Consider the following 125,544-nt stretch of genomic DNA (forward strand, 5'->3'; position numbering starts at 1 on the left):
CTTTGGCTCTAAGCTGGACAGGAACTCCTGGCTTAGGTCTGGAGCAGAGTCCACAAGGAGCAGATGACAGGCTTCGCCTCAAATTCGGGCATTTTGGATAGCAGTCTTTCCCCTTGCAATCTCGGTTAGGTGCCAAGATCAGGGGCTGGAGGTCTTGGCAATACTTACACAGAGCCCTCTCTCACAAATGCACGTATAGCCTCTGAGTTGTTTTGAAAATATGTCTGGCCTTCCTTGGTGACTACTTCAGATAACAGGGTATAGGGGCAGTTAGAAGTCAGAAGCATGGGGGAGGGCACAATGTGACACCCTCCTGCAGACCCTGGAGAACTTTGCCAGCAGCCCGGCCATCCCAAACCTGCGCCTCTGCTGCCCCCTAATGGCCACGTTGGGTGCAGTGGCCTTTGGTTCTGAGATGTAGCAGGCTCCAGGCTTCTCTGACAGAGTTGCTCTCCGATACAAGGAGCTGTGTTCAGTTCTTCCCTCAGACCTGTCTGGCTCCGAAGAGCTGAAGGCAGGACCAAGGCCAGCAGACAGAGGAGCGGGCCCCTCCTTCACAGGTCACCTACCCTGCCAGCTGACAACAGGGTTGAGCTACCTTGGCCCCAGCCTTTGCGGCGAGGAGGATGAATGGAGGAACCAGGAAAGGTGCCTAACCCAGTGTTTTACTCCACTGGGGCCCCAGGAAAGGCTGGCTTTCCGGCTCCCAGTTCCCACTTCCACCCCACCTTTGGTGAACTCCAGCCACATAACTAACTGTGCAGTGCAGCCAGAGTCAGCTTGTGGCTGGGAACAGGAAGAAGTCTTCCTGGCCGCTGTCAGCCAGAGGCCGCCAAGGCCGGCCTAGGAGGGCCTGGAGCAGCCTGAAGACACCACATTAATCTCCGGTGCAGTTGTCTGGCCTCGGGAGTGGGTAGTTCCAGTTCTGCTCACACAGGGTGCCTGTCACAGGCTCCGCCAGCCCGACTCTGTAGGGCTTCTCCTCCATGTGGCTGGTCTGCTCCAGAAGCCACTGCCGTTCTGCCTCACTCACTGCCAGTCTGAGTGTCACCTCCTGGAAGACGTTGCTCACAGCCACCTGTAGGAGCCAGGAGGGCAGGGCTACTCTTAGAGTGAGTTCTAACACCAGCTCTACTTCCCTAGGCCTCCCCACTGGATGCCCTTACCTGCTTAAAATGAAGTTTCTGGAACATCCGGATGCTTGGCTCATTTTCTTGGCCAATTTTGGCCTCAAACTTGGTCAGACCTAGCTTCGTCACTCCTCGAGTTATCCGGGAGGGGGGAAATAAATAGGATGGAAACCTCCACTCTTCTAGCCCTCCTGTCCCCGTCCACCATCTGCCTCCTCCCTCATGCCTGAAGAAGGCTCAGCTAAGGCCCGCCCACTTGTTGTCAACCCTGTCTTACCATAGGACATCATCAGAAGAGACGCCTCGGTGCCAAGGCCCTGGCCTCTGCAGCTGGGCTCTAGGACAAAGGACACAGCTGGTACCAGGGAACCAGGCTCCAGTATACCTGACAGGCACTGGGTCACTGGTCTGCCCACGGAGAGGAAAGGCACAGGCAGGGGAGAAGGCATGAGGTCCCAGCAGTCTGCAACCCCTGCTCCCTTCACCGGGGAGCTCTTGGGAGAAGTGAAGGACCAAAGCACAGCAGCTTCTAACCGCTTTTTAGAGGCCCCCCTCCAAGCTTGGAAGACTAGAAACTCAAGGGTTAAGGGATGGGAAGACCAGAGTTAATCCCCAGAACCCATGTAAAAGGGCCAGGTGTGCTGGCATGCATTTTGAAGCCCAGTACTGGGGAGGCACAGCCAGCCGGTCTAGCCTACTTGGCAAGCTCCGGGCTGATGAGAAACTTTGTCTCAAAAAGAAAACCTAAAAAGATGGCATGTGAGGAAGAAAAGCAAGCGTGTGTGCCCACACCCACACCCAGAGGTCACACCAAGGCATATGGAAGTTAGTATGAACCCGAGGGTTAATCGCTATACTGGGTATGAGATGAGAGAGGAAGCTGCCACAGTCAAGTGTTAGCTGCCCACGGCTGACTGAGCTACCCCTGGGAGCCTACTAAGCTCTGGGAAGTTCGGGCCGGGCCAGGTAGGACAAACCTGCAATCATGACCTCGATCTCCCCCAAGGTGGGGTCTTCCAGATCTGTGAGGAAGAGGTTCACATCCCCTACCATGCAGCTCTCTTCAGGGGGGCGAGGCTGGGCCTGCCACTTGGCTGCATCCAGCACAATGAAGGTGCACTCTGCGGGAGGGGGTAACAGTTAGAGCCTGCAGTCTTCAAAGGGAGGAGGTGGGCATGGTGTTCCCACCCAAGCCGGGGAACAGCAGGGGAACAGCCTGGTACAGAGTTCCAAGTCCACCCTTGAGCTGAAGCGGGAGACAGCCTTCTCCAAGGGGCGTCTGGACTCAAAGGGGCAAGGGATACAAAGGGTCGGGCTCGGTAAGGGACTCGGCTATGGCAAGGGACACGAGATCAGGGCCTAGATTAACAGCTGGAAATAAAACTGCTTTATTCTCTCTAAATCCCTCCAAGCCGGGTGTCCGCTCAGGAGACAGGACAGTGCGGTCAGCCACAGGGACCTGTGCTCAAGTACTTGTGCTCAAGTACAAGCAACCGCCAAAGTTTTCGCAGTGTAGAGACCCTGAGGGGGGCAGTATCGGGAGGCGAGAAAGGAAGGAGAGTGGCGGGGAGGGGGGGCTGGAAGGGGGTGGGGGCTGGAGGGGGGCCTGGAGGGGAGGGGCGGGGAGGGGGGCTGGAGGGGGGGCTGGAGGGGGGGCTGGAGGGGAGGGGGGGACTGGAGGGGGGGCTGGAGGGAGGGGCTGGAGGGGGGCTGGAGGGGAGGGGCGGCTGGAGGGGAGTGGGGGCTGGAGGGGAGTGGGGGCTGGAGGGAGGGGCTGGAGAGGGGGGCTGGAGGGGAGGGGCTGGAGAGGGGGGCTGGAGGGGAGGGGCTGGAGGGGGGGCTGGAGGGGGCTCCTCACTGTCTTCGTCTTCACACCAGCTACACTGCATCTCATACTCCTGCTCTAGGGTCAGCAGCTCTGAGGCTGTCAGGTGCCGAAGTTCCTCTGACATCATCCATTCGTGGTACCTGGCCGTAGGGGTGGGGGGGGGGTGCAACAAAGACTTGGTGTTAGATGAGTGGTAATGTTAGATGGGGGGTAAACCCATCCAACCCATCCAACAGGGTGGGTTTCACTGGGTGTGGAGGGACAGGGCTGGATGCCCAGCACCTGGGAGGAGGAGGCAGGAGGATCAGGAGTTGGAGGCCAGCCTGGACTACAGGAGACCCTCTCTGGAGAGGATGAGTGTGCGAGCTTCGCTAAAGAGAGAAACTCGCGTCAGTCTGTCAGCACCACACTTCCAAATAGCTATGGAGCGTAAAGTACAGACAGACAAAAAATACCAACACAAAGTATAGGCATGTAAGTCAGGGAATGTGGGCCCCATAGTACTGACAGAAGACTCACGCAGGAGGATGTGGTCGGCCAGAAGAGGCAGGGCCTTTCCCCAAGCAGCAGCAGGGAGGAGCAGCCCGATGTGCCCAGCTTCCCACCCAGCCAGTGCAAAGCCAAACATTCCTCCAATTCCTGAGGATAAGGATATGCCAAGCCAACCTCAGCAAAGAGGACTGGGCAGATACCCACAAGGCAGGGACCTCTCCGAATCAAAACTATTGGTAGAGGATACACCCCCCCACCCTCTATGAAGCCGGTTTCACGGTTTACTAATGAACCCCACAAAGAAGAGTGTCTGCGACTCACTTCTGGACTTTTAAACAGTAGGCGTCAAAATAACGTGACATTCAACATCTGAGACAGGCACACAATACCAGGGAATGCCATCAATAAGTAACTCAGAACGAGGGAAGGAGACCCCTCTTTATTCTTTGCTTCACACATCTAGATGATGTAATTCCTAACTGAAAAGCCAACAAGGAGGCTGAGAAGGGAAAGGAAAAAAATGGGAAATGAGTTCTCTACTTCAGCGTTCTTCTGTATGTAACTGTTTTCCCCTCGGAGACACCGACCATCTCACTATGAAATCCTAGCTGGCCTCAGTCTCTCGGATCCACCTGCCTCTGCCTCTTGGGTGTTGTGCTGGGATCAAAACCCCACAGTGCCGCACAATAAACAAACAAAACTGAGATTAGAAAAGAGAAAAAGGCCTTTTCACTGCGCCCATTTACACACACACACACACACACACACACACACACACACACACACACACGGCTACAACTGCTCCCAGCCAGGTGAACAGTTACCTAGGTACATGGTCGGAGGTGTAGGGTACCAGGGCCACCTTCTTGCCCAGCAGCACGGTGTTCTCATTCAGTCTCATTGCAGCTGCCTACAAGCGGGAGAGTTAAAGACTTCAGAGCCCCAAGTGTTTTACCACGTAGGGTGGGGCTATATTATCAAAGAACAAATTTTCTACAGAAAAAAAAAAAAGGGACCGAAATGGTCAACAATGCTCGATTATTCTATCTCAATATTAGCTGCGGTTTCAATTCCGGAAAACCCAGATCTATCAAACCCGAGAGCCCCATAACCAGGATTCATAGGCGACCCTAGAATGACTGGTTGACCCCTCTTTAAACCTGTTTCCAACCTTCCCTCCAGCGTCCACGCCACCCGGCTCTGGCCCGCTCCTTTTCTGGTCCCCAAGCCCCACTCGAAGTTCCCAGGCCTCCGCCCTTTGCGTGGCTCCACACTTGTTCCTCGACCCTCTACCGGCCTTAGTCTGCAAACTGCCAGGCTCACGCCCATCCCCCGCCGAGAAAGGCGTCCCCAACAACAGGCGTCAGCGCCTCTCCCCGGGAACCAGGCTTTCCGCATGCGCGTGGGCGCGCACCCTCCACTTCCGCCACGCAGACGGCAGCCGCCGGGCCCAATCCCGGCCACGCCCCCGGGAGGCGCCCAATCAGAACCCTGTGCCCCTCCAGACGCGCTCTCCTGGGAGGTGGGCTGGGAAGCTTGCGCATGCGCGCAGCGGGCCCTAGTGCGGGACAGCTGGCGCCGGGTGGCAGCAGCAGAACTGGAGGCGGTGGCCACCGGGGCCAGGAGCTAGCCGTGCTGCAGGTCTGGGACGGGCGGGAGGGAGCATACGGTGGAGATTGATGTGAAGTTTGGTGTCTCGCCAGGAGGGAGGAGAGGGTGAGGCTCAGAGCTGGGCTCTTAAGAAGGGAGTCTTAAGGGTGGGGAACCCTAAGGTAGGGCAGAAGTCAGGTGAGGGAGCGGGGACCCCCACTTAAAAGAAGCTTTCGGGCAAGGAGTTAGGATGGAGGGGCGACCCATGAAAATCTCTGCGGTGGGCGGAGGAAAACCCTGGCTCGCTCTCTGCTGTGGGCGGAGAGCAGACAGTTGTGCGAGCTGCCCTGTATGGTAGTGAGCTCACAGATACTGGAATGAAATTGACACGCGCACCTAAGGTTAGAGGGGGCTGTGATGGTGAGTGAGGCTTAGTGGCTTCGGAGGCCACTCAGTCACTTGGAGTGTGAGCAGCATCCAGGCCGAGGGAAGTGCCTTGCATAGCAAGAGTAAAGTTAGCTACATCCCACCCAGACTGTCTCATGACAGATACCGAGCCCAGGTGTCTGAGATAAAAGGGCTAGAGGTGAAAGAGGCAGACCGCAAGTCTCCCCATCCCCATCTCTGTCCATCAGAAAACTGAGCTCTACCCTTTCGTCTTAGGAGCCGCAGCACACACAGAAGCAGCCTCTGCGGCCAGCCCTTCTCAGTCTGCGGAGATGGCAGGTGAAATCACAGAAACCGGGGAGCTCTATTCTCCTTATGTGAGTTTCCCTCCGTGAACGCGCTCTGCTCACCGTCCTGCGCCTGGTGTCTAGAGCCCACTGTCATCGGTGGGCCATGCTAGTGACTGCCCTGGTTTAAGTAGACCCTCATGAAAGACGAGACAGAAACTTGCTAGGCTGAACTCAGGGTTCAGGCTCGGATTATCAATATCAGGCTCTCTGGGGTGTCGCATGCCTTTAATCCAGTACTTGGGAGGCAGAGGCAGGTGGAACTCTGAGTTCCAGCCTGGTCTACAGAGTGAGTACCAGGACAGGCTCCAAAGCTACAGGGAAACCCTGTCTCAAAAAACAAAACAAAAATTCAGGCTCTTTCCCCTTTTGTTTAGTTATTATTTTTAGAAGATTTTATTTTTAATGAGTCGTATGTGTGTGGATATATGCATGCCTGCCAAGTCCAGAAGGGGACACCAGATGTCCTGGAGCTGGAGGTACATACAGGTAGGTGGTTGTGCGCTGCCCAGTGTGGGTGCTGGGATTTGAACTCAAGTTCTTTGCAGGAGCAGCAGGTGTTCTTTTATTATTATTATTATTATTTTAATTTTAAGACAGTCTTTTCTCATTTTACATACCAATCTTAGTTCCCACTTCCTCCCCTTTTCCTGCTTCCCCCCACCTTCCCCTCAGCCCACCCCCCCCACTCACTCCCATGTGGGGTCAACGAAGTTGGGCACATCACTTTGAGGCAGGACCAAGCCCCCCCCCCCCACCCCCGCATGTCTAGGCTGAGCAAGGTGTCCCTTGAGAGAGAATGGGCTCCAAAACGCCAGCCAGTTCAGGCACTAGGGTAAGTCCTGCTCACACTGTAGCCGGTGTTCCAGTTCTCGCCCCCCTTTTAGATGCCGACCAGACAGTGTCAAGCCAAACATAACCAACTTGTTAATCTCCCGTAATATCTGTCTCAGGACTTGTACCGATTGTGCACAATCGTGCCATTCAGATGGGCAGTCAGGCACTGACAACTGTTGTCTTAGAGTTTTGCCCACCTCAGCAGTCTGCAACCTCTTTCGTCTTTAGCTGAATTTTACATTTCGCAACTTTTATGGTCTTGGATGTTGAAAGAGGCGGTGAACTGCAGAGACTCCCATTTGCAGTTTGGTAGAGGCTGCAATTATGACAATTAGAGCAATTGATCTCTCCCTGCCTTGAATCTGTGACCCCTCACTCCCCACACACTCAGCTTATCTTCTCTGTGTAATAGCCAGTTGTCTGTGGTTACTACAGCACGGGGCCTTAACGGGATATGTAACTGGAGACGATCGTGTGAATAACCAGGATTGACTCACACTGCTACCGGCTATCACAATGGAAAGTGGCTCTTCTCCACAGAGACTTCTTTTCTAGAATTTTCCCAGCTTCAACAGCTGCTCTGCGGTTCTCACACAAGCCCCCCCCCCCACCTCCGTAGCCCACCGGGGAAGGTCTCTCTCAAATGCTTGAATGGAAGGGACAGTGACCCTCCTGTTTGTACAGTCATGTGATTCTTGCTAGTCTCCTCTGTCAGCAGTAAGATGTCCACACTAACCCTAAGAGTTGACACGGTTCCTGCTTCTTCTTACAATAACTACAAACTGAGAGACAAGGAAATGAGTCACTGCTGCGACAGTTTTAGAAGGAGAGCAGTTTATGTCCCTATTTTTTGTGCTTCCACGACACGGGCCCCATGTGTCTGCGGGAACACGGGCAGCTGGGCCTGCGTGCCACGGGAGCACTGTCCCCCAGCTCCCTCTTCTCTCTTGCATTTTATATGTGCTTTATTCTGTCCGGGGCCATCGCAGTTGCCACAAACAAGTGCTGGGTTTGTTTGTTTGTTTTGGCTTTTTAAAATCTTAATAGTAAAGAGAGATTTGGGGGAAAGATGGGCAATGGCGGCGATGGATAGTGTTAACCAGGAGGTGGAGGTCATGTTTGTGAGAAAACCTTCTACCGATGGCTCTTCGTTTTTCTTTTAAAAATTGTTTTTTATGTGTATGAATATTTGGGCTGCATGTATAGATCGCATGTACGTAGTGCCCACAAAGTCCAGAAGAAGGCGCCAGACACTACCACGCCCATCCACAGGACTGGAACAATACCTGGTTTTAAGCCATTGTGTGAGTGCCATGAATTGAACTAGGGTCCTCCATGAGAGCAACAAGTGCTCTTTATCACCGAGCACCGAGCCATCTCTCCAGCTCCTACGAGTCTTTATTTTTTTAAAGATTTATTTATTTATTACAGTGCTGCATGTCTGCCTGCATGACAAAGAAGGCACCAGATCTCATTACAAACGGTTGTGAGCCACCATGTGGTTGCTGGGGATTAAACTCTGGACCTCTGGAAGACCAGCCAGTTTTCTTAACCTCTGAGCCATCTCTCCAGCCCTGTGTCTTTTTGATTGTTTGTTTTAGGTTTTTGTTTTTTTTTTTTTTTTAAGAATTTTGTACACTATGTTTTGAACATATTGACCTCCTCCTCCAGCTCCCCCAGATCCATCCCCCTTCCCTACCCACTCAACTTTGTGTCCTTTATATACATACGTATAAATTTTATTTAAATTAGAAACAATCTTTTATTACATATCAATCCCAGTTCCCTCTCCCTCCCATCCTCCTATGCCCCCCACCAATCCCTTATTCACTCCCCAGGGAGTGTGAGGCCTTCCATGAGGGATCATCAAAGTCTGTCAAGGCATTTGGGGCAGGGCCTAGGTTTCTAGGCTAGGAGAGTATCCCTCCATGGGGAGTGGGCTCCCAAAGTCCGTTCCTGCACTAGGGATAAAACAAAACAAAAATCCATCAAGTTCAGTTTGTGTTACCAATATATTCTGGGACATGTGGCCTCCTATTGGAGCGTGGGTTACTTACCAGGGGCTACTGATTATCTCAGCAGCTTTCAGTTGCCAATGGCTGCTTGACTTCACACCCTCCTTCCCTTGGAGCTGGGATTTCATCAAATTTGAGCTTTCACGGGTCCTGTGCAAGCTGTCTTGACCCCTGTGAATTCAGGGCTGTTTCCCTGTAATCGCTCACAGCCTCTGGTTCTTATGTCTTCATCCACCACCCTAGTATAAGGATGAGTCTGTGTGGTGTGTGTGTTGGTTAGTTGGCTTTTGTTTTTAAATTTTATGTTTTGGAGTATTTTGCCTGCACTGTGCCTGGTGCCCACAGAGGCCAGAAGAGGCCATGAGATCCCCTAGAACTAGACTCACAGATGGTTGTTAGCTGCCATGTGGGAGGTGGGACCTGAACCTGGATCCTCAGAAAGAGCAATCAGTGGTCTTACCCACTAAACCATGTCTCCAGTTGCACACCACCACCCCTGCTGCTGCCATCGCCCTCCCTCTCTCTCCCTTCCCACTCCCTTCTTCCCAGTCTCTTTGGACTTTCTCTCTCTCTCTTTCTTGTTTTTCAATACAGATTTTCTCTGTGTAACAGCCCTAGCTGTCCTACAGAACTCGCTCTGTAGACCAGGCTGGCCTCAAACTCACAAAGATCTGCCTGCCTCTCTGAGTGCTGGGATTAAAGGAGTGTGCCACCACAGCCTGGCAGAATTATTCTTAGTTTAAAACCCTGTTGTGTGTGTAGATGAGTGCAGGTACCCATGTCGGCAAGAAGTGAATTATAGATGCCTGTGAGCTGCCTGGCATGGGTGCGGAACGGAACTCTGGCTCTCTGCTGCAGGAGTAGGTGCTCTTAGGCTGCACTTCCCTAGTTCAGCTAGGCCTGCTGGACAGCAAGCTCCGAGGGTGCTCCTGTGTCCCTAGTGCTGGGATAACGAGTACATGTTCCCATTCCTAGGTTTCAGTGTTTGTTATTTTGAGACAGAGTCTAACTACGCAGTGGCTGTCCTGGAACTCACTATTTAGACCAGGCTGTCTCACACTCATAGGGATCTACTCGCCCCTTCTCTGGCCCGGCTGAATCCCAGGTTTTTATTTGCATACTCAGCATTAAACTCAAGACCCTGTGTTTGCCCGGCAAGCGCTTTACTGACTCAGCCATCTCCCCAGCCCTACAGGCTCACACCATGACTGCCTTCTGAGTCCTTTGACTGCCACCAGAGGGGCTCTTCGGGAGATGAGCTTGGCGTAGGTGTCTTCTGGGTGGAGGAGAGGCAGATTGAACTCTGCACTTGGGTATGGGGCTGCCTGTCAGAATTCAGCCACAGTGGAGTCGGGTGAGCCTGCCTTTGTAAGGTTCTCCAAAGAGAACACAGCAGGGTCTTACTCTCTGCCACCCCTCCAAGGTCCCCACCGTCATGTGACCTCTTTTTCCCTTAGCACAGCTCCTCTTGACCTGGCCTGTGGCTGAGTTGAGGACAGCTTCCTTTTGCCTGTTTCTCATGACTGGTGTTCATCGAAATCCTTCCTGAAAGTAAAGAGGATTTAATATGTTACCAGACTGCTGAAGCCCACAGAGGGCAAAGGAATCCTGCCCCCTGAGCTCCCAACGGACTCACAGTGTTTACTCTGGACCTAAAAATCCCTCCCGTACTAACAGGACAGCTTCTGTTTGTTTCCTAGTTTATTCTTTTAATTAAAAATATCATGTATTTTCCCTGAATGTATGTATATAAGTCTTTCATATGATGGTGGCTTTTACAGAAGCCAGAAAAGGGTACTATATCCCCCAGAACTGAATTTATAGGTGGTTGTGAGCCACCATGTGGTGCTGGGAATCGAACCCATGTCATCTGGAAGAGCAGCCTTTGCTGTTAACTACTGAGCCATGTCTCCTACCCTACAAATGCTTGCTTGTTTTTGTTTGTTTGTTTGTTTTTGTTTTTGTTTTGTCTTTCAAGACAGGGTATCTCTGTGTAGCCCTGGATATCCTGGAACTCGCTCTGGCCTCAAACACAGAGATCCACCTGCCTCTGTCTCTCAAGTGCTGGGATTAAAAGAGCCAAGCTTCTACAAATCAAATGCTTGTTAGACTGCTTAATTCTCCCATAAAGCTTTTGCCTAAGTACTGATGCTTTCTTAAAGCTCTTTGTCTTTTCCTTACTTCCACCACGAGAAACCCTCACTCAGACTGTTTCCATCAAGTTCTTACTCCTGCTTAGTGTTTCCTGTAGTGGTGGCATGTGCAGAGCAAAGCTGCAGGGAATCTAGAAGATGTTCGGGGCCAGCTGGGATCTACTGTTGGTGCCCTGTTACTGGAGCCCGCCAGAGGTGACCACTCAGACACAGTGTATGACCAACTGAAAATTTTTATTTCAGCCAACCAAGTGTTGGGGAAGACTTTAGGTGTGGCACATGTCCAGAACATGGGGCTTTTAAGAGCAGAGACCTCATCCAGACATCTCACTCGGCAGCTGCAGGGTGCGGGTGTTGCTGGGGGCTCTGTGGTGTAAGCAGTTTGAAGCAAGCATTTTTTTTTTTTTTTTTTTTTTGGTTTTTTTTTTTTTTAAAGACACAAAATAAGCGGTTATCTAGAGAAGGTTCCGCACAAACAAGCAGTTTTAACAAAGGCTAAGATAAGCTAGTTAGGACATCCTGACCTTTGGTTCCTAGAATAGAGTTGGGTGGTTTTCTATGAGATCCTCCATCAAGAAGATAAAATTCTATTTAAACCTGGAAACCACCTCAGCAAGAATACAAGATGGCGGAACCTCTGCTGCTTAAAACCCTCCAAACCATAGCACCTCCATGGCTTCCATGAGGAAGCACGTGTTCTGTGTCCTCCATGGCCTGGTTCACTTAACCTCAGCCACTTAAACAGACACCCATCAGAATGCAGTGTTAGATTCCACCGTCGCTCAGACCCAAGTCCCTGCAGTGACCTTCCCCTCGCACAGATCTGGACATTGTAAATCCCTAGCTAACAGACTTCTAAGTGCCAGGGTCCCACCTGAGGACATGAGTTACATCAGAAGTGGAAATATGGGTGGCCACACATTCCCCACCCCTTTTTCTGTCCCCAACATGGCAGTCAGAGAGCCTGGCTGCAGGCTACACTGGGGAACCATCCCCATCGTAAAAGCTGCCTGCCATGGGGACCCTGATTCTCCTCTTCAGAGCCATCACCATGCTGTCTGTCTGTCTGTCCATGCATTAACACTCAAAAGCCCTTGCCCCCCAACTATCTGTGTCAGTGTCCCCTCGGACCTCATATTTAAGGCCCCTCGACACCTCCTCCTCCCCCACTGTAGACTGTCTGGAGGTCCCTTCCCTTGACCTGTCCCTTTTGTACACTGTTTTATTTCCTTGCGAAGGAGGGAGGCACACAGAGCAGGGGTTGTGAACATGATACGGCCCCTGTGTGCAGGTCAGAAGACAACTCCGGGGAGTTGGTTCTCTCCACCATGTCACAGGTTCAAGGGATCAAACTGAGGCCGGCAGGCTCCTTCATGTGTGCTTGTACCTGCTGAGCCACCCCGTCAGCCCGTGGTTGTCTTTTTTCTTTTTTCTTTTTTTTATGCTGGCTCACTATGAATCCTAGGTTGGTCCGACCTGCATCCTCCTCCCTTACACTCCCAAATGCTGGGGTTACAAGAGTGGGCCACCCGAGTACCACTTATTGAAAGTACTTTACATCGTCTCTCATAACAAAGCCATGATTCCTCCCTCCATTCCTTTTCACTCACAGTGTAATCATGGTCACCATCCTCATTGTCTCTCTGTAGTCTATAGATAGCTTTATCTGTCTAGTGCCATTGAATCCCCATCTCACAGCACAGGACCAGAACCGCGGGAGGCTCAGTAATGGTTGAATGAAGGGCTGAGCAGAGCTGAGCTAGCTAATTTAATCTAGCCAGGCGTACACTGGCTTCAGAGTGCCAGAGACTGACCCCAGCCAAGGTAAAAATGTGTTTGCTATAGACATTCACAATCACTTGTAAAAAGTCTGACTTACAATTCAGAAGGTCACAGGTGCCCTGTCAGGCCAAAATAACCGGAGCAGGGTCTGGTGATGTCTTTTGAGTTAAGTTTTATAGCACATGAATTATGTGTCAGGATTTTCCTTTTTTGTTGTTGTTTTTGAGACAGGATGTCTCTGTATTGCTTTGGAGCCTGTCCTGGAACTAGCTCATGTGGACCAGGCTGGTTCCAAACTCACAGAGATCCACTCGCCTCTGCGCCCCCCCCCCCCCGAGTGCTGGGATTCAAGGCGTGTAACACCACCGCCCCACATAGGATTTTACATTTTTATTTGTTTATGTAGTATGTGTATGTGTGTGCACATGCATGCACTCACATGGGTGGTAGTTAGAGGACAACTTGTGGGAGTCAGTTCTCCCCTCCACTATGTGGGTCCTGTGGATTGAACTTGGGTTATGAGGCTTGGCAGCAAGCACCTTTACTCTCTTAGCCATCTCTGGCCCTATTCCTGGTGTTGTTATTGTTGTTTTAAATCCTGAACTTGGTAGTCAGCTGTGGTGATGCATGACTGTAATCCCAAGACTCGAGAAAGACTGAGTCAGAAGGAGTGCCATGAGTTTAAGTCCAGTCTGGGCTACACAGCAGTAGGCCAGACGGGACTGTATAATAAGGCTTTGTCTCAAACAAAACAGAACAAAACCACAATCCTGAGGAAGAAAGATGTGCTCCAGTGGCGTGTGGATGTCTCTGTCCAGGGGATGGGTGGCAAGGGTTGATGCAGAGGTTGAGGGATTCCAGGGATCAGCCGTTTCTGGGACGTTTTCTAGAGCTCAGTGGACCTGGCCAGCCTTGTGCCAGTGTCCTGCCTGTGGTACTCTGTGGTACTCTGTCTTCCGGAAGCCCCAGCCAGAGCACAGCTGGCCATACGTTGCTTTGGATAGTCAGAAACAGAGTCAAATAGACAGGAATGGAGGTCTCGGGGCTGTCATTCTCTGGGTGTCCTTGCCAATGCTTGGCTTCCCAACACCTGGCTACAGGGCCTGGCTCTTTAGGACCCAGGTGCCATCTCTCCCGTCTCCCTGGTGAAGATCTAGGAAGGCCTGCACAGTTGTGATGTTACCCAGAGCCGTCCTTAGGTTAATTACCCCCTGACTGAATGTTTCCCCTGTTGGTTCCAGGTCGGGCTGGTATACATGTTTAACCTCATTGTGGGCACGGGTGCGCTCACCATGCCCAAGGCCTTTGCCTCCGCCGGGTGGCTCGTCAGCCTCGTCCTGCTGGTATTCCTGGGCTTCATGAGGTAAGAGCTGTGGAGGACGGGACAAGGGTGGGCTGCCGCGTCCTTAGGCTGAGGACAGAACTGGAGGAGTACACCCAGGGAGCCTGAATGTCTCCTAAATAACCCAGAGCTCTTGAGATGCAGGACAATTGCTGTTTCCCACACACATAGGGAAGTGGATCCTAAGCTACCTGGCCCAGAGCAAGGAAAACGGATCCAAGGCCACCAGGGCCTCCTGCTAACTGAACACTCACTCAGCCCTGAGAGCTTGAGCCAAGACACCAGGAGGCCTTAGGCTATCCCACCTGGTTCTGGCCAGCTAGCCCAGGCAGGCTCAGCTTCCCTGTAGTCAATTTTATCTCTGTAACTGTCAGTCCTTGCTCTGAGAAAACAGCACCTAGCCACTCTAGCGGGACCTGAAGGCTGGCTGGGGAATCCGTGTGCTGTTTAGGATTTGCTTAAAATAATTCACCAAGTAAATGAAAAGCACCCAGGCACACACATATATACATGTACACACACACACACACACACACACACACACACACACACACACACACTGGGGCAGTCAGTTTTTTGGTTTTTTTTTTTTTTTCTTCTTATTTTACATATTGATCCTAGTTCATGGCAGTCAGTTTTTAAGGACCTGTCTTGTGTCCACCCCACCTGCCCAGGCCCCCAGGGACACTTGCTTTGTCAGCCAGATGTCAGCCCCAGAGCAGACAGAGCTGCCTCTCAGGAATCCCAGTATCACTCAGAAGTCCCATGAGAGTGGGGCTTCAGGGGCAAGTCTCCCCCTCCCCCCCAGGAATCCATGTTAGAGATCTGGGAGAGACACTGGCTCAGCCGTTCAGGGCACTTGTTGCTCTTGCTGAGGACCTGGGTTCGGTTCCCAGCACCTGCACAGTGGCTAACAACCTTCTGCAATTCCTGTTCAGAGGATCCGATGTTCTCACCTCCATGGGCAGTGCAGTTTTTATGGTGCACGTGCATACATGCTGGCAAAAAAAAAAAAAAAAAAAAAAAAAAAAGATAAATAAATAAAAATTTAAAAATATAAAAAAAAATAAATAAAAACCATAAAAAATAAAATAAATATTAAAAACAGAAGGAGCTTAGGTGTGGTGGTGCACACGTGTGATCCCAGCCCTGGGGTGTGGGGCAGCTGCAGGATGACCAGGGGTAGAAGGTCACCCTCAGCTACAGAGTAGATGCCCCCCAAAAAAAGCGGGAGGGAAACTTGGAGCCCTTGCACACTTGACCACATCATGGGCGGGGATGGCGTAGGGATGGCCACCCATAAGTTGTAGAGCAAGCTGCAAGTTGATAAGAGAAAAAGATAAAGCATGGCCCAAGAGGGGCTTGGGGGGGGAGACCGAGGGGGAGGGGTGTGAGGGCTGCAACATTAAAGATTTGACAGGAAGGATTATCCAGAAAGAATGAAACAAAGGTAAAAGCTGGGCTAAACAGACCCAGAAGAGGCTCATGGGAGGGGCTCACATCCACCAAGGTTTTGAGCTCCTCTGTGCACTTACTTTGGGGAACCTTGGGGTGAACCTCAGAGTACTGTTGGCTCATTATGTACTTCCTGCCCTGGTCTTCGTCCTTATGTCTCTGTGTCCCCTTTAATGGCCCTTCAGCACGGGCACCATCTGAATGGGAAGTGATAGCTGGAGGACCCCAGGTAGGAGCCGCCATGCCCCCCTGTCCGCTAAGCCCATTTATGTTTGAATGTGATCAATGAGATGGCTTTGTGCAACCATAAGAAGCGTTCTTATGTCTAATTGAGATTGATTTCAGTTTTGCTTCCAATAAGACATGGAAATGTGGAGTCCTTAGAAGATTCGGTTAGGCTAGACAATGAGAATCCTTTCTGGGGCTTCTTCAGGCTTGGCTGCCCCATCTTCCATCCCTTACCCTCTGTTGGAGGGATGCAGGCTTAACTCTGAGCAGCTCAGCAGATCCTTTCCCACCCGACACGCAGGGCTGAGCATTTACTGCTAGCTGATGTCAGTATCGGAGGGTATGGGGACACAGTTGTGCTGGCCTCAAAAACAGGGAAACGGATGTTGGCCCAAGTAGATCTATGTCCCAGGTTTCAGCAGCTGAAGGCATCACCCTGTATCTCCTGCAGATGGGAGCACAGTGCATTCCAGCTGCCCTGTAGGGTGGGCAAGTGTCTGGTACCGTTTCCCAGTCTCCCCTTAGAGAAACAGGAATACCGGCTTATTTAAAGATGAGCCATGTTATTTAGGCATCTCCAGTCATCCATCCCCCATGGCCCTCACATTAATGTGTGACAGAAAGTTGGCCACTGGTCTGTGTTCTCGAAAGAAATGAAAGTTGCCTGGCATCCTTCCAGAAGCTCTAAGAGGCCCCCTTGTGAGTCAGCCCGCCTCCTCGGAGCACCATTTAGCAGGCCCTTTCTGGATAACAGTGCAGCATCACCCACAACCCCAGCTTGGGGTTACTGTTGCTGCGATGAAACACTACGATCAAAGCAAGTTGAGGGGAAAGAGTTTACACTTCCACATCGCAGTTCATCACTGAAGGAAGTAAGGACAGCAACTAAGTAGGACAGGAACCCTAGGCAGGAGCTGGCGCAGAGGCCATGGAGGGTGCTGCTCACTGACTTGCTCAGCCTGCTCTCTTATGAAACCCAGGACCTGCTTTCTTATAGAACCAACCCAAGGATGGCATCACCCTCAATGGACTGGGTCCTCCCCTATCAATACTAATTTTAAAAAATGTCCTATGGGGACTGGAGAGATGGTTCAGAGGTTAAGAGCACTGGCTGCTCTTCCAGAGAATCAGGGATCATTTCCCAGCATGTACCCACATCGGCAGCTCACAGCTGTCTGTAACTCCAGTTCCAGGCCGTCTGACACCCTCACACAGACACACATGCAGGCAAAACACCAATGCACATGAAATAAAAGTAAGTAAATTATTTTGAAAAGGAACGTGCACTATGCCAGACCTTATGCAGGCATTTTCTCACTCGAGGCCCCCCTTTCAGTTAGCTCAGCTTGTGTCAAGGTGACATAAAACCATCCAGCACACCTGCCACCAGCTCCTTTCGTCCTCTCTCTCCTGTGCATTGGAGATAGGTTCTGGTGTGGGAGGCGACTTTAAGGAAAGCAAAGCATTTGCTGTGTGCAACAACACTTTAACCTCCTTTTACGTTTATTTCGTCTGTGTGTGAGCGCGCACGTCCCTGTAGGAATGGGTTTTCTCTTTCCATCGGGCGGGCCCCTGTGGTCAACCTAGATTGTCAAGCTTGGCAGCAAGCACCTGTGCCCAATGAGCCATCTTACTGGCCCAAAACCATGAGGTCTGACCAAGGAGTACCATTCCAGAATTTCTGTAGGGAACAGCTGTCAGAGGAGAGAATGCTGTGGGTTTGTTGCTTGGCTCAAATTGTACTTCCTGCAAGCTTTCCATGTCATTAACATGTGGCATCACCCTCAGCTTTGTGACAACCACCTTTGTGATGGAGGCCATGGCTGCAGCCAACGCCCAGCTCCGCTGGAAGAGAATGGAGACCCACAAGGTGTGTGCATTGCCCTCGTCCTCAGTGGCACATCTGTTGCGTACCCGAGGCAGTCAGTTGGTAGACTTCTCTCCAGCAGCCCTGCCCCAAGTTTCAGGACCACAGCTAAGTAGCCACATAAAAGCCCAAGGGACACACACAGTGGCTGCTGTATCAGCACTGTAACCCGGGTCCCCAACACAGCCGCCTGGAGTGACTCAGCCATTCTGAACCTTTGTCCCAGGAACTCTGCTGTCTCTGCCTTTTGGTGTGACAGGAGTCTCTCCATCCTGGAGAGAATGCGCTGGAAGGGCTACTGTTGACTGGTATTTCTAGCACTGTGCACTCATCTCTCTTCCTGTCTCTTCCTCCTCTCCATCCTACTGCCTCCCAGGAAGAGGAAGACGAAGACTCCTCCACAGCCTCAGACAGTGACATCCTCACCCAAGACAACTATGAGCGGGCAGAGAAGCGGCCCATCCTGTCTGTGCGTAAGTCCTGGGCTGCTGGGTAAACTGCACCCTTCTCCCTGGTCAGCAGGGCTCCCTGTGTCTGTAGAGAGGTCCCTGGGGAGTCTCCCTGCAGCCATCCTCTGGAGTGTCAGTTGAGAAGGCCCGCGGGGTACAGATGCTGAGCATAAGCCTGGCCTCCCCTGGCTCTGCCTTCCTTGCCTGTGTAACTTGGCAATTACCTGAGCTCTGTGTCTCAGTTTCCCGCCCTTCTCTTACTGAAACAGGCAGGGTCTGCCTGGGTCCGTGTGCTTCTCTGGCTTCATCCTCTCACACATACCCACTCCCGCCCAACACACATACCCTTACCTCCCTGCCTCAGCCCTGTGCTGCTCAGGGTGCGGGGCACCTGCTGTCCGTGCCCCCCCCCCCCCAGGAGCATACCTGACTCTTAGATTTGGTGCTGGGATGCAGCTTCTAACTGGCGTGCATGGGGACCCAGCAGTGAGGGCAGAAAAAGTTTCAAGAGTCGGAGAAGCTTGGAGGTTGACTTGTTCTAAAGAATTCCCAGGGCTCTAGCAGCCCCCGCCTGGGGCTCTTCCGGTGAACAACCAGGTCCCTCTCTGCTCTGACCCCACAGAGAGACGTTCCTCAGCCAACCTTTTTGAAATCACAGACCGGGTGGAAATGGGGCAGATGGCTTCCATGTTCTTCAATAAAGGTAACAGTCATTCTGGGGGTTTGTGTGCGGGACAGGGGCACATGTGACCTTGCCGAACTCCTGGCCTTTGTAGTGGGGATTCCGTGTTGAAGGCTAGGGCAGATGGGTGTGAGCTGAGCACCAGAGGAGCCGTCTTGCTGCAAGGCCTGACCTGCTCCCCATTATCTTCCTGGGGTTCCTCACTGTCCACTGACCTGAAGAATAAGGGTCATGCATCCAACTAGTACAGGTCCTAGGTCACTTTCCAGAGAAAGAAGCCAGTGGCACACAGCCCTAGTGTTTGCCACATACAGCTGCAGCCAGCAGAGGGCGCTAGGAGCCCACACCGGAATTGCCCAGTGATCCAGCACTGGCGAGCTGAGGCTCCATGACCCTGAGGGTCCCCTGCCTGTTCCTGGCTGGCATTTGCCACAACTGCAGGTGTCCACCTGACTCCAGTATCTGCCAGTGGGCCTTTTCTGTCTCTGTTGTAAATCCTATTTCTTCATTTTTACTTATTTATTTAGTTATGAAAATGGGCTGTTTTCAGAGTTTAATATTTAGTGCCCAAAACTATGCTGTGCCTACTTCCTTGGGCACCAAGCACAGCCTCTATGCTTAGATTTTTTTTTCCCTTTGCAAAGTCTCCCCATCTGCCCAGTGGAGTATCTCTGCCAGTTCTTTCTGGTCCTGAGCATGGCTGTGGAGAAAGGGAAGGATTGGAGAAATGGGGATCTCCTTGACTTGGGACTAACAGCAAGCACTGGGTTTGTCAGCAGAGGAGCAGACTGGTCACTGATCCCGGAAAGGTGATCATGGGCACAGGCTGGCTGAGGCCGGCTCCAGCGACCTTTGTGGGCCAGCCTGGCAGAGGGTTTCCACAATTCATCAGAGCCAGCTTGGCTGTGTTCAGGCCCACTCTTGGATCTTTCCTCTGCTCCGTTTCTGTCACCCACCATCCACTGAGGGACAGTGCACAAGCGTCCCCTCCTGGCAGCCACTCAGAGGCCTCCTCCAAATCCGGGCTTGAAAAACAGCTGCCTTGCTCATCAGTACGTTCTGTGCCGTGTGCACATGTCTGTCTGCGTTCGTGTGTATTGAGTGTGCATGCACATGTGTGCACAGCTGGAGAGGCCAGAAGCTGACATCAGGGTCTCCCTCCTTCCCTCTCTCCCCTCCTTGGATTTTAGACAGGGTCTCGCACTGACCCTGTGGACCCGGAACTTACCTGTTCATCTAGGCTGACAGGCAACCCTCCTGCCTCCGTGTCCCCAGCACTAGGGTTACAGGAGCTTGTCTGGCTTTTTTTTTTTTTTTTTTTTTTTTTTCCTCCCCTGGGATATTGGGGATCTGAACTCAGGTCCCCATGCCCCTGCCCTGATTTCTGTAAAATTCCTATGCACTTGTGGTTTGTTTTGTCTTGTTTGCCCAAGTCTCATATAAAGTAGCACATTTGTGTGGAAGCAGCCCCAGCTGTTGAAGAGCCTCTCCAGTCGCTCCTGCAGGACTTCTCAGGCCCAGCACTGGTGGTGGCATTGGGTGTCCTCTGTGAGAGGTGGGCTGCAGGCCCACCCCTGTTCGGTGACAGACCATCAGGTTGTTCTCGTCACCTTGGGCAGACAAAAGGCTTCCCAGAGTTCCATACTGGTTTCTTGTAATTAGCAATGTCTTGCCCAGACATTAGTGCCCTCTCAGGACGTTCACTGACCCCCGACTTTGTGTCTAGTAATGAAATTTTATTGATCATGGAGGGCTGATGGCAGTTCATAAACAACCAACGCTGTAGCAGTTGGCGGGTGGCGGTACGGGGTGGGGAGGAGGCGATGCCTTCTCACAGAGACTATAGGCATCAGAGAGGAAACACAGGCTGCTGTGGGTATACCTAGAGCCTGGGGTCATGGATAGCAGACAGCCCCCGGAGGCCTCAAGCCATATCAGGGTCAGGTGAGGGAGTGACACTTGTCCTCAGAGAAGCCAGGCGCCTAAGATTGGTGCCATGCAAGTTTGGAGCTGATTGTGTGGATCGTGACTCTTAGGTGTCAGCCCCAACAGTCAGTACCTAAGCTTCCCCAGTAGCCAGGGCCTATGCTTTCCCTGAAGCCAGGGCCTAAGAATCAGCCTGGATCTTTGAACCCAAACCCATTTCCTTTCTTATGTCTTTATGTGTTGATTTTGTTTGAGGGGGCATGTGTGGGGGACGTGGGACAACCTGCTGAGATTGGCCCTACCCTTCCACCATGTAGACTTCAGGGATCAAACTCAGCCCCTTGGGCATGGTGGCGGCAAGCAAAGTGCCCTTACCCGCCGAGCCATCTCTCTCGCCCTACCAGTGTGGATTTGATCCCTCTCTCTGATCTCCGGGCCTTGCTGAGCTCTCTCAGGCACCAGCCCCAAGCTGATGCATCTCCTGCCAGCTGCACAGCGCAGCCAGCTGGAACTGGAATAGGAAACAGGAGTTTGGGGTCACCCCCACCCCACACACACACCTTTTGTAGAAGGCAAATGGCCTAAAGATCCGAGAGCAGCGGAAGCGGCAAAGACTCAGCCATCAAAAAGGCGCGCAGCCGCGTCTGCCTCTGGCCCCCTGACCTGTGGCTCTGTTGCTTTCAGTGGGGGTCAACTTGTTCTATTTCTGCATCATCGTTTACCTGTACGGAGACCTCGCCATCTACGCCGCAGCTGTGCCCTTCTCCCTCATGCAGGTGACCTGGTGAGTAGCCCCTCATCATCCACACTGGTTGCGGACCCACCAGCCTCCTGCACTAGCAGGGCACAGGGTCTTCTGTGGAAGCACAGTCCTAAACCTCACAGCTACGGCACAGCACGCCTGAGGTCCTTCCTTCTCCACATGCAAGGGGCCAGCTGTACCCTCTGCCCCCACCAGGCACGTTCTGTGCCATGCTGTCCCCTTTCCTGTCCCTCCGAGCCATGGTGCTGCATGATGCATGAGCTGGTGCGGCCTGGCCTGGACACAGTTGACGGGGAATGGGAGTGTAGGCCCGTGGTCCCTCCTAGTGCTGAGCCAGGTTTGCCCATTGCTCTCTTCAGCAGTGTGTCTGGGAACGACTCCTGCGGTGTGGACACAGACGCCAAATACAACGACACTGACCCGTGCTGGGGGTCCCTGCGCCGGGTGGATGCCTACCGGATCTATCTGGTGAGTGTGCTTTCCTGACCTGGGGCACACCAGGCCAGCATGAGTGGCAGAAAGTGTTTGAACCACCTTCCTTGTCTGTGTCAGTCCTTTCTCCAGACAGGAGTGAGTCTTGCACACTGCCACGCTCTGGCCCGGAGTGAGGTCTTAGCCTCAGGGTCAAAGGTGGCTTGGAATGGTTCTCCGGGTCCAAGCCAACAGATAGCTGTGAGCTTGCGCCGCAGTTCGAGGGGTACCTGCAAAAGTCTTGCGTTCCAGAGACTTTCCGGATCCTGGCCTCACTCCAGGCCAGCTTGGGCAGGGGCACACAAGCAGGTCCTGGGTCTCGTGACCAGGATAGACAAGACTTGTTCATCATCTAGGTGACCCTGACCACAGACAGCCTCTCCAGATGGGTTGGGCTCAGCCCAGCCTTCTTTTTGTCTTCCCATGGGTGAGGGAAGAGGATGAATCGCCTGCCTCACTCTTGATTGCTTTGTGCTGGGGCATGGTGGGGGTGGGGCTGACTAATACTCCAGACAGGCCTCAGATAATAGGACGACAAGGCACCAGAGGCAATTTGTCTCTGCCTGCTTCAGAGGCGGGCTCGGGAGTGTTGCCCGCCAGCTTTTACAGCATCTCTTAGTCCTTTCTGCCTCCACTTGGTTCTTCTCAGCCTTGGGGCATGGTCAGGTATGCTGGATGCCACTCAGTCCTGACCCTAGCGGCTTTCCTGGATGTGAAGGCGTGAGAAGGCTCTCTGTCCGTAGCCTGTGCGCTTGGGTCAACCCTGTCCCAGCTCAGGGCTCCCTGGACCCTGTCAGCTGTGTTGCCGGGGTCTGGACTTAGTAATCCCAAGGGCTACTGAATGGGTTTCATGTTTCCAGCCTAGTAGGCTCCCGAAGGCGCCTGCAGGCTTGGGCTCAGGAGATGTGTCTCCTCTGTTTCTGTAGCTGCCGCGCCATGGTCTGTTTCTCTGGGGTATGCGGCCCTCAATAGGACTTTGTGCGGTGGTAGAATTTCATTCTTGATCCTCCTGTTGAAAGCCCGGCAGCTGTTTGATAGCAAGTTGAATCATCCGGTTCCCGGGTCCACCGTGGGAGTGGGCGCAGGAACCCGCCAGGCAGCCAGGCGCCAAAGCAGGTTCAGCTGAAGTTTCGTTAGCCTCTTAGCATCTCAATATGCCATGACTGAGGCCCCTCTGGATTGGCTCCTCTCCAGGTGTAGGGAGCAGGAGAATGAGGAAGGTGGCTGGGTGCTCCAGGGAGGAGTCACAGCAGCTGAGCTGTTCTGGTGGGTCCACATCCCTCCACCCTGAAGCACAGTGGCACTGAGCACGGGGGTATGGCTGCTGCCACTTGCTTGGTGAATTATTCAGAAGAATTGTTATTGCCGTGTTAATTTGTTCCTTCGGTCTTTTCTGGAAGCCTTCCACATGATAGAAGTCCCCTCCCTGAGTCTCAATAACTTCACTGACTGACAGAGCAGAAGGAACCCTCTGGAAAGCAGAGGGGCTGTGATTACTGCCTGCATCTCCCAGATAGTGCACTTATAACTCATGGAACTGGTTTTCTGGTGCCTGCAAGTGCTCCAGCCTGAGAGCAGGAAGGAGAAGACAGATGTCTGTCTGTCCCTCCCCCTTCCCCCCTATAATCCCCTCCCCCAAGGAGCTAGAAGAGACATAACAAAGATGCTGGCATCTTTCCTCGGGCCTGAGTCTCCTGGCAGACAATCAGAGCATCTTTCCCTCCCAACTGAGGAGAACTAGACCCTTGCAAGTAGCCTCTTTGGATCTCAGAAGTAGGGCAGACATCCTCTAACCTGGCCCCTCGTCACTTAAGGTCAGGTGGTCCATCCCTTCTCAAGGCTCCAGCATGCCTCTCAACCCAGCTGGTCTGATTTTGCGGCTCATTGGGGTCCACCCAAGTTGTTACCAGGGTAGCAAGCAGTGGGAGTAGACAGAAGCACCCTCCTACCCCACGCATAAGCCATCTCAGGATCTCAGGTAGATGCTGCCCTCCACGGCCTGCGTCTTTAAAAGGACTATGTAACAACTGTATCTTCATTGCTATTCTGGAACAGTACGTTCTGTGGGATAAAGAAACAGGCTTTTATATTGTGGCTTAATTTGCAGACAGTCCTGTGGAAAGCAGCTCAGGAAAGCCCCCGAGAGGCACACAGAGAGTGAGAATAGGTGGGAATATTAACTGCCTCCGAGACCGGCCCGTGGGTAGCATCTGATGACGCCAACCAGGGAGCTTTCTCCTTCAGCAGCTACCAGTTGCCTCCCAAAGCCCTTCCCTTAAGAGGTGGAACATTCCTCCTCCCTTCCCAGGGTCCATGGTGGCCCCCAGCCATTTCCCATGATTCCCAGTTTCTCCTTTTCACCCCTATGTTGTCCTTGGAGTGGGGTGCTGGGGGTCCCCTGTATCACCTGCTGCTTCAGGTGCACCCAGGAGTCTTGACCTGCCACCACAGCAGCAACCTGCTGCCTGGGTCCTCGGGCCCCCTTTCCCTGCTCCTCTGAAAGACCTTGCCCCTGCACGGGTGTCCTAGTGATGGCTCTGAGAGGGAGGGGCGAGAGCCATATGTGGCAGGGACTAGAAGGAATGAACGTCCAGCCAGGTTGAGAATACGGCTCAGTGGGTAGAGAGAGGACCGGAGTGAAGGCATCTAGTGCCAGTGTGAAAACCAGTGTCAGAGGCGAGCGCATCTACCCCCAGTGCCGGGCCAGGATCGCGCAGGCTGGGGAGCAGGAAGACCGCAGGGGCTCATGGCCAGCTGTCTAGCCAAAACAGTGAGCTCCAAATTGAGCAAGAAACCCTGCCTCAGAAAATAAGGTGGAGGTTGATGCCCGAGACATGTGACTGATACGGGAGCACGTCACTGGCTTTCGCATGCTCACATACAAGTGGGTACACCCTCACATGCATGCACTGTACACACCTAAGAAGAGAAGAACGTGCCACTCTGATTCTGTGCCACCGTGCCGGGCAGCCAGGGTCCCAGAGAAGCAATGGGATCACATGTGACCAAGTCCTGCCCCAGGGCCGCTCTACTCCGGTTCCTGCAGCACTTCCAGCCTGCCCCATGTCCTGGTTCTTCATCCGGCACCATCCCTCCTCCCACAGGCCATCACGGGTGGGGGGGGGAGGAGCCAAAACCTGGCAGCATCCACCACTTCAGGTGGGCAGATGCTGCAGGTCACAGGCATCAACAGGCACCGGCCCAACAGACTCAGGACGCAGATGGCAGAGTAGAGTTTAGCCTGCTGGGGACCCAGCCACAAACTGGCCATGTTGGGGAGGGAAGGAGGACTTGGGACAGGACAAGGTGACCCCAGTTCGCTCTCAGCAGAAGTTGTGAGATCCACCTCTGGTGCAGTTGACCGGGAGGAGAGATGTAGCCGATTCACAACTGGCAGGTCCCCTGCATCCTCCCTCCAGACACACCCCTGGAGAAGAGGCAGGAGCTCAGCTTCTTCCTAGAAGAGCAGGTCACCCTGCCAGGTTACATTAGGGGGTTCCTCCGAGCCTTTTCAAGAGCCCCGCCCACTCCTTCTGATTGCCCCATGCTGTAGCCCTTTGTCTGTCTGTGGCATTTAAAACAGCACCACTTAGTTCCTCTTTTCAACCCAAATGTTTCTTCCTAGAATGTTGAAGGCACACACAGGCAAGGACACTGTGTCCTCTTCACGAGTGTGCGAGACCCCCGCAGCCAGGTTCTGAGGGTTCTGTGTCTCAGCTCGCCTGCCTCGTCTGTGTGAGGCTGCTTTGTTGTTGGATCTCAGGGCACTGTTTTGTTTTGTCACTAGGGGCTCTAGTAGCCTCCGCTGTCTTTGAACTCACCACTTTACCAAACCTGGTCTTAACTCCTCCTGCCTCCTCCTCCCCAGTGCTGGGAGTGATCCACCACACCTGACTTAGGCATGCAGTGTTAGCAGTGGCTTCTGTGGGTCTGGCTTGGGCCTCCCAGTCACACCATCAAGTTCATGCTGTCATCCCAAAGAGTGGCTTCCTCAGGCTCCCCAGACATCCTGGCACAGCAGGCTATCCTCAGGTCCCTGGCTGTGCCGCACCCACGCACAGCTTGGGGAATACCAGCCTGCCAGCCCCACAACATGGCCTCTGCCGGGAGCTGGGCTGCACTGGTCTGGCCCTCCTGTTGATTTTGAGGTGTTCTCTCACATGCTGGCACTTGTTCCCAGGGAGCAAAGTGGACTTTTCCTAATACCTCAAGTAAGGTTGGAAGTGAGCCTCTTCCCAAGGACATTCCCTTCCGCTGCTTTGTACTTTCAACATCAGCCATTGTGCCCTGGGGCTGTCTAGCATCTGCTAATAAGTGGGTCACCGCTACCATCCCTTGAATATTCATCCTTACCCATTCTGGGGCAGGAGGTGGCCTAGAGGCCTCCAGGACCAGTGAGAAAGGGACATTAACAAGAAGCATAAGTCTTGGGAGCAGCAGCAGCAATGTCACAGGACCCGGCTGCTCTCCAGGTCACCAAGCTGAGCCTTCAGGCTGTCACATGCTCAGGCCGAGCAAAACTGCAGGAGATGGGTGGGTGCTACGTCCCCCTCCCCCCCCCATGCTGTGCAGACCCTGGATGGAAACATGGGAGACAGGAAAGGGAGAGTCCTCTCTTGGGATGACTGGGTAAGATCTCTGATGAGGCCATCTGTGAAAGATCCCAAAGGGTTAAAAACCGAATGGCCAGAAAATCTGGCAACCTGGTGAGGGGTGTCTCTGGGGAGCATCCTTCATCCCCTCACACCTTCACATCAAACTCCCACTGACCCAGCATCAAACCAGACCCAGTCGGGGCGATTCCTGGTGCCTGAGGTGGCAAGGGCAGGGCTTATAGGCTGAGGGACACCAGTCTCCTCTCCTCCCCCTCCCAGCATGCCTTTAGGCAGCACCATCGCCTTCAGTCCGTGCGCTACATACTTGGGTTTGTCACACCCAGGTGGCCTTGAAGGTTCCAGCAGAGCTGTCTTGACCAAACCCAGTCCTGTAACTCAGAGGGTGTGGCCCCCAGGCCCAGTTTGTCCCCACACAATGCCAAACCCTCTGCTTTCATCCTGGGAGTTAGGGGATGGGGAAGGGAGAATTTATTCCCTGCTCCCTGGAAATTCAGATGCTTGCTCTCCCAGCCTAACATGGAGTGAATCCCAGCATCTGGCGGTGACCACGCGCAGGTTGGAATGACAGCCGCGGAAGGATTAGCTTGTCTCTTTCCTTTACAAGGAAATCAATAACACAGGAACAGGCCTGTGGTTTTCTTTCCCAGAGAGCTATCTTTGTATCTCATACAGGAGTGCAGGAGTGGCTGTGTGTGTGTGTGCGTGTGTGTGTGTGTGTGTGTGTGAGAGAGAGAGAGAGAGAGAGCGAGAGAGACAGAGTGTGTGTGTGTGTGAGAGAGAGAGAGTGAGAGAGAGACAGAGTGTGTGTGTGTGTGTGAGAGTGTGTGTGTATGTGTGTGTGAGAGAGAAAAACTGTGTGTGTGAGAGAGAGTGTGTGTGTATGTGTGTGAGAGAGAGTGTGTGTGAGAGAGAGAGTGTGTGTATGTGAGAGAGAGGAAAACTGTGTGAGAGAGAAAGAGTGTGTGTGTGTGTGAGAGAGAGTGTGTGTGTATGTGTGTGTGTGTGAGTGTGAGAAAGAGAGAGAATGTATATGCTCTCTCTCCCCCACCCCCTCTCTAAGTGACATTCAGACTACCTGTCACTTGCTCCAGCTCTGGCTTGTTTTGTCAACCCCTGTTCATGGACCTCACCCTGACACTGTGACTCCGCTGTGGTCCCTCAGGCCTCCAGACCTTTCTGTTCCCGTTGCCACAGGCCCATCCTCTCCTTCCTGAGGACACCGGTGTCCCCTCTCCCCTCCCCCACTGGGCTCTCTGGGTGTTGGGCCTGAGCTCCCTCCTCTGCTCTCGGAGACGTGGGTTCCGTCAGCTGGCTTCAAGCCCACCATCCATCTTGCTACCACAGCCAGTACCTGATGCAGCAGCTTAGAGGACACTGTATGGTCCCCGCATCACCTCAGTGGAGAGCCCAGTGCCTCAGCTGCTCCCTCCCCCTGCCCCTCATGCGTGCTAGTCAGAGTAAAAGGACCACTCAGACCCCTGCTCATCCTGGTAAGTTAAGTGCTCTCCAGCCCTCCCAGGACATCTCTCATGCCCCAAATCTGGCTCCTTTGTCTAGAAACTAGTACAGCTTTGCAGACAGCATGTCCCCAAAGTGAGCCAGTTCGTTCTGGGGCACCTGGGGAGATAATGGCTGGACTTACCTAGCGGCTGGCCCTTTCTTCTCTCTATCCCCGAGTTCAGGAATGCTGGTGGAGGCAGGTGGACTGATATCTTGCCCCTGCAAACATATAAAACAAGCTGGGGTAACTTTGCAATTATTCCCACCACCACCACCACCACGGGAGGACATGTCACAGCCCCTGGGGTACTTACAATGTTGTCCTATGAAAACTGAGCTCTTGAACGTGGACCTTTAGGACCCGTCTCTTGTATACAGAAAGGCACTGGGTATTTGTGCACAAAGCCTGGCTCAGGTAGCTGGAGAAGCAGGCAGATGCCAGATTGGAGTGTCTCCATAAGCAGCCCACCAGGGACATCCCCACCCAGCCCCACGCATGGACCCTGAGCTAGAAGGGCGTCCCAGAGCCATGGCCCACACCCACACCCACACCATCGCCAGTTTGGTTGGGGAGCTTCCAAGCAGGTCTCCGTGGGGCAGGCTCATCCCTGCAGAGGACCTTCTGCCCCGTGCTTAATCAGGACTGTTTGTGTGCATACGGATCACAGGTACCCCAAGCTGTACACGTGAGCCCTCCCTGTTTGTGAGCAGCACAGTTGGGGGGAAGGGCATAAAAACTTCGTGTGTCACACTTCCCCAGCCACCAGGCTGATCCTCGCCTCTGTGTCTGCAATGCGTGATGTTTCCGGCCATACTATAGGAGCTGGGTCCTAGGCAAGCTCCCATGAGTCAGCAGTCCAGGCCACTCCCTGCTCAGGATGCCCTCTGCTTCCAGAACACCCATGGCTGGGCACAGAGCTAAAAATGACTTTGGTTGGTTGGCTTAGGCTTGGGGTGGTTTTTCTGATGTTGTTGTTTGAATTTATTTTAATTATGTGTATGTCTGGGGTGGGTACGTGCACGTGCGAGTGTGGACTCATTCCAGAAGGTGACACTGGACACCTGGGGCTGGAGTCACAGGCAGTTAGTTATAAGCCACCCAGTATGGGTCCCAGGGTCCCAACTCAGACCCTCTGCCAGAGCAAACACACTCAGCCACTGAGCCATGGCTCCAGCCTGGGTTAATTGTTTGAGAAGGTCTTGTTTTGTAGCCCAGGCTGGTTTTCAATTCACTGTGTAGCCCAGGTTAGCTTCGAACACATGATCTTCTTGCCTCCACCTCCCAAGTGTTGGTATAGCATGTGCCATGAAACCCATCTTACATTCTGTACGGAAATGTCCTGATTGTTGACTTCAGGTGGGTCCCTAACCCTTACCCCTCCCCACATCTTTATTTCATAGGGAGAAAAAAAAAAAAAAAAAAAAAAAAAAAAAAACAGCTCACAAATCCTACTAACCAGGATTAAGCAGTTAGTGAGCTGCTGACCTCCAGGTCCAGGCCATGACACTTGCTGACCCTTTTGGGTTTGGAGGGCCAGGGCTCTGTGCTGAGGATTGCTCACTCTCTGGTATGGGATGCATGTTGTAAGCAGAACCCTTCTAAGTATCGCTGTCTTGATGAGGGTCACTATGGCCGTGATGAAACACCAGAACCAAAAGCAGCTTGGAGAGGAAAGGATTGATTTGGCTTGCATATCCTGAATCATGCACTGGGGGAAGTCAAGGCAGGAACTTGAGCAGGGCATGAACCTGGAGGCAGGAGCTGATGCAGAGGCCACAAAGGGGTGCTGCTTCCTGGCTTGTTCCCTAAGGCTTGCTCGGGACCTGGGAACACCAGCCCAGGGATGGCACCATTCATAATGAGATGGATCATTCACTAATTAAGAAAATGCCCTACGGGCTTGCCTACAGCCCAATCTTATGGAAGCGTTTTTTTCTCAATTGAGGCTCCCTCCTCTCGATGACTCCAGTGTGCGTCACATTGACATAAAACCCTGCAGCACAGTGGCCGTGGGGCCAGCAGTGATTGTTTAACGAAATGAAGCATTCATTCTGTAAGCAAGTTCCATCACATAGCTGTGTCCCAGCAGTGGCCCTGCCCACTGGCAGCAAGAGCTGTGGGAGCATTCTCCAATGTACCCTGGCCCTGCAGAGGGGAGGGAGCCATAGAACCCCAGAGGGTTTACAGGCAGCCAGAAGCAGTGTGAAGGACTTGATGCAGAGCTAAACAATTAGGTGCATATTAACGATGCCGCATGATTAATGATCATGAGCTCAAGAAGTCTCGTGGATGAGCGGAGAAGGTGAGGGCACATCTTAATAAGCCTTCAAGCTCAGGGGAAGTGCTGCCTGGGGTGTTGCTAAGTGATACTGTGGGAGTGTGAATCCAGAAGGCAGGGTCACAAGCCATCCAGGGTGTTTCAGTCAGCCTGTGGCAATAGCTTTCAGCACAGTTCAGAAAAGTGGTTCCCAGAAGCCTTGATGGGACCAGTGACTGGGGCTCAGAGGTACAGACCCCGTGGGATAGCCAGGTAGCCCCCGCCCCCCCCAGTCCTGGAGAAGCTATATTCCCCCAACTCTGGCAGCTGGTGTACCCCCTAAGATACTTCCCCAGGCCCGGAAGGAGGACATCAGTGGTGCTTCTCAGAGTCTGGTTCCTGGACCACTGACCAAGATGCTCTTTGACAAAAATATGGGTGGGGGGATGGGATGCAAGCTGGCTCAGTCCACAAAGGTGTCTGCCGTGAAACCCTGGTGACCTGAGTTCAATTCACATCATGGTGGGAGGAGAGAACTGACTCCAGGGTTTTCCCCTGACCTCCACATGCGTGCTGTGGTGCTTGAGTGAGCGCATGCAAGCACACACACACACACACACACACACACACACACACACACACACGCATGCACACAAACACACACACACAATTTTTTTTTTTTACTAGTGTGGGCTGAGGACTCCAAGCTAGAAGCACAGCTCAGTAACAGAGCACTTGCCTAGCTTACAAAAGGCCCTAAACCTAGTTGCCAGACTGACCTAGCAGATGCCTGGGTCTCATGGGGAAGCGTAGGAATCTGTCTTTCACATTGGTAACCTTACCAGCACAAAGTTCCCCTTGTCCCAGGAGAGGTTGTTGTGGTCTTCATGGACCTACTTCCCAAGTACTGTCATGGAAATGGTGGGTGGTCAGGGTCTTCCAGAGAATGGAGGTTGGCCAGACCATCCACAGGTCCCCAGCCTGGGGTCACTAATGACACCCTGAAGCGTGGCTGTTGATGCTCCCATGCCCACAGAGAGTAGCATCTGCCTGCACAGGCTCTCGGCACCCTGGGGGAAAAGTCTGCGATTGATGCTTTGTTACCTGAGAGCAGCAGGTGTGAGCCACATCCCTACCAGATGGTCCCCTGAGCTTCTTTCAGACTCGCTGCTTGGGGGCTGCAGGTCCCACGGCTTTGTCAGCTCTGCGTGGAGGGCAGCTCCCACTGACCAGCAGCTGGGGAGGAAGTGTGGGGCTGCCAGCGTGATATCTCATACCAGTTCAGCAGCTGTTCAGCAGGCAGCTTGATGTGCTGTCTCCCTTCTTCCCCGCCTCCAAGGTTACTCAGTTCCCGTTCTGTTTTGAGGTCAGAGATCAGCAGGGAAAACAGGTGGGTCTAACTTGGTCTGTGTGTTCCTCTCTGCAGGGCTCATACTCTGAGTACCTGACTTGGAGCCTCCCCCCTCCCTCCCCATGCTTTTCCCCAGAAGAGAGCATAACTAGGGAGGGAAGGTGCTGAGAGCCTCTCAGGTGGTCACCTCTGTGGAGCCTACAGCCCCAGACAGCCACAGGTGGTATAGAACTGTCTCTTGTGGTTCCTGGCTCAGGACAGATGGCCAAGGCCAAACCCCGGGCCCAAGAGCGCTGGGATTCCAGCAGACCAGGGGGATTCAAGCAGCCATGTGCCTGCATTGCCCACCACCAGGTGTACCTCAGCAGGTTCACCCTAACAGAACCAGGTAGCTGGAGTGTAGTGTGTGGGCTTTTCCCCAAGGGAGCTAGGGACAGGGTCGCTGGCCCAGAAGGTCCCCATGCCCTCGTCACTCATGACACAGCCCGCCTTTCCTTTGGCGTCTTTGGTTCTTAGGACCTGTCAGGACCAAGGTGACCTTCAGCACAGCCCTCTGCTGGTTCCCCAGCCCGAAGCTTTCTCATGTGATAGCAATGTGGCAATCCTGTTTGCCTTTCCTTGACATCCAAGACAAACAAACCTGAGCTGGGGACTTAGCAGTCAAAGCTGGGGCCAGTAACCCGAGTCTGCTATGCTCAAGACATTCTGGGCTTTGTATCTGTCACCAAGGTCCCAGAGAGCCAGAGGGCAGGCACATTGCTCTCCTCCAGAGCTGCCAAATCCCTACCACCCTTCACCAAACCCATCTTCCTTAGTTTTAGTTCTGTTCCTGTAATTAAAAAAAAAAAAAAAAAAAAAAAAAAAAAACCACCTTGAATCCCAGCATCTGAGAGGCAGAGGCAGGAGGATCTCTGTGAAGCCAGCCTGGTCTACATAGTGAGTTCAGGACAGCCACAGCTATCTATGTATAGAGACCCCCGTCTCAGAAACCTTTAAAAAGCAACTCAGGGCAGAAAGGGTTTATTCAATTTACAATTCCAGAGTCAAGTCCATCACTGCAGGGAAGTCAAGGCAGGAGTTTGAAGTACCTGGTCACATCCACAGTCAAGAGCAGAGAGGGGATGAACGCATGCAAGCCTGTGGGTATTTGGCTTGCCTTCACTTACACACTCCAGGACCCCTGCCTAGGGCATGGGGCTGCCCACAGCAGGACAGGCCTTTCCACAGAGACATAATCAAGACAGCCCTTCACAGGCACACGCCCACAGGCCGAACCGGTCTAGCAGCCCCTCACTGAGTCTCTTCTGGGGTGGACTGTAAGTAAGGAGGAAGGTTTTTCCTCCCGCCACTGCCGGTCTTGTCCCGCCGCCGCACCAGCCCCAAATAATGCACAGAGACTTTGTTTCTGGTATTGTAAGACCCTCAGAATGAGGAGTCTCCCAATTTCAGTCGGTACCCCCAAGAACTCAATGTCCAGTCCAGTTGCTGCAACACGCAAGAGGCTTTAATGAACAGGAAACGTTTGCGCAAATGGGCTCCTCCAGCACGCAGGCTAGAGAGAAGCCCCCTCCCCCGGGCACGGGTGTTTTTAAAGGCAATCCCACAAGCTTAGGGAGGGGGTGGGACCCTCTGTCCATTGAGTACTGACCCTTTGAGGCCGGATGGTCTTGCTATTAGGATCAACAGACCTTAGGGCCTCAGGGTGTGCTAATTAATCTTGTCTGGGCAAACAGAAGTACAGTTGTCTGGGCAAACAGAAGTACAGTTATCTCTCTGTTTCCTAAGGACCCTATTCACCACCTGCTGACTCACAAGAAAGGAGGGGCAGTGTGAATTCTTGGTATCTTGTTATCTCAGGGTCTTGTGAGGGGAAGTTAGCAAATTCCAAGGAACAGATATTGGTTTCCAGGTTAGCCCTTCATTTCAAGTGGGGGGTTTCTTTAACTTTTTTGTCTTTCAATATAATGCTGTTGACCAGGTACTAGTTTCTTATCGGCTAGCTCTGTCTTAAGTATTAACCCATTTCTGTTGATCTATGTATTTTCATGTGGTCTCCTTACTGGGGAGTGAGGCAGGCGTCTGGTCTCCCCGGTCTCTCCATGCTGAGTCCTCCTTACTACTTCCTCTTCCCTCCTTGTCTCCTAGTCCCTCCTCTCTTACTTTCCTATTGGCCAACCGTGCTTTCTTCATTAACCAGTATGAGAAACATATATACAGAATGACATCTCCCATCAGTGGACTCTAGCTTGAGTGAAGGGGCTAGAGTCCCGTTGGGGGACTGAGTTGAAAGGGAGCAATGGAAAGCCATCGACATGTTTGGAAATTGCCGGCTCACGGCTCCTGCCCCCCCTCTTTGCAGCTGACCTGCCCACGGGGAATTACCAGAGCATGGCTGCCTCCAAAAGCAGCTCTGTGTCTCCTGGCATAGACAGCTCTTAGCTCCGCACTGCCACGGCCCATGCATGCCCGTTTGTATACATGCAGGCACGCACGCATATACACTACCCTCCGTCCCCTCCCCACGTGACCTCTCACCTGGGCCTGGTGTTGCCGGCACCCACCTCCCTCCATCTCACTTGTGAGGAGACAACCTTCCATTACAAACCTGGGTGGCTTATAGTCATTACTCGAATGACTGTGGGTTTTCCACAATATTTATCTTTTCCCCCAAACCACAAAGGTTGTAGCTCTGGCATCAGATCCCTGGAACTCTGCCCACCACCGGGTACCATCTGGCTTGTCAGCTGAGAAAGACCGCACAGGCATGCAGGCATGGGCCCAAATGACAGGGCCAGAGAAACAGTGTCTGCCAGGCCGAGGCCATCCCACCTGCCCAATCTCCTCCTTACCTAAGGGAGCCAGGTCTGAGGAGGGGATGGGGCGGCAGTGGAGGAAATGGCCCTCTGTCGAGGCACAGTCTTGGGCAGTTGAGGGCTCCAAGCAGGAAACAGACTTTGGGTACAGGTGACCCAGTACCTCTAATCCCAGCTGCAGCTAAGTAATTGAGATTTTGGACAAAGCTTTTAATCCTTTTTCTCAACACCTGTTTTCTGAAGTGGAAACAGTAGCCAGGATTAGAAAGCGGTCCTCCAGGGAGGCATTCCAGAGAGCTGGTTCACATGGGAGCTCTCAAAGCTCTCCCTCTCAAGGCCAAGCCTCTCTAGATGGAAGGCAGCGGCCCTGCGTCCAGTCTAGAAAGCCCAGACTCCAAGGAGGCTCTGGGCAGGGAGAGTTGGTTGTCAACAGCACCCCTTGGAATGCAGCCCCAGAACCTTCCTACTAGCCACTGGGAGGTTGACTAGACCAAGTGCTGGACCTTGTCCTGATTTCAAAGGCTGGGCCAGAGGGGACGATGGTGTGACAGTCAGCTGCCAGGGGCCATGGCTTGTGTTCTAGGCAGAGGTGGGCCCCTTTTGGCAGGAGGATGGCGTGTGGAATTTCCAGACCATCAGCTAGGCATTGCCAGCGCCCCCCCCCCAGTGCCCTCCCAGGTTGTTTAGGGTGATTTCTTCCTCTTTTCCACCCCCCCCTTCAAGGAGAGGGCAGAGGGAAAGGTGTTTTGTTTGTTTGTTTATAATTTGCATCCTGGGACAGCAATAGAGACCTGCCACAAATCAAAGGTCAGTCAGGAAGGTGACTCGCCTAAGTGGGGGCCAGGAAGTAGGCAGAAGATGACTCAGAAATAGGGGCCTCCTTCCGTTTATTTACAGTTGTCTTCCGAAAGGGAAACAGTGTGGGCTCAGCAGGCAGGGGCACCTGCTGCACACACCTGCAAGCTGCAACGGAGCTTAGTCCCCAGAACCCATGTAAAGGTAGAAGGGGGGAACCAATCCCATGGTTTTATCCTCTGGGATGGCACACATACCCCACCATAGAAAATACATAAATTTTGAATGGGAGGCAGAGGGCTGGAGAGATAAATTAGCAGTTAAGAGCCCATACCACAGCTGGGCGGTGGTGGCCCACGCCTCTGATCTCCGCCCAGGAGGCAGAGACAGGTGGATCTATGAGTTGAAGGCCAGCCTATTCTATAGAGTGGGTTCTAGGGTAGCCAGGGCTAGAAATAAATGCTATCAAAAAAAAAAAAAAAAAAAAAAAAAAAAAAAAGGGAAGGAAGGAAGGAAGGAAGGAAGGAAGGAAGGAAGGAAGGAAGGAAAAGAAAGAAAGCCACAGAAGGGGCCGTACAGCTCTTGGAGAGCCCAGCACTCCGATCAGGTGGCTCACAACCACCTTAACTCCAGCCCCGGGGGGGTCTGACACCCCAGGCCTCTGTGGGCGCTCATGCGTGTGTACATAACCACACACAATTAAATACAATAAAAGCAAAATGTAAAGGGGATCAGAAAGTTTGAGAAAGGGACCTGGTGATGCAACAGGCATCCAGAAGTGGCTTTGTAGTCTCTGTCTTCAGAAAGTAATAAGGGACCCCAAGGACAACTTTTCAGTTCCTTCTGGTAGTCTCCAAGGCAATGCTGTGTCCTAGGCTTTAAGGCAGCATTGCTCAATCTGAGGGTCACCCCCTCCCTTTCACAGGGTCACCTAAGACCACCAGAAAGCACAGATATTTACATTGTAATTTATAACAGTAGCAAAATTACAACTATGAAGAAGTAGCAACAAAAATAACCATATGTTTGGGATCACCACCACCGGAGGAGCTGTATTAAAGAGCTGTATTAAAGGGTCGCAGCACTGGGAAGACTGGAAACCACTGCTTTAAGGCGTCTCTAGGCCATGCCCTATTGCCTTGGGTTTCTATTAGTTCTTCCTTCCCTTCTCAGGTCTGAAAGAGCCCAGGAGACCCCGTCTCCTACAGCCCATGTTTCAGCTTCCCTGGATGCACTGACCCTCAGCTCCCAGCCACAGCCACTGGATTGGCCCCTTGGCTTGGGGGGGGGGGCGGCAGGCTCTGGGCTCCCAGGGGTCAGTGCTACTTATCAAGGTATCCATGGTCAACAGCTCCTAAGACAAAGCAGCCCCCCCCCCATCTACATTTCCTCTAGAATCACCCTCTCAGGCTCCCCCGGTTCAGAATAGAATGACATTTCCACCAGCATCATAGAGATCGTGCCAGCATCTGCATGGGGCCATGCTGTACCAAGGCACTTCAGGCAAGCCACCAGCATCCTTCTTGTTGTTGTTGTTGTTGTTTGAGACAGGGTTTCTCTGTATTGCTTTGGAGCCGGTCCTGGAACTCACAGAGATCCGCCTGCCTCTGCCTCCCCAGTGCTAGGATTAAAGGTCTGTGCCACCACCGCCCAGTTACCAGCATCCTTCTTTACTCTAGTTACACAGCTGAGGCCACACGACCCTCCTGACTAGCTCCTTGTTGTTAGATTACTGTTGGGTAGTTTTGTGTGCCCTCACATCCCCACCCCCACCCCCACCTCTGTTCTGCAGCTCAGTGGCTGCTTTTCCTCCTGGAAGTTTTACCGTTCAATCATGGCCTCTTGTTAGGCTTCAGCATCTTCCAGCAAACCACAGGCATTTTGCATCTCCCCTCTCCAACCCAGAGTGGGCTGAATAGTACATCAGCAGAGGAGGTTTGCTGCCAGAGGGTGTGGCAAGATAAAAACAAGATTTGTAGAGTCTACTTCTGTGGCTCACGAGGCTCATGCTTGTTGGCGATGGCCTGGGCATCAGCAGTCTCTTGTCATCTTCCATCGTTACCTGCATCTTTCAGTCCTCAGCAGAATGAATTCTGCATTCATCCTCCAGGTACCTTCTTGGCACTGGCTAGGAGAGGGCAGGCTAGAACGAGAGACACTGAGACATAACCACTATCAAGTGGTGTGTTCTGCCAGGTGTTAGACAGACACTAGTCACTGCATGGGAAGAGATGCCCCAACCTCCTCCGTCTGCCTTTACTCCCCTCTGTTCCATGGGAAGTGAAGGATCAGCGAGGAAGAACTCGGCAGCATCTCCACTGTGGTTGGGTTAGTGCCGAAGCCCAGCACAAATGGTCCCTTCTCCCATGTGGCTTCCCATTCTGTAGGTCAGCCCACCCCTGGGCTGGTAGTTATCAGGGCCACAGTTCATCATCTGTCCCAGGGTGAACCCTTATAGTTTGGTATGAAAAATCCCTCCTCTCCACGGCATAACAGCGCTCGTCCTAGAGTTTTGGCAAATGAGCCATGACAGCTGTTCCCTGGTCTTGGCTTGGCGCACATGTGTTGTTGACACGGTTTTCAGTGAAACATCTGTTCTTCCACTGGTCATCTTCAGCCTGGTAACTGGCCCTCTCCTGTATGGTCAGGAGTACTTGAACTCTGATGAGTATTTGGACCACTATCAAACTCATATGGGCAGTAAAAATAAAATAGCATGTGTTAAGGGTGGTGCATGCAGCTATAGTCCAAACTACTCAAGAGGCCAAAGCAAGATCATTTACACCCAGGAGGGACGGCAAGACCCCATCTCAAAGAAACAAGAATGGATAGCGTTGACAGACCCTTCTTTGCATGCAGGTCTTGCCAGCACCATAGTCCCGTACCTGGGATGTTTGGAGAGTGGAAGTACAGGGTTACTATTGCAGTGATGTAACACCATGACCAGGGCAGCCTGCTTTTCCTTTCTTTTTTGACTTTTGTGTGTTTGCTTGCTTGCTTGTTTGTTTTGAGACAATGTTTCTCTCTATAGCCCTGGCTGTCCTGAAGCTTACTCTGTAAACCAGGCTGGCCTCAAACTCAGAATCTGCCTGCCTCTGCCTCCCAAGTGCTAGGATTAAAGATATTTGCCACCGCTGCCCACCCTAGCAGTCTGCTTTCTTGTAGAATTCAGGACTACCCACCCAGGGGTAGCTGGGTCTTCCCCCATCAGTCACTAAGAAAATACCTTACAGACAGGTCTCATGGGGGCATTTTCTCAATTGAGGCTCCCACCTTTCTGATAACTCTATCTTGATATAACACCACTTGACAACTTGACATACAAACCCATCATTGTTAAGCCATGACCTTTCCTTTCTTATTTGTCCCCAAGATTAGTATCAACATTACAAACATTCCAAATTTTAAAAGTCCCCACAGTCTTTAAAAAGTCAAACACTTGGTGCTGGAGAGATGGCTCAGAGGTTAAGACACTGGCTGCTCTTCCAAAGGTCCTGGGTTCAGTTCCCAGCAACCACATGATGGCTCACAACCATCTATAGTGAGATCTGATGCCCTCTTCTGGCATAAAGGTGTACTCAGGCACATACACAGTAAGCCAATATATAAATAAATCTTTAAAAATTTAAACACCTTTAATCCCAGCACCTGGGAGGTAGAGGCAGGCAGATCTCTGTGAGTTCAAGGCCATTCTCATGTACAGATTGAGTTCTAGGACAGCCATTGCTACTCAGTGAAACCCTGTCTCAAAAAAAAAAAAAGCAAAGCAAAACAAAAAAAATCAAGCACTTAAAAATGTAGTGTTTAAAGCTAGGTGGTGGTGGCGCTTGCCTTTAATCCCGGAGGCAGGTGGATTTCTGTGAGTTCAAGGCCAGCCTGGTCTACAAAGCTACACAGAGAAGCCCTGTCTCGAAAAATAAATAAATAAATAAAAAATTTTAAATTTAGTGTTTAAAATCCAAAGTCTTTCAACTGTGAGCTTTTGTCAAATCAAAAATAAGTACGTTTCTACTTCAAAAGGAAGGACCAGGACACGCTCACAGTCTGGACCAAGCAAAACCGAACAGTATAAACAACCCAGCATCCAATTGTCTGGGACTCACTCCCCATCTTCTGGGCTCTTCCAAGGGGCTTGGGTCACCTCCCCAGCTCTGTCGCTGCCAGAGGCACACAGCTTGTCTTCCAGGCTCAGCTGGTTCCACTCCACTGCCGGTACTGTTCTTGGTGGTCATCCCGTGATACTGGTCTCTCCAAGCTGCTAGTGTCCCTTGCTGCAGCTGGGCTGCATTCTCGCCAATAAACTCTCCTGCACTCCTCAGAGACTCGGAGACCTTCATTCCTTCAAATCCAGCACCACCTGGTGACTCCTCCCTCCCACCCCTCCCTTCCTCTCCTCCCTCCTCTCTCCCACCCCTCCCTCCCTCTCCTCACTCCTCCCTCCCTCCTTCCTTCCTCCCTTCTCCCTCCCATCCCTCCCTCCTTCCTTCCTCCCTTCTCCCTCCCATCCCTCCCTCCCTCTCTCCCTTTCCTCCCTCCCTCCTTCCCTCTCTCTTCCTCCCTCTCTCCCTCCCACTCTCTCTTCCTCCCAGGCTGGCCCTGAACTCACAGAGATCCACCTGCCTCTGCCTCTGCCTCTGCCTCTGCCTCTGCCTCTGCCTCCTGAGTGCTGGGATTAAAGGCTGTTGGTCTCTTGTTAATCACAACTGATTGTTGAGCCCCAGCTGACCAGACACCACAGGCTGTTCACACAAATGACTCGGTAGACTCTTTGCCTCCCGTGGAAACTTCACAGGCCTCCACCGGCTGCATTTCCCTCAGCGCTCTTACCTCCCAAGTTTCTACGTGACCAACCGCTCAGCAAGCTTTGAACACGCAATGACTTTTCTTGCCCAACGTCCTTCACAATTCCCTCAAAAACAAACAAACCAAAGGACGTGGTCAGTCTGTCACAATACCCCACAACCCTTGTACCAGCTTCTGTCCTAGTTGGGTTACTATTGCTTTGAAGGAACACCATGACCAAAGCAACTTGGGCAAGAAAGGGTTTATTTCAGCGTAGATCTCCATCACTTAGGGAAGTCCAACAGGGCAGGAACCTGGAGGCTGGAGCTGATGCAGAGGCCCTGGCGGGCGCTGCTTACTGACTTGCTCCCCGTGGCTTACTCAGCCTGCTTTCCTAGAACCCAGGACCACCTGCCCAGAGGTGGCCCTGCCCAGCATGGGCTGGACCCTCCCCCGTCAATCACTAATTGAGAAAAACCCCCACATGTGACGCACTTGGAGAAACTGAGTGGCTCAGCGGAGTTGGCTAACAAGGGCATCGGTGCCCGACCCCTGCCCCATCCCTGTGGTCTGAACTCAGTTCCGCTTCATGCTCCCACCCAGAGCTCACCGGCCTGTTGTAGAGGAAGCCCCAGAAGTTGTGGTTCAGTTCAGCAAATAAAACCTCCCAGCCTCAAATGTTCACAGCCACTTGAGAAATAAAAATAGAATCCTTGAGCATTTCTTCACTACTACACTTCAAGGACGTGTTGCAGGTTCAGTCAGAGATGGGTTCATGCCAAGATGCTATTAACCCCAATTAGCTTTTAACCCCCACCACTCAACAGGAGCAGTCTCCGGGAGCAATCCAGACAGCTCAGCTGTGCAGTTGGCACGTGGCCATGGTCACTTGAACCCACTCCCCTGGAGCTCACATGCTCTAAGCCTGTGGATTCTGCCCGGAGCCCTTCCAGACCCTGTGTGTTTAGGGAAGCCCCGGCCCTCAGCAGTCCAACACTGCATCCTGCATTGGTGCATCGCTGCATCGGTCCATGTAGCTTCTGAGAAATGCCCCCCACCCCATGCATGGAATAGGGACTCTTGACCTTTTGTGTTGCGGCCCCAGAAGCTGACCAGTGAGATGGAAAGTGCCAGAATCCTTGAGAGCCCCATCCCAGTCTTCTGAGGTCACCTTTAGAGGCATGTAAATAAACAGGTACTTGGAGAACTGCCCACTTGGCGAAGAAGTTGCTCAGTGCCCATGTAAGACCACATAGTGGCCAGCAGGGTCCAGTATCCCCTCTGAGTCCCAAGCCGCCTATGGGCGTGAAAGACACCATGTGAGCACACTGGCCTGGGGCTGAGGCAGGAGGGACACCCCACCTTCCTGGGTCCACGGCTGGCATGCTTCCTTGAGTCTCTCCCCCTATCTTCTTGCCAGGGTTGAAGCTGCAGGCCACTCCCCCTCTTCTGGGCAAGGGCAGGATGACAAGCAGATGTTAGGGGTTGCTTTTTTGTTCGGCAAAAGCTGATGGCTGGGCTGTGACTGGGAATCCTACCAAGCGATAGATGTTCCCGAAAGACCAAGCCCTCTGAAGGCCTTTAGTACCTTAATGGTTCTTCTAAGATGTCACCTCTTCTGGGGACCATTACAGAGCCACCATGTGGTTACAGTCCAGAGGGATCGCTTCTTTTGGTGGTGGTGGCAGCAGGGGTGGGGGAGGGGAGTGGGAGGTGGGGGTGGGATGGGGGTGGGGGTGGGGGTGGAGCAATGCTGATGGCCCAGTGCCAGGCTCGTCTCCTTCATCTCTGCCCCATCCCTCAGTTCTAGGGTGGGACCGAGGGCCTTGCCTGTCTTAGACCCGCTCCCCTATCGGCCACACCTCCCAGCCCTCCAAACTGTTTTTGGAAAGAGACTTCCCTTCAACAGGTGTGGGTCTACACAGCTGCCTGGCTAAGGCAGAAAGGGGGACAAAGCAGATCAGCAAAGCTAGGGTGCCTCTTCCCCAACACGAGGTGACACCTTCTTCCTCGGCACCTCACCAGGTGCAACATAGCCACGGATGTCACGTGTACAAAGTCTCCTCTATCTGTTGGGACAGCAAGGATGTGGTCCTTGCCCTCAGTGTGATGACTGTCCTGCTGGAGATGCAGGAGCAGCCCTGTTCCCTGCAGGACAGAAGTCATGCGGTGCCACCATGCACTGGCGATGCAGTCACGAGCCCGGAGAAGCCTGAAGTTACTGCCAGGCTGGAGGTGGGGCCAGAGAAAGTGATGAGGGAGCTTGTCTGTCAGCGGGAAGGTCCAGAGGGCAGAGAGGCGTGAGTGAGGGCGGGGATTAGCTCAATGCGGGGCGGGGAGAGGGAAGAGGGAAGCGGCCTCTCTGAGGTGGGTGCTGTGAGCTGGATTTGTTTGCAGAGGAAGCCGGCTGCGTCAGGAGATGTCAGTACTTAACTCTGCAACTTTCCTCCTCTGCCCCTGAACTTCCCCGCCCCCCTCCCCCCAGTCTCCTCAGTGGGCAAGATGCAGGGCCACCACCTGCTCTGAAGACTTTGCACATAAGGGGGGGTGTTAGGAAGCCTCATACGTGGGTGCTTTGCAGATGGGGAGGAGCCTGTGGCCTTGAGCAGGGATGTCATCACAGGGTGACTTTGATAGAAGTGGAGTGATGAAACGAGGGTGGGGGGGATAGCGGAGGGGGGGGGACACAAATGAGACCATGACCTGTCCGGTGGTGGGACCTGAGCTTTCAGAACCCCTTGTGGGACAGTTAATTTGTGCTTGACACCAAGTGTATGCTTTGTTTCTCTGTCCGGGAAGATTTGGGGACAGGAAAAGTTGGCATCACACTGCTTTTCTTGGTGCTGCAGTGTAGACTGTCACTCATGTATCCCTGCCTCCTAAGCAGACAGACAGCATGGCATGCCTGGCCTGTCCCAGGCCCATTTCCTATAAGACAAGATGGAGTGGAATCAGAGCATTTGTTCCGAGCATGCCCAGTGTGGTGGGGTCAGGCCAAAGGTGAATGTGGCTCCGCCTCAGCAGCGTTCTTGATATAAAGATCCACTGGTCAATAGCTCAGTGTCCACCCCACCCACCCCTGCTTTAGAGCTGGCACCTGAGACAATGCACTGCATGGGGAATGGAGGCTCCGGTTAGAACACCAGTTCTCAACCTGTGGGTCTCAACTCCTTTGGGCCCGAGCACCTCTCACGGGAGTCACCTACAGCCATCTGAAAACACAGATATGTGCGTTACAGTTCATAATAGTAGCAGAATTACAGTTATGAAGTCATATCAAAAATGATTTTATGGTTGTGGGGGTCATCACAGCATGAGGAACTGTGTTAAAGGGTGGCAGCACTAGGAAGGCTGAGGACCACTGAGTAAGACGCTCAAGTCTTGGCACTTCCTGACCTCAACAAAGCCCCATGTTATGGGGCAGGGGAGTCCACACAGCCCATCCAGCCTGTGTGAGGCTCCCAGTGCCTGCCCCAGGTCGCCAGTCCCCATTGTGACATTGAGGGTCACTTCTCACGCAGGTTGGAGAAATTCAGCTTCCTGCAACCCTATTGCTTGCTTGGCTCATGTGCTGGGTGTGGCAGTGTCCTGTAGGGGGCGCGATGTGGCACCATTGGGAACCTTGCTGAGGCATACCTGGTACTCCTGGGTTTGGAGAGAATCTGTCTGGTCTGGAGTCACTTATTTGGGGGATGTGTTATGGTATCCACAGAAATCACATGCTTGTGTCAAGAAAGGGATTGGAGACGGCTGGACACTTGACACCTGAGCAGCTGGGGTGAATGTCGCCTGCCTGGGGCTCACAGGAAGGCAGACAGCCCTGACAAACAGTAGACTCCAGAATGTTCTAAAAAATCCTGGCTGACTACTGCCTGTGGTGCCTTGGGAACACGAGCTGCCGCGCGTCCATCAAGGCTCCAGCAAGGTTGCTGTGGGGCCTTCGGTGTTCGGTGAAACTCACTGACCCAGAAAGAGAGATTTGAGTGGCTCTGTTCGCCCCCCTCCCTGTCTGCCTCGGACTTTATTCTCAGAGAGCAGCCTGAAGATTTCATTAGAAATCAAAGCATTGCTGGTTCTTTTTTTTCTTTTTCCTTCCCTTTCTTTTTTTAAAGAAACATGCTTGGGCTGTGTCCCTGTCGCCCTGAGAGGGGCGACAGGCATCCTTGAACAGAGAATGAGGTGGAACTGATCAATGGCATTTGGGGGTTGGGAAATTTGCTCAGGAGCCAGCTAATTTATAATGTCATGTGGGCTAGACTGGAAGATGCAAGAGGATCGGCTGTCTCTTGGCTCTCTCCCCTCTTTCTGTAAAAGGGGAAGAGTGTGCCTCATCTGGCTGGTGATGACCTCCACAGTGGACTCAGCTGGACTCCGGCAAACCTCTCCCTTCCGGCTTCCACACCCACCCTCTGTCACTCTGCATGCCCACGCCTGCAGTTGCTCAGTTCTGCCTTGAGCTGATTTGCAAAAGACACCTGTAAGTTAATTGGCCCCAGCTCCAGATCTGCTGCTTCGTCTGGGCTTCCTCCGCTGTGTGAGCTTGCACCCCGTGCAAGGGCCGCTGTCTGGCAGTCTGTGCGTGCCACCTGTGACTTGGTGGGCCCTGAACGTCCTCAGCAGTGAGGCTGGTCTGTGTTTCTGACTACTGAAAGGAAGCACAGCCATAGTCCAGCCATCAGTGCCACTGCTGGGACTCAGCCCTAAAAGACCTCTTTACTACCAGGTCCTGTTCCAAGGATACACCTGGTGTCTGGCCTGAACATGGCCTACACAGGCGGGCCCTCATTCGGACTCTCTGTCGCTCAGTTGGTCCCAGGGACCCTGTGCGCCTCGGATTCTGCCCATAGGGTCTTTGCAAGGGCACACTGAGGGTGAGGAAGAAGATGAGGCTTCTGTGCAGGGGCCCCTGGAGGGTGACCCTGGGCCTTTGCAGCGGTGGGCTTCAGAGCTGCCCTCCGGGATGGCTCCACTACTGCACCCTGTCTCTACGCACTAGAACATTCTAAAATTCAGGTGTCATGCTCTGTATGACATCTGACCTTCCACATGAGCCACCCCGAGATTTCTGGCTTCCACAGTTGGGCACCATGTTTGCGGCTGGAGACATCACTGTTCAGAGCTGAACTGCCTAAACTCCGGACGTACCAAGAGCCCCATTCCCAGCAGACCAAAGACACTGGGACACCTTGTGTGTTTATGCCTCTCCCAGCCAGCCCCTTCTCTCCGCTTCAAAAGAGAACTTCCTCAATGGAAAGTTTTCCTGAAGTGGGAATTCTCCTAAATGACTTCTTGATGGTGCTGTGTGCAGACAGGCTGGGCCAGGGGTGGTGGCTGGTGTGCATTTTCTTACTGTGGTCCAGCTGTCCTGCCTGGGCTACACAGACACCTGCCTTCCCCTTCCCAGAGTCCCTGCCCCTGCCTTTCGCTGTCACCCAGCCTAAACAAAGGCTTCTCTCCCCGCCCCCCTCCCCCCAAACAGAAGCAAGGCTGGTTTTGAGGCCCCCAGCAGAAAGTCTCCTCTCCAGCAATCTCCCAGCCCTGGTGACTGACTGCCAGGACGCCTTCACCCACCCCAGCTAATTAGAGCTCTTCTTGGGCGGAGCTGGAGCCTGAGCCCTCCTGTCATTCATTCTCACAGTGATAATGGTCTTGGATAAGAGGTCACAGCTTCCCCCACTTCCTGCCCTCCTAGTGGAGGGGGTGGAGGGGGCTCCCCACCCCCAGGAGCTCCCTTTTGCCTGTCACAGAAACTGTCTCTTTCCTCCCCCTCCCCCACTACTTGGCAGCTGTGACAGAGTCACCCTGCTTACAGGGTCAGAGCCCAGCTCCCCATGGTAGGCTCCTCTCCCCCGAGTTCCTCAGGCTCTGCACCACCACCCCGCCGCCGTATGCCACGTCTCTGGTGAGTGTCATCAGCATCGGCGTGATGAAATGGCACAGTGTAAATGTTGATAAGGGCTGATGTTTCGCCTGCTTCCAAGCAGCAGATTGGAAACGGTACCATCTCAACTCCAAGGAGCAGCTTTTAATCCCTCTGCTTCCGGAGCAGCCACTTCGGCATGGAAAGCCCAACCCCCCCCCCCCCAGACGTCACCATATCTACCCTAATTGCTTTTTGTAAAGAGGCCTGCATACCCACAGGCCAGCAGCCTAAGGCAGGGTTCAATTTATTTTCTTTAAGTTAGGCGTTTTCCCCTTGTTCTCCAAAGAAAAGGGAAGTTAGGAGGCCAGTGTCACAGATGCCCGCCGAGTCTCCGAGCATCGCCTCCCGCCCCCTGACTTCTTCGCCTCCGCCTCTTTATGTAGATGAGATGACCTTGGCCTCGAAGTCCTTCTGCCCCCACCCTCAGGGCGCTGGAGTAGCAGGCCTGCGAGAATGGGCTTGAGCCACCACACCTGGGTCTTCCCTGGCCCCGCAGCCCTGGCTCGTCCTCTGTCCTCCTTGTTGAGAGGACACAGGACATCCTCATCCTCTCGCATGCCTCAGTCGGAGCCCTCATGTCCCTCTGTCCTCAGGGGCTGTCTGGTACCCAGTTTCCTCCTGGGTCCTCTTCACTGGTGTTTCACTCCTCGTCCACACACGGCAGCACACTGCTGGGTCTGAGGTTCCGTCATCGGTGCCTGCCAAACCAACAGGGTGAATGGGTGGAGGTCCCAGGAGGAAGCCTGGGCCTTGCCTTGAAGTGGCAGTGACATCAGAACTGGAAGTAAACTGTAGGGCAGTGAGGCTCTGGCTGCCCCGCCTGCCTCTGGTCCTTGGTGTTTACCTTCAGTGACGCTGCTGATGGACCCTGGGAAGGCTCTGCCATGAAGTGCTAGTATTCACCAGTGCTACCGCGCCTTAGCCGCATGTACGGGCTCTGCACACCACCTCATCGCTGTTTTCATCCCCAGGCTGTCTTCACCCTCCTCCTTGGACCTTTCACCTTCTTTGACGTCCAGAAGACTAAGTACCTACAGATCTTGACCTCTCTGATGAGATGGATCGGTGAGTCTGGGAAATCTCCCAATCGTCTCCCCGTCTCCCCCTCTCTCTGCCCCTGCAGGGAAACGAGGCAAACTCCCAGCTGGGATGTGGCCGTGGCTCCATCCAATCCAATCAGCCCTCCTGGTCCTCTGACCTTTCTAGAGGGCAAGGAGAAGGCAAATGCTCTGTCGGCCTTTTACTGCTGGGGAAATTTAGTACCAAAGAATGCGAGTGACTTTTTCCAGGTCACATTGAACGCATGGAACTGGGCTAGGACCTGAACTGCTAATTCTGGTCCGGCCTCCTTCACATGGCCATGCTAGGTTGGGCTGCGCCCCCTGGAGGTGACAGGAACAACGCCATTCCGCCGACTCAGGTGTATGGCACAGCCATGAAACCCGGTGGGCCAGGGCAGCAGCCGCCCTTTCCTGAGCTTTACACCACCGGAGTGTGCAAAGATGCCTACACTGTCTGCAGTGGCTTCTAACTAGCGGATGCCCACCCCTGGCTGGCCGCACCCTTGTGCTCAGGTGGATGTTGGGGGTCTTCCCCCTTAAACCGGGTCACTCTTCTGCCACACCCGTCAGCCACCTTGGGGAAGGAGCCAGTGGCTGGTGCAGCAGGGTTGAGGACGATCAGCTGCAGAGCTGCTGTTGCTTCTCCTCGGGCTGGCTGTGTGTTGTGTGTCTATCTTTCTCAGCGTAAAAGCTAAACCGGGGTGGGGTGGAGTTGTAACTTCCGTGAGGGCCTGTCTGGTATGCATGAAGCCCAGGGGTGGTCCGTCCCCAGCAGCAAACCAGAGGTGGTGGCCTGTACCTGTACTGTGGCACTCGAGAGATTGAGGTAGGATCAGGAGTTCGAGGTCATACTTAGCCACAAAGTGAGTTAATTCAAGGCCAGCCTTGGCTACATGGGACTTGTCCAGGAGCCCCCATCCTACCCCACTCCCTGCACAGAGTTCTCAGGGTTCCTTCTTCCTGGCTGTCTGTCCTCCTGAGCCTCCTTAACTCCCATCAGGACCAAGGATCAGGCTACTGTTGATTCTATGCCACATGAGCAGGGTGATGATTCTGCTAAGGGCCACTTCTCCGAGCCCCTGGTTCCCCCAGCGCAGTGGAAGAAACCATGGGAGCCCTGGCTTCCACAGTAGAAAGGGAAGGTCATCCTTTCAAACATCCTGGCTTGCCCCAGCGAGAGCAGGCTCTGCCGCTTGGGGGTGGGGCAGCCCCCCAACTCTCTAGGAGCCCCAGAGGGCTTGGTGACTAGAAATCCGGGCTGGCAGGGGTCAGACCCCAAGCTCTTCCCAGCTCTTATATCTTGGCCTATGTGATGAATGTGAGAGTTTCAGGGTGTCTTTTGTGGGCAGGGTTTGGAGAGGAATGCTCTCTGCCCTCACCTGCCTGTCACCCACCTCCTTCTTATACTCCCTGAGGCTGGGTCCACAAGTCTGACCCCTGCCCTGCTGGTGCTTGCCTGTCTTCCGTGGCCTGGGAAGGGGCTGTCTAAGCTCTGGCCTGAAACTGACTCTTTCTCATCTCTTTCCATGACTGGGGTAACTTTGAGGGATGAGTGGGGGAGAGGGCACATGCTCTGACCAGCTTGGTGGATTCCTATGCCAGCCCATAAGGGGACAACAGCCCGGATAATGACAGTTAACTTCTATATTTTTGAAGGATGTATCCATCTAAAGAGGGAAGCTTGGGCCCAGTGCAGCAGCACACATTTGTAATCCCTACACAAAAGAGGAGGAGGCAGGAGGGTCAGGAGTTCAAGGCCAGCCTCAACTACATGGAAAACCCAGCCTGGGCTACATGAGAGCCTGTCTCAGAAAGAGAGGAAGTGGAAGGAGGGACTCGTGAAAGGGAAAGGAAGCAGCTAACAGTAAATAAATATTTCTTGCAAGTACTAGAATTGGGTCAGCATTACAGTAGAGCTCTGACGCCAGCAAGCCCTGACCCTGGAAGTCTGCCTCCAACCTGCCTTTGCTCCCTTCCATTCTACCCTCCCCTTGAATCTGGCCAGACACCTGGTGTGTTAGTGAGCTGGCTCAGTAGGTAAAAGCACTCGCCACACATGCCTGATAACCTGAGTTTGGCTCCTCAGAACCTGCATAGAAGCTGGACACAGCAGTGCAGGGGTCTGGGATCCCAGCTCTTATGGGAAGACGGGGTGAGAGACAGAGGATCTCCAGAAACTCGAAGCTCTCTATGCAGCAGTAGACAAGAGAGACTGTCGCAAAGCAAGGCCGAAGACTAACCCTGACACCAGAGGTTGTCTTCTGACCTTCCTTCGCACACTGCCGCCAACATTCGAGGGAGTAAGTGCACATGCATGGTCCCAGCACCCATGGGTGGTTCGCAGCTGCCTGTAATTCCAGCTCCAGGGGGATCTGATGCCTCTGCCCCCACTGGCACTGGCGTGCATGTGCATATACCCACATGCAGACAGACAAACACACACATAACTTAAAATAATAAAAACAGGCCTGGAGAAAGAGCTTCCCTATTAAAGGCTCAGGCTCACAAAACGGCAAAACTTTAACCTTAAAGAAGCAAAGTAAGGCTAAATGGTGGCAGTGTGCAGGCCTTTACTCCCAGCACTCAGGAAGCAGAGACGGGCGGATATCTGAGTTTCAGGCTAGGCTGGTCTACAGAGTGAGTTCCAGAACAGCCAGGGCTACACAGAGAAGCCCTGTCTCCAAAACCCCAAAAAGAAAAGAAACAAAGTAAAAAAGTTCAAGGTATATAAGCAAGTCCCCAACTCAAGTCGCTGCCCCCCCCATGGGAACTGCGGCCTTGCCTCTTACAAGGCAGGAGAGCCCCACCTCTAGCCCGGGGCTCCTGGGGTCTCTGAGCGGCTCCTGCGTGCTGCAGAGCAGGAGACAGTGGCCCCCGGAGGGCCGGTGGGCAGCGGTGGGAGTCTGAGCAGAGACCAGCCAGGGGGTGCTTGGCACTTGTGTCTTGGTAGCCACACAGCTGTCTTGACACACTGCCTTCGCCACCGGTTGCCTCTCTCCTCCCTTGGTGCTGAGAGATAATCAAATGTCAGGGGGTCTCCTGGGCGGGCACACTGCTGTGGGCGACAGCGGAAGCAGTCATTTTTCTCCGAGAGACTCCGACCTTTGGACTCAGAAAGCTGGGCCTCCCAGTGACAGAGCCGCCCAGGAAAAGGAAAATCGCTGTTAAGTAAACTAGACCTTAGCAAGCGGGGTTAGGCTCGCAGCTGGGGCAGAGGAAGTGCCAGGCTGTTCTCTTCGCAGCCAGGTGCAGGCCTTTTCCTCCACCTAAGCAGGTCTTGCTCTAAAGAGGAGATCTAGGCAACAGGACCCCCCCCCACCCCAGTCCCCAAGCTACACCAGACAGGCAGCCCTCAGCGGAAGGGACCTCAGCGGGCGCTGGGCCACAGCAAGAGTGTCTCTCCGAGCCAAGCTCACCCCCAGGCAGTTTTTGTAGAACACCCTTTGGGCAGTGAGCTCAGAACCCCGTTTGTCCTCTGGAGCCTTTGCCAAGTTGTCACTCTGCCTCTGAGAAGCAGCTGTGTGGCATGTCCCTCTCAGGACCCTCCTCCCCACACTCCTCCTCCTCCTCCCTAACTTCCCTCCTCCTCACCCAGTGCCAGCACACACACTCTCTCTCCTCTCCCCAAATGAAGGCTGTGCCTTTTCAAGAGCCAAGTAGAGGCTCAGAGAGGCCGTAAGCTGGCTCGGGTTTCAGAAGACAAGGAGCAAGAATGGGTACCAAAGGGACCGGAAAATCGTGAATAAATGCGCTGAGCCGGAAAGTTTCTGGCGCTTAATTAGGAATTTGTTCTGCCATCTGTTGAGATGAAGCCGGGGTCAATCGAAGACCCCCAGAATTGTGCCCAGAAGCCTCGGGTCATTCCTCCAAGGTCTCTCCCTCTGCCCTTCCCTTACTTTGTGAGTTGCCTTGTGTTTCCACACTGGGATTTGAAGGCTTAAATGCCCTTTGCAAATAGCCAGTTGTCTAGGGAAAATGTCAGGTTATAGGTGACAGATGCCAATGAGGATTCGTTTCACATGCCAGACTGCTGATTTGGGATACTTTGATCGTGTGTGTGTGTGTGTGTGTGTGTGTGTGTGTGTGTGTGTGTGTGTGTCTTAGTTAGGGTATTTTTTGCTGTGAAGAGACACCATGATCACGGCAGCTCTTACAAAGGAAAACATTTCATTGAGATGGTGGCATACAGTTTCAGAGGTTCAGTCCATTATCATCAGGATGGGGAGCATGGCGGCCTGCAGGCAGACATGGTGCTGGAGCTGAGCGTGTTACATCTTGCAGGCAACAGGAAGCTGACTGACTGCCACACTGAGGGAAGCTTGAGCAAAAGAGACCTCAAAGCCCGCCCCCACAGTGACACACTGCCTCCGACAAGGCCACAGCTCCCAATAGTGCCACTCCCTTTGGAGACCGTCTTCTTTCGAGCCACCACAGCGTGTGCGTGCGTGCGTGCGTGCGTGCGTGCGTGCGTGTGTGTGTGTGTGTGTGTGTGTGTGGGTGGGTGGGTGGGTGGGTGTGGGTGGGTGTTTAGCCTGCATGTGTATATATGTGTGTCACGTGTGTGCCTGGTGTCAGATGGTTAGAAAAATGCATCAGATGCTCTGGGACTGGGGTTCCAGACAGTTGTGAGCTGCCATGTGGATGCTGGGCATCAAACCTGGGTCCTCTGCACAGAGCGATAAGTGCTCTTAACCTCTGGCCAACACTTCAGCCCTGAGGGTACTTAGATCACAAATGCCTCTGAGCTCACAAGGACAAGGAGAGTCCAGCTGTTCCTAGTCAGGGAGGCTGTCCTCCAGGCCAGCACAGACCCCTCTGCCAGCCTGTGGTCTCCAGTTGGCGGCCACTCCAGACTGGCCACAGCTGTGTGAGCACAGGCCTCACCTGCTGCCTGTCGATGCACCTTCTGGCCTTGTCCCTTTAGTGTGGCCTGATGGCCTCACATCTCACTGTGCAAAGACCAAGCCCCCATCCTCTTCCGCGCTGTGGCAAAAAAGACTTGCCTCGCTGAGGTCTGTGAAGAGAGGGTGAGACACAGCCATGCCTGGCACCCGCCCGGCACTCAGACGGGCACATCGCCCTCGTTGCCACTACAGTCAGCTGCCCCATCCTTCCAGTAGCCTCAGAATGAACCTCCCTTGGGGCCAGCTGTGAGGTCAGGGACATCGCCTCAGCCATGTCCAAAAATGAGTTATGATTCCCAGTATCAGCAAAGGGGCCTCTCCCCATACCCACCTGTGGTCCCCCCGTCCCAGCTCTACCCCCACCACCGCCTGAGAGAAGGGTATGGGTAATTATCCTTAGTCCTAGCCCTCTGTCAGCATCTGGTGGCCCAGGAACACGTGAGTCAGCCGAGGAGCTAGCCCTCATTCCCACAAGTCCAGCAACCAGGGCCTGACCCCAAAGCAGCAATACTTAGGCCTGCTGGCTGCCCCGTGGGAGCTCTTGGGCTAGAAGAGACCACAATGGCATTATTACTTCAACCCCATTACCCACCCAGCCACCCCCACTCGCACACGGATACCTCCCACTTTGGCTCCCCGGCAGCTGGCTCAGCTCAAGGCACTCCATTGGTGTTATTAAAAACACAATTCTTTCTAATAAAGGCCACTCTAGAGCACCACCGCACTGCTTTGGGCTGCCGAGGACCCGTAGGGCTCCCTCCCCTCTGCTTGTACATTCAGAACTGCCACCCCTGCTCCCCAGCTCCACACTCCCCTCGAAGTGGGTCAGACACATCCTCGCCAGGCATCCAGAGAGGAGCTAGGGCTGTTCTGCCTGGGGAAGTTGCTCAGCCCCGCTCTCCCACCCCACCCCCTACAAGTGCCCCAGATCTGTTTTGTAAGCCAGCAGGCAGGATGAAACCAGGCAGTGGTGACAAACAAGGCTACAGGTCCCCAGAAGAGACCTTCGCCTGGGTACAGGAGAGCCTTCTGGTTTCCACCTGTCTCCAGATCTGTGGTGGAAAGTCTCCCAGGGGGGCTGCTCTGATCTGTCACCGAAGGCAGTCAGGGTCTTGTAAGCCTGGGCCATCTGTCGTCCACTGTTGCCAAGTGGCGGCTTTTGAATTCCTGAACTGTCCCTTAGCTGCTGCTACCCAGAAGTCCAGGGAAAGCCTTGTCTCAGAAAATGACAGTCGTGCGCCCCAACTCCCGTTTCCGTTCCTCGTCTGCATGCAGCCACCTTCTCGTGCTCAAACTGTCCTGCCGGGTGGCCAATCCCCACCCTCTTCTGTAGCCACTCCACAAGTAGAGGGGACCAATCAAGCCCTTGGCGGTCTTCATTGTACCCCGAGTTTTCTAGACAGTCTCTCTACACACGAAAAGTCCATCGTGAAGAGAGGAACGTGGGGCTTCTGTGCACGGGCCATGGGGTGAAGCAGGCATGTTATTAGCCTTTCCTTGAGAAGAGCCGGTCATAGGCTGGCAACTGCACCTCAGCCAGCATCGATCAGCACCAAACAGAAGGCTGTGCTGGGCCCCGGGAGGAGGTGGTCATTCTCTTCCGGTCTCCCGTCCAGCAGCTCTTCCTGCCTGCTCTGGTCTGCATGCACCTCTGCCTCGGGCAGTGCAGACCTCCCCACCAGTCCAGGACTGCTGTCCCCGGGGGTTAGTGGGACATCTACCAGATCGCTCCCAAGACAAGGGAAGGGGGCCTGCCGTCAGCTGAGGGGAGGGCCTGACACCACACCACCGTGGTGACAAGCGTGGTCTCTGCACATGGTGGGCCCTTGTGACGACCACCTTCAGAGCCACAGCAGCCCTGCAGCTCAGAATGGGTGCCCCGTCAGGCCAGGGGACTCAGAACACCCTGACCCTGGTGGCTGTCACCTCTCCTTGTCTTCCTCCCTCTCTCTCCTCGCCAGTCCCTCTACACTAGCTGTTCACTCTGGAGGAGGGCCAGGCAGCCTTCAGCGGGGACGGCAACGGGACCTGAAGCTTTATGTTTCAATCTCCAGAAAGGAGATTAGCTGTCTCACAGCCAGGCTTCTGGCTCTGCTGTCCCCACGGTCACTAACCAAGCTGCCCTGACAACTCAGGAATGAAAAATGGAGACTCCGTCTCCCAGACACCACCTGTGTGCACAGAGGGGGGGACATTGAAGGATGACAAGACCAGAGTCTTTCTTGCTAGGAGCTTGGGCTGCTCTGGAGACTGAGTGCCTGCCCTGTATCTCTATCTCAGATGGAGATGAAGAGCTCTGCTCCAAGCCCCTCCAGGGGAAGCTTGTAGCCATGGCGTAGAATTAGTCCTGAAAGTGGACAGTTTGGTCTTCTGGAAGGCACAGGGCGGAGCCAGACTAGCTTGAATCCCCTCCTTTCAGTAGAAAAGGTTTTTAGAGTGAGTTGTTCAGGTGAGGTCAGCAGAAGCAAGCAATACAGTCTCAAGAGAAGTCCTACCTGGAACCCCAAAGTACATCATCAAACACCACCCAAGCTTGGTTTGTCCTCCCTGGGAACACAGGGACCTCTGGTCCCTGCTCAGGTAGATGAGTGACAGGCAGGAAGGATCATGGAGTCTGTTCAGAGGGAACATGCACACAGAGGAGGGACACGTACCTTGTGCAGCTTTAACTACCCCAGATGGGACAAGAAGAGGTGCTCAGGTGTGAGCTACCTGCCCCTGGGACCCCCATCACACTCGCGCAGCCTCCAAAGCCCCGCAGGTCAGCTGATAGCAGTGCTGGGTGTTCAGGGCGAGCTCCTGAAGCTCCTGGGCCAGCTGGGAAAGTGGAGAGGCTAGAGCGAACCAGTCTCCTCCTTCGAGCCTGCCCAGTGTGCTGGTGTGGGAACCTCAACATGGGAAGTGGGGCTGCGGGGTGATAGCGAATGCTTGCTCAGTCCCTGCCACGCTGGCCACTTCTTCCCCTCAGCACCAAAACCCTGCACCTCCACTTAATTTTATTAGTGCTGTGTGTGTGTGTGTGTGTGTGTCTGTCTGTCTGTCTGTCTGTCTGTCTGTCTGTCTGTCGAAGGGAGGCGCCGGCGAGCGAAGGAAAAGCAGGGCATGTGCCGCGATGGCCCATTGAGGTTCTTTCTCTCTTTCCACCTTTATGTGGGTTCTGAGGAATCAAGCGCTGGTTGCTGGGCTTGCACTTGCCTGCTGACCCATCCTGCCAGGCTTCTCCACTGTGCATTCTTAAAGGCAGGACACAGCAGTCTGTCCCAGGAGCGACAGCTTCTCGGGGCAGCACTGACCCCCAGCTCAGCTCTTGTGTCTGAATGTGGCTCCCTCGTTGCAGGCAGTTAGTCCCATTGGTTAAAGAACAAAGGCCAGTCACTTGCACCCCACCCGCCATGACCCAGCTTCAGGCAGAAGCAGACCCACGGCCCCGTGTCCTGGGACGGCAGTGTGGTATTGAAGGACAAAGCTGTAGCCGCGTCCTCCAGCAGACCCAGCCCCTTGCCGGCTCCGGGCCCAGCCACTGACGCATGCACACTGGCCATTCATTATCGTTAGCTCTGGCATGTTGACTCTCTGCTTGGAGAAGGCAGCGCTGTCCCTCTGACAGACACAGTGATGGATGGCCACCTCGATGGATGGCTGCTTCCTTGTATGTACTGAGCTGGAGCCAGAGCCACGAACAAGACCGAGGAAATAGTGCAGGGCCGGGCAGTACAAGCGTGAGTAGACCCAGAGTGGGCATGTGGGACCAGGACAGAACTCTGAGTTGAAGCGGGGCTCTCCAGAAAGCATGAAAGCAAATGGCTGCTTTTGAGAAGGGCCCCGGGGCCTTGACACACTGGAACAATATTTGTTGGATCCACCCTTGGCTCCAAGAGTCAGGGTTTCAAGTGTCCATGTCCCTCTAGGCCACTCGGGAGCTAAAAGACTGTAGCATGTAGTCTGGCTTCTCTGGACACAGCTCCTCATGCACCACAGCTTGATTTCTTATTCTCTTAGGTCCTGCTGTAGGAGACAGGCTGGGGACAGGACTGTGTTCCAGCTTGTCCTGTATCAAGATAGCCGTCTAGCTTGGTGTCTTAGGTCCCATGCTATTTCCCTAGCCCCCTAGGCTAAGTCAGCACCTTCTCTCTATAGAATAGGACTCCTGGCTCTCATAACCCAAGGGGATTCAAGCCTGTGTAGCCTTTCGCCTTTTTTCCATCCAATCTAGTAGGGATTGAACTTGGCCTTGCACACACCAGGCAAATGCTCTCCCAGCTGAACTGCCCCAGCCCTCCTTTCACGTCTCAAAGTACCGTTTAGAATGTAATCAGTATGAAGAAGTTAATGGTGTGCTGGTTCACATGTAATCTCAGCACTTGGGAGGTGGAGGCAGGGGCGTAAGGGCTTCAGGATCATTAGCTACATTTAAGCTGGAGGCTAACCTGGGCTATGTGATGCATGTGTTTCCATGCATGTGTGCGTGCTGTGGCATGCATGTGGAGTGAGAAGAACTTGCAGGAGTCCATTTCTCTACCATATGAGTCCCAAGGATTGAACTCGGGCCATCAGGCTTGGCCACAAGCCCCTTTACCCACAGAGCCATCTTGCTGGCCTAAGCTCTGTGGTTTTCTTGCCACCTTCTGGGAGAGACTTGGGCAGAATTCCGTATGCTCAGAAGTCCCCCCTGTGCCATTTCGGCACTGTGAAATTCCCTGAGAATAAAAACAAATAAAAATAAATCTTCCCATTTCACAGGGAAGAGGAACATTGTAAAGTCACTAAGAAGGACTCCATGCCTTACGTTCACAGTCATAGTGTCCCCAGGAAAGCAGTGGCAGAGCCATGGTCCATGTTCCCCAGCATCAGTGGTACCTAGGCAGGTGTCCCAGTTCATTCCAGCTCCACAAGATGCCAGGATCCTGAAGGAAGGCAGGGCCCTGCCATGCTCCACACCACCCTGAGCAGCAGGAAGGCCCACACCAAGACTCAGAGACCAAGGGTGACCGCCAGGTCACTTGCAGTACTGCCTAAGAGCACTGGACAGGAGCCCTCCCCTCTCCACACCTCCAGTGCAAGCCAGCTCCTCAGTGGCTGCCCCTGGCTGTGTTCCCACTGCTTCAACATTGGAGCTGGTCTCTTTTGACAACTCCAGTCTCTGAGTGTGTGCTTAGGGGGAAAAGACAACCATTTCCTGTGCCCTCCCATTGCCCTAAGACGTCTGTTCTGGATGCCCAAGCAGACACAGACTCCTGCTTACCCCACATCTGGCCCCACCAAGTCTGTAAGTCCATCCATGGCTTCACCTGGTCATTAAAACACTACTCACCTCCTCTGCCCTGGGTGAGTCCCAAGAAGGCAGGGCCTGCGTGGGAAGGCGGGGGTTCAGGAGAGGCACCGTTTGTTTAGTCTGATGCTCTTAGGGATCAGCGTGCCTCTGTCCTTGGCAGGTACCCGGAGGGTGCGGCTTGCCCTTTGTCCCTGCCAAGGGGATGCTCTGAGGTCAGATGGACAGACAGCTCCCATGGGGATTTACCTGGCTCTTGACAGCAGGAAAGAGGGAAGAGCTACCCGGGTGCTACTGGTGCCCAGGTGGCTTTGGCCCTGACCTCCCCACACGGGGCGGGGAGATGGGCCGCCCAGGGCTAAGTAGCAGCGCCTGTTTTTGTCTCAGTTCCTCAGATAATGGCTTGCCCTCTGCACCTGCCCGTCCCCTCCCTCCCTCCCTCCAAAGAGTTAGATGTTCCCCGGGGCGGACTGCGCCTCAAGGTGAATCAGTATGGCAAGGCCAGCTTGTAGACCTTAGATCAGCTGTCAGAAGCCTGCCTCTAAGCAGCACGTGGTTTCAGGCAGAGTCAGGGATGGCAGCTGGCCCCATCTTGCCTTGCAAGAGCAGGTGTAGCAGCCACAGACCTGGGCAACAGAGCAGCCAGGGAGGTCCTTATATTCCCTTCTGGCACCTGGCACCTGCCTCTGTTCCTCCCTCAGTGAGCTTCTACCCTTGAACTTGGGCCTCCCTTAGCCACAGGGATGTCGTCATAAGGTGACCACTAACCAGGTACCTTCTACCTGTTGGCTCTCCTACACTCTGGACGCCACAGGGACAGGACCCCTGAGGGGCCGGAATAGTGGCCACACTCCGCAGACATTCAGTGAGACCATTGAATGAGTGAGTGATGCTCAAGGCCAAGCCTCAGGTTATGCAAAACCAGCACAGTTGTTTCTATAAATAATAAGAAGTCTCCTGTGCCCACCCCCACCCCTGTACAGATGACCTGCCCAGACCTACCGTCCCCATGTGACCTAATGTGAAGCTCTCAGCAGCCTTCTGAGGCCTCCCTGGCTCCTCCATGCTTCTCCACACCCCTTGGAGTGTGACTTCCTGTGTGGAAAGTAGCTGCATACAGATGTGGATGCTCAGAGCTTAACCCAGGATAGGGCGGCGCAGACACACCTGGCTCTGTCGCCTGGGAACCTCAGGCAGGGCTCAAGGCCAGGCAGACCCCTGCAGCTCTGATGGGGACATGTTGGGTGTTTGGAGACCACTCACCATCCTACCTCCATGCCCATCGGTGCCTCTCCTGCAAATAGAGGCGAGCAGCAGCTGTAAGCCAGGGTGGCACAGCGAGCCACCCCTCCTGTACTGTGTCGCTCACAGCCTGTCATCTTATTTCACCTTGATTTATTAGCAGACCTGATGAGTTTTTGGAGCAGCCGTCTCCCCAGGGGTGGGGTGATCAATCTGGGAGATAGCCCGTGAAGTCAGCTCCTTGGGCACTCAGGAAGGCAGGGAGTGTCAGGGACAAAGGCATCTGGCCCCAGGAGAGTGGGGCTTCGTCGTGCATCCTGGTCTTGGGGACCGCGCAGGTCAGAGCCCCCTACTTCCTTCCCTTCTCTTGTCCGTGCTTTCCAATGAGGGCGTAGATATTTCTTTTGAACTTAACGGCTTGGAAGCCAGACCGACACCCTTTCCTCCTTTCGCCTCCCTGTTCCCAGGGGACGGTGCCATCCGAGTGTACTCAAGGGGGCGGGAAGCCACTGGACCCTTCTCTTGGACTTGGCTGGGGCTCTCCCTCTGCCTCAGCGAGGGTCCCCACTGTGGCTAGCCAGAGACTTCCTTGGGCACATGCGTGGGCCCTCCCTTCTCCTGGCATGAGTGTGTCTCCCTTTGTATTCACTGGGCCAGGCACACAGTAGGCCCTCAGGAGTCACCTCATCTCTTAGGTGCTGTACTTTTCCCTAACCTGGCCCAGTGGCCTTTCCATGCGGTCCGCATGTTTGGCAGGAAGTGCTCAGTGTGGCTGAGGAGAGGGTGGGAGCTAGGGAAGCTGCCATTCACTGGCCATTGGTGGCACACACGTTTGATCCCAGCACTAGGGAGGCAGAGGCAGGTGAGTTCAAGGCCAGCCTGGTCTACAAAGTGAGTTCCAGGACAGCCAGGGCTACACAGAGAAACCCTGTCTCAAAAAAAAAAAAAAAAAAAAAAAAAAAAAAAGCTGCCATTCCATAAAATGACCCTGAAGAATTAATTAATTTTGGGAAAGCGTGTCCATGTGTGTCTGTGTGTGTGTCTGTGTCTCTGTGTGTGTGTGTCTGTGTCTGTGCATGCCACGTGTGTGTCTAAGTGGTGTTACAGGCAATTGTGAGCTGTGTTCTGAGACCTGGGCTCAGATCCTCTGGAAGTGGAGCAATCTTAACCACTGCTGAGCCATTTTTCTAGACACTTTTATTTGGAGACAGAATTCACTTATTTCCCCAGGCTGGCCTTGAAACTCGCCATCCTCCTGCCTCTGCCTCTGCCTCCTGCGTAGCTCCTCTCTGGAATAGCATTAACAGGTAAGACTAGTTATGAGGAACTATGGTGCCTTATCCCCTACAGCCACACCTTTATAGGCCATCCTGAAAGGTCTAGAAAACCCTGACATAGGATGCGGCCCCTGAAAGACCAGGTCAGTGGGTAGATACGGAAGGGGTCGAAGGTACATGCACACACTTACACACCCAGTGTCCTTGCTTGGGTTTTCTGCAGTAAAGTGGAGGGAGCCCAGCCAGAGTTGTCTGCCCTGAACAAGCAGCAGGTTCACAGGACTTGAGGCTGCCCCCAGACAGCAGAAAGACATAGCAGGCACCTGAGGCCAAACCCAACCTCACCAGCCAGCATCTACCTCACCAGCCAGCCACCTCCTGCCTTCTTGCCCACTGGAAAGACCCAAGGCCAAGGTCAAGCAACAGACAGCTGCAGGATTTCTCCACTGGCCTCTTTCCAAATTCATGCTGGCTGTGGCCAAGATCTGGAGCACGGCCAGGTCACAGGCGGCATCCCAAACGGTGATGGCAAAACACAATTCAAATATTGCCTTGCAACGGCTACTTCCTTGGCCCTTATCTAGTGCCCCACCCCCGTATGGTGGCCCAGTGACCCAGCTGTCTGCTCCCACCTCCTGAATAACGGGCTGCCAGTGCTGTGCTGTTCTTAGGCTCCAGGACCCTCGCAAGCACACAAGGTACCACTTCTGCTCACCTGAGAGTTTCCCCGACACCTTGCCTTGGTATACTTCCTGCAGCTTCCTACACCTCTGGGATGGGCCAGACTCCTGGGGTCATGGGCTGAGGCTGAGAGAGAAACTAGGTTGCTGCTTCCCTTTGACTGGCCAGGGCTGCAAAGATTTGTGATGCCCTGGGGCAAGAGGGCTGAGAGCTGAGACAAATCATCGTCTTATTGGCAGTTTTCATAGTCCTGTTCCCAGCCCCCACCTCCCACTCTGTCCTCTCTCCAACCTCGGGCTGCTCTGATTAAAAGTAATAAACGACTCCAGCCCGCTCCCAGGTGTCACCAAGGGAAGAGACATTGGCCTGGCTTCTTGTGGGTCCAGCAGAACAATGTGTCCCAAGAACCAAGGAGTGTACCCATGCCCTGAGGCGGATAATACCGGTCCTCCAGCTTCAAACTGAGGAAGAGCCCTGATGCTCTGATGGGGCTCCCAGATGGGGACACGTCGCCTTGCCTGGCCTGCCACCCACAAAGAAGTGTCACACATGCCCTGTGGACTTGCCCCCGACTACAGGGAGTGTTCTGAATAGAAGCAGCAAAGATGTATACATTCAAAATGGAGGTGAAGATGCGGGGGTCCCTGTGTGTGTTGAGTGGTTACCACTGATGATTCTGGGTGATGTCAGTAGCAGACGTCAGAAGCCACAGAGGTCTGGAAATACCATCTTAGCTGGCAGGAAGCTTGCCGTTGGCTGTGCTGTAGTGAGTACCCTATGGGTGTCTTCAGGCTGGTGAGCAGTCCATGGGTGGAGGCCGCCAGGTAAAGCCAGGGGAAGCCTGCCGCTGTTCTGAGCAGATAGGGTCACAGATGCCTTTCTGCAGGAAGTTCCCTGTCCCCTAACTACACCACCAAGCCCAGAAGAACAGAGCCACTTGCCTCCAGCCATAGGACCGGTCCTGAGACCCACCTGCCTCTAGACTGCTCTCTGGTGCCATTTCTTCCCTGGAGTGACCCCCCAACTACTTCCCACCTGCCGAAGACCCTGGTCACCCAGCCCTTCACACAACTCCCAGCCTTCCTGCCCTCTGACCCACATGTAGCCGGGGACCTCTGCCTAAGAGGATGCCTCCCCCCAGATGTAGCCTGGGACCTCTGCCTAAGAGGATGCCTCCCCCCAGATGTGCATGTGCCTTTCAGCCCTCGGCTCCCCACACCCGGCTCCACAGGCACAGTGCCTTGAAACCAAGGAAGAGAGAAGGAATGATTGCTGGCCCCGTGCGTGCCCCTGACAGGAAGCCGACAGTGCCCCTGAGAGAGTCCTTGAAGGACGAAGAGGGAGCCGGCAGCTCCTTACCAGGCTGAATCGTCCTGCGCTCAGCCCAGCCTCCCCTCCTTCCAGGTCGTGTCCAGGCCCATTTCTGGGAAGAGGAGGGAAAACCAGACCTGGGTACCTAGAACACGCACCAGCTGGGCAGATCCCGCATGGCTGTGGGGTTCCACGGTTCCTGTCCCCGGGCTCCGGCCCTTACACAGCCCTGCGGAGCAGAGATGCAGAGTCTGAGGGGTGAGGCAGTTCATCCTCACCAACTGACCCCCTCCCTCCTTGTCTTACAGCTTTCGCCATCATGATTGTGCTGGCCCTGGTGCGCATCGGGAGCAGACAAGGAGAGGGGCACCCACCCCTGGCCAACTTGTTAGGGGTTCGGAACTTGTTTGGGGTTTGTGTGTACTCCTTCATGTGCCAACACTCGCTGCCATCCCTCCTCACCCCCGTCTCCTCCAAGCGCCACATCACACGCCTGGTGTTCCTGGACTACGCGTTGATCCTGGCCTTCTACGGACTCCTCTCCTTCACGGCCATCTTCTGCTTCCGTAGCGACAGCCTCATGGACATGTACACCCTCAATTTTGCAAGGTGCGACGTTGTGGGCCTGGCTGCCGTCCGATTCTTCCTGGGCCTCTTCCCTGTGTTCACCATCAGCACCAACTTCCCCATCATTGCCGTGACCCTGCGCAACAACTGGAAGACACTCTTTCACCGAGAGGGTGGCACGTACCCGTGGGTGGTGGACCGCGTGGTGTTTCCCACCATCACCCTGGTGCCTCCCATTCTGGTGGCCTTCTGCACCCATGACCTGGAGTCCCTGGTGGGCATCACGGGAGCGTATGCGGGCACCGGCATCCAGTATGTCATCCCTGCCTTCCTGGTTTACCTCTGCCGCAAGGACACCCAGCTGACCTTCGGCTGTGGAACGGTCAACAAGCACAGGTCCCCGTTCCGCCACACCTTCTGGGTAGCCTTTGTGCTACTGTGGGCTTTCTCCTGTTTCTTCTTTGTCACGGCCAACATCGTCCTCAGTGAGACCCAGCTCTGACAGCTTGGCGTACCTGGCGAGAGGAGGCAGGGACAGCCCAGCGCCAGCCTCCCCGCCTCAAAGCGGTTTTGAACTGCCACCCAGTCTACATGAGCACGCTAGACTGGGGCTCTCGGAGCAGGCCGCCGCCTGCATCTCCAGCTGGTGTCCTCTCCCCACCCAGGCCTCGCCCTGCAAGACAGCCCTCCTGCCTAGGAGCATGGCTGTTCCCGGATTCTGGGATGGATCCAGTCTGTTACACACATCCCTCCACCCCTGCCACTGGAGGCTGGCTCCCTTCTCTGTGCAGCGGGAGGGGGGTGGTGGAGACAATGCTGGCATTGCTGCTATTTATACTAGACCCCGTGTCCCCTCCCGCATCCTCGACCGTCCACTAGCAGCTGCTGCCTCTTCAAAGGCAAGTTCCCAGGCCCTGGCTCTCCTAACCTGGCCTTCTTGTGCTGGGCAGGGCCCATTTCCTGACAGTCCTGACCGTTGCTAAGTGTTCCTCCTGTGGGAGGCCTGGCCAGCCCTGGTGACAAGGACAGGAAGTGCTAATTGGTACCGGGGTCCCTAGACAAGAGCTGTGAGAGCTTTCGCTGTGGGCGCTAGGTCTGCTGTGGCAGACACATGAAGCATCCCTTCCACAGGGTTTAAAGCCCTTGGCTTTGGGTCCCTGAAAGGGGCCCTCTGTTCCCTGGCTTCTCCTTTGGAGCCCAGGGACCTCCTGAAGTGCGGGGTAGCACTTGAGAAGCTGCCCTCGCCGCCCTACCCACACCCATAGTGGCTGACTGCCCCTGACTTAGGGCAGGGAGAGAACAGAGTGCCCCCCCAAAAGGCCTGTGCCCATAGCCCAGCTTGCTCCTGTGCTGCATCGCTGCACTGAGGTGGTAGTGCCCCCAGGGGTGTGGTCTGGGTGCTCAGTGGCTGCTGTGGAGCTGGAGGGGGCGTCCACCACCATAACTGTGGAAGGAGGCCGGGTTCCCAGCTGCCTCCTGTCCAGTCACGCATGCACCCTCTAGGCCCAATGCCTTGGAATGAGCGATTTAATGAACTGCATTTTCAATGTGCCTTCTGCTTTGGGCACCAGGGATCCCTCCCGACCCTGGCTTGCCCCAACCCTGGGCCTAGTCCTGTCCTGGACAGAGCTGCCTCTGGGGTAAAGGGTCTCAGACCCCCCCACCCCTCCTTCTTGATTCCAGTGCCTTGCTCGACCCTCATGAGGGGACTTGCGCCAGCCGCCCCTTCCCATCTACATCTTGCCATTTAAAGCTTGAGCCCTACTATGCTGTTGGATATCCTGTGACCCTGTCTACAGCTTTGTCACCACTGTCACACATTAGCAGTCCTTAAGCATCGTCATTGCCCATCCACATGAAAAACAGACATCCCTCTCCCCATCTGCCGTGGTGGCGTCTTCCGAGAAGGCCCTGCCCCAGGGTGGGCCAACTGAGGAGACCAATACAGCAGCAGCAGCAGGCCCAGGGATAGGGAAGACTGCCCTTCCTCCCATGCTCCGCTGTTTGCCCAGAACTCAATTAAAACATCTTTACTTACCCTTCTCCCTCTTGCTTAAGGACAAAGCAAATTAAATCATCTTACTGCAACACTCACACGTGCGTGCGAGCACACACACACACACACACACACACACACACACCTCATCCTGCCCCCAGGCTCCAAACGAAATTTTGGTGGAAAATTGATTAGCCTCATAAAGCCCAAGTTGGTTTATGCGGCAATCTGGAGCCACACCCAGCAGTGGAGTGGCTGCTGTGTCCCCTCCACCCCCCAAGTCAAGTTAGGGAGCCCCAGTCTAGGAGGCAGGAGGGACCCGGTGGCTGCTAACGCCAGGCTGAAGCCCACCCCACTGCACGCTGTCTAGGCTCTCTACTCTTCCATCTCCACCCACTGTCTGGCCTGTCAGAAGTCACGTCAGGTCACCTTCCTCACCACACCTGGCCTCTGTCACTGGCAGAGAGGAGTTGGACACGGAGAGGAATAAAGGGCTTCGCATCCCCGGGTGTGGGTGACACCTGTTCCCCCGCAGGCATCAAGCACATTAAATGTTTTTGCATGCCCCGGGTAAGGTGACAGGCCAGGCTATTAGTGCCTGTTTGCAAAGAGGCCCTGAGGTTAGTGAGGTTGGGAAGATGGCAAAGGAGCCTACCCAGCCTGGCCCCAGATCCAAGTCTCCTTGGAGGAGGTCTGGAACTTGGCAGACGGCACTGCCATGGATCTGCATTTCTCTGTGGACCAGCTCCTCCTGAGGGTAAGCCAGGTCAAGGTGGGGGTGAGCACTCAGCAGCCCAGCAGAGCGCAGTGCCAGGAACTCCTGCTGTGCCTCACCTGAGGCCGGTAGCTGGGGCAGATGGCAGGTGACAGGCTGCAGGGCACTGCCGAGGGACAGAAAGTGGCAGTGGGCACCAGGCCCAAGGCCACACAGCTGTCCTCACCCCACGGGACCAAGAGCAGCCCCAGCAACAGGCAGTGCCGGCCTCATGGGGCTCCAGCCGAAGAGTAGCAGCTGGGTGGTTCCAGACCCAGGGGCAGAGGAAAGCTGAGACATGCCTACTGACTGCTGCCTGCCAGGGGCCATGAGGCTAGTTCTCAGTAGCCAGGCTGCAGGCAAGCCCTGCCCACCTTCCTCCCGTGGGCATGCTGCATGTCTGGCACAGTGTTGGGTACATTGTGAGGACCAAGCTGTCAGACCCCGTGGCCTCTGAGCAGTAGGCATCTGCAACCGTCCCTCTTCTAGGTCATAGATCGTGGGAATTAAAGGACTGAACTTAGCCTGGCACCGAAGTCCTTAATAAAGAAAGCTGCTATTACTGACAGTTGTCTCCTTAAGTCATTTCCCAGCTGTGGCTGTCCTGGTAACCCGGGACTGACAGGACTCGACTGAGACTGGCAGATATTACTTGGCTTTATCGACTCCTAATGAAATGGTAGTCCTGGTGCGCTTCAGACCCTGGCGTCTACGGGGCTTTGGGGAAGAGAAGGCTTGGCCATGGTTCCCTAGTCTTCTAGGAAACTTGAGGGCAGCCCTCCCCTTGCAAAGAGCAAGGTAAGTAAAGCCAGAGGGACACGGCTAGAAATGTGATGTCATCCCCCCCAACCCCTTTGTGAGCACTGGCTCCCCTGGAAAACGCTGATGACTTAAAACAAACCAGGGGAGCAGCTAGGGCAGCCACAGGAGGGAACTGGGTCAGACAGTGTCACACTGTGGGGCCAGTGGCAGGGCCTTGCTTTTGCATCAAAAGGAAGAAAACAGCATTGAAGGTGGAGGTTGTTAGGGCCCCAAGTTAGATTCTGTCCTATGACCTCACATTCCCTACATGCACACACACACACACACACACACACACACACACACACACAGTCTTTGTGTCTCCTCTCAGAGGTCTGAGAGAGCCAGGGCCTCTATACCATGAACAAGAAGCTAAGCTGTCTGTCCTTGCCCCTCTATGCATTCCTAGAAAAGAACCAGCCTGCTGGCGCCTGGGCCAGCAAGCATGAGCAGCCCTCATCGGAGCCAACAGCAGGCTTGGTTCCACATTTGACTCTTAATTATTATCTTTCCAGGTCTGGGTTACTAGTGATCTTGGCCAGCAAGCAACGCAGCCTAGACCTCCCGCCTCCTCCCCACTCACCTGCTGCAGCCTTCCCCCACAGCTCCACACAGACTGACAGCTCCCAGTTAACCCTGTCACCGCTGGGTCAAGTCTGGGTCCAAGTCAGGCTCCCTTCCCGAGAGCACTATAGTCAGTACGCACCTAGGCTTACGGTCTCCACCACCTGTTGCCCGGTTTCATCTTGAGAACGGCCGGCCGTAAGTGATTATGACCGTAAAAGAGGGGGGCTACCCATTCTTAGGGTGATCGGACTCTGGCCATGGTGGAAGTGTATCTGACCTTGCCATTTTCCCTAAGACAAAACTTTAAAAAGCCCAGTTGTCGTGGCCCCCACCCAAGCAACTTGGTCTCGCTGGAGACTGGAGAGGCAACATAGGCAACTAGCTGTAACAGAGGACACTAGGGCTCCAGGGGTCACTGTACCCAGCGGTCCCCTCCCTCTCTGTCAGTGGAAGAATTATCTGCCGGCCTCCACCCCACCTACCTGTCGAGGACAGTGGGGCCCCTGCTTTACGTTTGTAGGGGTACAGAAGTGCTCACCACACTTGGAATGGTACCGGATGCTTGCACATTTCACAGAGTCATTATTGGAGAACAGATGTAATTGCTGGTGGGAAATTTGAAAGACTTTAAAAGATGGCAAAAGCCACCCTTACAGAGGTCCCCAGAACCTGTGACATGTGAGGGCTGGAACTCCAGAGGGAGGATGGGAGTTTTGGCACAGTGAAGCTGAACCATGCCTGACCCTGGACAGCACCTGTGCCACCTTCCAGAGTCCAGGCCCCAGGCAAGCTTGGCAGACTCTCCAAACAAACCAGTGGCCTTTGCCACTGTCACACAGGCTCCAGGTGCCCCCGGGGGGTGGGGGGTCTCCTAGCCTGTCAAGAAAGCCACTGTCCCCAGCAAGAGCCTCCTTTTTCAGGGAGACTGAGTGATGAGCCCCAAAGCCCCCATAGTGAAGACAGTTGTCACAGAATAGGGGGGACAGGCCCTGAGGACCAAACGGCTTCTGCTGCCCTGGGAGCCCCCTGCCTCAGCCTCACCCACACCCCTGAAGCTAAGGCTTCCCTGGACGGAGCTGCCCAATGTCCAGCCCAGAACATACCCAAGGCTTTATTGTGCACCCTCCAGGATGTAGAATGAGGCAGCCAGGACCAAGTGGGTTGTAAAACATTGCTTTAATGTTCCAGTGCTCCAACAATGAGAAGAAATTCCAACCTACTGGAGCAAGGGGTGGGATGGCCCCACCCCTTTTCCAGTTCCAGTTTCTGTGTTCCCAGCCCAGGGCCACAGCAGCCACAGCTAGGAACTGGCTGGCACCAGGACAGAGACCCATTTTTATGCCCTGTGACTGCAAGACTTTATGTGATGAGCAAGATCCTAGCCCACACCGGGTGCCTGTTAAGGTCACAAGCTGGCCATGGCAGACATCATCTTCGCTGGGGTCCCATGACCAAGATTTCAGAGTAGAAGCCAGAGACCCCCCCCCACGCTTGTCTGCCCACTAAACATGGCCAAGGCCAGCCACCAAATCTAGTCCAGCAGGAACCAGAGCAGCCAGTACCTCACACTTCCGATTCCAGGCTGGAGATCCGCCTCCAGGTGCAGGACCTTGGGAAACTTTGTGTTCCATGGGCGTCCCTGCGGACCTCTTCCAGCACCCCACTGTCCCTGTAGCCTGTGCCTAGCCCCAGGGTCCTGCCTCTGTGTAATGGAGGCTCCCACGTTCCAATGTGCCAGGGGCTGTGGTTGGCACAGGGTAGAGGATGACGACAGACAGGCCCCCAACAGAGTGGCAGGTGGGTATGGGTGTGCAGGCAGACGTGCTGTCTGGGCTGCCAGGTGGCCACCCCTGCCGGTATACCCTCCACATAGGCCTCCCTGTAGGATGGCAGCCGCATCGACCGTGCCTGAACCAAGTGCCTGCAGGATGGCTGGCTTTGGGGGCAGGGACAGGCACAGCCATGGCCGGTGCACCTGGCAGGCAGCGGGCTGGATCGAGTGAAGGCTTCTGCTACCGAGCTGGGTAGGGAAGCATGGCGAGGGCGCGAGCCCCGGGCCCAGGCCTCACGCAACAGAGCCTCCCGCCGAGCCAGCTGTTCCGGCCCGAGCAGCGGCAGGTCGTCGGGCTCCGGGGGCTCCGGGAAGAGCGGGAGGAAGGGGCGCCCGGATCTCTCAGCTCGAGGGAAGGAGCTGTAGTGGCAGTGCGCGGACAGCAGGGGGCGCTCCGGGAGCGCGCGCCGCTCGGAGGCCGAGAGGTGCCGCCCCGGGTGTCCGACCCGCACCGGCCACCGCGCATCCCAAGCGTGCCTGCAGGGTGCTCGGGACACTTCGGGCAGTGGTGGCCCGCACGTCACGGAGCGGCCGGGGGGCTGCGGGGCCCTGCGCGTTTGTGATGTGTGGCCCCCACCGGGAGGCCCCCAGCCACTGGGACTCCTTTGTCCTGGAGGACCTGGGGTGGAGGACCGCGGGCCGGAGCTGGTGGGAGCAGGTGCCCGGCGGTTGTTGCCCCAGTTCTCGATGGTGCGTGTGGCGCGGTCCAGGGAGCTGCTCATATCCGCAGTGTTCACCATGTCTCGAGCCGCCTGTAGCATCTTCAACACACTGACCTGGGCTGAGCCTGCTGTGAGGTCCGGGCTGGGCGGCCGCGCAGGGCTGGGGAGGCTCTGTACCCCGTTGAAGCAGCTGTAGATGCCCTAGTCAATAGAGGGGAGACAGGCTGTGAGCTGAGCTTTCTTCTCAGGGACCAACCATCACTGTCCCAGGCCATGTCCCAAGCTTTTTAAAACCCAACTATGTGTGCCCTATGTGTTAAGCACTGTGCTATTCTGCAGATGAATGAAGTATCAAGTTTATTCCTTCAGACCACACTTTCTAGCAAACAGCAGGGGGGAGGGGGGAGGGCTCAAAGCCCAACCGTGCTGGCAAACAATGCCTCTTCCCAAGAATACAGTTTTACATCTGTAAATGGGTCCACAGCCAGCTGGGTTGCTGCTCCTAACACTGAGGCCTGTATGGGAAGCGTCAGGCACCTACCCTGCTGAAAGCCAGCAGGAAGTCCAGCTGGGGTGAGCTGGGCACTGAGTGGCGAAGTTTCCAGTAGACAAGGTGCTCCCAGGCAAAGACCAGCAGGGCCAGCCCCATGGCCACCAGCAGCATGTAGAAGACTCCCGCCATGTTGTCGATGTCCAGTTTGCTGCTCATCACCTCATTCTTCTCATTCTGGCAGATTCCTGAGAGCCACACGGTCTCCAGCTTCTGGGTCTCTCCTGGCAGAGGGCACATACAAGACTCAGGACCTCCTCCTTTGCAACAAGCCTTACCAACGCTCCCAGAGCCTGGATAGAGGATGGAGTTCTACGTCCCTATTTCCTAGTGGCCAGTGCAGCAGAGGCAGGACAGGGACAGCCAGTAAGCAAGAAGAATAGGCAGGGGAGTTAGCTGCAGAGTTCATGCCAGCCTTGCCCTTTCTCATATGCCCAGTGAGGTCTTTTTGTTTGTTTGTTTTGCCTTTCGAGACAGGGTTTCTCTATTGCTTTGGAGCCTGTCCTGGAACTTGCTCTGTAGACCAGGCTGGCCTTGAACTCACAGAGATCCGCCTGCCTCTGCCTCCCGAGTGCTGGGATCAAAGGCGTGCGCCACCAATGCCCGGCATGCCCAGTAAAGTTTTGCTGTTCTTGTTTTGTTTTGAAACAGGGCTTCATGTAGCTCAGGCTAGCCTTGAACTTGATAGTAGGCGAGGAAGGCCTTGAACTACTGAGCCTCCTGCCTCCACCTCCCAAGTGCTGGGATTACAGGCTGACACTACCATGCCTGCTAGTTAAGGCTTGCCAATTGGTTAATTTTTAGCATTCACTCATTCATTCCTCATCTTACGCTCTTTACCACTGGCATGCCAAACTCGAGCTGGGTCCCTGGGAAATCACAAACACTCTAGTTTGCTCACACTATTACTCAGAATGTATGTTATGGACAGTGTTTTGAGTTTACGGTTATGGGGGTGAGATTTATTTTTATTTTTAATTATGTGTATGTCTGTGCATGAGTATCATGTGGGTGCAGGTGCTCATGGAGGCCAGAGGTATCCAGTCCCCATGGAGCTGGAATTACAGTCCGTTGTGAGCTATCTGATGTGGGTTCCTGGAACCAAACTTGGGCTCTTAGCCACTGAACCATCTCTGCAGCCCCGAGGCATGGGGTGTGCCTTGTTTTGTTTTGAGACAAGCTCTTGATTTGTAGTCCAGGTTGGCTTCAAACTCATGATCTCTCTATCTGGGTCCCTTGCGTGCTACAGTTACAAGTGTCCACCCCCATGCCCAACCCAGACAACATGTTGTCTGCTATGGGAGGAACTGTAAATGCAGAGCTTTCTCTGGGTTTAGAGCAGGCTGGGATGGCCACTCCAACTCATGAGCCCTGCTGCTGAGGCTAGCCTGCTTCTGGCTTGGGAGTAGGCAGAAGTTTGGCCCCATCCCCAGGTGATCTCAAGACGACAGAAGAGAAGTACTCATCTGGGAAAACCCGAAGGTGCCTGGGGTGCTCAGCCACTCAGAACCCCACCGGGCAACTGGAGCGCAGGGGCATCCTTGCCTGTCTTGCCCTTTGGGGGACCTCCAGCCCTTGCTCCCTCTTACAGGTCATCCCTGCCTGAGGGCTTGTCCTTTTGTCCTCACACTTGCACCCCGACTGCCTCATCATCACCCCAGAGGCCTTTCCCTGTGGAGGCTCTGTGCACCCAGAAACGATGGTGAAGATGCTGATAACCACAGGCTCTGTGCTCCACCCTGGTCCCTTCCTGGTCCCTACAATTGATGGCACTCACCATCCCCCAGGAGCTGCAGGAGTGCCAGGTCTATGGCCCTCTTCCAGTGGGAATCTTTCTGCATGGCAATGCCATAGCCAGTGGTGGCAAAGACCTTGCCAGATCCAATGGTGACGAGCTTGCAGCCTTCGTCCTTGCCTGCCATGTAGTTGAGGACAGCAGCATCGTAGATGAAGGCATCCAGCTTCCTAGAGACAGGCTGAGCCCTCAGGGCCAAGGACCCAGACAGGGCAGAAGGAAATGGGAAGCACCAAGCCCAGGGTGTCCCAGGGCCTGAGTACAGGGGTCTGCAGGTACCACCCAGAGGTACCCTTGCAAGGACCCCTCCCTCACTCCTCAGAGAGAATAGGGAACTCTGCTCTGGAATATACAGTCCCCCTGCCTGTCCCCTTGAGCCCTCAAGAGCCTCTACTCTATAGCCAGCACCCCAAACTAGGATCAACACGTCAGCTGTATCTCTGGCCCACATGGCAAAGAATCCATTTTTACTTTCAACTCTGCCTCCAGACCCCCTCACCCTTCCCCAGGAGTCCCACAAGACATGCCAACTCCCCTGTCTCCACCTCAGGTCCCTAAGGAGGGGACACCTAAGGGTGCTTCCTGGGGAGACATGGAGCCAGAGGCTGAGGAGGGCGCAGGGCTGGGGACCCACCCCATCTTGAGGCTTGTGAGAGCATCCTCCACCGAGCGCTGGTTGAACTTGACCATGTGGGTGTGCATGTCACGGTAGTTGCTCCGAATGTTCCTCTCTGTGCTGCCGTTGGGCACCGTGCCAAAGCGGAAGGGCGGGTATTGATCTTGAGGCCGCTGAAACTACAGGCAGAAAGCAAGGCACTCCTACCCTCTTCCGGGTACCAGAGTCCCAGCCCCAAGTCTGACTTGGACAGTCTTAGGCACAGCCCAGGTCTCCCCTGTCTTTAACAAATGGAAACACGGGAGTCTGAGATGGGGGAGCCTTTGCCAAGGCCACTCAGGCTGTGGATCTGAGCAGTCATGGATCCTTCGCCCCAGGCCCCCAAATTCCTCCCGCTCAGCCTTAGTTCTGATTCCCCAGACTGTCCTGTGTCTGCCCATCCAAGGTCTGTGTTCCCACCCTCCACCTGGCTGTGGCCCAGGAACCTTCTTGTCACTAAGGCCCGACACAGTGTCGATGTATTGCTCCTGGATCATGAAGGCTGCCAGGTTGGCCGTGTAGCTGGCGAGGAAGATGACAGCAAAGAAAGCCCACACCAGGACCATGATCTTGCTGGTGGTACCCCGGGGGTTCTCGATGGGAACAGAGTTGTTGAAGACCAGCGCCCACAGCAACCACACGGATTTGCCAATGGTGAAGGACGGTCCTCCAGATTCTGGGTGTGAGAGGGTGGATGCTAGGGCTTCCGGAACCACTGTGAAAGGACCCAACCTGGAGGGAACCTCATCATCGGTCATCCCATCCACCCAGGCCCATGGAGCAGCTTACTCTTGCCCTTGGTGAGGTTCTGGTTGTAGCTGACAGGGCTGAAGTACTCGAACATGAAGACGGTGATGGCAACCACGGTGAGGCACATTACAAACATCATCACCCACACAGCAGGGCTGTAGGGCTCTGGGGACCAAGGCAGATGGCTCAGAGAACTCGACCCCACCCCGTTCCGACAGTACTAAGCAGCAACAACTGGAGGCCAGTGCAAAAGAGGTGTCTGGCATCCTGTGGGCGGGGCCAAAGGGCCCCCAAAGAGCCTTCCTTCTGCCTGGGACCACACATCACTCCACTTTAAAATTTCATAGCTCCTACATCTCAGCAGGGCCTGGTGCTGGGGAGGGTTCTGATCCCTCCGCCTGGGGTGTGAGGCCCTGAGGGCAAGTTTTACTCCACATTCTGTTGACATGGGACCCTTCAGAGCTTGTCTCCCGATTAAGAAACCATTACTATCTGAAGCACTTGCCCCTTTTCTGGGAAGGCCATCCTAGGAAGTGGGGTGACTCTCTTTCCTGGCACTCATAGAGGGTGTGTGTGTATGAGTGTGTGTGTGTGTGTGTGTGTGTGTATGCGCACACGTGCGTGTGCCTTTCACCCTGGCTGGCCTAGAACTCACTATCACTGTGTAGACCAGGCTGGCCTTAAACTCAGGCAGCTCCTCCTGCCTCTGCATCCCAAATGCTGGGACTAAAGGTGTGCCACCACTCTGGCCTCTGTGACTTTCTTAAAGCTACCCAGCAAGAAGGGGGCAGAGCTAGGGCCTTACAGGGACCTAGCTGGCTCTTAGCCCCTCCCCCAGCCCTCCTGTCCTTACAGCTCTCTGAGCCACTACATGCTACAAGACCACCCCACCCCCGCCATCACCACTGGACACTCTGGAAAGGGAAGGACCTTAGTTGTATGCCATAACCCTGTAAACTGGCTGGGGGCCTGGCACAATGGGCCTGACCGCCAATATTCAGGTTTCCTAATGGAGTAAAAAAGTCATCAGTGTGTCTCTCTCATGCCGCCCCATGCCCACAGCACAGCCTATCGCTAGCCAGTCAGTGGCTCCATGGGCCTGTCGGATTCTTTTTGCCCTGACCTGGTTCAGAACCCACTAACATTAGCATTATGCAACAATTCCTCTTCACTGGCCTCCTGCCACCCTCTAAGACTCTCAAGGGTAACATGCTTGGCTTTGAGGGTCCACCCCAAACTTCTATCCATACCCCCTACACCCACCCCTGGATCCTCCTGACCAGAGCCTTCACTGGCCACCCAACACTCACCCAGGAAAGCTGAGGGGGAGACAGTGCCATTGCTTCTAGCCACCATCACACTGATGCCGGTCTCCACAAAAGGCACAGAGAAGTCTATAATCTCAGAGCGCTCCTCGTTGATGGTGAGGGAGCCGATGGCCATGTCTGCCCGCTTGTAGTATACCTAGGGGGCAGGAGGGGATTGAAGAGCTCCCCCAAAGGACTCCAGCCTCCCCCAGCCCTCACCTAGGAAGCGCACAGAGCAGCCACCAGGAGAACTGGCCACTCCCTCCCTGGGTCCTCAAAGCTCAGTCCCCAGGACTTCACTGCAGAGCTGGCAGCCCAGTTGCACAGCCACATGGCTGAGGCAAACGTGACATCTACCAGCAAGCAGTGTGACCCCAGTTGAGCCTGGGGTTGACATACCTCCCCGATCATGCCGTTCCACACACCGCGAACCCTCTTGCCATGCTTGCCGTTGGTCACCAGGTACAGGTCATAGGAGAACTTGACCACCTTGGCCAACTTTTTGAGGATGTCGATGCAGAAACCCTTACAACAGAGCTTCGTGTAGGGGGTTACATCCCCGCTGCTGGAGCCACCGGCATAAGTCAGAGCCCACCACAGCTGTCAGCCCCAGCTGTTCCTCCCAGCCTGGCATATGGACCCCACCCAGTACCAAAGCATCACACACACACACACACACAGCAGCTGACCCTCCCATGGCAGCACCCAGCTCACACCGGACCTGAAGGTGTGGTTGCTCTGTCTACGGCAGGGCACAGTGTTGGGTACACAGCCACCTGTGCCGGGGTCAGGGCTCTCCACAATGACGAAGGGCCGTTCTTCCAATGTGGCCACCGTCAGGTGCCGGCTGTCCACCACAGGCTGCAGAGATGTGCTGTAGCGAGGCCATACTGGATACTTCATGTATAGGACTCCGTGATCCCAGCGTCCTACCTGCAGAGAACAATCTGCCTCCACACCCTACTCTCTAGATAGGGCTTCTGGAGACCATCTGCCAAGGCCACGGACCCTAAAGATACCCGGGGCAGACAGATTAGGGAGGCTTGGGAAGAGGCACTTGGAGACAGACATACAGGCCAAGGGCTGAACATGGAACACAGGGAGGCTCCCCATAGCCTCCTCCAGGCCCTGTGATCTCCAAGATTGTCACCATTTGCTGCTGGTCGAAAACACCTCCCTAAAGCTCGGGCTGTCTCGCCATGCTCACTTGCCCCTGACCCCAGCACGAAGTCTTCAGCCAACATTCATGTCCAACCCCCCCCTTGTTTTCATGCTCCTCCCACAATGACTCACCACATCATTTCACAGCCTTTTGTCTATACCTGGTTAGTACCCCATCCTACCAGGCTCTTACTCAACCCTCTACAGCCCAGTTTACCAATCCCATATTCCGTAATGCCTTCCCTGGTTTCTTCCTTTCAAAGCAAAACAAATCCTTGCTTTCCTCTCTACTCACTTGCTATTTTGTTTTGTTTTGTTGGGCAGCAAAACAAGTTCTCACCCTGTAGCCCTGCTGGCCTGTAACTTGCTTTGTAAATCAAATCCACCAAGCTAGACTAGAATTTGAAGCAATCCTCCTGCCTCTGCCCCTGGAGTACTAGGATTACAGGCACGAATAACCACCCCATGCCAGGTGCTGTTTTGCATACATCTGTACTCAAGTTCTACTTATTTACATGTCCAGCTGGCCAGCCCAGGCGTAGGTCACTCCTCTGGGACCAGGACTACGTGACAGAAATGCTTAATTTCAGTAGTGCAAGGAAGGCAGGGGGTTCAGGGAGCCCGCGGGGACAGGGAGGGGTGTGTGACCTGAACCATCTGAGGGGCCTCAAAGGTTTCCCAGTGAAGGGACGCTGCTCAGCTGTGGGGAAATAACAGGAAACAGAGGGCCCTGGGCTCACCCCCATCTCACCATCTCCCAGAGGCGGTGTCGGTTGAGGGCGATCACAACCATGGTGGGCTGGACCAGGTACCCACCAGGGCTGAAGGAGAAGTCTCGGCCCTCCCAGGTGACGTTCAGTAGGTGCCTGAGGAGGTGAGGCGGAGAGATACCAGGGTGTCCCGCCCCAGGATGTGACTTTCCTAGGGCACCCCACACTACCACCATCATAGGGCGTTCGTGTGCTTTTTATTCTAAGTCTCCCTGTGTTGACCCCGTGGACCTTTCCACACCCTAAAACCTTCTGTTTCTTTAGATAAGGATGCTAAGTCCCAGAGACCTAAAGGAACGTGGCGTAGCATATGTTAGTGGGAGCTAGAGGGAGATGAGAGGGACCTGGAGCCCAAGCTCACTGCCATTCAAGTCCCCTGAAGTGCCCCACGTGACTAGGTGGGTGCTTACCTGTAGAAGGTCTGCCTGGCAGGGCTGACAGGTCCGGGGTGGCTTCGGCAGTCCCCAGCCGGGGCAGGCAGGGTACCGTACTGGCGTCGGTAGCTGTGGGCACCAAGGGCCAGGATGGCCACACCGTCGCGGACCTTTTGGCGCAGGCTAAGGCGCCAACTCTCGGTGACCACACTGATGAGGCCCACCGGGAAGGCTGCCGGGGGTGCGTCGGTGCTCCCCAGCGCCAGGTTAGGCACCAGCCACACGTGGCCGGGGCCCACCAGGCCGGCTTGTGCAGCCTCAGCGAAGAGCACCTCGGCCTCCTCGCGGGAGCAGTAGGCCACCAGCACCGGTGCATCGACCTGGCGCAGCAGGCGCTGAGTGCGCGCTCGCGGCCCGCCCGGGCCCAGCTCCAGGGTGAGCACGTCCAGCAGGCGCCAGCTCAGATAGCTGGCGTCGGCGACGGCGCGCACACCCTCGAGGAAGAGCGCGTGGCCGGGGTGCAGGCTGGTGATGACGGCAAACGCGCTCCAGTCGTACTCCTCCAGCACCTTGAACAGCACCTGCAGCTGCTGCTCCAAGGACACGCCCAGCTGCAGGAAGGCGGAGCCTGGCTCCTGGGGACGGGGTGTGGTGGGCCTGAGTGGGGGGCGGGGCGGAATGAGCCTCGCCCTGCGCCCCTGCCCCCACCTTCCCCTGCTCCTGAAACCCTAGAGTGGGGGGTCGGGAGGGCTTAGTGTCCCCGGGGAAGCCCTGCCCTGAGGCCCATTGGAGTCACCTGAGAAATTTTGCAAACTAAGATTCCCGCCCCACAACCTGACCCTACTGTACCACCGACCAGAAGCCTCGGTATCATCAGTGAACTTATTAGAAATCCAGGAGGTGCCATGCGCTGGTGGCGCACGCCTTTAATTCCAGCACAGGAGACAGAGGCAGGAGGCTTTCTGCGAGTTCGAGGACAGCCTGGTCTACAGAGCTAGTTCCAGAACAGTTAGAGCTACTCAGAGAAGCCCTGTCACAAGCAAACAAACACGCAGAACTCCTAGCTGCACCCGGATACCTATGGCACACAACAGAATTTCGGGGCGATGTCTGGAGTCAGCCTATGAGCAAGCTCTTCCGGGTTTCCATTGAGCCCCGCGAGTTTGAGAAGCACTGCCCAGACCAACCGAATGTGAGTCTTGGAATTCCAGCACAAGGCTCTGCGCTCTTCCCAGGCAACCGTGAGAGGGAGAAACAAAGTCCTGGCAGCTGATGCCCGACCCAGACTTAGATGACAGAAAAGTACCATCCTGCCCAGAGCCTCGGGAGCCAGAAAGTTCCTCCTTCACACCAGCTCTATGCCCCAAAGGCCACAGACAGACACTGCTAGCGGTTTCCTCCCAAGGTCTCCTTGAGCCCACCACAGCTCCTCCCAAGATGCCCTTCTCACTGTCCTCATGCCCATCTTATTATTATTATTTTTTAAAAGGGGGAACTCCAGGCCACAAACCCAGTTTCTTCAACCGACACATTTCAATTAAAAGAGAAGCAAGCTGTGGTGTCACGTGCCTGCCAACACAGCACTGGGGAGGCAGGAGAGTCACCACAAGTTCAAGACCAACCTGGTCTACACAGTAAGTACCAGCCGGCAGCCCAGGCTACAGACTGACAGCCTATCTCAGAGAGAATGCAAAGATGCAGACTCGGAAGCTGGAGCGGCCAGCCGCCATGTGTGAACTCCATTTGGTCTCTGATCCGAGCAAACAGACTTAAAAATAAACATATATGACATTTGTGAGGTGCCGGGGAAAGATGGCCGCTGGTTGGATATTTGAGGAGGCTGAGGAATTTGTGTTATTTATTTTAGAGGTGATAATGTATGGTGGCTTTGGTTTGTTAAGTGTTCGTCTGCTGGAGGTACACACTGAAATACATATGGGTGGGGTAATAAGCTGTCTGGGATTCTGCTTCAGTTTTACCGCTGCGGTAAGACTGAAGCACAGAAAGCAATGGCCAGGGAGGAGCACGGAGAGGGGAGGGGGGAAGGGGGGGAGGGGGGGAGGGGGGGAGGGGGTAAGGGAAAGAAAGGGGAAGGAAGGGAAGAGGAAGGGGAGGGGGTAGGGGAGGGGAGGGGAAGGGGAGGGGAGGGGGGAGGTAGGTCAAGGGGGACCGAAGGTAGGTGGTGTGCTTTTACACTCTGTGTATTCTTAAAATTCTCCGTGATGAAGGAGCCATGCAATAGAAGCAAATCGAACCAGGGTTATCACACATCACCGCCCTTACAATAAAAAGCCAAAAGCTTCCCAAGTGGCGAGTCCCACCTCCTTCCCCAGGCTTCTCTCTGTTCAGCAGAAGCTCCCAGCAGATCCCCACATCCCTCCTGATTCCCCCTTAGCCTTTGGTCTCAGAGCACACACCATTTGTTGAAAGGTCATATCTGACCAACACCCTATGCAAACAGGCCCCGAGAGACTCCTTCCCTGGTGGTATCTGTCTTTCCTTCAAAATGCTGTCACTTGGAATTGTATGTGAATCTGTGTTGGAACTTTCTCCCCAGGGGACCAAGTGTGTCTGTCTCTTGCACGCCTGGAGTGGTGACATGGGCCCTGTACTGCCACCCCCTACATACGAATGCTCAATACCCAAAGGGTCTAGGGCCTGACCAACGAGATGGAGAAGCAGAGTAAGTAGCCAGGTCATCACAGCTGGGAGGCCATCTGCTCACCTCATCCAGATACAACTTCCACAGCACTCGGAGCACTGTACTCTGTATCGAGGGAACATCCCCCCCCCATCACATCTTCAGTCCCACCCAGTCCCAGCTTCTCAAGCCCTAAGCCACTTCCTAGTCCAAACTCAGCCCTGCACCCTAGCTCCAGCCTAGCTCTGGGCTCAGGGAGGGAGGGAGGGAGGAAGGGACAAGACTTTAGACAGGCACCTTGGGGGTGAGGACCACAGCAGAGCCTCCACTGATGCTGAGGATGGGCACGTGGGTCTGGGAGGAGACGAAGTCCAGTAGCTGGGCCACTGCCTCGGTGTCTACGTTGTCCTCAAAGACGATGCCGTGGACACGGGCAGCACCCAGAAGCCCGCAGATTTGCGTGAGGATGCTGCTGGGGTTGGTGCTGTTGATGCTGACAGTGAGTGGCTGGATCTCCAGTGGCAGGTCCAGGAAGTTCTGGGCGGTGAGGCGAGTAGGGGCCTGGGCTTGTGGTGGCCCAGAGCTGCTGAACACTACTGCCACCATCACTGGCTGTTCTCCGTGCCCTGGGCCTAACCCTGCCCAGGTACCCAGGAGTGAAGTGAGCAGCAGGGCCGGCCCTAGGGCCCCACCCATGTCCACTGCCGGCTCCTGCAGGGAAAAACAAAACAAAACCAGTAAGGACCAGAGAACACAGGGCCAGAGGACAGAGAAGAGAGAACCTCCTGCACAGGAGAGGCAGAGACAGACAGACAGACAGACAGACAGACAGACAGACAGACAGACACACACACACACACACACACACACACAGAGAGAGAGAGACAGGCGAGACACAGAGGAAGAGACAGGCTAGCTGAGCATCCCCAGGGCACCTTGGAGAGGCAGAAGCCAGGACAAGATTTGTCACCCTTATCTACGAATAGCTAGAAAGGTCACCATCCCTAAACCCAGTTATCTGGGTTCTGCCCTAGCAAAGACACTGGAATGTCAGTGTGCCGTTCAAGAGCACCGAGCTGAGGCGGACAGAGCTGAGCTCAAATCAGGAACACCACTTACTAGCTGTGTGATCTTTAAAACAAAAAAGATTTATTACAAAATTATGTGTATGTTTGTGCAGAGGTCTGTACATGTATGTGTGGGCACATGTAGAGTCAGATCCCCTGGAGTTACAGCTACAGGTAGTTGTGAGCTGCATGTGTACTGGGAATGAAACTAAGGTCTTCTGCAACCACTGAGCCATCTCTCCAGCTTCAGCTGTGTGGTCTTTGAAAAATCACTTAGCCTCTCTGAACGTTCAAAATAAGAGATCCAGCCAGCTATTCACCACCATCAGCACATTTTATCCTGCAGGCCACAGCCCCTTTGCCAGATGAAGAAACATAGTTCCTAGCACTCCCACGGTCCCGTCCAAACTGAATCTTGCATCTATCCCTCATCAAATGCTACTGCTCAGAGTGTTCTGCTCGCCATGGAGCCAGCCCCTCTGCTGTGCAGCTCTGCCTGGCATATCCACTTCTCCAGAGCTTGGATGCCATTGCCCCTTCCCTTCAGCAAGGGACAACTCGCTTGGGTTCAGGACACCTGAAGTTCTGAGGCGTCCAATCCCATTGCTGGTGTGTAGAATCTTTTTTACATCTAACCCAGGGCCCAAGTGTGTCTGCTACACAGATTCACTCTGGATCAAGACCAAGAGCTAAGCAGCGAGAGAGACAGCATGTGCCACCCTCGCATCTTCCTCGCACCTCTAACGAAACCAGGGGGAGTTGAAGAATTATCGGAGTGGGCGTGCACACCTTTGCTGCAGAAATGCAGAGTGAATCCAAACATCCCACCCAGGCACCCACCCAGGCACATGGCACCCTGGGCTGGGGTTTGGGAGCTCACAGGACAGCCATGGCTCCTTCCAGACCTCTCCCTTGCTTTGCAGGCCACTACATCTCTCTCTCTCCCTTTTATTCCAAGTCTGATTTCTTATGTAGCATGTCCCCCCACCCCGAGTCTCCATTTATCTCTAAGAAAACAGAGCAGCGGGGTCACCAGGAAGTGTGCAGGGGACTTCTGTGCTGAGAAGACAGGTCTGAAGGAGACCACACGCAACTTCTCAGCTACAGAGTGTGGCTTGGTACACATGTGCACAGATGGATGGTGAGATGCAGGCATAACAGGGAGAGGCATGGTCCCTTCCCTCCAGGAACTCAGAGTGGAAGATGCTGACCAGCTCCTCCCTGCACCAGACCCTGGCCTCCCTGCCCCCTTGAAGCAGACCTTCTCCCAGCTGAGAAGCTGATAACAGCTGGCAGTGCTATTATTGCTGACAGACAAGATGAATTTAACAAGTCAGGGCTTTAAGCTAAAGTGCCCAGGTAGACGTTCGGGCTAAGAAGAGAGGATTGGCGGCAGAGGAAGGAATGCAGTAGGTCACTAGATCCCGTGAGATGTCTCCATGCCTACGAATGGCAGCTTGGAAGCATGACTGAGTGTGGGATGGGATCCTAAACCACACCACACCATGTGATTTGGACTGTATCATTTCCAAGCACGGCAGCCAAGGGCGGGTCACCTGTTCCCTTGAAGGCCTGTGTGATCACCCAGTTCTTTCAGGTTCCTCCCAGTGGGGACTCCCAAAGGCTCCTCCACCATCTCTGTCTCCAGTAATGGGCTCTCTTCACCTACCCACGCTGACCAATACTGTAGTCCCAGTCACACACAATTTGAAATGCACGTGTCTCACTGAAGTGAGGTGTGCTGTCAGCACACAGGTGCAAACTACCTCAGTAATATTCTTCTTATTTTTTTAATGTGGTGTGTGTGTGCCTGTGTGTGTGTGTGTATGGTGTGTGGTATGTGTGGTGTGTGCATTGTGGTGTGGTGTGTGTGTGGAATGTGTATGTGGTGTGGTGTGTGTGCATGTGTGTGTGGTGTATGTGTGTGTATGTTCAAGTGTGTATGGGTGTACATGTGCTTGTGGAGGCCTGAGGCGTCAGAAGTCTTCCTGGCTTGCTCCTCACCTTATTCATTGAGGCAGAGCCTTTCCTTCAAACCCAGAGCACTGGAATGACAGGCAAGCTACAGTGCCCGTCCAGTATTTCTCTAAGCTCTGGGGATGCACACTCTGGTCCTCATGTTTATATGGAAAATTCTTTATCCACTGAGCCAGCTTCCCAGCTCTCCTCGTTGATATTTTTATGTTCACTACATGATAAAATGATATTTTGGATATATTGAATGAAACTGTACTCATTAAGCCAGGCATAGTGGCGCACACCTTTAATTCCAGCTAGGAGGCAGAGGCAGGAGGACCTCTGAGTTAGAAACCAACCTGGTTTACAGAGTTCCAGGACAGCAGGCAATGCACAGAAAAACCCTGTCTTGAAAAAACCAATAACTAACTAACTAAATACCTACCTAACTAAAATCATACTAATAAAAGTTCATGCTTTTCTTTTTTTTTCATATTAAACTTGTAGTTTTATCCGGGTTTGGATTTTTAACAAATGTATCAGGGAGAGAGCCTGCAGGAAAGGGTAAAGCCCTTGGGGCAAGGCCCTCCCTCCGGGATGCCTGAAGGGGGACTGTGCCCCCTCCCCCACCATCCCTAAATTAGGAGCAGGGAAGGGGGCTGGTCCCTAGTGGTGCTTGGGGCTGAACAGAGGTGACAGATCAGGGACTGGAGGGATAAAGAGCACAAGGCCATTTGCCACAGATGCCTGATTCCAAATTGAATTAAAGGGACAGGGGTCCCTAAAGCACAAACAGCACCCAGCTCTCTCCCCCTGCCCCCCCAGGACTTCGAGGGACAAGGCAGGCAGCCTCAACAAGACCATGGCTCCTTCATGCCTGGCCAAGGGAACTAGGTGAAGGGCAGGGTCTCCCCAGCAGTTTAAAGGGGGTAAGGAAAACCAGCATAAAATGTAAGCTAAATTATACAGGAGCCCAGCCAAGGGCCCAGTCAGAGCAGCACCCCGCTGGGGGAGGGGCCTCTGTAGGCTCAAGGATCACCGCTAGGATCCAGTTTTTCTATTTTCCATTTTATTTAACTATTTATTTGTTTTGAGGCAGGGTTTCACTATGTAGCCCCTGCTGGCCTGTAACTCACTGTTGTAGACGACAACGAGAGATCTGCCTGCTTCTTCATCCCCAGGGCTGAAATTAAAGACATGTGCCCATCACACCGGGCTCTTCCCCTTTTCATTACTGTTCATTACTAGATTTTTTTTTTTTTTTTGAGACAGGGTTTCTCTGTGTGTAGCCTTAGCTGTCCTGGAACTAGCTCTGTAGACCAGTCTGGTTTTGAACTCACAGAGATCCTCCCGCCTCGAGTGCTTGGATTAAAGGTGTGCACCACCACCCAGATGGTACTAGAAATTTTAGAACCACACATGTGGCTGCTGTTTTGTTTTCTCCTGGACACTGTGAGCCTGGGGGAAGGGCCCAAGGTCTCTCCCAACTCCGGAGAGGGGTGCCCTTTGCCAGCTTTCCTCCTGGATTAAAGGTGGAGAGGAGGGGAAATCGAGGCAGGATGTAAGAGCTGTAATAGCAGCAGCATCTGGTGGGTTTCTGAGCTTACAAAGCAATGTGACCAGGCATCTCCTCCTCACAAGGTGCATCCCATTTCATGTCCCTGGCTCCCAGCCTCTCCTCCCCATCTGCTTCATGCCCTCCTAACTGCTAGAACTTTCACCTAGTCCCTTAGACAGGGGTGGAGCAGGACAGCTTCTCCCTGGTGCCCACAAATGATTCCCAGCGATCAAACCCACTCCTGCTTGGGAGACTCATCCCTGCTACACTGTGGTATGAGACTTCATCCCCAGGCCTTGCTTACTGCTGCTCCTCAGGTCAGGGAAACCTCTCCCTAGTAAAATCCTATTTTCTTTCAGAGTCCAACCTAAGCTCCCCTTCTATAGGCTTGTGCCTTTCACCTTGATTCATCAGCCCTGGGCCCCCAGGAAAAAGATGGGTTTGGGGTTCCTTTGCTTCGCTGCAGGGTATGGAGCTCCGAGTTGATCCTCCTCAGGTCCTCCACCATTATTGGACCTTTGTATGTCTGTGATGACACTTCCCTCTCAAAGGGCCTTTAAAGTTGTGTTTGCCGAACTCCCCGGGTACAGGCGAGAGGCTCGGCTGGGCTCGTAGTGGCCAGCACTCTCTGTACCTCTTGAAAGGGTTCATTACCCACCCCCAATGTTCAGGGACCTTTTCTTCGGCTCCCACCAACCCCCAGTCACACACAGGCTCCTCAACCAGGCCATGCATACACACACACACACACACACACACACACACACACACACACACACACTCCCTCACACCCTGGGCACCAACGGCTCCCCAACTCCCAAGACCACAAGCTCTGGTCCCCAAAGCTAGTATCATCCACCAAGGCTGGCCCACACTGACATGATCCTCTTTTACCTTCCTTCGCTTCTGCCCCATAACACCCTGGAAGGAGACGGCTTCTATGTTGTCCACACGGGTGGGGACACTGAGTTCTGCCTCTTCCAGTACTAACTGCCCCCTCCCGGCTGATTCTTCTCAGCCCCCCGGGGGGGGGGGCACCCCGCCCCCTCCCCTCGCAGGAATCTTACTCTGGGGCTGTGAAGTTCGGGGTATTTTTAGGCCGGCGATAAATAATTCATAGGGAACGTGGCATCTGGCTGCCCCTGCGGGAGGAGGGGGCGCGAGCACCGAAGGGCCACCATCACTCGCCGCTCAAGGACACTCGCGATGCTGCGGCGGCAGTGGCGGTGACTCCGGGCGCGGGGACCCGCGCCACGCCTCCTGGCGGCCAAATTGAGCACCACGCACTTCTCGCCCCCAGCCTGGCCACTGCCCCCTCAACTCTCCCCCCAACCCCAGCTCTATGCGCCAGGTCCTATACCTCCAACCCACTGCCTCAAGCCAGGTGTGGACCTCAAGTTCTTGGGCAGGGGATGGCCAGGTTAGCCTGGCAGGCGGGCCTGTGGTTCAAGACCCAGCCCTTGTCCTTCCAGATTGAGCCCCCCCCCCCCGTCGTCCGGCTTCCTACCGACCTGTCCCTTTCACGTTCTTATTCTTAACAAGTTTTGAAACTAGCTCAGAGGCAGGAACTGGACCTGCTCCAAAAAGCCGGCAGGATGGCACCTTTTCCAAATACGGATTTTTTTTTTTCCCCTGAAAATTTTCTCGTAGCTGGGGGAGGGGGGAGTTGCTGATGGGGCCCGGACTGGGCCACCATCTGAAGACTGAGTGCTGTACCATATGTCCCATCGGGAAGGGAGGGCTGGGAAACAGAGTAAGCAAATGGGGTCAGCGTACCCAGCGGGTGTTTCTGCCTCTCGCCCAACAGGACCTTTGAAGGGTCGCCAAACACGCCCTTGGGAGATTTGCAGCATGCTGGATGCCTTGGCTTTTGGCAGTCAGTCCTCCCGCTGCCTGCCTAGGCCAAGCACAAATCGCCTTCTGCAGCCAGATACTAAGGCTTCTCCCAGCCGTCGGGGATCCTTGTTGAAGCCCCAAGAGACCACAGCCTCCAAGGGGTGCTTCCAGGGCACCAGGGCACGGACTCTCCTGTGGCCTTTCCCGCCCACCCTCCTTTTGGAGCCAGGGTGCAGGGGTCAGTGTTTGGGTAAATCCTGTCACCCCAGAAACCCACTGATCTCGGAGGTCAGAGGATGGAGCGTTAGGAGCTCCCAGGGAAGGGGCAGGAGGAGGGTGAGAAGCTTGGGGGAACTCACCCCAAAGAGGGGGTCGATGGATGGCAGATGCGCGCAGCAGGTGCCCAGCAGGGACCAGCTCGGGCAACTGCCACAGCTCCCTTTCTGCTCTTCGAGTTCTGTGTCCTTTCCAGCTCCCTACGCTCTGGTCGAACCCAGCCTCGGTCCTAGGTCCTGGCCCCTGACGAGTTCCTTGCCTCAGCGGCTTCCACCCGCAACAGTTGGACCAGGCAATCCAGATTCCCGCGTCCGGCGACTGTGCCCAGCCCGATCGGGCCACCGCGACAGGCGACAGGAAGGAGACTCAGCGACCCTAGGGACAAACGCCTCGGGCTCTCCGCCTGCGTCCTTCCCTCGCGCCCGCAGCTGGTCTGCCTCCCAAGCCTGTCTCTCCTCGCCTCCCTTGCCCCAGACTGGCTCTCAAGGGTCGTGGTCCCTCGGGCCCCTGTCTCTCCGAACTGGCCGGACAGTCTCGGCTGTCCCGCGTCTGTCTCCACCGTCCTTGCCCGCGGTGGCACCAGAGCCCCTTAAGTTGCCTACGAAGTTGGCGCCCCTCCTGCTCGCTGCCAGCCCCCGACCGCCACTCACCCGGGGAAGAAGCGCTGCACCTATGCCCAAAGCCCGCGGCCGCCTCCCGTGTGATGCTTGTCCCAGCGCCAGTCCCGGAGAGCTGGCACACTGGCTGTGCGCTCGGCGGGCACCGGAGCCGGGCGCGGCGGTACCAGTGAGGATGGCGCGGCCTGGATGCCGCCCGCGCCCGCGCCCGGCCCGCGCCCCGCGGCGGGGCTGTATCCCGGGCTGCACAAAGGCGCGCCTCCGGCTCTTGGGGCTCACCAGCGGACTGTGATGGAGCTCACTGCCGGTCGCCTCCGTCCTGCCCTGGCCCGCCCCAGCCGGCCACCGGCACCCCTGACCCTTCTAGGCCCCTCCCTGTCAGGTCAGCCTGTGCTCCCAGCCGCCCATTTCTCCTCTCTCCTGCTCAGGGACCATCCCCAGACCCAGGGCTCAGAGGCAAGGGCAGCCGCGGAGAAAAACACCAGCTTGCCGGGAGCCCTGGGTTTGAGCTCTTAGTTCCCTAGCTGTGTGACCTTGGGCCAGTTAATTCCGAGGCTCCTTCAATTTATAAAGTAAGGCCAGCATCCTGCTGCCACAAGAGACTATAAACTGCGGCAGGCTGGGGCAGTTTTTCAAAAGGCTTGTGGATTTGTAATGGAAGCTTGAAATCGGAAAGGCACAGACCATGTGGAGATTGGAGGGCCAGATCAAACCCGCTAGCAATCGGGAAAGACCCGGCATAGCAATCGGGAAAGACGGGGCATGCCAGGGACAAGTTGCCCAGAGCTCTCACTCCTGCCTGCCTCTCTCCTTTTGTCAACTGCTTCTGTCCTAGGGGGTATCAGGCAGTGAGGCCAGCAGGGCAGACAAGGAAGGGACTGGTCACCAGTGACTGAAGTATGAATCGAGAGCAGCAGAGAACGGGCAGGAGAGCATAGGTGCATGCCAGCCCTGACCGCCAAGCCCCCGGGGTCCCCAAGACGATCTTGAGCAATGTTGTTTTCGTAGTTCCATCTGGCAGCCACAGACAAGCCAGAAAGAGACTCCCTCATCCCCCAAAAAGGTACCCGCCAACCGTGGCCCTTAGGTACAGCTGCTTTATTTTCACTGTGTTTCCATTCTAGGGACCCTCCAAAGTTCATCGGGAAGGAAGTAGGAGGGGGTAGAGTCAGCCTGTACACCCACCCACCCCCAGCTTAAGGCTCCCTCCTTGGCTTCGACCCACATGGGCAAGGTCAGCTTGCAGAAGGCAGAGCTCAGAGGCCCCTGGAAGGGCCGCAGCTCAGCCTCCAGGCCAGCGCAGCCAGCACTGGATCTGGGCAGAGAGTCTAGCTCACACTGCCTCAGGCCCTCATCCTTGCACACAACTCTTCTTCATGGTGGGCTGGGGACCAGGCTCAGTGCCCCAGCAGCCGCAGCATCTCCCGTGGGTCCACCAACTTCTCCCTCGGTTTCCCAGTGCCCTGACCTCGAGATACCTCCTCCGCATCCAGCCGTTCCCAGTCTGAGAAAGAGACTGGCCGGACCCCTGAGACAGATAGGAAGACAGAGTAATGCCACCGTCTCCCTCAACTCCTCAGTACCCTCCTCCCTCCAAAGGGTAACGGTCCAAAGATGAGCCACCCTTACCCCTCCCCACCCCCAGACCTCAGCATTAGTCTCAGACCTCGACTGCTGAGCAGGGCTTGAATGGCTGTGTAGCCAGGTCTGGGGCCAGAGGGCAGCAGGCCGGCCTTCAGATCCTGCAGCAGCATCTGGCTGGTGAGGAAGCTGTCTGTCATAGTCGTGGTGATAACTCCTGTGGGTCCCCTCTTCACCCAGCCACTGCAATAGAGGCCTGAGAAGGACAACAGGTACTGCCTGACAGTTCTGCATCCCAATCACACACACACACCATCAGGTACTGCCTGACAGTTCTGCATCCCAATCACACACACACACACACACACACACACACACACACACACACACCATCAGGTACTGCCTGACAGTTCTGCATCCCAATCACACACACACACCATCAGGTACTGCCTGACAGTTCTGCATCCCAATCACACACACACACACACACACACACACACACCATCAGGTACTGCCTGACAGTTCTGCATCCCAATCACACACACACACACACACACACACACACCATCAGGTACTGCCTGACAGTTCTGCATCCCAATCACACACACACACACACACACACACACACACACACACACACACACCATTCCCCACATCTCCCAGTACACTCCATAGGCCAGATCCACTGTAGCCAATGGTGAATTCACCATGATAGTGTGTGCATGTGTGTGTGTGTGTTGTATAGTTTTTATTTGATTTTTGAGACAGTCCTGGCTGTCCTGCAACTCACTCTGCAGACCAGGCTGGCCTCAAACTCAGAGATCTGCCTGCCTCTGCCTCCTGAGTGCTAGGATTAAAGGTGCGCACCAATATGCCTGACCCATGATAGATTCTGTTTTCCCATGCCATCCTCCTTTTCCCTGTGGAGGAGCTGATCCCTGGGGAAGTGAACTGAGACTAGCTCTCCATAGTTCAGCAGGCCCTCAGTAATATTTACTGAATGAATGGATGAATGAACGAATGAATGAATGGACAACAGGATGGGCACATGGGTAAAAGAGTGAAGCTCCCCAAGGACAGGGGCTATCTCCCACCAGTGTGAGCACTGGCTCAGGGCAGGCATCAGTAAGCTTTTACTGAATGATGTCCGGGCTTGCCTGAGAGGGAGGGGCTATGTCCTAGATCTGGGCCTGCCTCAAAAGCTGTCTCACATTCATCACTGTGGAGTGAGCAGTCTTGGGACTCCAGCCTTCCAGCCTCCCGTTATAATTAGATGCCCAGCCTTGTCATAGCCTCTCACCTGGTACATTCACGACCCGGCCTTCTACGTTCGGAATGACTCCAAGCTTGGGGTCAAAGGGCACACTGGGGTCAATAGGGCGGCTCTTATACCCAACGCTGCTCAGCACCAGCCCACAAGGGAGGTCTTCCGCATCTTCCGTGGGCACTGCCCGGGTGGACTCACCAACACCCTATTGGGGAGAATGTGGGTAACGCCGGGCTGGATGGGAGGGGGAGTCTGGGTGACACGAAACTCACCTCCAGTCTGGTAACTGCCAGGCGGATGCCTGCTACCCGTCGCCCATCTGGTGTGGGTAGCACCTGCAGCGGGCTTCGGAGAAAGCGGAGGCCCCAGGTCCGGGAGGCCAGTGCCTGGCGGGCAGTCTCTTCCACGCCTGGCTTCTCTGTGGCTGTCCTAAGTAGCAGCTCTGTCAGCCGTTTCCTTGGACGGGGGACATCTGTCAGCAACATGGAATATTTCAGGACTGTCCCTGCTGGTCACCTTTCCCCAAGCCTGTGAGCTGGGGGGTGGGGGCTGGACTTGGCCCCTCACCCTTAATTCTGTCCTGGAGGCCCAGGAAATCCGAAGGGTCCAAAATGGGCCGGGTTCCTGGCAAATGAATCATCTCTCGAAGCTCCTTGAGGGCAGGGGGTGGGGGCAGGGATGGGGAAGAGGTCAGGTCCAGAACACTGAGCATTCCTGAACCTACCAGAGTTCAGCCCTGGTGGGACAGACCATCAGCAGTGTAGGGGAAGACCAACAGCTCTGGGACCCTGCCCACCTCCCTGTTCCATCCGGGCAAGCTCTGTGACAACCCCAACACACACACACAGAAGTGGAACCTTCTTCTTGGGACCTTGGCTCCTCCTACTCTGGATCCAGTACCTTAATGGTGAAGGCCACTTGCAGGGGTCCACGCCGGCCCACTATCCACACAGTCTTCACCTGACTCTGCCTCAGAACCCCCAAAGCAGACTGTGTGATGTCTGTTTTCTGAAACAGAAGGAGGCTCTTAGGGCCAAGTGTGGTGGAGCATGAGACACAGGCATATGGATCTCTGTGAGGCCAGCCTGATCCACACAGTGAGTTCCAGGCCAGCCAGGGCTACATAATGAGACCTTGACTCAAAAAAAGGGGAGGGGACTTGCCAGTTGGTCTGGTTTCCACTCCAATACAGAGAAAGCCAACAGCCTAAAAACTATGCCGCTGCTCCCCCCTGGTGGCCACATAGAGCATTGATGCCAACTCTGCAAAAGGCTCCTAAATAACAGGATTCCCTCTGATGCTTCCTTCCTCCCACTTCACGGTCTATCACGTGTCCAAACAGGACAAGGGGTTTAAGGGGTTTAAGGGGGCAAGAGAAATTTATGTGAGCCAAACAGGCTAGTTCATAACCAACCCCACAGGGTTTTTATTTTGTGGGGAGACAGATAATCAAATCTCATCAGAGAATGTAAACTTGTAATGAACAAGGTTACGGGTATAAAGACCACTCGTAGCTGAGACCATATTACAGAGGGAACGCCTACATAAGCCAGCCTGGAAGACCTCTTAGAAGAAGGAATAGTTGATCCAAGAATGAAGAGAGGGAGGTCAGCCCAGATGTTCCAAACAGGGAGAACATGTGTCCTGGAGGAAAGAGGCACTGGGCTGTTTGGAGGGGTAAGGCCTGAACCCCGCCTGCTGGGGCAGTCTCTGCTCAGTGTGCTGCAACCCCCACCCCTCACCTCCAGGTGCTCAGGTGGGGTCAGCAGGATCCGGGCCACATCCAGAGCCACATTCCCTTGTCCCAGAATCACAGCTGTGTCACAGCTCAGATCCGGTGCCAGCTGGAGGAGAAAGGTCTTGATAGCTCTAGTCAGGCTAGTCTCATCTGCAGACACCTTAGGGCAGGCCCAGCTGTGCCTCGGGCTGCCCTACCTTAGAGAGTCTGCTCTACCCCACTTCCCTCCCCCCAGCCCCCACCCCAGGTCTCCACAGATGACCCGGCTCAGTCACCCATGTCTCACATCTCCTCAGCTGGCTCTTCACTGCCTTGACCTCAGACCCTAACACCTCAGGGATGCCCCGACCGACTCTAGTCAGAAGCGGCAAGGGTGCTCCCCAGACTCACCTCTTGGTTCTCAGGAAGCCCATTGTACCAGCCCACAAAGGCCCGGGCTGAGACCACCCCAGGCAGCTCCTCGCCAGGAATTCCCAGGGTCTGGTGGTCCTCTGCTCCATAACTCTGAGGAAAGATGCAGCCCCCAACCAGGCCCAAAGCCTCAGCACCAGCCTCCTGTCTCCTGTCAGCCCCTCCTCTCACACCCACCATCCACCTCATGGGCACTCACCAACACCACAGCATGGTAGGCTTCCTGAAGCTCGGGCACCGACACGTCCCTGCCCACCACCACGTTGCCCCAGAAAGAACAGCGGTCTGAGCGGGCTGTCTGTGTAAATGTGTTGATAACATTCTGCCAGGTAGCAAGGGGAGAGGGACATTAGAAGACAGGGCAGCTCCTGGGAGTCCATACCACCCTCACCCCATGATTCCCCAGGAAGGAGCCTGGGTCCCCTCACACAGAAAGCCGAGGGGTCATTCCACCACACCAGGGAGCCTCTCTGTCCTCCTCATTTCTACTGTCTCCAACACCACCCCCACGCCGAAAGACACCCACCTTTACTTCAGGGTGGTCAGGTGCCACGCCAAAGCGCACCAGGCCGAAGGGCACAATCTGCTTCTCGTAGATGTCTACGTGGGCCTGGGTGTGGTGCTGTGAGGAAGACAGAGCTGGTGGGTTCAAGAGGGAGGCTGGGCCCCCACAGAGCGCCCTTCCCCAGACAGAGCAAGAAAACGCAGCTCAAATGGCCAAGGAGACTGGCTCCCGCCATCCGCAGCAGATAGGAGGCCCTGGCTCTCCTTCTGTCCACACAAGGGCTCTGGAGGACCATACGCAGCGAGGCAGGCTAAGGCCAGATTCAAGGCCTCCCAAAGGAGAATGGGAGAATCTGCAAGTGAGTATCAGTGCTTAGCCCTCGGGTCAGATGTAGACCCTCACCCTCTACATTTGCTAGCCCTGTGACCCGAGAACCCACCTTTGAGAACCTTCCTTAGCTCTAAGTCTCCAAGATGATGCCACTGGGACAGAGATCAGCAGACGGGGGGGGGGGGGCAGAGCCGGGGCATGTGGGGACAAGAGGGAGGGGCGGCGGGCCTACTCCCAGCTTTCAGCTGCCCCGTGTTGCCTGCCCTCTTAGGGTACTTTGCAAGGTGTAGTGAGGGTCTGAGATTGGAATTGGCCAGACAAGCTTGGTCTGACTCTGCTGCCATCAACAGCACCGGCCTGGTAGGTCCCAGAACACCCTGGGCCTCAGTCTCCTCTGTGAACTGGGAGGCCCTGGGGAAGGTAGGACAGTGAACTCAAGGCAGATGAGTTCCGGCTACCTCCTTCCAACACTGCCTCTGTCCAAATCCTGCTCCCCCTAGTCATTCCACCACCCACCCCATGTCTAGCCTTCCAGCCCATCTGCCTCTTTTATCTTTGGCCAGCCCAGAGGTGGCCTCCCAAATAACCTCTCTCAAACCCCATGGAAACTGAACCCACAAAGAGCTCAGGCCATGAAGTCCACAGCCGGAGCCAGGCCCAGCTCCAACGCTAACTGGCTGTCACAGGGAAAGCCTCTGCACATTTCTGTGCAACAGAATGTCCCATCCCTCTGGGTCACACTCAAGGCTGAGTGAGTCAGGCCTGAGCTCTCAGCCCTGGGCTCCCCCAGTGGGAGGACACAATGTACTCATTTGGGATCACAACAGCTGTGGCGATCACTGGAGCACATCATCTCTTGTTCAAAACCCTCCCCATGCGTCTCTCACTGTCATAGGGCAAAGTTCAAACTGCTTAGCCTGCTGGGCATCCCTACACAGCCTGACATCACTGTCTCCACCTTCCACTCCATCCTGCTACAAAGGGAGTCTTCCTTCCCCGGGCACAAGGTTCTCAGCCAGCCTACCTCACAGCAGCCCTAATCTCACACACAGACCCATTTCCAAGAAACTGCCTCTCTCCTCCTGCCTGGCTCAATCTGAGCTGGGCCCAGACATGCTCATTTAAATAAGATCTCTCCAGCAGGGAATACGGAGAATGCTCCAAGAAGGTCTACAACGTGGTCGATGGTTTCTAAGCACCCTGTGATCTGGGCTCCAGCTGCCTCCTTGGCCCCGCCTTTCACCTCTTCACCCCTCAGATACTCACTGACCTTCTGGAGCAGGCTCTGGAAAAAGGTCAAAGGACCGATCTGCTTCCTCTGGCCTTTGTCCACGAAATCCCCATGCCTGAGGCACACTCCTGCTATTCTAGTCTCACATCCTCACCAATTCACTTTAGACCCTGCTCTCTCTAGATGGGTTAGGGGCCAACCCAGTGTAAGCTCTAAAATATCTTGCAAACCAGCCACCTCAAGCTAGAACATCAGGTCCATGAGCACAAGAAAATACGTCCACATGCCCGTAGGTCAAGAGCTGGCCCACAGAGAAAACACCAAGACTCCCACCATCTAACCCTCACCCTCAGCTAATGCAGTCAGTGCCCCTTTAACCCTCCCAGAGACCACCCACCTGGCCGCCCCAACCCTTAAAACCCATGAGTCTCCATCCCAGAGCCAGGCTGTCCTTCATCAGTGGCCTTGCATTCCAGGCTGGCCCCTCTCAACAGCACTAGGCACCTTGCCAAAGCCCACACAGGGTCTTCAGTGCACCTCACAAGGACACTTCTATGGAACAGCTTCCAGTCACACTGCCCTGTGTGAGTCATTGTAAGCTGCTGCGGAGGTATGCACAGGTCACTTCTAGCAGAGGTCTGCATGAGACCTTGCTAGTGTCAGCCAGCCCTGAGTAAACCAGGCCTGTGCGTCACACTACCTTCCAAGTTCCTGTATGTGTTATTAATATAATCGCCCTTTCTCCTGCCTTGTAGATATTACAAGTCCTCTAAAGTTCAGACTCTGTCTCATCTCAGCCATTCCCCGTATCCCTTACTCTTTCTTAAAACGATGCTTCCTCTGTTATTTTTAGTTGTGTGTGTGTGTGTGTGTGAGTGCATGGATAAAGATGCAAGCAGAGGACAGATGAGGGTATCAGATCCCCTGGAGCTGGAGTTGTGAGCTATTACGTGGGTGCTGGGAACCCAACCATGGAGCCTTCTCTGCGGCCTTTCCCCCTTCCTTTTATATCTGGTAGCCTTGGGGCCCTGTCTGACAAGACTAATACTGAAAGCTTTGAGACCTTGGCCTTTAGCGGGAGAAAATGGGCATGGGAAGGGCTGGGGCTCTGGGGTAAGGGCAGCAAAGCTGAGGACGCGATAGCCTTGAAATGTAGACTGGTAGAGATGGAGGAACAGAAAAGAAGATAAGAGGAGGGTAACGACGGAAAATCGCTGCTGCTTGGCGAGGCCTCAGCGCTGCCCATCTGTCACCGACCACCAACCGCATTTCTCTCAGAGCTGAGGACCTAGGGTGGGAACCACAGATACAGCTGTGGAGTCAGGTAGAAAGGACACGGCGTAGATGAGCCGGAAGCCCCTTTCTCATCAGGCTGGAGCCTACACACAGAACTGAGGCGAGAAAGATTGGCGAGAAAGGCTTACCTTTAACAGGTGTTGGGCTGTGTAGAAGCCAGCTGGGCCACTGCCAACCACACAGATCTGAGGGGTCTCCTGAGTGGAGAGCTGCCGGCAGAAGCCTGGGGCTGGGCAGAGGAGGGGACAGCAAGGTTAAATCAGCACTCTCTAACCACCCCAAACCAATTCTGTCCAACTGCTCTTCACCCTCACCTGCATCTTCCTCTCTCTGTTCCTCAAAGCTTCACCACACTTCATCTGAATGTCAGGGGCTGTCTTTATACAGAGCCCCATGTCTTCCCTATGAATGGGCTACGCCGATAACCACAGCCTACGCCAGACCCCCGGCCCCCGAATCTGCCCTGCACACACTTCGTTCTTCTAGTGGGGTTCCCTGTGATTCCACGTCTTCATATCCCCATCACGCCTCTCTTGCTTTCTTCTATCCTTTCTATTACCGCAGAGCTCTATCGCTCATATCCTCACCTCCCTGTCACCCCCATTCACTTAGTTCACACATGCGAACCTCATGGTCTAGCCCGTTAGCCTTTACTGACCCGTGTCTTATGCAGGACGCCTCACGCCTCATCGCACAGACCCTGCCCTGGACACCACACCCATTTCTCCCGCAAGAGCAGACACCTTCAGCTTCGCCCCTCGCCAGCCCTGCCTCACTCAGCTCCGCTTGGAGCCCTGCTCTTGATCACAAGCCTCCCCTCGCCCTGGTGCAGCCCCAAGAGCCCTGCTCCTACTCGGGGTGCTCCTGGAGGGAGGCGGCCGGAACCCAGGCCACGCGGACCAGTGCCACCAGCGCCAGCAGCGCAGAGCCATGGCCGAAAACTGCAACCAGCGGGCAGGACGGCTCGCAGTGACTCCTAGGTACTGGGCGCAGGTCTACAACCCGCGGGGGGCGGTCCCCTGGGCCCGCCCATCACTGTGGCCCGCCCCAAGCCACGCCCCCCGCTCGCTAGAAAAGCTCAACTTCCCGGCTCCACGCCGAACTCCGAGAGCCCCGCCCCCAAAGAAGCCCCGCCCCCAGAGCGTCCGAACTTCAAAAACTTCAAAAACAAATTTCTCCCCAGTCTTTAGGAAGACACTACAGACACCGGAAGTCTAGGGTTTGGAGAAACGCGAATCCCCAACGCCGTTTCAGTTGCTCTTAGAGAAGGAAGCCAATTAGAAAGGGGTTTACGTAAACGTTGTCGCTCGCTGATGACGCACTGCTCTGTTGCCGTTGCTTTCTGATAGGATGGCTTCTTTGTTGAGTGATATTTGTCCCAGCCAATCAGGAGTCCAGAATCCGGAAGTCTCTGGTGTCCCGGTTCCGGCCGCCTTTTTTTAAGTCTAGGTGTTGAATTGGTGTGGCCTCAAAGAGATGCAGTTCGTGTCAGATCAAGGAAAACAGTAAACGCTCAAGAGCTCCTTTCTCGTCATCTTCTTCCCATTATATGAGGGGGGAGGGAACGCTCGAATAGACTCCGCTCTGGCACTGAGATCATACCCTGACCTTCAACCCCTCCCTGTCCAGCATTACTTGGATCGGAGTGAGACAGTACCTCAGGGTAGAACTTAAGAAGGCACCCAAAAAGCTCAGTAATCAAGGTAAACCGTGCATATTCTAATTATATGTTTTAAAAGAACATTTATGCAAAACATAAACAATGTCTGTTTTTAAATTGTATTAATTTATCTTACTGGATTATTTATGGGGACGGGTGTACGCATGCCACAGCGCTCACATGGTATGTGTTGGTTAGAGGACAGCTTTCAGGAGTTGGTTGTCTCCACTACGTGAGGTTTTGGATATTGAACTCATGTCTGGCCCGGGGGCGCACTACTTTATCCTGTTGCTGACCCACAAATAATTTCTATACAAGGACAGGAGCTAAGGATGGTGGAAAGTCTAATTAATGTGCGCAAGAACCAGAAATATACTTAAAATAAGGGCAGGATTCGTCTTCACCTTTAACCTGGCTCACAAAACAGCATGCTACTTCTTTTGTGAAAGGTAGACAGCAGAGGTGATGTCACCATACTAGCTAAAACTGGCCTGACTGGCCTGACCGTCATCGGGTGTCCTGAGCCAGATGAACGGCTGGGTTGCAGTTTGGTGAACTTGCTGAGTGCCTTCATGTTGATTTTCATTCCGGTGGTCTTTTAAAGCCTGTGCGGAAGCTTAGTCCAAAGCAGAAGCTCCCCCCCCCCCCCCCCGTTTTTCATACATTTGACACTGTTTTAACATTGTTTTCAGCCAGAAGGAGGTGGTGCACACCTTGAATCCCAGCACTGGGAGGTAGAGGCAGATGGATCGCTGAGTTTGAAGGCCAGCCTGGTCTATAGAGTGAGTTCCTAAACAGCCAGGGATACACAGAAAACCCTGCCTTGAAATATATATAAATATCCAGGCTATGGTGGTGTAAGCCTTTAATCCCAGGAGACAGGAGACAGATGCAGGCAAATCTCTGAATTTGAGGCCAGCCTGACCTACAGATTGAGGAGGGCCAGAGCTACACAGAGAAACCCTGTCTTGAAAAGGCAAATGAACACATGATTATTTGTAATTGAATTTTAGCATCCAGAAAAGTGCACACATATTATGAGCCCATAAGGTGTAGTGACGTGTGTATCTGACACCCGGATTGAGAACCAGAACATAGTGAGCACCCCAGGGGTCCTCTGCCCTACAAGTCACTCCCTCACTCTCTTGCTGAAATGTAAATATCATTCTCTAGCATTTCAGATGCCACCCACAAGCCTATTTTGTGTGCCCCACAAAACACTTTCTTTTATATGTACAGGGCTCCGAACCACCACTGCTGGGATTCCAGGCAGTTGTGAGCCATCTGTCATGGGTGCTGGGGATTGAATTCTGACCCTGCGTGAGTGCACGTGTTCTTAACCACTGAGCCATCTTAAATGGTAACATATTTAGTGTTTTATGACATGAAAATTACTTGTTTATGAATAAAATTTTATTGGGACACTACCGTGTTCATTTCTTTAAAAATTTTTTTAATTAATTCGTTGAGAATTTTATACAATGTATCTTGATCACATTCACTTCCTATTTCTGCCCCCAATCCCTCTTAGATCCACCTCAACACCCCAACTTCATGTCCTATTTATTTTTTTAATAACCCACTGAATCGAGTTTCTGCTGCCTACTTACTCATGGCATGGTGGACTTACGAGGGGTCACACCCTAAAAGAAAACAGGCCTGCCCTTCCCCAGAAAATATCAGCTCCAGAGAACCTCAGTTAGCAGTAGGGGCTGTGAGCCTTTCTCCCCTTGTGGTTCAAATGAAAATGGATCACAGGGGGCGGCACTATTAGGAGGAGTGGCCTCGTTGGAGTAGGTGTGGCCTTGTTAGAGGAAGTGTCGCTGGGGTGGACTTTGAAGTTTTAGATGCTCAAGCCAGGCTCAGAGTCACCCTTCCTTTCTGCTGCCTAAGGAGCCAGATGTGGAACTCTTAATCCCTCTCCAGCACCATGTCTGCCTGTGGCCTACCATGCTTCTCACCATGATGATAGAGGCCTAAACCTCTGAACTGTAAGCTAGCCCCAGTGAAATGAATAAGTGCCATGGTCATAGTCTCTTCACGGCAATAGAAACCCTAACTAAGAGGCCCCTCTACGCCAGAATTTTCACTGGCTTGACCTGGTGTAGACAACCGCTGGCCATTCTAAGTTCGTGAGTACAGGGAAACTGTCGTGTCCAGAAGATGCCATTTTGCTCTGATCTTCCCCAACCTCTGTCTCTCACAGTCTTTCTGTCCCTCCCCATCCACAATGGTCTCTGAGTCTTGGGAGCATGTTCATATGGCTATTTTAACACTCTGATGGCACAGTTGAGTAGTTGTGACAGAGATCGTATTGTCCACAACACCCAAAGTACTTATCTGGCCTTTGTCACAAAATCTGATACTCTGCATTGGACTGTAGGTTTCATGAAGGTGGTAGGGTGAGGGACAATCTCATTCACTCTTTCTTAGAGCATCACACAGTGTCTGGCACCCAGTGGGCATTCATAAGGGATTTATCTATCTATCTGCTTGTACATCTTTATGCCAGAAGAGGGCATCAGATCCCACTATAGATGGTTGTGAGCCACCACATGGTTGCTGGGAATTGAACTCAGGACCTTTGGAAGGGCAGGCAGGGCTCTTAACAGCTGGGCCATCTCTCTAGCCCACACACAGTTTTATGTTTGGGAGTCACCACAACATGAGGAAAGGCTTGCAGCATTAGAAAAGTTAAAACAAACAACAACAACACTGAGGTAGAGAGGCAGGTAGATCTGAGTTCAAGGCCAGCCACCAGGTGAGTTCCAGACCAGCAAGGGCTATATAGTGAGACCCTGCCTCGAGAAAACAAAAGAAGCCTTCTGTATGTGGTACGCAAACGTCGGTTGTCACTTCCCATATACTGCTCTGCAGTAGAGCACAGGACGCTGCAGAGTCCTGGAAGAACTTTGTGCATTCCTAATGCTTTCTCTTAGATCCACACTCCCAGCCCACGTCCTTAGAGTAGCACATAAGTACATTTTGGGGAAACTATGTGACTTGCTCCTAGTGTGCCTGTGCTAGAGTCGGGCCTATCACCGGGGCCTCCAGCTACTGCCCTGGAATGCATCCATCCAGGCCCAGATGAATAACAATGAGTCGTGTGTATCTGGATCACTTTAATCATTAGCTTTCTGTACGCTGCCAGGACCCTCCTGTGACATTGCATTTTTCATAGGGAGAACTCGCAGTTTGATGAATCTCACTCTCAGACCTTAAGGCCCCTTCTGAACTGCTAATGCCTTTCAAATGAGCAGCAACGACATATAGAGAGCAGGAGATGGTGGCGGCTGCCAGGCCCACCTCACCCCATTCCAAGAGGACAGCTTGGAGCAAAAGTGCTGTTTGTGAGTCAGCCTCCCCGCAGGGGACTAGACACACACACACACACACACACACACACACACGGAAGAGTGGAGAGCATGTGAAGAAGGAACTCTGAGCAGATACTGAGGCAGGGAAGCTCCTAGGGGCCGGCAGCAGTTAGAAGCCACGGCCAGGCCCAGCTCAGGAGCTCAAAGGAGAGGTTGCCCAAGAGTCATAGCTGGAGGGATGGGTCCTGGAAGAAGTGATGGTCTCTTCGAGAGGAGGGCCAGATGAAGACAGCAGGAGAAGGACTTCCAGGCCAGTGACAGCCACATCTGCCTCCGCCACCTCAGACCCCAGGGGTGGGTTCCAGCAGGCTGGTCTTCCCAACTGCCTGCCCATCCCATGAGTTCCCTTTTGCTAGCATTTAGCTTCCCATCATCAGGGTAGTCCACCCTCCCATCCAGTGATGTAACTGGAGTTATACACTCAGAAGAATGGCTTGTATGTTCTCTACCAAGGACGGTTTTGGCCCTCAGGAGACACTTGGCTATATTGGCACTTTTGGTTGTCGTGGCCCAGCATATAGTCAGTAGAAGCCAGGAGTTCATACTGTGCTCAGCACAGCTTGCCAAGAACCAGCCAAATGTCAGTGGAGCTGAGGTGGGAGGCCAGGGAATGAACTAACTGCCCGGGGCCTCCCGGTGCAGGTACAACCTCGTCTGTTCCTCATTTCGTCTGCATCGGGTCCTTCCGTGAATGCCTTGCTCCATCCTCTGGCTGAGGCAGCTCCCAGTCTCTCTCAGTTGCCTGCTGGGCTGGATCTCAATGTGTGTGTGAGTGTGTATGAGTGTGTGTGAGTGTGTGTGTGAGTGTGTGTATGTGTGAGTGTGTGTGTATGAGTGTGTGTATGTGTGAGTGTGTGTATATGAGTGTATGAGTGTGTGTGTGTATGAGTGTGTGAATGTGTGTGTGAGTGTGTATGAGTGTGTGTGTGTGTATGAGTGTGTGTATGTGTGAGTGTGTGAATGTGTGTGTGAGTGTGTGTATGTGTGAGTGTGTGTGTATGAGTGTGTGTATGTGTGAGTGTGTATATGAGTGTGTGTATGTGTGAGTGTGTGTATATGAGTGTATGAGTGTGTGTGTATGAGTGTGTGAATGTGTGTATGAGTGTGTGTATATGAGTGTGTGTATGTGTGTGTGTATATGAGTGTATGAGTGTGTGTATATGAGTGTGTGTGAGTGTGTGTATGTGTGAGTGTGTGTGTATGAGTGTGTGTATGTGTGAGTGTGTATATGAGTGTGTGTATGTGTGTGTATATGAGTGTATGAGTGTGTGTGTATGAGTGTATGAGTGTGTGAATGTGTGTATGAGTGTGTGTGAGTGTGTGTGTACAAGTGAGTGTGTGTGCACGCGTACGTGAGTGTGCGTGTCCCCGCTTCCTCCAGGTTTGGCAACAGCGGCTTTCACCAGGTTGCTCCCTCCCACAGCCAAGCCTAGCCTTGTCCTCAAGTCTCCTGTCTCGCCCCACCCACCCTCTCTGTTCATCCCTCTCTGCCCTCCTGGCCCACTTCCAGTTCACCTCCTCCATCCTCAGCTGCCTCCCGGTAATTCACCCAGGTTGGATCCTTCTAAACATGGAACAAAGCAGACTTGTCTAGCGCTAACCAAGGTCATGCTCAAAGCTGGGGGTGCTTTTTCCGGTTTCATGCCTGAGCCATTTGCTCACTCTGGAGCGCCTCCTGGAAATACTTACTTTTATCTCACCGATACTGTGGGTCCTGGAGCTGCTGAGCCCGGTCTGGTACCGGCTCCTTTGGTTGAATAGGTAGGGGGGCCTGCCAGAAAATGACCTCACCCTGTTGGCCCTGGGGGAGTTATGGGAGGAAGCCGCAGCCTGGGAAGTGTACGGTTCCTAGGCACTAGGGAGGTCTGAGCTGAGGAGGCTAGCCCTTTAATTTGTACCCCTTCCACCTGGCCATAGGATCCCACCCCGCCTGTCACCAGCCCCCTTAGCCCTGCCCTGGTCCAGATGCCACAGAGAAAGGGCTCCTGAGATGGAGTCAGCTGAGGTCTGGATGGGGATCCGGATGCACAGCTTCTGTATTCCTCTCGTCCCTTCTCCCAGCCCCCGACCCCTATTCAACTCCCAGGAAAGCAGGCAGAGCAGGAGACCCCCAGGACATCAGGCACACTCTGCTCTGCTTCACTGTCTGCCTGAGGCCACCGTGTCCCAGGTCCACCTGCCCCACCGGGGCCAGCAATGCAGGAGGACCAGGACTGGGCTAGGGAGGGGCCCCATCCTTCACTGCATCCCCACCAGCTCGGTGATGGACGGAGCATGCACCATGAACTCCTCATAATGACTGAGGAACAATCGGAAGCGGGCCACGTATGAGTCCTCATTGTAGGGCAGCTGCTTGTCATGAAGAAACTTCGATACCAAGGGCTTCACCTGAGAAAGAGTCAAGGAGCCCTCTGAGTGGCAGGCTGCCTCAGGCTGCCCATCCCAGGAGCTCTCCCTTGTCCAATCCTAGCCATTATCTGCTGGGGAAGAGGGGGACTGAGGTATAGGAGAACTTTTGCATCCTTGTACACTACCCTAGAGGGGAAGAATGGCCTCATCCTCATTCCCCACAAAACCCTGGACTACATGCCCACCCTCCTCAGCCCAAAGGGTGAACATGGCTCCCTCTGCTAAGCACCTTGTGTGGGTCAAATACTTCAGATCTAATCTCATCCTCAAAATCATCAAGGTGAACCTTGTCCCTCCCATTTTACAGACAGGGAAACTGAGGCTCAGTGGCCTTGCCCAGAGTCACACTGCTGCTAGGAAACCCAGGTGACCCTGTTATAAAACTCATGTTGTTACTTGTACTCCAGGCTACCCCTCTTGGATGACCTTTGAAAAGGCCAATGAGGGAGCTGGGAGTTCAGATGTACCTGGAAGTCCCCCTATCCTCCCTCAGACAGGCCCCCCTTATGCCCCTCCCCCAAGCCTTTGGCTACCTTCAAGCACATGTGGTCAGAGAGCCAAGGGAAGAGGTGATGCTCTACGTGGCAGCTGATGAGTGAGTGGCCGAATGCCCAGTCCAGCACGGGCTGCCGGGGCAGGTTCAGTACCCCCAGGCTCATCATGTGAATCCGCCGGGGCTTCTTGTCCAGGGAGAACATAGGCAATCCAATGTGCTGTGATAGACATATGGGTCACACCCTGCAGGGGCTTAAACAACCCCCGTCTGACTTCACCAAGCACTCAGGAGCCAGTGGGACCCTACAGGTGTGAGAGACCAGCTCTGGTCCAGTTCCGGGGCTAACCCTGTCTGCCGTGAGCCGAGTCTTCCCAACATCTGGGCCTCTCCCCCTTCAGACAACAAAGGGCTTTGCCTGTGCATTTTCCCAGAGCCCTGGTATCCAAAAGCCTGTGATTCACTGCTTGCTCTTGTGACCCTGTGTGCCTCACACTGGTGACATGCTTTTACCTGTGTGTCAAAGCTCAAGTGCATGCCCAGCCAATGCCATGAGGCAAGCCAAGGGCGGGGGGCGGGGAGGGGGAGCTTTGAGAACAGCCAAGAGCTCAGCTGGCACTGTTTCTACAGGGAGACCTCGCTGCCCCCTATGGGTGAAGACCATTTCTGCCGGCTCTCAGCACATCGGCAGCTAATTCCCTCCACCTTCTCAAGTGTCCCATCTACTAAAGTACCCATTTACCTCCAAGCACCCTAGACCCAGGGACATGCCTAGTGGAGAAGGTACTTGTGTGCACTGATTGAACGAAGCAGTAGAGGAGGCTGTGCAACCTGACCTCGAATGATGAGTAGGGTTTAGACTGGAGAAGAAAGCAGGGAGGGTCCCTCCAGGACCAGGCAAAGGCTTCAGTGGAGCCCAACTTCCTGTGATGGCCACAGTGATAGGGGCAGGGATGGGGGAACGTGTCCTTCAGTGACCTCTCTCTACCCAAACCTTGGGTCTGGTCTGCTGTCAGACACCCTGGAGATGCTGTCTTGACTGCCTGTCCCCAGGGCTGATAGTTTACCTGGAAGATGTTGACATGAAGATAGGGGTGGGCCAGCAGGGATCTGGCGAGCAGCATGCAAGCCAGTGCTGAGCTGGGGCTCTTGAAGCCCGACACATTCAGGAGCAGCCAATACTGAGAATAAAGGCCCAGTGATATGAAGCTCAGTGTCCGCAGGGCCACCCTCAGCTCTTCCTTCCTCAGACGCTCTGTCAGAGGGGCAAGAGGTGATGTGACAGGGAGCCATCATGAGCCGGCTCCCTGGTAACTAGCAGTGTTGAAGTAGAGGGGTGCTCTGGGTGTATCCATTGAACCCAGACAACATGAAAAGCATGTCAAGACCTGCTCCATAGCCCCCATTCTCCTAACCCTTGGTATTGTTCCATAATAGCAGCAATTACAACTTGCGGTGTGGTTTGTACGGGGGGCACAAAGTGGTCCTCCACACTCTAAGACTGTGTGTGTGTGCGCGCACGTGCGTGTGCATGTGTGTGCATATGTGCATGTGTGTGTGCGTGTGTGCATGGTGTGTGTGTGCGTATGTGTGTGTCTTAAGTGCTGGTGCCCATGGAAGCCAGAGATGTTGACTGATTCCCCCTGAAGCTGGAGTTGCAGGGGATTGTGAGCAGCCCAGCACAGATGCTAAGAATTGAAATCTGGTCCTCTGGAATGGCAGGGAGCCCTCTTAACCTCTGAGCCATCCCCTCCAGCCCCCAAAATGTTCCCTTACATCTGTGGGCCCTTATGTTTTCACACCATCCTTGAGCAGATTGAAGAACCCGAGGCAGGCAGGTCAAGTTACCTGGCCCACAACCACCAGCCAGTAAGTGAAGGAGAGACCTGGACCAGGTCCGGGGTTCTTTCCACCCAGCTTGGCTGCTTCTGACAGTCCTGACTCACAAAGCAAGGAAGGAAGGAAAGAGGGCTGCGGCGGGTCCTCAGGACACTCCAGTCCAGTACTCACCGAGAGCCACCAGCGGAGTTAAAATGGGGATGAAAAGTGGTGCGAGGAACATGTAGACGTATCTGTTGAGGCACGGCATCTTCCATGTGCTCGAGTCTCCCAGACCCACCACGTTGGTGTAACCATGGTGCATGTTGACGTGGTTGAACTTGCCGAACTCTGCAGGAAAGGCTGTGCATACCTAGCGTGGCAGCCAAAAGGGTACTGGGTCCATGTTGGACACGACCGAAAGAAACAGAACCCAGGGAGCCTCAAGAACACTCCACCCTTCCCGAACCCATCACCCCTAAGCCCTCCTTCTCTGCATCCACAGCCAATCTAACTTCCCATCATCTCTCAAGCATCCATGCTCCCCATGTAGCCATCTGCTTGATGTTGCTCTCTCTGCAAAGCATTTAGGGACAAGGAGGCTGGATCCCTGGGTTGCCACCCTCCCCCCACTGGCCACCAGTCAGGCAACTTCTCAAACCCCAGAGGCTGTCAGTGCAGATAAAGCGGGAATCCGCCACAATCAATTTGTGTGTGTACTTGGCAAACAGCTGTACCTTCCTGATACTACTTGGCAGCCTGAGCTCAGAGGTGGTTTGAGGGTGCATGGGGTCCCTTCCTGAAGAGGACATAATGCAGGCTGAAGGGGCTTTGGGGCACTGGTATGCACAGAGCCAGATCTCCCTAGAGTGACTATTTTTGGCATGGGTCTGCCAAGGGATTCTTCAAAGTACAGCACCCACTCTGCCAAGGAGAGCAATCGTTCAGAATGCCAAAGAGGTGCTGGGTTGTTTCTTATGCAGATGTAAGGCCTCAAGGGCTTTATCCAGGGCAGAAGATTTTTACTTTAGTGAAGATGCTTTCCTGTTTCCAGGAGAAGGGGAAGCTTCTTGAAGCCAGCTACTGTGAGGCAGGCAGACTGCAGGATGCATAGGCTGAACACCAGGTCTCAGAGTCAGGCCTGCCTCACGCACTGGCCCACCCAGTGCACGCTTTACACCGCTGGGGATCTGTCCCACGTAGAAGCTAATTCCTTTTGTTTGTCTTATGAATTAGTGTGTGTGTGTGTGTGTGTGTCACACGAATGCCATGATGCATGTGAGGAGGTCCCAGGACTACTCTGTAGAGTCAGCTCTGTTTCCACCTTTATGCAGGCTCCAGGGATCAAGCTCAGGTCACTAGGTCTGTATAGTGGCTTTTACTTCCTGAGCCATCTCTGGGGCACCTGGAAGCAACTTCTTGCTCTCTCCCAAGGCCAGTCCCCGCTTGCTCATCAACAGTTGATTTTTGCTCCTGGCAGCAGCTCATCCTCTCCCTGCAGACCAGTAGTTAACTGTTCTTAGTCAATGCCAGAACCAGCCTGGAGCCTAACCAGGCCTGTGCATCTAGAGATGGGTAACCTCAGGTACCTGCAGGCTTCTCAGCAAGGTCCCAAGCACAAGCCCGGGCCCTCCACAATGCGACTTGTGACTTGATACCCACTTGTGGAGCCAATGGGTGCCTTTGCCTTTTTCTATGAATAAGGACTTGCCTGAGGCTTTTATAACTAGATATCTAGGTGTCCCCCCCCCCTTTGTGTATGTTCACACGTGGGTGTGCACACTTGTGTGAAAGTGCTCACTGAGGCCAGAATGGGGCATCGGATGCCCTGGAGCTGGAGTTACAAGACTTGGAAGCTGCCGGGAACGGAACTCTACAAGAGCACCTAACCCCATCCAGGCCTCCCGGTCCCAATTAGATGCTCTCTCCTGAGAGACAGAAGGGGGTGATTTGTCGGAGAGAGGAGGAAGGCGGATTGGAGTCTGTAGATTGCAGCACGTGTGCCCGTAACCCATCCACTCAAGGACAGCGGGAAGGGAATACTGCACGCCGCTGAGTAACTTGTACGGTTTTGTTCTTTCTGTAAACTGCCTTCTGTTGTTGTTATTGTTGGGGACAGGGTCTGGACAATGGCCACCACGCTTCTTCCTAACCCTGCCCATACTGCTGCCCTGCTCCTAGCCCTTTTCCGGAGCGGACCCATGATGGCCTTGGCTTCCGCCTAGATTTTGCCCTTGACCCTTTTCGCTCCTCCACCCTCTTGCACTGGATGGCAACCAGCTAACATCCTGCACCCCGTTCCCCGCACCCCAGCCTGTCCCTGAAATCCCTCGTATCTTCCTCCTGACCTCTCTACCAACAGCCTCCAGCCAGTCTCCTGCTTCATCCACCACCAATCAAACCAGCAGAGTGACCTAGTTCCAGCCCAGTTTAGATGGTGCTGTAATTTTATGCTTGCTTTTTTAACCCTGCAAAGCAGGATTGGATTTTTGTTTCTTTGGGCAAGGCCTCTAGTCCCCGAGCGGGTCTCTAACTCCCTGTATACCCGAGGATGACCTTGAACTCCTGACACTCCAGCCTCTACTTATCTAGTACTGGTTACAGGTATGAATCATCAGGCCTGGTTTTATGCAGCACTGAGGATCAAACCTGGGGTTTTGTGCACGCCAGGCAAGTACTCTACTCTGCCAACTGAGCTACAGCCCCAACCCCTGTTTACTTAACAGAAGAACGGCATGGGTAGAGCTGATTCCTTGGTTGATATCCCAGGAGGAAAACTCAGCCTCAGACTTTGTGTTTGAAGCAAGATCTCACTGTGTAGCCCTGGCTGTCCTGGAACTCGCTACGTAGACCAGGCTGGCCTCCAACTCACAGAGACCCGCCTGCCTCTGCCTCCTAAGTGCTGGGGTGAAAGGTGCATAGTACCATGCCGGACTAACACTGGACTCAAGCTCTTTCTCATGGCTAACCTCTTTGCCTGATGCATGGACCTTCTTGGCCCCCTTTCATTTGGGCCCCTGTGAGAATCTCGTGGCTTCCAGACACCTCACCAGCTGCCCTTCCAAAATTCCTCCAGGGTTTCTCAGTCTCTTCACCACTGGTATTAAAGACCAAGTCGCTTCCCCAACCCCAACCGCTTTTCCGACTGTGTGTGTGTGTGTGTGTGTGTGTGCGCGCGCGCACGCGCGCGTGTATGTATGTGCATGTGAGTAAGTGCATGTGGAAGCCTGCAGTTGATGTCACCCTGTCTATTGAGGCGGTGTCCCTCAGTCCCACCCAGGGCCTGCCAGTACTGTCAGCCTTGATAGGGAGCTTGCTCTGGGGATTCCGCTGTCTGAAGCTGAACTGGAGACCCAGTCTCCCAGTTTTGCTTGTGTGGCCAACACTGGTCCCCACAGCCTGTCCGTGTCACTTGCACGGACTGTGCGTCTTGAGAGTCTATGCGTGTGATAAAAAGGCACAGAACTGGACACGCGCAAGTGCCGACATCAGCTTCCTTGGTTTTGATGTTGAATGACACATAAACATATAAATATAATTACTGGAAGAAAATAGGAATGGCCTATCTGATCCACTAGACTTCTCTCCCCTACATTGAGACGGTTTACGAACCTGTAATTATCATAAGACTTGAAAGTCTTTATACAGCAGTGTATTTTGTACTGAATATTTGCATTGGTCCTCTAAATAAAAACACTTAAGGTAAGGAGAGAGAGAACAGCTCCAAGATGGAGCAGGTGTTTGCTACGCACAAGAGTCCGCATTCAATCCCCAGAACTGAAAAAGAAAACATACATCTGTCACAGCTGCTTTTATCCGAACAGAACCCTGGTGGAAGCAAGCTGGTGAGGGAACAGCCTTGATGGCGCTGTACTGGACTCAGTCACGAGAAAGCATGAGGATCGTGACGAGGCTGGGGCTTCTCTACGGTGTGTGTCACAGGGGACCTATGGATGGTGACAGCCATTCCCCTGTGCGGCACAGCAAGCTACACAGGCTTCCCTGTGGATCGGCTGGCTGTGGCTCCGTCCCCACAGCACAGAGCTGAGTCTACAAGGAGGGTTTAAAAAGGAGCCAGAATAAAGAGCTCCGAGAGAGCATGGCTGGTTCCCGCTCATTCTGGGGAGCAAGCATCCTTGGCTGTGACACTAGAGGCCTTTAAGAGGTTAGAACTTAAACCATGATGGCCCGCTCCGCCTGTCTTCTAGTGGTCATCTTAGCATGACATCCTTCCCTGGCCAGCTTCCCTAGCAGCCTGGGTGGTGTAACCAGGATAGAGAAAGCATGCTGTGTAAGGCCATGGTAGGAACTGCCTCAAGTGGGCCAGAAGAGAAAACTCACCTGGTGTGGGTAGACTTACATGATTTTGAATATAGCCTAGAGTGGTAGCCCATTCTATTCTGTCTACTCCCGCTCTCCCGAGCAGCTGGATCAGAGAGAGCCTGGTCCCACACCACTTCAGACCCAGTAGGCTGGGAGATAATACTTCTAAACACCGAACTACCTAAGAAAACCAGAGGTAGCCAGCTGATGCCTGGAGCTGCAGACTCTGTAGAACCCCAAGGAAACCCAGGGCCTAAGACCAGATGTTCTACAGTGGTGGTGTATCCCCAGGGGTCCAGGAGACAAGAGAAGGCTAAAAGGGAGAAGACAACAGGATGTAGAAGTGAGAGCCAGGGATCCAAGAGGAGTGCTGTGTCCCCTCTGAGGTTCCAGGCCACAAGAGCCTGACCTGTGCCAGGTAAGCCAATACCAGCACCTGCACCACACTGCCAGGCTCTGCAGCCTCACAGCTAACAAGCACAAAACAACACCAAACCAAACACAGTGGAAAGCAACCCATGCTGGCCCTGCAGCTGTCAGTGCAGTGTGTCCTCACCAGAGAGAAAACACAAAACAACACTGTGGCTCGTGGACCTGAAAATTCTGCACTGTCTCATCCAACGCCCTCGCAGGGCTAACGAGGAGGCAGCGTAATCATGTTTGTGGATTCATGAAGAAACTAACCCCAGATACAGAATTAACCATCTTGCTCAAGGTCACCACTATGGGGCTGGGACACCAATAAGTCACAAGGCTACAAAGGCCTTGGGAACTGGTCCTAGAAGGAGCCAGAATCATACCCTATGGCTGGAGAATGGAGATGCCTCCCTGCCTGGGTTACTTAGCGGGCCTGACTGACAAAACTACCTCTGCATTGCCCACTGCAACACAGTCACAACATGAAGGGGGAACCCAGGCCTTTCGTCTCCAGCCACAAAAGGGCATAGGCCTATGGAGCATCACACGCACACGCACACGCACACGCACACACCATCAGCTAGTTTTCCCCTAGACCTTGTCCCCAAATGGAATGCAAGGTCAAGGTCAGCAAATACTGATGGAAGGACTGCTAAGAACCTGGGTCAAAGAAAGGAAAAGATGAGGTCATTGAAGCGGGTTCACAGGGGACAACGCTATGGGCCTAAGGCACCGTATGCGTGGAATGCACACACAGACAGGCAGTTGCACACACACACCTGTAAATAAAAGGAAGGACCTTCAAAACCACCCAGCAAGTTAAACTTGCTGTCAAGCCTAAGGACCCGAGCTGGGTCCCCAGGATCCATACGGTAGCAAGAGAAAACTGAGAACTAACTCCTGCACATCGTCATCTAACCTTCACTGGTGTGCCATGCAGCCCCCACATTCACAAACACACACACACATACAAAACAAATAAATGGAATAAAACAAAAATTGTAATGAAATTTAAAAATAGTTGTGTGACTTTATAAAAAAAATATAGCAATTGGGTTGGTTGGCCCCGATAATGGGTCCTTTCCAGAAATGCCTGTTCCTGCGAGCCGCTTCCCCAGCTATTCCTACGGAAGCTGTGTGGCTAGGTGAGGGTCCTCCTGGGGTAGAGGAGAGGACGAGTTTGGCAGAGGATCTGGAGAGGCTTGAAGGCTTGAAGAACAATTGTCCAGAGGCCTTTGCCTTCCTACTGGGCCCACAGGTGAGAAGGCAGAGCCCTTCCTGGAGGGCTAGAGGAGCGAGGAGCCTCTTAAGATGGCTCAGCCATCAGCAGGCCAAAGAGCAGGCTACACAGCTGGAGTGCTGTGACATTGCCCTCCCCCCATCTACCCTTAAAATAATAATCCCTGATTGCAGAACCCAGAAGTTTCTGTGTGCCAACACAGCCCAGAGCAAGACTGGCCAGTTTCAGGCATCCTGGGCAGAAGAAGCTATCCACCTTAGGCTTAGCGCTACAGAGAGAGCTAGAGGGGTCCAGGTGTCTCTGTCTCTGTCTCTCTTTCCTCTCTCCCACTGTTCCTGTCCCCAGAGGCCAGTCTCCCTCCCCTTTCCCCTTTTTACCATCTTTTCCCCTAATAATAATTAAAACAAAAAACTTCCGCTTGAACTCTGTCCAATGCATGGCATGTTTCTCTCACCCACCACTTTTTTTTTTTTAAAAATTACAACACTAGGGACAGGGAACAAGATGTGACAAAAAATGTTTATGCCACTCAACCGATGAAGATTATCACAAGATAAGCCAAGTTCATCGTCAGAGGTGGACACGGGGCTGTGTAGGATGCAGGATTACTCACTAATGTCGACTTCCTCTCAAAGGCTTGGAAGACTACATGGGCGCACGCACGTGTACACACACACACACACACACACACACACACACACGCACGCAAACTGTATTGCACACTACGCACTAGGATCCACCTACCCACTGCAGCAGCTGCCTGCTCATATGGATGAACAGCAACTGCCTCTGCCCCACCTCGGCCAGGCTCACCTCCACAAAGAAAATCATCAGGATCTTGCTCCAGCGTTTGGACTCTGTGAGGGCACCGTGAGTGGCCAGGTGGCTGCCCTTGACCGTGAGAGTGTAATGGCACATGCCCAAGATTGTGATGCCAGTGGCAAAGGCCAGTACATTATGGACGCGTAGGCACAGGAACCCTACAAAGAGGAGGGATCAGGCATCAGGGTCTTTCACCGTCTTTTGAAAATGTGGGTCCAGACCTTCGTGCACAACAGACATGTCCAAACCCCAAGCCAAAGAGGGCCAGCCCTGGGTCTGTGGTGGGCAAGTTCCTGGGCCCGAGGGGGTGCACTGTCTCTCTAAAGGATTTGGGACATAAAAAATCCTCCATGGGCTTGCCAAGGGTACTCTGCTGTCCACATTCTGCCAGGTCACCCTCCCGGGCCCCAGCCAGAGCAGAGATGGGGACTAGATGTCACAGGGCCATTAGATCACGAGCGGTGCGGACCGCTTCAGTCCCACTCTGCCCATCTCTGCCACCCCACCCCATCCCCGGTAGAACATGCTCTTTCCTTCTCTGCCTGTCACCAACCCCTTCCCCACCCATTCAGCGCTCCTGGTGCAACTTTTTCGTCCGCCACTTTCAAGCGTCGGACTGTCTCCCACCTCCAGCGGGGCATGGGGTGGACACCCCTCAACTAGACTTTGGAGACTGAAGCGGGCTCCAGGATCCTAGAGTTCCAAGGTTCCCTTCCAGCTTGCACCACCTTCAGCCGCGCGCCACCCCCACCGCAGCCGGTGCCTTTGTCTCACCCGCCGGCAAGGCGAGCAGGCTGAGAGCCAGGATGGCGCAGTCCACACCGCGGCGCTCCCACCAGGAGCTGGCCCGCACCACATCCTGCACCTGCCGCTCCAGCTCGCTCAGCAGCATCTCCGCAGCGCCGTCCCCCGGGGACGCACAGTGCGCGGGATCCATGGGATCCCAGGACTCAACGGGGCTGGGGACAAGCGAGGACTCGGGTGTGAGTGGCTGCTGCTCCCGAGAGAAGACAAACGCGCGTGGAGGGGGGCGGAGTCACGCACGGAGTTGGGACACCACCAGCCCGAGGTCACCGTGACAGGCTCGGTACCTTCTGCGGCGGGCAGGGCAGCCGGGACCCGTGACCTAGGCGGGGCCTGAATGCAGCCTCCCTGCCAGCCTGCAGCACCAGCTGGGCGGAGAGGGCGGAGCCAAAGCGAAGCACCAGGGGTGGAGGTGTGTGACCCTGTGACAAGGGCCAACCTGGGGCAGAGGGAACTGGGCTGGAGGAAAGTAGAAGACCCGAAAGGCCACCTCCTCTCCCTCGCCTCTCAGTCTTCTCCTTGGGTTTGTTCTGCGTCCTTTCTTAGGCCCAAACCTGAGTATTTCTCTTTTTAAATTTTGTTTCATTAAATTACTAGTGCGTATGTGTAGATGTGTGTGGTGTCCATGTGGAGTTCAGAGGACCTATGGGGATGAGTTCTCGTCTTCCGCCATGTGGGTCCTGGAGAGCTCAGGTCATCAGGCTGGACAGCAAGCACCTCTACTGCCCGAGCCATCCGCGGCTGTCTCAGGACCTCCTCTGCAACAGGCATATTCATCTGTGGTATCTGGAACCTAAGTGTTTCTAGATTGCTGAAGCAGAAAACCCAGGGACTCACTTTGCAGATAGGACGTGTGTGTGTGTGTGTGTGTGTGTGTGTGTGTGTGTGTGTGTGTCTGTCTGTCTGTGGAGGTCCACTCTGAGTGTGGTTTAAACAGAAGTGACCTGACTCCCCTCTCTACTACCCCTTTTCATCTTCACACTACCCTCCCCCAGTTTCATATCAAACCCTTTTATAAAAAGCTGCCTGGGTCTGGTATGCAGGAGACAGCATTTTTCCAGGAGACCCTTGGGCAGGGAGAAAGAGGCATGCCTTTAATTCCTCTTCTGGAGCAACCCTTCATGGATTCATCTATGTTCCTTCAGTTTTGCATTTGAAGGTGTGGTCTGGCTTTCAGGCAGGCTTCTCTCGAGGGATGCTGTAGCCCAGGTGAGGCTCACACTTATGATCCCTGCCCCAGCCTCCCGTACTGGGGTCAATGGGCCAAGGTCAACATCTCCCCACCAAGCCAGTGTCCTCCTAGAACTGTTCCCTTGACATCCACATACTCAAGAGGCTTTGTGTATTCCCGGTGACCTCGAGGAGATGGCAGTCTCCTATGTAGTTCGGGTATTTCTTTCCAACAGTTTGGATCTGGGGATCAAACCCAGGCTTGGCAACCAGCAAGGGCCTTTACCTGCTGAGCCATTTCTCCAGCCATTGTTTATTTATTTGTAAGACTTTTTAAATTTATTTTATGTGTATGAGTTTTTTTTTTTACCTGCATGCCTGCATGTCTATAAGTGCATCAGATGAATGCCTGGTACCTCGGGGGGGGGGGGATTTAGGGGACAGAAGAGGGCACTGGATCCCTGGAACTAGAATTACAGGAGTTACCAGGTGGGTGCTGGGAACTGAACCTGGGTCCTCTGTAAGAAGAGCAAGTGCTCTTAACCACTGAGCCATGTCTCAGGCTCCACCTCTTATTAAAAGTGAACCCTGCTGGAGAGGGGGCTGGAGAGGTGGCTCAGAGGTTAAGAGCACTGGCTGCTCTTCCAGAGATCCCGACTTCAATTCCCAGCACCCACATGGTGGCTCACAACCATCTATAACCATATCTGGTGCCCTCTTCTGGTGTGCAGGCATACACGCAGGCAGAACACTGTACACATAATAAATAAATAAATCTTTTTTTTTTTAACAATTATGAGCAGTGACGTTGTACACCTTTAATCCAAGCACTCAGGAGGCAGAGGCAGGCAGATCTCTGAGTTCAAAGCCAGCCTAGTCTACAGAACAAGTTCTTAGAGAAACTCATCTCAAAAAAAAAATTAATGAAGAGTCAAAGAAGTTAACTAACTGATCTGTGCCAAACCCCACAGTTACTGAACGGCTGAACTAGAAATCCAAAGTACCTCCAAATCCAGTTTCCTTTTGTTAACAGATGGCCTTAGACAGAGAAGGGCTGTTGCCCTTCTCCCAACCTCCCTCCCACCTGGAGTCCCTACCACCAGACTAGAATTCCCAGGGAGGGAGATTACACATTTTATAAGTGTAAGAGTAGTAATATCGAATTAATCAGGGAATCCTGCCATCTTTATCATACGTAGGAGGAAGTCCCTGGTCTAGCCATGCCTGCAGCCAAGCCCCAGATACCTGGTACATCTACAGTAATGCGCCAAAGACCGCAAGGGCAGGGCAGGTTCAGGAGAACTTTGGGGAAGAGCTGGAGAGATGGATGGCTCAGCAGCTAAGAGCATTGCTGCTCTTGCAGAGGACCAGTTTGGTTCACAGAACCCACATGACATCTCACACCCCTCTGTGACTCCAGTTCCAGGGGACCTGACAGCCTCTTCCTGTTGCTATGATCACCAGGCATACGTGTGATGCTCACACATACATTAAGAAAAAAAATTCGTAAATATAAAATAATTTTTTGTTTGGTTTTCCAGACAGAGTTTCTCTGAGCTTTGAAGCCTGTCCTGGAACTTGCTCTGTAGACCAGGCTAACCTTGAACTCACAGAGATCCGCCTGCCTCTGCCTCTCCAGTGCTGGGATTAAAATCATGCACCACCACCTGACCTGCTTAAAATTAAAAAAAAAAAAAAAAATGAAGGAGAAGATTGGAGGAGGCAGAAAGCAGGTGAGGTGGAGCTGGCCCCTAGCTCTTTGGAGACAGGTAGACTTGGCTTGAGCAGCCTTGATCCCGGAAAGGGAACAAGATATTCTATATTCTCAAGGTAGGGGACAAGGTGGAGAGAAGCAACGGGAGGCAGGAGATAAAGACAGGGAGCAGGCACTGGAGGGACTTGAATGGCAGGTAGAAACACAGGTTTATCCCTGCAGACTACAGGAGCCACGGTAGGCTTTAAAGCAGTGGAGGTTTGCATAATGTGTTTAGGGAGGCTTGTCTATTCAAGAAAGCGAGGAAGAAGAATCTAGAGAATATTTCAAGACACCCAAACAAGAAAGGTACCATGAGGCAGAAGTTGTGGAATACTTGGAGACAAAGGGGACGTGAACAGTCAGTCGGTGAATCAAATGGCCAGGGGACATGTGACGACATACTTTAGAGCAGTTGCCTAGGGAAACACACCTCAAATGAACTACAAAACTCAGAGCTGGAGAAGACACAGCGACTGGGCTGTCAACCAAAGCCTTCGGAGACGTGAATGCTTCAGAACACAGTTGCCAGGGGTTTTGGTGTTGCTTCATTTTGGTTTGGTCTAAGGATCCAACTGAGCCTTATACTCTTGGTTTGTTGAGACAGGGTCTCACCATGTAGCTGAAGCTATCCTTGAACTCACAATCTTCCTGTGTCAGCCTCTCAAGTGCTGGAATTACAAATATGTACCACTAACCCAATGTCCCAGCCACTCAGCTCCCAGGAATGAAAATGTTTGTCCACACAGTCTTGTGCCTGGCTGATCATAGCTAACTGGAAATGGTCTACATGTCCAGGGGAATGGACTGGGATGCATTTCTAGAGCATGAGCAATGAAACAGAGCCACCGGTCCAGGCAACAGTACAGATGGATGCTCTGACATTGAATTCCACAGATCTGTGCTACAAGAAAGAAGACAGGCTCAAGTTCTCACTGCAGGATTACGTACTCAGGAAGGTAAGAATGGGCAAGACCAAATCAAACCAGCAGGCTATCTGTACGTTATACTCTAATTTAGTTTTTTGTTTTTTAATTTGTTGTTTTGTTTTGTTTTGTTTTGTTTTTGAGGCAGGGTTTCTCTGAGTAGTAGTTCTGGCTGTCCTGGAACTCACTCTGTAGACCACCTTGGCCTTGAACTCAGAGTTCACCTCCTGAGTGCTGGGATTAAAGATGTGCACTACCACCACCCAGCTTAACTTTTTCTTTTATGTGATAAAACCCCAGGACCCTGCATGGTAGAGGTACTATCTAGCATCGAATCCACAATTTGATTTGTTTGTTTTCTCTTTTTTGAGATTTTGGGCACATATATATTGTTGTGACCTGCCGTGTGTGCTAGAGTGTGTGTGCATGTGTGTGTGCGTGTGAGTGTGCGGGCCTGTGTGTGTGTGTGTGTTTTGGGCATATATAATATACGAGCATATGCGTGTGTGTCCAAAATCATTCATACATATATAGTGTTATTTGGGTTTTTTTGTTGTTGTTGTTTGTTTTTCTTTTTGAAGACAGGCCTTCTCTGTGTAACTGCTGTGGCTGTTCTGGAACTTTCTCTGTAGACCAGGCTGGCTTTGAACTCACAGAGATCTGCCTGCCTCTACCTCTGGAGTACTGGGATTAAAGGCACGGGCCACCCCCGCCCAGCTTTATTATTTTTTTACGTGTGTATGTGTGTGTGTGTGTCTATGTGTCTGTGTGTCCGTGTATGGGTATTTATTTGTACATGAATTCAGATGCCCTCCAGTGCCTGAAGGGGCACTGGATCCCCTGAAGCCGCAGTTACAGGCAGTTGTGAGCTGCTCTGTGGGTACTAGCAACCCAACTCAGGTCCTCTGTAAGAGCAATACAGGCTTTTAGAGGCTGAGCCATCTTTCCAGCCCATGCAATTCTGTTTTTTAAATACAATTACTTTAGGGCTCAGCAGTTGAGAGCACTTATTGTCCTGTGTGTTGCACAGGACCTGGGTTCAGTTCCCAGCACACACATGACGGCTCACAACCATCCATAATTCCAGTTCCAGGGGATCTGATGACCTTTTCTGAACTCCGAAGGCACCACACACACACATACTCATATATGCATGCAAGCAAATGCACATACACATGAAACCAGTAAATATTTTTAAAAATGAAGATGTATTTTAAAAACAAGGTTCCCGGAAGCTGGGCATAGGTCAATGGGAAAGTCTTGCTAGTGTTCATGAAGTTCTGAGTTTAATCCCTACTATGGGATGTGTGGGAGGGACACTGAACCTGTTCATCAAAGCGGATAAAGACTACAAAAATAAAGAAGTAAAGTTCCTTTACAGTGCATATCAGAAGTATTCAATGCCATAAAGGTTAGAAAGTAAGGTTTTTTTGTTTTGTTTTGTTTTTTGTTTTTTGCTTTTTTTTTTTTTTTTTTTACAGCACACATCAGATATATGAGTGGTCAGTTCAGTTCAATGAAGTGTGGCAGATAGGGCACATAGGTGTTAGCAGCAGGTGACTGAGTGTGGTGTGAATGAGGAAGGCATTGGCTTGACCCCAGAAGCTGCTGCTAGCATGTGGATAAGGCCTTTCCCGGTCCCACTCTATCGTGCCGTTCTGTCTTCTCAGCTCTCTGCTCCCTTTCACACCCACTTCTGTAAAGGTAAGGATGCTGGACATCGATAAGCCAGGGTCTGGCCACAGGCCCATGCCATTCTACGCTTCTCTCTGGCTCCTTGTGACAGGCTTGGAGGGCCCAGGGAAGATACCCAAGCAGGTTCGTATGCCTCTACTAAGAATGGCCCCCTGCTATGCTAAAGACAGCCAAAGCCAAATATAGCCATGCCCGCTCCTGGCCTGTTTCTACCAACAACCTGTCTGCATAGTTCTCATTGTAGGTGGAAAGCCTAACTGGGCTTTCAAGTCAAGAATATCAAGAATTGTGTGGCCTTGGATGAGATACTTAATCTCTTTGAGCCTTAGTATTCTCAAACACATTTTAAAAATAAATAATTCTGGATGATGGTGGCATGTGTCTTTAATTCCAACACTTGGGAGGCAAAGGCAGATGGATCTCTGTGAGTTTGAGGCCAGCCTGGTCTACAAACTGAGTTCCAGGACAGCCAGAGCTGTTATGCAGGGAAATCCTATCTCAAAAAAAAAACCTAATTAATTAATTAATTAATTAATTTAAAGGGTAGATTATGCTAGACTTGTTTGTTTGTTTGTTTGGTTGGTTGGTTGGCTTGTTGGTTTTTTGAGACAGGTTTTCTCTGTATAATCCTGGCTGTCAGGCTGGCCTTGAACTCAGAAATCAGACTGCCTCTGCCGCCCAGGTGCTATAATTTAAGGCACGTGCCACCACTGCCTGGCTATGCTAGTCTTATGGAACTGTCTCCATCAGAATGACCTGTGGAAGTGTTTGGGGGGCATATTCTTCATTACTAATTGATGTGGAAGGGCCTAGCCCACTGTGGGCAGTGTCATCCCCCAGGCAGGTGGGGTCTGGGTTGTGTAAGAAAGCAGGCTGAGCAAGCCAAGGGAATCCAGTCAGTAAGCAGCGTTTCTCCATGGTTTCTGCTTCAGCTCTTGCCTCCAGGTTCCTTCTGCTTGAGTTCCTGTCCTGACTTCCTTCAAAGGTGGACTGTGATAGGGAAGTATCAACCAGATCAACCCTTTCAGTGATTTAACTGAGCAACAGAAAGCAATTTAGGACAAATACCGATAGGAGGTTTTCCTTATTTCATTCCTATCCATAATCAATTATATGCATGCTACACTCTTTTGCCGCCTCCTCCACCCCAAATGGATTCTTCTTGAAGTATTGGGAATTGAACCCGGGATCTCCCTCATGCGAGGCAAGCTACACTAAGTTACATCCCCAGTCTTGACTGTGGATATTGTTCACAGATGTGAGGGCCTTTGGAGCTCAGCTGTAGTAGTCAGCCTGGCCTTTACGGGGTTATTTTCATCTCCAATCACTGTTTTCCTTGTGTCAGAGTGACCACTCACTGACCTCTGACTCACGGGAAAGGCCTGTCCCCTGTCACCTCTAGGTATTTATTCTCAGGATAATTGTCACATACCCACCCATCTGCTGGGCTTCTGAGACTTCAGTACTCACAGCTCTTCCTCCCATTTGACCCAAACGCACAGGAATAAGGGTCCTGATGGGGAAACGTCAGGGATTGAGGAATGAAGAAGATGAGAAACAAAAACAGACAAAAGCAACAGCTGGGAGCAGGCGGTCTTGCATAAGCAGACAACTTATGCCAAGCAAGTTTATTATGAAGTACTGTATCTTATATACTATTTGCAGGGGAACCTGGCCAAGGTAAGCAGAGAGCTAAATCAGACAGTGTTGGCAAAAAGAATACAAGACATCTCAGACACAGCTGCCTTAGAACTGATAACCACAGGCCAGGGAGGAGATTGGGTCCTTAGATACCTCAATCTTGACATCTTCCAGGCACTGCTGGATCCAGTGCCGGGCCAGCCTTGCCGTGCACCTGCTCTGGCTCCCCGTGCTCAGCCAACTCTTTTTTGTTTTGTTTTGTTTTTTTCCTGAGACAGGGTTTCTCTGTGTAGCCCTGACTGTCCTGGAGCTCACTCTGTAGACCAGGCTGGCCTTGAACTAAAAGATCCGCCTGCCTCTGCCTCCCCAGTGCTGGGATTAAAGGTGTGTGTCGTCACTGCTGGGTCCATTTAACCCGTTATATTGAATATTTACTATATGTGAAGAATTGTAGCTTCCTGTATCATTCTCTTCAGATCCCATGCCTTCTACTTCCGGCTTCAGGTCTCAGTGGTCACACACTACCTGGCAATAAGCCTCTGTGCAGCTACAGGAATTAAGGGTATGTGTGTGTGTGTGTGTGTGTGTGTGTGTGTCAGAGAGAGAGTGAGAGAGAATGTGTGTGTGAGCATGTGTGAGTGTGTGAATGAGTGCAAGTGTGTGTGTGAGTGAATCAGTGTGTGTGAGTGTGTGACTGAGAGTGTGTGTGTGTGTCAGAGAGAGAGTGAGAGAGAATGTGTGTATGAGTATGTGTGAGTGAGTGTGTGAATGAGTGCAAGTGTGTGTGTGTGAGTGAATCAGTGTGTGTGAGTGTGTGTGAGAGAGAGTGTGTGTGTGTGTGTGTGGTCTGTCTGTATTAGCGAGCACACAGACTGTTTTAAAAAAACATCCCCAGCGTCTCAGTGGCTAAAGACAATACAGAGTAATCTCTTTTTACACCACAATGCAATGTGAATCAGGTGACCTGCCTCTAAGCAGTGAGAGGCATTTCTGTTGGGAGAATGTTCTCCTTTGTTGGAGGATTGGCTCGAGGTAACATCTACCTGCTTCCAAGCTCCCAATGACAAACCAAAAGTAAACTTTACCAAAGCTTACCCCGAGGAATCAATGCATTTATCAGGCATACTTACAAAGCATGGGTGAGGTTTGAGTAACCCGGAAGTGTCTGGATTAAAAAGAGGGCTCTATGGCTGTGCACATAGAGCCCTCTTCTCCTGCTCTTCCCCAGCCTCTCCCTGAGGCCCCAAAGCCCCAAACTGTCAGGGCAATGTTGCATCCTAATGGTGGGACTGGATACTCAGGGGAGGGTCCCGTGACTCTTCCTGCCCCTTCCTCCCATGTGGGAATCCAAATACTTCAACAAACTCAGGTGTGGTGATCTTTTACAAAGAGGCCCAGCTGAACTCATGACAGTGGCAGTTTGGCTTGGAGACCAGACTATAGAACAGGTTCCTCTCCACCCTTCGTAACTAGATCCCTGACACTGGGCCACTATAATTGATTGACATACAGCAGGAGGGAGAAATTTGGGCCTAGAAATGTCACAAGCTACTTCCACCCAGGGCCCACGGGTGAGACCTCAGGCAGACAGCCCCAACTGACCCACATGAGGCCTTGGAGCTGTGCCCCCCCACCTCAGTACCCCAGCCAGCCATTATGGAAACCAGTATGGAGATTCCTCCAAAAGCTGGGAACAGAGCTAGCTTGCCACCCGGCTACATCATTCCTGGGGACTTACTTCCCCGAGGGCTGGAAGCATCCCCAGCTGAGGGGCTTGCTCATCCAGGGTTATGTTGCACTGTTCACCACAGCCAAGATGCTGAATTAGCCTAGATACCCACCAGCTGATGAATGGATAAAGGGAAGTGTGGTTGGAGACTTAGTGCAGTGTCACTCAGCCATAAAAAGAATGCAATTACACTTGCAAGACAATAGGTGGAGCTGGTAAACAAGCTAAATTCAGCCCTTTGAGGTGACCCTCGCTTTTAATCTCAGCGTTTAGGAGGCAAAGTCAGGCAGATGTCTGTGAGTTCAAGACCAGCTTGGTCTACATATCAAATTCCAGATCAACCAAGGTTTCATATCGAGAGCCTGTCTAATGAATAAATGAGAATAAAATAATGTACCACAATAGAGAAAGAAAAAGAAAGGGAGGGAGGGAGGGAGGGAGGGAGGGAGAGGCTAGAGAGAAGGTCTGTGTACTACTCTCACAGAGGACTCTAGTTTGGTTCCCAACTCCACACCAGGAGGCTCATGGCCACCTGGGACTCTCTCTGACACCCGATTCTCATCTCCAAATATGCACACAACCCTCTCCTCACACACATACACAGAATTTACAACAAAACCTTTCAAAATGAATGAAAGAAAACTGCCCACAAATGCCTTCCTGGGGCCTCTGGAGTTCCCCTCCAGGGGCATCGATGATTCCTGCCCTCCGTGATTTGGATCTTTACGTTCTGAGTTCATGGGGTTAATTATTATTGTGGCTAGGGTGGGGTGAGCCAGTGTCCCGCCCTGGCCCAGAGCCGGAATGGGGCTCCTGAGAGTCAGAGGGACACAAATCCCCAGAGGGCTGGTGATGGTACCTATTGCTACCAATCCAACCATTTGCACTGCCTAAGTCTACTTGGCTGAGTCTTTGGCCCGTCCTTGTCCCCACCCACTTATACCTCCCCCAACTCATCGAAGACCCAGTGAGGCCCATCTCCTCAGGCAACTGGCGTTATTCACCAGGGTGGGGCTGTGCAAGCCAGCAAAGAAGTAGTGGGAACCGCGGCTCAGATCCCAGGCAGCTGAGAGTGGGGTGAACTCCGAGCTCCCCCAGCTCCCCCAGCGCCAACAGGACGGGACTATATCCAGTGTCTCAGCGCCAGCCTCACCTCCAAGGACCCTGCCCTGGCTTGGGCAGCGCCCTGTACTTCCAGCCCTTCCTGGCTGCCAGCTATTCTGGGGGGGACAAGGACTGGTGAGTGGTGATGGACCGGGGGGAGCAGGGAGGAGGGAGGACGTGAAGAAAGCAGGTCTGGGGCCAGCAGAGGCTCTGCCGATGCTCCAAGATCTCCCAGCCTCTCCCCACCTTACAGAGAAAGAACTGTAGCCCAGGGTGCCCCTCAAAGTTAGAGGCAGCATCAGATCCCAGAGCTGGACCTCCAGGCACCATGGGCTCCCTGCTGGTGAGATCTTCTAGGGACCACCTGTCCCCTCCCTTCACGTCAGGGCAGTGCCACAGTCTCCTGTGAGACACAGATGAACCCAAACAGTGGCAGGTGGGGGGGGGGCTCACGGGTGCTCCCCTGGGCCGGAAGGGGGAGCAAGGGCTGTGGACAATGCAGAGGGAAACCGAGAGCAGCATCGAGAGCCAGGTTTGGGCTTGCTATGTGTCCTCCCTGAGCCTCAGGTTCCTAGGAGAGTTAAGATGGCAGGGATGAAGCTGGGTCGCTGGAGAGGAGCAAGATGGCCTTGCTATGGCCATCAGGGAACACCCTGGGCTTGCACTTGGGGTAGAGTTCATTAATAACAGCAGTGTGTTATTGAGTTGTTGAAATACCTTAAACCCAATGTGCCTGGCACCTCTGCCCAGAGGCGGAGCATGCGTGGAGGCCAGACAACTCTGGAGTTGCTTCTATGCTTTTCCAGGGACTCGGTTCAGATCACTAGGGTTGCGTGGCAAGTGCCTTTACCTACAGGGCCACCTCACAGTCTCTATTTTATTTTAAACACGGTTTCTATGTAGCCCAGGCTAGCCTCAAATTCTCAATCCTCCTGCTTTTTGTCCTTATAAGTGCTAGGATTACAGGGGTGCATCACTGTACTGGGTTCTTCCTCTACTGCCCACCCCTTCCCAAGGACAGGGAACCTCCCACCATTGGATTTCGTACAACACCTCTTCCCAGTGGTGTGGGTTTAATAGCTTTTACATTTATCTCTGCCCTTCAATTTCCTCATATTAAAAAAAAAAATGGAAACAGCAGCCCTTCCATTTGTTCTATCGCAACAGACCAAATGAGCGCCACTTCTAATGTGGCTGGGTCATAATAGCTGTGACTGTCACTAGCAACGGGAGGCCAGACTACTGGGTTCCACGCATGTACTGTGTTCGAGAAGCCTCGTATAACGCCACACCAGGGAGACAAGTTGAGTTCCATTTTGTAGCATCTGTGACTGGACCAGGTCATGGCTATTTAGTATCAGATCGAGGGCATCGTCAGCTCTCAGATCACTTCTGCTGGATCTCATGCATAGCTTCAGTGCCCTGCGCACTGGACTCCCCGAAGGGCACAGTGGGTTCCCTCAGAGAGACCCCACAAGCTTCCAAGGTGTGATGTCAGGGTGTGGAGAGAAAGCAGTGCTTAAAGGAGAGGCTGGGCTGTTCCTGCTCAACCAGCGATAGTCAGGGGCAGCAAGAGGACAGGGAGCCTGAGCCAATGGGAGACAGAAGGAGAGAAAGACAGCAAGAATGTCCCGTGATGGTGCCCAGCTGCAGTCCCAGGCACCTGAGGGGAAGCTGAGGCAGGAATACGAGTTCAAAGCCAGCCTGGGTTATATAATGACTCTGAGCAATGCACTAAGACAGAGACAGAGACAGAAACAGAGAGACATTTGCGGACGGGGAGACAAAGAGAAAGACCAGTATCCTGGTACCCTAGAGTAAAATGGGACAGAGAATGATGACAGAAAGAGAGAGGTAGGCCCCCATTTTGGGACCAAATCCTCCCCCAGCCTTCTTCCTTATCCCAGCACGGTCGAGATGCATTTGTCTCCCCAAACACCTACCTGCCAGCATCCTGCCAAGGCCCCACAACCCATCCGGCCTTCTCTCCATTGCCACTGTGAAGGCACTGAGCACCGTGGGGCAGACTAGACACTTAAGTCACTGAGCTTCCTGGGGTCCCTAGCCCCATCTATGGCTGAGCCTGGCACCTGCTCAGGACCACAAGCGTGTCCAGGTCAAGCGGTCTCAAATCAAAGGTGTCTCTCACCAAGGAGCATGCCCTGTGCTCAGGCTGCCCATTTCAGCATCTAAGAAATCTCAGTTTGAGCCTCTGCCTTCCCACCTGTAAAATGGGGATAATTACAATGTAGTTACTTGCTCTATAAACAAGGGCCAGGGGTTTATTTGTATCTTATGTGTACAAATGTTTAACTACATGCATGTATGCTTGTCACATGTGTGCAGTGCCCATGGAGATCAAAAGAGAGCATGGAATCCTCTGGAACTGAAATTATACAGGGTTGTGAGGGGACATGTGGGTGCTGGGAACAGAAACTGAGTCCTCCCTCTGGAAACAGAAGAGCCACCCTCTGGAAGTGCTCTTAACCACTGAGCTATCTCAGCAGCCTGAGGGTTGAGGTTTTATTGTCAGGGTTAAATAGGTATACCATGCTTAACACATGTTCTAGACACCTTATAAATTTCAACAATTGATAAAATCTTGAAATCAACCAGGTGTGGTGGCACAAACCTATAATACCAGTATTTGGGGCACATAGGCAGGTAGATCTCTGTGAGTTCAAGGCCAGCCTGGTCTATATAGTAAATTCCAGGACAGTCAGCAGTACATAGAGAGACTCTTTCTCAGAAAAAAGAACACATATAGTATTTTCATATATATTCACATATATCTATCACATATAATATTTCATATATAGTCACACATATCTATCACACATAATATTTCAAACACATCCTACATATCAGAAAAATATATATGTATTTATCATAGCTTCCATGAAATTTCATGTCTTCAACTATGAACTGAAGCTAACATCTACCCCCATCTACCCACCTTCCAAGGGATCCCTCTGATAGTTTCAAGTTCACATCTTGGCATAAGGAGGGGAAACCCCTCCTCCAGAAAAGATACTTAGCTGATGGGGAATGTCCTTCTGTGTATATGTTTCTCTTATTGGTTGATGAATAAAACACTGTTTGGACAATAGAAGCAGGAAGGTAGGTGGGACTAGGAGATGAAAATTCTGGGAAAGGTAGGCAGAGAGACACTATGTAGTGGCCAAAGGAGAAACAGGTCCAGACATTCTCTGGTGAGCCAAGACCATGTGGAAATACATAGATTTACAGAAACAGGTTAATAATTAAGACAAAGCTAGCCAATAAGAAGCCCTAGCCACTGGCCAACAGTTTAATAATTAATATAAGTCTTTGTGTGTTTATTTGGGGCTGAAGGGGCTGTGGGACCTGGCTGGAAAGAACCCCCAGCAACATTTAGCTCCTTGGACACTCCAGGAACACCTCTGGCCTTCCCTGGGGTTCTCCCACTGGATGGGGCAGGTCCAGCTCTGACTCTCTGTCTGTTCCCTAGGCTGGGTTGTTAGCACCCCTTACTGGTGTGATGATAAAGATGCCTCAGTTCTCCCTCTGCTGGGAGCCAGGGTGGTGTGGAGTATAAGGGTAAACAGTGTTCTCAGAAGCAAGCCTGAAGGGAAGGCTGTTCCCTGGGACTCTTTCGGACCATCTACTGGGTAGCTGTTCAAATCACAAATATGAGTAGTTCCCCTTGGGCCATTCACTGAGCAATAATAACTGTGATCATTAGTAACTGGGATGTATTAAATATCAGGTGTGTATAGGGTGCATTAACACTCACGCTGATAACCT

General features: G+C 53.6%; 5 protein-coding genes across 8 annotated transcripts; 1 reads left to right on the forward strand and 4 right to left on the reverse strand.

Moving 5' to 3' along the window:
• Window positions 1-774: 774 nt before the first annotated feature.
• Window positions 775-4,867, reverse strand: Nat9 (N-acetyltransferase 9 (putative)). 3 transcript variants are annotated; one of them, XM_051180154.1, is made up of 7 exons: window positions 4,774-4,867; window positions 4,275-4,360; window positions 2,989-3,098; window positions 2,108-2,251; window positions 1,408-1,467; window positions 1,167-1,258; window positions 775-1,078 (listed from the first exon to the last, which is right to left on the reverse strand). In XM_051180154.1, the coding sequence occupies exons 1-7, from the start codon at window positions 4,846-4,848 to the stop codon at window positions 878-880; spliced, it is 768 nt and encodes a 255-aa protein (XP_051036111.1). In that variant the 5' UTR covers window positions 4,849-4,867; the 3' UTR covers window positions 775-877. The 3 variants fall into 3 exon arrangements, with proteins under 3 accessions (XP_051036111.1, XP_051036104.1, XP_051036121.1); XM_051180147.1 differs by having other exon boundaries at window positions 780-1,078; window positions 1,167-1,261; window positions 4,774-4,865; XM_051180164.1 differs by having other exon boundaries at window positions 781-1,078; window positions 1,167-1,261; window positions 4,275-4,356; window positions 4,744-4,829.
• An 848-nt stretch (window positions 4,868-5,715) lies between these two features.
• Tmem104 (transmembrane protein 104) lies at window positions 5,716-64,139 on the forward strand. 2 transcript variants are annotated; one of them, XM_051180177.1, is made up of 9 exons: window positions 5,716-5,804; window positions 13,803-13,924; window positions 17,375-17,456; window positions 17,830-17,926; window positions 18,525-18,605; window positions 21,195-21,294; window positions 21,633-21,741; window positions 46,754-46,847; window positions 61,836-64,139. In XM_051180177.1, the coding sequence occupies exons 1-9, from the start codon at window positions 5,760-5,762 to the stop codon at window positions 62,594-62,596; spliced, it is 1,491 nt and encodes a 496-aa protein (XP_051036134.1). In that variant the 5' UTR covers window positions 5,716-5,759; the 3' UTR covers window positions 62,597-64,139. The 2 variants fall into 2 exon arrangements, with proteins under 2 accessions (XP_051036134.1, XP_051036143.1); XM_051180186.1 differs by having other exon boundaries at window positions 21,636-21,741.
• Window positions 64,140-67,703: 3,564 nt separating this feature from the next.
• Window positions 67,704-79,422, reverse strand: Grin2c (glutamate ionotropic receptor NMDA type subunit 2C). Its single transcript, XM_051180200.1, has 12 exons — window positions 79,006-79,422; window positions 76,104-76,702; window positions 75,675-75,789; window positions 74,484-74,695; window positions 74,162-74,327; window positions 73,766-73,919; window positions 72,495-72,620; window positions 72,152-72,381; window positions 71,685-71,845; window positions 71,033-71,220; window positions 69,247-69,479; window positions 67,704-68,906 (listed from the first exon to the last, which is right to left on the reverse strand). The coding sequence occupies exons 1-12, from the start codon at window positions 79,402-79,404 to the stop codon at window positions 67,776-67,778; spliced, it is 3,714 nt and encodes a 1,237-aa protein (XP_051036157.1). The 5' UTR covers window positions 79,405-79,422; the 3' UTR covers window positions 67,704-67,775.
• Window positions 79,423-87,380: 7,958 nt separating this feature from the next.
• Fdxr (ferredoxin reductase) lies at window positions 87,381-95,353 on the reverse strand. The gene is made up of 12 exons (XM_051180211.1): window positions 95,231-95,353; window positions 94,506-94,606; window positions 91,542-91,637; window positions 91,215-91,337; window positions 90,995-91,108; window positions 90,609-90,710; window positions 89,767-89,874; window positions 89,434-89,518; window positions 89,139-89,338; window positions 88,900-89,071; window positions 87,685-87,855; window positions 87,381-87,546 (listed from the first exon to the last, which is right to left on the reverse strand). Exons 1-12 carry the CDS (start codon window positions 95,307-95,309, stop codon window positions 87,416-87,418), a joined length of 1,482 nt encoding a protein of 493 aa, XP_051036168.1. The 5' UTR covers window positions 95,310-95,353; the 3' UTR covers window positions 87,381-87,415.
• A 6,288-nt stretch (window positions 95,354-101,641) lies between these two features.
• Fads6 (fatty acid desaturase 6) lies at window positions 101,642-111,873 on the reverse strand. The gene is made up of 6 exons (XM_051180224.1): window positions 111,711-111,873; window positions 110,928-111,094; window positions 104,327-104,507; window positions 103,384-103,571; window positions 102,357-102,536; window positions 101,642-101,802 (listed from the first exon to the last, which is right to left on the reverse strand). Exons 1-6 carry the CDS (start codon window positions 111,871-111,873, stop codon window positions 101,653-101,655), a joined length of 1,029 nt encoding a protein of 342 aa, XP_051036181.1. The 3' UTR covers window positions 101,642-101,652.
• Window positions 111,874-125,544: the final 13,671 nt, after the last annotated feature.

The sequence above is a fragment of the Phodopus roborovskii genome, unplaced genomic scaffold, assembly GCF_943737965.1.
Source record: "Phodopus roborovskii unplaced genomic scaffold, PHOROB, whole genome shotgun sequence".
NCBI lineage: Eukaryota > Metazoa > Chordata > Mammalia > Rodentia > Cricetidae > Phodopus > Phodopus roborovskii.

Excerpts from the sequence above, each read along its gene's own strand:
- Nat9 (XM_051180147.1), bottom strand. The coding sequence starts at position 4,848 with ATGCGGAAAGCCTGGTTCCCGGGGAGAGGCGCTGACGCCTGTTGTTGG. Across the intron at positions 1,262-1,407 it reads TCTTCTGATGATGTCCTATG|GAGTGACGAAGCTAGGTCTG; the intron begins GTAAGACAGGGT and ends GGATAACTCGAG. Across the intron at positions 1,079-1,166 it reads AGAAACTTCATTTTAAGCAG|GTGGCTGTGAGCAACGTCTT; the intron begins GTAAGGGCATCC and ends TGGCTCCTACAG.
- Fads6 (XM_051180224.1), bottom strand. The coding sequence starts at position 111,873 with ATGGATCCCGCGCACTGTGCGTCCCCGGGGGACGGCGCTGCGGAGATG. Across the intron at positions 111,095-111,710 it reads CCTGCTCGCCTTGCCGGCGG|GGTTCCTGTGCCTACGCGTC; the intron begins GTGAGACAAAGG and ends TCCTCTTTGTAG. Across the intron at positions 102,537-103,383 it reads TTCATGTCAACATCTTCCAG|CACATTGGATTGCCTATGTT; the intron begins GTAAACTATCAG and ends TGTCTATCACAG.
- Grin2c (XM_051180200.1), bottom strand. The coding sequence starts at position 79,404 with ATGGGTGGGGCCCTAGGGCCGGCCCTGCTGCTCACTTCACTCCTGGGT. Across the intron at positions 74,696-75,674 it reads GACACCGCCTCTGGGAGATG|GTAGGACGCTGGGATCACGG; the intron begins GTGAGATGGGGG and ends TGTTCTCTGCAG. Across the intron at positions 69,480-71,032 it reads CCTGCAGCTCCTGGGGGATG|GAGAGACCCAGAAGCTGGAG; the intron begins GTGAGTGCCATC and ends GCCCTCTGCCAG.
- Tmem104 (XM_051180177.1), top strand. The coding sequence starts at position 5,760 with ATGGCAGGTGAAATCACAGAAACCGGGGAGCTCTATTCTCCTTAT. Across the intron at positions 13,925-17,374 it reads GTATTCCTGGGCTTCATGAG|CTTTGTGACAACCACCTTTG; the intron begins GTAAGAGCTGTG and ends CATCACCCTCAG. Across the intron at positions 17,457-17,829 it reads AGAGAATGGAGACCCACAAG|GAAGAGGAAGACGAAGACTC; the intron begins GTGTGTGCATTG and ends ACTGCCTCCCAG.
- Fdxr (XM_051180211.1), bottom strand. The coding sequence starts at position 95,309 with ATGGCTCTGCGCTGCTGGCGCTGGTGGCACTGGTCCGCGTGGCCTGGG. Across the intron at positions 94,607-95,230 it reads TCCCTCCAGGAGCACCCCGA|CCCCAGGCTTCTGCCGGCAG; the intron begins GTAGGAGCAGGG and ends TCCTCTGCCCAG. Across the intron at positions 91,338-91,541 it reads CTGACCACCCTGAAGTAAAG|AATGTTATCAACACATTTAC; the intron begins GTGGGTGTCTTT and ends GCTACCTGGCAG.